At 39.1% G+C, this 105,664-nt stretch overlaps 2 protein-coding genes, 1 long non-coding RNA gene and 1 pseudogene across 3 annotated transcripts; all 4 read left to right on the top strand.

The window, feature by feature from the left end:
- Positions 1-495: 495 nt before the first annotated feature.
- LOC140598509 (mitotic spindle assembly checkpoint protein MAD2A-like) lies at positions 496-13,726 on the top strand (annotated as a pseudogene).
- Positions 13,727-15,505: 1,779 nt separating this feature from the next.
- On the top strand, positions 15,506-54,639 carry LOC140598704 (rho GTPase-activating protein 20-like). Its single transcript, XM_072757230.1, has 14 exons — positions 15,506-15,859; positions 17,967-18,081; positions 28,705-29,014; positions 29,951-30,118; positions 37,094-37,243; positions 39,006-39,047; positions 39,683-39,767; positions 43,423-43,500; positions 45,668-45,728; positions 48,569-48,757; positions 50,365-50,537; positions 51,851-52,012; positions 53,785-53,894; positions 54,411-54,639. The coding sequence occupies exons 3-14, from the start codon at positions 28,950-28,952 to the stop codon at positions 54,637-54,639; spliced, it is 1,512 nt and encodes a 503-aa protein (XP_072613331.1). The 5' UTR covers positions 15,506-15,859; positions 17,967-18,081; positions 28,705-28,949.
- Positions 54,640-55,814: 1,175 nt separating this feature from the next.
- LOC140598703 (rho GTPase-activating protein 20-like) lies at positions 55,815-77,329 on the top strand. Its single transcript, XM_072757229.1, has 10 exons — positions 55,815-55,926; positions 57,789-57,964; positions 59,292-61,380; positions 62,193-62,382; positions 63,612-63,723; positions 67,758-67,933; positions 71,231-71,340; positions 71,859-72,048; positions 73,276-73,387; positions 77,223-77,329. The coding sequence occupies exons 3-10, from the start codon at positions 61,208-61,210 to the stop codon at positions 77,327-77,329; spliced, it is 1,170 nt and encodes a 389-aa protein (XP_072613330.1). The 5' UTR covers positions 55,815-55,926; positions 57,789-57,964; positions 59,292-61,207.
- A 104-nt stretch (positions 77,330-77,433) lies between these two features.
- On the top strand, positions 77,434-103,723 carry LOC140598508 (uncharacterized). Its single transcript, XR_012000946.1, has 2 exons — positions 77,434-77,607; positions 101,420-103,723. It is a non-coding gene; the product is annotated as an uncharacterized lncRNA (long non-coding RNA).
- The last annotated feature ends 1,941 nt before the right edge of the window (positions 103,724-105,664 follow it).

The following is a 105,664-nucleotide window of genomic DNA, read 5'->3' as shown; positions in this document are numbered from 1 at the left end:
CGCGATCCTGGAGACCCGGGATCGAATCCCACATCGGGCTCCCGGTGCATGGAGCCTGCTTCTCCCTCTGCCTGTGTCTCTGCTTCTCTCTCTCTCTCTCTGTGGCTGTCATAAATAAATAAAAATTAAAAAAAAAAGAAACAATCGCTTTGGCACTGACGAGCTGGGATCCTGGGCCGCTCAGTCCGCAGGCCTCGGGAGCGGGCGTCAAAGCAGGTTTTGCAGTCCTCTCGCCTCAGCTGCTGCCCGCGACCACAATTACAGGGGCCCGCCAGGACCCTTCGGAGCCCCACAACCCGGAAGTGCCTGACCACGCCTACCCACTGCGCCTGCGCGAGGCGCCCCCTCCAGCGATCAGGGAGACTGGCGCTGGGCGGGCTGAGAGGCTCGTCGCGCCTGCGCGGAAGGCCCCGGGGAGCAGCGTCGTTACTTTCCAAACGAGTGGCGGGAACCGTTGGAGGCTGTGCGGTCGACGCCTGCCAGGTAGCAGCGCGCTCCCTCGTCCCTAGGCCTGGCCATGGCGCTGCAGCTGTCCCGCGAGCAAGGCATCGCCCTGCGCGGGAGCGCGGACATCGTGGCCGAGTTCTTCTGTAAGTCCCGCTCCCGCAGGCCAGAGGGCGGGGAGAGCTGAGGCCCGGCGGCCCTGGAGGCCCTGGGCCACGGAGGCGGGGGCGGGGATGGCGGTGGGGCGGCTCTGCTCCAGCGCCCGCCTGGCTGGAGAATCTAATCTAGGCGCCTTGCTCCTGGGGCAGCGGGAAGCCCAGGTGCTGCCCAGGCCTGCCTCGCGCCGGCCCCTCCCAGCAGCCTTGCTTTAAACTGCGGATCCCACAGGCTTCCCAGCCCCGCCGGCCTGCACCGCCCCGAGCGGGTGGAGCCCCAGTACATTTTGCACAGCCCATCCACCAAGCTTTGATTCCGGCACTGAGGGCGATGGACTGGATTTAGGAAACTCTGTCCTGGACCAGGCCATGTTTGCACCCTCTGATAGACTCTGGCAGGAGAAGAGGAGGGAAAAGTGAGGGAGAGGCTTGCTCTGGAGCATTGGACCGGTTAATCAGTCAATTGCTAATCCAGACACAAAAGCCTATTTGGACACCCTGTGATCACATAACCTGAATTGGGGCTTGCATTACCGTGAGCTTGTAGTTCTACTTTGACGCTAGGTTAATGCAGTTTGGCATTTTTCTTTCCGCATAAAAGCACGTATCGTGTTCTTTTGATTTAGAAGCAACATTTGTAAGGATTTTCAGTGGCACTTTTCACCTACTCTGCTTTCAGCGAGACACCCACAAACGCACATTTAGGCTTTTTCAGTTTGATGCCATGAATGAAACCGAAGCCACATCTAAATAGGTTTTATTTTCCAGAGTTACAAAGTGGAAATAACTTTGACATTCCTTTTGTTTTCAGCATTTGGCATCAACAGCATTTTATATCAGCGTGGCCACCTGAAACCTCTACCAGAGTGCAGAAATACGGATTCACCTTGCTTATAACAACAAATCCTGAGCTCATAAAATAACTCAGTAATGTAGTGGAACAAGTGAAAGGTATTTAATTGTTGAAAACCAATTTGAGTTTCGCAGGCCTTCTTGGACCCTACTTTCTGGCATCTTGGTGTTCATTTTTCAGCTCTATACAAAGAGGTGTAAAACACTGCAATCTCAAATATAGCGATTCTCCTTCGGAAGGAAGGAAATAATAAAGTGAAAGAAACTCCACTCTTCCCTACCACATTTTGAGTGGGTTAAATACGTTGATGTTAGGAATCTGATCTGGCTTCACAAAACAATCTCTATCAACTCTTTTTGAAGTGATTTTTGCAGTTCGTGTAGCCAGGTGGAACAAGCTGGAATTTTACATAACTATGATGATGTTTATTGTTGGAGAGAAATCCACTATATATTTTTACATGACATATTTTCTATAGCTGCCTAGAGTTTAAAACCGTCATTATTTTAAGATAAAAGAAAATGAAATTGGATCCAGCCTGGGAACTAAACTTAAAAAAATACTACTAATAGAGTACCCAATAAAGTATTTTAATGTCTTACTTTCTTCATTTGTCTTTGTTAAAATCCTGCCTGTAAGTTAGCCGTTTCTATCTGAACACTCCTTGTTTTTCCGTAGCTCAAGAAATTCCTGAATACTTGTTCTCCATCTATTCTGTCTCTTTTTCCCCCATGTTTTTCTCTACTTAGGATTCTCACTTCTAATTTTTCTGTGTTATAGGATGTTTCTCCCTGGCTCCTCATTTGACCTTCCAAAGCTAGTTCCAAAAAACAAAAAAACAAAAAAAACATTATAGTATTTTTTTATTCCTAAGTCATATATATATATATATATATATATATATATATATATATATATATTGTTTCAAGAGGCTTTATTTTTAAAATTCTATTAATTATATTTTTATCATCTTCAGGGCTAAATCACCCAGGGCGATACTCAGATTACTTAGCCTGCAACATAGAAGTAACTAAGAATCTATGTCACCTTAATTTGATGAAGAAGCAAACCCTGCCTAAGTTACTGGCTTTTAGGTTGTCTCCTTTAAGACTACACTGATGACATTTCACCTCGGTTGTATGTACACCTTCCTATTTAATTTGTCCCTTTTATTTTAGTTAGAATGGAGGAATTGCTCTTCTTAGAGGCAAATTGTTCAATCGCTTTGAATCCCCATCCCTCTAGCCTTCTTAAGGACTCTACCCTAGTTCTTCTCTGGTATTTCTGACTTCTTTCTTTTGAGATATTTTCATTGGTTTCATTTGTCTTCAGTTTTAAAAGAAAAAAATGTCCACCCACCCCAGATCTTTAAGTGACTACCCAATCTCTTCCTTTTCAGAGCAAAATTGAGAAAAGGTTGTTTTTTGTCGAGGGGTCGGCAAGCCTGAGGGCACATATCCAACAAGTGGCCTATTTTTGTACTACCTGCAAACTGAGTGTTTTCAGATTTTGAAAGGCTAGTTTTTAAAAGACTACGCAAGAGACCTAGGGGGCCCACAAGTCCTAAATATTACAAGATTGTTTTTGTCTCTTGAAAGAAAACAACAACTGTGTATTCTTGAGTATATTATCCCAAGTTCCAAGATTAATTCAGGGCTCATTATGAGGCCCCCTTATTATAATCTCTAAGATGACTTCTGACACATACATAACTTTACTAACAATCTTTGTGTAGTTGATTCACAAACATACATCCAACCCAAGTCTTCTCTTTGCTCATATAGTAAGTGGCTCCCTTGATATCCACATGTGGCTATCCTAGTGATACTTGAAAACTAAATTTAAGGGGGTCCTAGCTGGCTCAGTCAGTAGAGCATGCAACTCTTGATCTTGGGTTGTAAGTTCCAGCCCCACATTGGGTGTGGAGATGACTTAGAAATAAAACCTTAGGGCAGCCCGGATGGCTCAGCAGTTTAGCACTGCCTTCAGCCCAGGGCATGATCCTGGAGACCTGGGATCGAGTCCCACATCAGGCTCCCTGCATGGAGCCTGCTTCTCCCTCTGCCTGTGTCTCTGCCTCTCTCTCTATGCCTCTCTCTCTCTCTGTCATGAATAAATAAATAAAATCTTTAAAAAAGAAGAAAAATAGAACCTTATAAAATTGTAAGCATCATGTCTCATTCCCATTCTCTTTCTCTCAATGAATGGATCAACCTTCCAACCAGTGGTATAAACCAGAAAGTTGGGAACTATCCCTGAGTATTTCCTCTTCCTTAGTCTCATAAGTATCCAATAAATCTTAACAATTTTAACCACGAAATCTCTTCACTCTACCTATACTGATCCATCTCTCCCAATTTATCCTTCTATAAGCCTTCAGTACCTCTTGCTTGAATTACTAATCAATTAGCATCCCTAGATCCTCTCTTTACTTCCACTCTACTTTCCACACATCACAGCCAAAAGGATAGTTCTGAAATATAAGTTTAATCACATCACACCCTGCTTCAGACACAGTAATGACTTCCCTGGTTCTTGAAGTATAAGTTCTTTAATTTAGCCCATGTGACCTTGTGTGGTCTGACCCCTATGTATCTTGCACAAACCGACCTTGTTCATTCTCCCTTTCTTTTTTTTTTTTTTAAAGTTATTAATTTTGATGAAATCCAAATGATTTTTTTTCTCTTTTGGCTTTTTGTGGCATATCTAATAATTCTTAAATTTTTTATTTATTTATTTTTTATTTATGATAGTCACACAGAGAGAGAGAGGCAGAGACACAGGCAGAGGGAGAAGCAGGCTCCATGCACGGGGAGCCTGATGTGGGATCTGATCCCGGGTCTCCAGGATCGCACCCCGGGCCAAAGGCAGGCGCCAAACTGCTGCGCCACCCAGGGATCCCCCATTCTCCCTTTCTTAACTGTATCTGTATTACCCTTTCATTCCTCTGGTCAGATACTTTTTGCTTTCCAGTATTTTAGACCTGTACCCTTTTCTGTAACCTTTTGCATATTTAATGGTATTTACTAGTAGAACTGAAGTCAAGTGAGAATTCCCTGAGTCAAATTTTCCTATATTCTCTCATTGGATCACATACTGCACCTTCTTAGCACTTATTACAATTAAAAATTTACATTCATTGCTGTAATGATTAGATTAATGCTCATCTTCTGCAATTTACTTTGGATTACAGTATACTGCATGTTCACTACTCTGTGCTTAGCATTCAGTAATAACTACATCTGCTATGGATACGGAGAATTGGAAAACGGGAGCTAGGTTATCGTGAGGCAAGTTTTCTGTACAGGTTGGAAGAGTTCCAAAATACCAGTGGTAGGATTTGCTAAGGGTAGAAAGTGAGACCTGGGAAGAGTTACTTTGTAATGCAGTGAATCAAAACAGATGCCTTGTTCTATATTGCAGATTGGTTATACAAGTGTTCAGTTCAGAAACTGGTGGTATTCATCTCAAATAATGAAAGCAGTGAAGTCCTTGAAAGGTGGCAGGTTGATATTGAGTGCGACAAGACTGCAAAAGATGACAGGTAAGTATGAATTAAACTGCTTCCATTTTCATGATTTTTTCCCCAAAACTTGTTTTCTTGACTAAATGAGTTCTAACTATATTGAACTAGCTTCGTATAAGGTAGTTTGTTTCTAATTATGTTAGATCTCCTTTGGAGAAGAATAAGACTCACAAACTGTGCTCACAAAAGAGTCATGCCTATTATGGACTTGTATAGTGTACTTTTAACATAACTGCCCTTAGTCTAAAATCCATGAATTTCAACCGTTAGTATTTATGGTGCTATATGTAAGCTATGTATTAGGTGTATTAGGATGTATTAGGTGGCCCATTTAATGGATTGTGTCAAGGTACTTTTAACCATGAAGTATTATCCTAGACGTTCTCCTAGCTTGATATGCAGCTCTACTGTATTTCATTTAATGCTATGAACTTCCTAAGACACTCTGAACTGAAGTTCTTAGATCCTCTGGATGGGAAATGCCCCCTCATTATATGCTAATTCTTAGCATTGTCCAAGGCATGCTTACCTGTAAACTCAGAACTCTCTCTCATAATGAAATGTACTTTGTTCCTGAAGCCTTTGGTCTATTTTAGAAAATGTTTATTTTATTATTTTAAATAATTTATTTTTATTGGTGTTCAATTTACCAACATACAGAATAACACCCAGTGCTCATACCGTCAAGTGCCCCCCTCAGTGCCCACCACCCAGTCACGCCCCCCCGCCCTCCTCCCATTCCACCGCCCCTAGTTCGTTTCCCAGAGTTAGGAGTAGGTAAGTTCTGTCTCCCTTTCTGATATTTCCCACACATTTATTGACCCTTCCCTTATATTCCCTTTCACTCTTATCTATATTCCCCAAATGAATGAGAACATATAATGTTTGTCCTTCTCCGATTGACTTACTTCACTCAGCATAATACCCTCCACTTCAATCCACGTTGAAGCAAATGGTGGGTGTTTGTCATTTCTATTGGCGGAGTAATATTCCATTGTATACATAAACCACATCTTTATCCATTCATCTTTCGATGGACACCAAGGCTCCTTCCACAGATTAGCTATTGTGGATATCGCTGCTAGAAACATTGGGGTGCAGGTGTCCCGGCATTTCATTGCATCTGAATTTTTGGGGTAAATCCCCAGCAGTGCAATTGCTGGGTCATAGGGCAGCTCTATTTTTAACTCTTTGAGGAACCTCCACACAGTTTTCCAGAGTGGCTGCACCAGTTCACATTCCCACCAACAGTGTAAGAGGGTTCCCTTTTCTCCACATCCTCTCCAATATTTGTGGATTCCTGCCTTGTTAATTTTCCCCATTCTCACTGGTGTGAGGTGGTATCTCATTGTGGTTTTGATTTGTACTTCCCTGATGGCAAGTGATGCGGAGCATTTTCTCATGTGCATGTTGGCCATGTCCAGGTCTTCCTCTGTGAGATTTCTGTTCATGTCTTTTGCCCATTTCATGATTGGATTGTTTGTTTCTTTGGTGTTGAGTTTAAGAAGTTCTTTACAGATCTTGGATGCTAGCCCTTTATCTGATACGTCATTTGCAAATATCTTCTCCCATCTGTAGCTTGTCTTTTAGTTTTGTTGACTGTATCCTTTGCTGTGCAAAAGCTTCTTATCTTGATGAAGTCCCAATAGTTCACTTTTGCTTTTGTTTCTTTTGCCTTCGTGGATGTATCTTGCAAGGAGTTACCGTGGCTGAGTTAAAAAAAAGGGTGTTGCCTATGTTGTCCTCTAGGATTTTGAAGGAATCTTGCCTCACATTTAGATCTTTCATCCATTTTGAGTTTATCTTTGTGTGTGGTGCAAGAGAGTGGTCTAGTTTCATTCTTCTGCATGTGGATGTCCAATTTTCCCAACACCATTTATTGAAGAGACTGGCTTTCTTCCAATGGATAGTCTTTCCTCCTTTATCGAATATTAGTTGACCATAACGTTCAGGGTCCACTTCTGGGTTCTCTATTCTGTTCCATTGACCTATGTGTCTGTTTTTGTGCCGGTACCACACTGTCCTGATGACCACAGCTTTGTAGTACAAACTGAAATCTGGCATTGTGATGCCCCCCGCTATGGTTTTCTTTTTTAAAATTCCCCTGGCTATATGAGGTCTTTTCTGATTCCACACAAATCTTAATATAATTTATTCTAACTCTCTGAAGAACGTCCATGGTATTTTGATAGGGATTGCATTAAACGTGTAAATTGCCCTGGTACCATTGACATTTTCACAATATTAATTCTGCCAATCCATGAGCATGGACTATTTTTCCATCTCTTTGTGTCTTCCTCAATTTCTTTCAGAAGTGTTCTATAGTTTTTAGGGTATAGATCTTTTACCTCTTTGGTTAGGTTTCTTCCTAGGTATCTTATGCTTTTGGGTGCAATTGTAAATGGGATTGACTCCTTAATTTCTCCTTATTTAGTCTCATTGTTAGTGTATAGAAATGCCACTGAATTCTGGGCATTGATTTTGTATCCTGCCACACTACCAAATTGCTGTATGAGTTCTAGCAATCTTTGGGTGGAGGCTTTTGGTTTTTCTACGTAGGGTATCATGTCATTGGCGAAGAGGGAGAGTTTCACTTCTTCTTTGCCAATTTGAATGTCTTTAATGCCTTTTTTTTGTCTGACTGCTGAGGCTAGGACTTCCAGTACTATGTTGAATAGCAGTGGTGAGAGTGGACATCCCTGTCTTGTTCCTGATCTTAGGGGAAAGGCTCCCAGTGCTTCCCCATTGAGAATTATATTTGCCGTGGGCTTTTCGTAGATGGCTTTTAAGATGTTGAGGACTGTTTCCTCTATTCCTACACTCTGAAGAGTTTTGATCAGGAATAGACGCTGTATTTTGTCAAATGCTTTCTCTGCATCTAATGAGAGTATCATATGGTTCTTGGTTTTTCTCTTGCTGATATGATGAAACACATTGATTGTTTTATGAATGTTGAATCAGCCTTCTGTCCCGGGGAAAAATCCTACTTGGTCATGGTGAATAATTTTCTTAATGTGCTGTTGGATCCTATTGGCTAGTATCTTGTTGAGAATTTTTGCTTCCATGTTCATCACGGATATTGGTCTGGAACTCTCCTTTTTGGTGGGATCTTTGTCTGCTTTTGGAATTAAGGTGATGCTGGCCACATAGAACGAATTTGGAAGTACTCCATCTCTTTCTATCAAACAGCTTTAGTAGAATAGGTATGGTTTCTTCTTTAAACGTTTGATAGAATTCCCCTGGGAAGCCATCTGGCCCTGGACTTTTGTGTCTTTGGAGGTTTTTGATGACTGCTTCAATTTCCTCCCTGGTTATTGGCCTGTTTAGGTTTTCTATTTCTTCCTGTTCCAGTTTTGGTAGTTTGTGGCTTCCCAGGAATGCGTCCATTTGTTCCAGTTTGCCTAATTTATTGGCGTATAGCTGTTCATAATATGTTTTTAAAATCGTTTCTAATTCCTTGGTTTTGGTAGTGATCTCTCCTTTCTCATTCATGATTTTATTAATTTGAGTCTTCTCTCTCTTCTTTTTAATAGGTCTGGCTAATAGTTTATCTATCTTAATTAATTCTTTCATAGAACCAACTCCTGGTTTTGTTGATCTGTTCCACAGTTCTTTTGTTCTCAATTTCATTGAGTTCTGCTCGAATCTTTATTAACTCTCTTCTGCTGGGTGTAGGATCTATTCGCTGTTTTTTCTCTAGCTCCTTTATGTGTAAGGTTAGCTTTTGTATTTGAATTCCTTCCAGTTTTTGAATGGATGCTTGTATTGTGATGTATTTCCCCCTCAGGACTGCTTTTGCTGCATCCCAAAGATTTTGAACGATTGTATCTTCATTCTCATTAGGTTCCATGAATCTTTTTAATTCTTCCTTAATTTCCTGGTTGACCTTTTCATCTTTTAGCAGGATGGTCCTTAACCTCCACGTGTTTGAGGTCCTTGCAAACTTCTTGTTGTGATTTAGTTCTAATTTCAAGGCATTATGGTCTGAGATTATACAGGGGACGATCCCAATCTTTTGGTATCGGTTCAGACCCGATTTGTGACCCAGTATGTGGTCTATTCTGGAGAAAGTTCCATGTGCACTTGAGAAGAATGTGTATTCAGTTGAGTTTGGATGTAAAGTTCTGTAGATATCTGTGAAATCCATCTGGTCCAGTGTATCATTTAAAGCTCTTGTTTCTTTGGAGATGTTGTGCTTAGATGACCTATCCAGTGGAGAAAGCCTTAAATCGAAGTCACCAAGTATATTATTATCTAAATATGTCTTAATTTATGTTATTAATTGATAGTTTTGTCAGCTCCCACATTCGGGGCATATATATTGAGGATTGTTAAGTCCTCTTCTTGGATAGATCCTTTAAGTATGATATAGTGTCCCTCTTCAACTCTCACTACCGTCTTTGGGAAAAACTTTAGTTTATCTGATATAAGGATGGCTACCCCTGCTTTCTTTTGAGGACCCTTTGAGTAGTACATGGTTCTCCAACCTTTTATTTTCAGGTTGTAGGTGTCTTTCTGTCTGAGTCTCTTGTAGACAGCAAATAGGTGGGTCCTGCTTTTTTATCCAGTCTGAAACCCTGTGCCTTTTGATGGGGTCATTAAGCCCATTCACGTTCAGAGTTACTATTGAAAGATAGGAGTTTAGTGTAATCATGATATCTATTCAGTCCTTGTTTTGTGGATTGTTCCACTGAACTTCTTCTTAAAGGGGAATTTTAAGAGTCCCCCTTAAAATTTCTTGCAGAGCTGGTTTGGAAGTCACATATTCTCTCAGTGCCTGCCTGTCTTGGAAGCTCTTTATCTCTCCTTCTATTCTGAATGAGATCCTTGCCGGATAAAGTATTCTTGGTTGCATGTTCTTCTCATTTAGGACCCTGAATATATCCTGCCAGCCGTTTCTGGCCTGCCAGGTCTCTGTAGAGAGGTCTGCTGTAACCCTAATACTCTTCCCCATAATAGTCAGGGATTTCTTGTCTCTTGCTGCTTTAAGGATCTTCTCTTTATCTTTGGAATTTGCAAGCTTAACTATTAAGTGTCGAGGTGTTGAACTGTTTTTATTGATTTTAGGGGGAGATCTCTCTATCTCTCTATCTCCTGGATTTGAATGCCTGTTTCCCTTCCCAGATTAGGAAAGTTTTCAGCTATGATTGGTTAAAATACATATTCTGGCCCTCTGTCCCTTTCGGCGCCCTCGGGAACCCCAATTATACATAGGTTTTTCTTCCTCAGGCTGTCGTTTATTTCCGTTTATCTATCTTCATGGTCTTTTAATTGTTTGTCTCTTTTTTCCTCTGTTTCCCTCTTTGTTGTCTTCTATGTCACCCACTCGTTCTTCCAGCTCATGAATCCTCGTCGTGAGGACTTCTAGTTTGGATTGCATCTCATTCAATTGATTTTTAATTTCTCCCTGATTAGGTCTAAATTCTGCAGTCATGAAGTCTCTTGAGTCATTTATGCTTTTTTCTAGAGCCACCAGTAGCTGTATAATAGTGCTTCTGAATTGGCTTTCTGACATTGAATTCTAATCCAGATTTTGTAACTCTGTGGGAGAGAGGACTGTTTCTGATTCTTTCTTTTGAGGTGAGGTTTTCCTTCTAGTCATTTTGCTCAGTGCAGAGTGGCCAAAAACAAGGTGTATTGGGAAAAGGAGAAATTGAGAAGAGAGAAACGAGGAAAGAAAAGAGAAAAAGAAAAACGAAAAAAGGAAGAAAAAAAGAGGAAAAAGAGAAAGAAAAAGAAGGGAAAAAAAGGCCAAGGGAAACACATAAAATTCAAAAAGCAAAACAAAAAAACAAAAACAAAAACAAACAAAAAACAAAAACAAACAAACAAACAAACAAAAACACAGGGAAGTATCTTCTGATTCTGTATACTTTAAGTCCCTTGACTTCCCCTGGAACTTGTCCGTCTAGTTGGTCTCTGGGGGACGGGCTTGTTGTGCTGATTTTCAGGTGTTAGCGCTTGGGGGAGCTGCTGTACCCCCTGCCTGGTGCAGGGCTCAGAGGGGCTTGTTTACCCCTTGAGGCCCCAGAAGAAACACCTGCAGTGGCAGCGGCCTGCTCTGGAGCCCTGGAGTCAGCTCCTGAAGTAACTACGGAGCTCTCCATCTGCTGGGGCCTGGATGCTCCGGGGTCGGGGCCGCTGATCTGCTCAGCTTGGGGCAGGAGCGTCCTTCCCATCCTGGACCCTCCTGGCCTCTGCCTGTCCCGGGAGGAGGCCGGATCCTGGGCTGTGTCCCTGGCGCCCTGTGCTCCTGGGCCTGTGCTGTTGGATTTGTGCTCCCACCACACAGCCGCCTCTCTGCGGAACTGTGGCCCTAGCCCCTGTGAGCTGCTCCCGGGTCGAGCTGTGTCTGCGCTGCAGCCCTTTTATGGAGCTCAGCACACTCTCCCCGGGGCGCAGTTGCTCTGGTAGTGTCCCACGGAGCCTGCGGGCATCCCCGCCTTTCTGGGGTCCTGCTCCAACTCCCTGCGAGGCCTTTCTGCCCAGGAAGATTGGTGAAGCTCCTGCTTCTCTGGGCCTGGGCTCTCCTGTCCTGGGGACACTCGCCCTGGCCTTCGCCTGGCTCCTTGCGGGGCCCCTCCCCCTTGGATGCCTTTTGTTTCTTTATTTCTTTTTTCCCCGTCTTCCTACCTTGATAGAAGTGCGAACTCTTCTCACTGTAGCATTCCAGCTGTTCTCTCTTTAAATCTCAGGCCGAATTCATAGATTTTCAGGATGATTTCAAGATTATCTAGGTAATTGGTGGGGACAGGTGATTTGGGGACCCTACTCTTCCGCCATCTTGCCCCTCCCCTGGAAAATGTTTAATAATAAAAACAACTTGATATAACATCTTCTTTGAAGCACTACAGAATTAGACATTTATGTATTCCTAAAAATGCCAAAATGATTATGCCAATTAAAGATCTTAGATACTAATTGTTATCTTTATTTTACAATATGCTGAATGTTTCCTGACTTGAAGCACTTGGCAGGTTTTCTGGTCATCTGTTATTTAATGACCTGATACTAAGATCAGCCTTAATCACTGGAATAATAAGTGAAATTATAATTGTTTTTTAAAAACTCCTTTTGAATGCATTCCTTAATTTGAGTTTTGAAGCATTTAATCAAACAAATAATCTTACCAGTGTTTTAAATAACTTGTTAAAACTTAAAATGAATCAACTCATTTGGTTTCTTCAGTAGCACACCCAGAGGAAAGTCTCAGAAGGCCATCCAGGATGAGATCCTCTCCGTAATCCGACAGATCACAGCTACCGTGACGTTTCTGCCGCTGTTGGAAGTCTCTTGTAAGTATTATATGACTTCATGATGGTTCAGATTTGTTGTGGAAAGATTAAGCTATTACTTTAAGAATTAACAGTTTTGTTGAGTTTTTTCTTAATTATCCATGTCATGGTATATAAGTGAGAAAAACGTCATGAATCTAAAGCGATGCTGGTTGTGTTTTATTTACAAGTGCCGAATAGGGAAAGAATGAAAGTTTTCATTCAGTACTCCTGAATATTTTGACGTAATTTCTTCCATTACTTTTATTTTATACACATTTCCTTGTATATAATTAAGACTTAGACAGGTATAACTGTGTCTTTCTTTTCTGGCTTAGTTACTCCTTCATTCATCAGATATACCCTAAATGCCTACTGTATGCCTTCCATGGTTCTGGGCATTGGGATACAGCGGTCACAAAACCAAGATGTTCTTTTTCTCTGGCTTAGATTCATGCTGTCTCGTGATCAATTATATACTTTCTGCAAATATCTTTAATGGCTTTTCTCTTTGAAGAAAAAAAAACAATCGAGTTTTTCATTAAGTAAAAAGGAGTACAGTATTTTCTGTACTAAAATTTCCATTGAAGAAAAGCAATTAGCTAATATAACTGATTGGAGATCAAGCCAAACTAGCTTTTCTGACATGATAGGTGGCTCACATGTGAGGGAGAGAGGAAGGATACTTGTACCTTTCAAAAAATAATTGTACTTTAATGATCTTATCCCCAATTTAGGTTCATTTGACCTACTGATTTATACAAAGATTTGGTTGTACTTGAAAAATGGGAAGAGTCGGGACCACAGTTTATTACCAATTCTGAGGAAGTCTGTCTTCATTCATTTACTACTACTATCCACAAAGTAAATAGCATGGTGGCCTATAAAATTCCGACCAGTGACTGAGGATGAGATTAGGACAGTGATGTACTTGTGGTTCTCAGATGCGGTTTTCCTGAAACCAAGTCAACTATAGTTGATAAATTTTGTATCACTGGTTAATTTTTAGACTGGGGAAACTTAACATTATACATCTATTGAACTGTGCATAATTGTCCCATTTTTTGTTACCTGTATGACTTGATACAGGGTTGGCATAAATTATTGCACATTGTTCAAAAGGGAACTAGCAGATCACATCAGCATTGTTGTCAATTCCTTGAAAGTGGTAACTGTAGATGGATAACTTTTGCCATAAAACTAAATGCCTTCTTAAATCAGACCTTTTGGTCAAGGACTTTGCCTCTGGATTATAGGTAGGGAGATATTAAATGTAAAATACAGCAACAGAAGTATGAATATTGAGAGTCTTTGTTTAGATTCTGAAATTATCTAATGACAACCTGCAAGTAATGAAACATTGCTCATAATAGGTCTCTGCCATTTATTTCATTTGTATATTTTCCATATTGAAAACACTTCCAATTATTTGATTTTGATTTGTTGTAGAACTCGAACCTACAAAGCTATGTGTATTGCCACTGTATAAATTCCTGTGATACAGAACTCTTAATTATTTTATGTTTTATAAAATCAAGCTTTAAATGATGATCAAGGGATCCCTGGGTGGCGCTGCGGTTTGGCGCCTGCCTTTGGCCCGGGTGCGATCCTGGAGACCCGGGATCGAATCCCACGTCGGGCTCCCGGTGCATGGAGCCTGCTTCTCCCTCTGCCTATGTCTCTGCTTCTCTCTCTCTCACTGTGTGCCTATCATAAATAAATAAAAATTAAAAAAAAAATAAATGATGATGAAATAAAGTTAAATATGTATGTTTAAAATTTGTCTTAAATATGTTTATATTGGTGTGGTATTAACACATATAATAGAATGGATTCAGTATAGCAAATAATATCTTGTGCCTACTGAGGCCTAAGGATACCAACTTGAATAAATCTGGAGGTACTTTCAATTTAACGAACAAGCTTTGATTATATCCCTTTAATCTTATAACCTTAGACTTAAAATAAGCATCATTCTCTGTATAAAATAATACATGTCATTTGGAATTAATTCATTTTAGCATGTAGTGGACTGGAGAAATTTTCTATCCTCTTAGCTTTATTGCCAGCCTAGTTTTCCTTATTTTTTAAGGGTCAGTTTAAGGCAAACTTCTGACGTCTTTTCTAATCTCTATCCTAAATGTTACCTTGTTTTGTAATTAAGTGCTTAGTATCAGACACCGTTCTAAGCTTTTTATATGAATTAACTCATTAACCTTCACTATAAAGTAAAAACACATAGCCTGTATCACCCATTCAGAAATGACAAAGTGAGCACCTGTTAAAGTGCCAAGTATTAGGATGAATGAAACAAAGTCTTGGTCTTTCTGAAGCTTGAGATATGGAGAGGAAAATAGATGGCAAGCTTCCAGGCAGTTACTACACAGGTTTATCTCATTATGTATTTGTTTTTTCACCTGAGTAATCTAATCTCTTTGATCCAGTTGCCTGCTTGTTAAGAATAAAAGGCAATTCTCTCATTGCAAGACAAATAAGTGCCAGTATTTGATGACAGGTATAGTGAATGCTATTGTGAAAGCCCATTGCCTGGAGAATTGTTGAAGCTATCTAATTGAGGTCCACCCACATATGTCCTTTTCCTGAATAAGAAAAGCAGTTCTGCAGAAAGGAAAATGATGTTGAATTAAGGTATGGTCAAGAGTCTGGTTTTCCAAACATGAGGTATGTTACAATGTGGACACTAGTAAGATTAAAGCATTTAAATTCTGTGCTGTTTGTAACCTCTAAACATGAAACATTAGGTTGAGAAGGAAAGCAGAACTGGAAGTTCAGTAAAAATATGAAGAGTTAAAAAAATCTGGTCCTACTTTTGGGACAAAAGTTTGAAATTCTTTTTAGAAAGCAGTAACTGCTTTAGGAAACACTAAATGCCTCTGCTAAATAACCAGAAATAATGTGGTCATTCCATGAAAAATGTTCACCAGTAGCAACTTTCTTAATAGATCATGGATAATACTTAAATTTCTGTCAGTTGTTTTTATTCGCCAAATTAAAAAGTCCTAATATTACCACTTATACTTCGTGGCTTATACCACTACTGACTCCTACTAGTACATATATTAGAGTTGAGTGGGAGCCACGCTACAAGCTTTATTGGCAAAGCTCAACTGGAAAAGCTTTAGCCTATGGCTCCAACTAAACTTGTCCTGCCCTCTTTTCCTATACCTTGAAGTCCACCTTAAGAGGAAGATATTTAAACCGACTGATGTAAGAATTGCAAATGACCTATGGACAGTGGGTATTATATGTAAGTGATGAATCACTAAATTATACTCCTGAAACCAATATTACACTATATGTTAATTAAAATTTAAATAAATGTTTGGAAGAAAAAAAAAGCCCTACATGACTTCCACACCATGTTATACAGTGAAACCAAGATTCTAAGAGAGCCTAATGGGCCTGCCCTGGACTCTTGACTCAGTTTTGCTTACCATAGGTAGAGGAATGGAAACATGTTCCAACTGGGCCTATCCGGGTCTGAAATAGAGCCCCAGAAGGGACTGAACCACACGTCTCCAGGATTCTTCTCCCAGTGTCATCAATTGGAGAGAGGAGTCAAGCCTCCATGGGAATTCACACAGAGGTGTGTAATAGTCTCATGTATTAATTGGCTTTTGCACAAACAACCATAGAATAACAATTTTTTCCCGTGTAGTCTGTGGGTTATCTGGAGTGCTTGTCTTCTTCTTTGCCCCTGCAAATCTGCAGGGCACGTGTCTCCTTCTATCATTGAAGGGGCAATGGCTCACCAGGACTCCTAAAGCTTATCTTCAGAACGTTCACACTGACATTTTTGTCCATATTCCACTGATGCAGGTAAGCCTTAAGGCTAAGCCAAACTTCAATGGGGCCAGAAAGTACACTCTTCCCATGGACGTGGGGAGAGGGCTGTGCGAAAATCTGATGAAAGTGATAGAAAGATCAGGATACCTAAATAATGCTACCCTGTAACTCCTTTTTTCATCAGATGTCACTAATGCTACAATATTCAAATTAAGGTGAACTTTTAACTTTAGTATTCAGCCTTTCCTATTCGAAATTAACATTGGGATTTCTGGCTACAAAGATATAAAGACATCAGAGGAAGAAAACACAGCACCTGTATTGGCTAGGTAATTTTTCATTTAACTTTCCTGCTTTAGTGCACAAGTAGAATTGCAGGATCAATGGACACACAAACAGCTCTACATTTTTTAAACTTTAGGTGGTCTCTTCTGTCCATGATCAAGAAGCTCATTTGGCTCCTCAGCAAGCACATCAAGAGAAGTGTGTATTCACCTTTCCTAATGGCTCCTACCCTTTTACATCCTTTTAGCAATTGAATGTCCATAACACATTACTTTCCATTTACTGTATTTACAAAACTCCAGGTTTCTTTGGGAGCGTTGTAATTACACTGTCCTCAGATGACTTTAACCAATTAATGGCAGGAACCAAAAGACAGATGACTGAATCCTGTAAGTTATCTATATCGTTCAAAGAATAAATCAAGTGTGAATTTGTGAACCGTTGTGCAACACTTTCCCAACCAGTCAAAAGAATTGTTCATTAAATAACCTTTTACTCTTTAGGGAATTAATTTTTGGCTAAAGTTGTAAGTAATAATATCTTCATCTTTTTATTAAATATGTAAAGTTCTGTTTTAAGTTATTTTTGTACAATGTAACCATGATAAAAACTTGTGTGTTGGAATAACTATGGAATAGAAATGCTGCTAAATTTCAAATTTTATTAGTTACACCTTCTTAGAGCAGATCTTTGTTTTTTATTTATTTTTTATTTATTTTTTACTGGAGTTCAATTTGCCAACATAGAGCATAACACCCAGTCCTCATGCCTTCAAGTGTCCCCCTCAGTGCCCGTCCCCTTGTCACCCCATCCCCCCACCCACCTCCCCTTCCACTACCCCTTGTTCGTTTCCCAGATTTAGGAGTCTCTAAGAGCAACTCTTTAAAGATCTTTCCATTCTTCATGAATATGGCTTTGAAAGCCAGCAGCATTAACTGATGCTTATTTTTAAAAAATCTCGTTGGGAAATCTACTTAATCTTCATTAGAGTTGACAATCCTCTTCCAATCTGGCAAAAAACATGGTAGCCTTAGCAACAAAACTATCAGAAAAAGCTTAGAGAGGAAAATGTCAAGAGTTGACCCTCTGATTACAAAAGTCAGTTTATGTTACCATTTCACCTATTTTTGTGCTCTTACCATTTGATCTATTTTTATACTAGAGAAACATAATTTTCATTTATTTGTATAAATTCCATTCATCTGTGTTTATCTGCACCATTTTGCTAGGCAAGCTTGTTTGCACAAAGGAACACATGACATCAAAATCTTTATTGTTTTGGCATTTTATCTGTGCTAACAAAAGCCTCTGATTATAGGCACGACCACACATACTCCACTATCCATGCAAGGGAAAGATCTCAAACCTCTTCCAAAACTATCTAGTTATGGACATACCCAGTGGATACCTAGACATGGATCTGAATTTCTTTCTGAACGGCAGTGTCACTGACTCACATGCATTATTACTTAATCCTCACAGCAAATCTAGAGGGGTTATTCCCATTTTACACGTATAAAACCTGAGACTCAGGAAGGCCAGGTAATTTGCTGAACTTCAGATATCCAGGATCTAGCCCCAGGCCTGACCCTAAACTAATATTCTTTCTCACTGTTTTTCAGAAACTCGGCAACAGCGGAAGGTGCCCTGCTCCAGCTGCAGGGACTCAGCCAGAAAGACTGGAATACTACATGACTGTACCTGCAAGTTGGGGAAGGAGAACTCAACACTATTTGAGTATTGAGTTGCATTCATTTTTTAAAAAACACTTTTTCAAAATAAGCTATCATTAAATGTTTATATATACATAGTATTTTTGCTGTATAATAGCAGCATGCATTTTCTTCCATCAATGTTTTCTTCTCTCATTCTTTCACTTGTTTATGTAACTACATGCTATGTTGGAATTTGGGCTTATTTACGGGTTGGAACCAGTTCGAGAAAGGGGACACAGCAGGCAATTGAAATGTATGTTATCATCCAAATTATAGGGTTCCCTAGTAAAGCTGGGTAGAGGCTTAGACGTCATGCAAAAACAGGGTTTGCTACTGCATCTCCATAAACAAGCCATGGGATGGCCAGACAACTGCAGTTGTCCTCACTCAAGCCCACTCCAATAGGGGACCAAGAAACTCTTTAAGTACAAAAGCTCTACACAGCTTCTATAGGTCTTAAAAAGGTCTGCTCTACGTTGCTTGGGATGGTGTGAGAAAGTGAAGAGAGCGACCCCAAATCTCTTCTCCAACACCATGTTGTGTCATCAGGATTGGAGTCGAATCCTGAAGAGGGGAATAACATGCATCCCTCCTAATGCTTGCCAGCTTTTTAATTTTTTAAATATATTACATTGTGGATTCCACTGGCATCATGTGAGTTGTTTTAAGTAGCATACTCCCAGGCATTTTTTTTTCAGTTTTATTAATTATGTATGCATTTTCATCTGTAGTCAGAAAGATACCTGTTTTTTTTTCCTAACATGTTTTAACACATATTACCCTGAGCAAAGATTGTAAAGTCCATGCTGAATACTTAAAAACATGTATTTGTAGAAAAGTCATGAAGGCGGTGTACGCATGATGGAAGGCTGAGAAACAATGTCATAACCCTTTGTACTCAGGCATCAGAAGGGGACCAGGCAGCTGTCCCTCTCAGCCGAGTGGTGCATGCTCACAGTGCTGCTGTGCTCACACAGACCCCATGTCTGCTTCTCCCTACACAGAGTCGTTCTGGGACTTCTTGAAGGGCATTTTGCTTTTTGCCCATAAAAGACTAGCACCATGAGTCAGATAGTACTAAGCTGAAAGTTCACTCTCTAATTCTATTTCTTATCACTAATTATGCCCAGTCATGTTGTCCAAAATAGCTCACCAGATTTTATGAAATGAATACAGAGAACTATATCAATATGAAAATGTCCCAAATTTGAACAATATGAAACTGATTTTTGTTACTCAACTTCCCCACAAACTAAATCCCCTTGCAAGGAAAAGCTCATGGAGCTTTTATTTAAAGTCCAAATGCTCTCACTCTCCATTTTATACAATTGGCTCAGTGTAAGCCAGAGGCTTTTACTTAGAGCCGAGGTTCCTATAGCTGCAGCTGTGTCCTGGGATTTCACAGGAATGAGTATAGCTTCTTCAGCCTCTTCAAAGTTGCTTCAAATCTCTAATTAGTTCTAGTCTCCAAGGGGTCAGCAGTCACAAAAGAAACTGTCCACTATAGAAGTTGTCACAAACAAAACTGTGGTACCCCAATTAAGTGACTATGTAATGTCATCTGATACTGCTATCGGAGCACAGCAGATAACTTAGTAGCACCTATGCTGGAGACAGCGAGGACCTGGTCTAGGTCCGGTGGCAAGCCAGCCAGCTGCACCAGCACTGAATCCATGGCCTGTGAATCTGTATGACTGAGCAGAAAGTGCCCATCAATAGTTGTGCTTCCCCATGTTTAATATAGGTATTCCTTTGCTTTTGCTGTTGTTTTGTTTTGGTGATGTGTGCAGTGGTCTCCCATATATATTACCTACTTTCTCTCAGAGAGTGACATTTGAGACATTATTGCCTTCTTCAAAAATGTAGATAGGTATTCTGGTTTCTTCATTTCCTTGTGTCTTGTGTCTCATGTTTTGGCTACTTTGGTACAAGATTGTGAGACCACAAGTCTAGAGAGAATTTCTCCTCCCACATTCTCCCAAGTCTGTTCTCTCTAGGACAGGGAAGTACACTCTCCTCTTAAAATGCATGAGGAATGGGATAATGAACATCATCCTACTCCCTTAGTGCTATGTTTTACTAGTATATGAAGTTTTATTTTTTCTGAAAATGATAATTGTCATCTCTCTTCCATAGATGTTTCATTCCTACCTAGGCAGGTTGAGTTGGGCCAGGCAAAGCAGTAGTTGGACAGAATCAAGATTCTAAGAAAATAAAATACTGTGATCACAGTAAGAGGCAATGAGTCAAGATTAGTCTTTTGTCAAGAAGTAAAAGAAGGATAACAAAGTTTAGCAAAACTTTAAAGAGGATCTAGATATCACAGATTAAAGTAGTCAAAAGTTAGTATTCCAAAGAGTTGCACATTGAAAAGATAGAACCCAAGCACAAAACAAAAATATTCCAAAAAACTTAAATTCAGGACAGAAACTTTTTTTTAGAAGCTTTTTAAAAATTTTTATTTATTTATGAGAGAGAGAGAGAGAGAGAGAGAGAGAGAGGCAGACACAGGCAGAGGGAGAAGCAGGCTCCGTGCACTGGGAGCCCGACGTGGGACTCGATCCCAGGTCTCCAGGATCATGCCCAGGGCCAATGGCAGGCGCTAAACCGCTGCACCACCCAGGGATCCCCAGGACAGGAACTTTTCTAGTCTCTTATTCCTTCCTGCCTCCATAGGATTGGACTACTGGTGTGAGGAGAGAGATTGCAGATGGGAAGGAAGTGGTGCCAAGAGCTGCAGCTGCAAAAAGTCGAGTTGGTTTTGTTTCTTCTAACTTTTAAACTTAAATTTAATACATACACATGTTTTAAAAATCAAGCAGTAGAGAATGATAACAAGAGAAAAGTAAATTCTCAGCCTGAACTTGTTCCCCGACTCATTTCCAGCTCCCTGTTTTTAAGTATTTTCTGTTCTCCTGGTGGTTATCACAGTACCTCTGAAATATGTGTTAATACTTGATTTCTCCTTTTATCTTGTTTATCAACCTTAGATAGCATCTATTGGAAGATGAGAAACTTATTTCTTTGATCCATCCATGTCTACACTTTTCCAGTTACATTGCTTTGATATTTCTGGTGATTGTCATTTTAAAGAGTATATTTAAACTCTATTTTGTTACATCAATTTTACACGGTATATAATTGATTTCTTGCTATATAAATAAATAGGTGAGAAAAATCTGTGACATTATCTTCCATATCTCTCTGCTGCTTTAATATTCAGACTTCCAGTATTTCATATTATCAGTGTTAATATTAGTCAGATTCTCTTTTACACTTGTTGTCTTCCAAGCTTTGTTTGTATGTTGATTCTACCAATTAAAATAGCTTTTCTGTTATTCCAATGATTAATTTTCTCCTTACTGAAGGACTAAATAGGTCTAGTTATTGAGGAAAAAAAAGGGTAACCTTAGGTCAGGAAAACTGAAAGATGAATGTTCCAAGTGTCAAGGTCAAATAGGATTCCTTGAACTCAATCTTCAAGACTTTCTATTCAATTTGGTCGATGATACCTTTAATATACAAGAAATATTTATCTGCCTTTGTTCTTATTTTGTAGCCACCTCTTTTTTGGCTTCTTGACTCTAAAGATGTTTGTTGGTTTTGTTTTCTTAATTTTTTTTTCCGTTCTCTTGTTTTTCTCAGGAGTCTACTGTTATAATATCTGTTCCACTTGCACCTTTTTTTTTTTTTTTTTTGGTTTATTCTAAATTTTCTGGGTCTTTTTCCCAAATATGCGAGTGATGAAAAAGGTTCATCAGCGCTGGTAGCATGATTTTCCACTGTGGTATTAGACCTTTTTCTTGAATGAAAAATGGATGGCAGGGTCTTTGTACATATAAGCTAGTAGTACTGTTTTAGGGTACATTTCGGTATTTTGTTCATCATGTATTTTTTGAAAATTGACGTCTAAAAATATTACATTAAAATATCATATCTTCTTTACTTAGTTTTTTGATGCATCTCAAATTTTGTGTGCCTGGTTTCACTCACTGCAGTATCTCTATCTGCTTTGGGACAAGGACCTGGAAGGTTAAAAGTAATTTCCAGATATGGTCAGTAGAGGGCAGCAAAGGGTAGTGGCGTGAACACTCAACTGCCAAGGCCTGGGCTTCCCTTTTTTCCCTCTTTATAGAGATCAATTAGTGGTAGTAGAAAATCCAGAGTGCCAGAATCAGGATAGAAATTACTCATAATACTGATCCAGGATGGGTATCAAGCTTAGAAGGCAGTGGAAATGTTTAGCCACAAATTCATAGCCTGGTATCTATCAAAGAGATGTGAACCACTGGACATTAGGAGGGGAATCATTAGACTTTCACAGTCCTGACTCTTACTCCCAGCCTGTCTAAAACCTAAGATCTCGTTCTGTAAAGTATCAGGAGTCTCCTACCCACATTGAGAGCTGATGCAAATTTCCTGTCATTATCTGATACGTCATTTGCAAATATCTTCTCCCACTCTGTAGGTTGTCTTTTAGTTTTGTTGACTGTATCCTTTGCTGTGCAAAAGCTTCTTATCTTGATGAAGTCCCAACAGTTCATTTCTGCTTTTGTTTCTTTTCCCTTCGTGGATGTATCTTGCAAGAAGCCACTGTGGCCGAGTTCAAAAAGGGTGTTGCCTGTGTTCTCCTCTAGGATTTTGATGGAATCTTGTCTCACATTTAGACCTTTCATTCATTTTGAGTTTATCTTTGTGTATGGTACAAGAGATTGGTCTAGTTTCATTCTTCTGCTTGTGGATGTCCAATTTTCCCAGCACCATTAATTGAAGAGACTGTCTTTCTTCCAGTGGATAGTCTTTCCTCCTTTATCGAATATTAGTTGACCATAAAGTTGAGGGTCCACTTCTGGATTCTCTATTCTGTTCCATTGATCTATGTGTCTGTTTTTGTGCCAGTACCACACTGTCTTGATGACCACAGCTTTGTAGTACAACCTGAGAATTCTCACAGAGGAAGACATAGACATGGCCAACAAGCACATGAGAAAATGCTCTGCATCACTCGCCATCAGGGAAATACAATCAAAACCACAGTGAGATACCACCTCACACCAGTGAGAATGGGGAAAATTAACAAGGCAGGAAACCACAAATGTTGGAGAGGATGAGGAGAAAGGGGAACCCTCTTACACTGTTGGTGGGAATGTGAAATGGTGAAGCCACTCTGGAAAACTGTGTGGAGGTTCCTCAAAGAGTTAAAAATAGACCTGCCCTACGACCCAGCAATTGCGCTACTGGGATTTACCTCAAAGATGCAGATGCAATGAAATGCCGGGACACCTGCACCCCGATGTTTCTAGCAGCAATGTCCACAATAGCCAAACTGTGGAAGGAGCCTCGTTGTCCATCGAAAGATGAATGGATAAAGAAGATGTGGTTTATATATACAATGGAATACTACTCAGCCATTAGAAATGACAGATACCCACCATTTGCTTTGACGTGGATGGAACTGGAGGGTATTATGCTGAGTGAAATAAGTCAATTGGAGAAGGACAAACATTGTATGGTCTCATTCATTTGGGGAATATAAATAACAGTGAAAGGGACTAGGATGGAACGGAGTAGAAATGGGTAGGAAATATCAGAAAGGGAGGCAGAACATGAAGACTCCTAACCCTGGGAAATGAATAGGGGTGGTGGAAGGGGAGGTGGTCGGGGGGTGGGGGTGACTCGGTGGTGGGCACTGAGGGGGGCACTTGACAGGATGAGCACTGTGTGTTATTCTGTATGTTGGCAAATTGAACACCAATAAAAATAAATTTATTTAAAAAAAGAAATGAAAGAGGAGAAATAACAAACAATACCACAAAAATATAAAGGATTTTAAGAGAATATTATGAAAAAATTATATGCAAAGTCATTGGGCAACCTAGAAGAAATGGATAAATTCCTAGAAACATATAACGTCTCAATGCTGAGTTGGGAAAAAATACAAAATTTGAAAGACTGATTATCAGCAGTGAAATCAAATCAGTAATAAAAAAACTCCCAAGAAAACAAAAGTACAGGACCAGATGGCTTCATAGGTAAATTTCAGCAAACATGTAGGGACGCCTGGGTGGTTCAACAGTTGATCATCTGCCTTTAGGTTGTGATCCTAGAGTCCTGGGATTGAGGCCCACATCGGGCTCCTTGAGTAGATCTTGCTTCTCCTTCTGCCTCTGTCTCTGCCTCTGTCTTTTTCTGTCATGGATAAATAAATAAAATACTTAAAATTTTTTTTTACCAAACATATAAAGAAGAGTTAACACCTACTTTTCTCAAACTACTTCAAAAAACAAAGAATGAAAGCTTCTATGTATTCTGTGAAGGCAGCATTACCCTGATATCAAAACCAGATGAAGACACTACAGAGAGAGAGAGAGAGAGAGAGAGAAAGAGAGAGAGAGAGAGAGAGAACTACAGGCCAATATCTCTGATTAACATACATGCAAAAATCCTCAACAAAGTATTAGCCAACCAAATCCACCAATACATTAAAAAAGTCATTTACCATGACCAAGTGGGATTTATTCTTAGTATGCAAATGTGATTCAATATTCACAAATCCATTAACATAATACATCTCATCAACAAGAGAAGGGTAAAAACGATGATCATTTTAATAGGTGCAGAAAAGCATTTAAAAGTACAACATCCATTCATGATACAAACTCAGCAAAGTAGGTTTAGAGGGAACATACCTCAACAGAATGAAGACCATATGTGAAAAAACTACAGCTAATGTCATACTCAATGGTGAAAAAGTGAGAGCTTTTCCCCAAGGTCAAGAACAAAACAAGGATTTCCACTCTCACTACTTTTATTTAGCATAGTACTGGAAGTCCTAGCCCCAGCAATCAGACAAGAAAAAGCAATAAATGGCATCCAAATGGGTAAGGAAGATGTAAAACTTTCACTATTTGCAAGTGCCATGATACTATATGTAGAAAACCCTCAGGATTCTACCAGAAACGGACTAGAACTGATAAATGAGTTCAGGAAAGTCACAGGATACAAACCAATATACAGAAATCCACTGCATTTCTATACACTAATAATGAAGAGCAAAAAAAGAAATTAAGAAACAGTCCCATTAACAATTGTACCAAAAATAATAAGATACCTAGAAATAAGCTTAAACAAGGAAGTGAAAGACCTATATATATATATACACACTGAAAAACTATAAAACATTGGTGAAAAAAATTGAAGACAACACAAATGGAAAAATATTCCATGCTTATTGATGAGAGAACAAGTATTAATAAAATGTTCCATACTCAAAATGATCTACAGATTTGATGGAATCCCTATCAAAGTACTAATAGTATTTTTCGCAGAACTAAAACAAGTAATTCGTAAGGATGTATGGAACCACAAAAGACCCCAAATAGCCAAAGCAATCTTGAAAAAGAAAAAAACTGGAGGTATCACAGTCCCAGATTACAAGATATATTACAAAGCTGTAATAATCAAAACAGTATGGTATTGACAAAAATGGACAATAGATCAATAATACGGTATTATGGGCATAAAGATCACCTTACAGTATCTCTTCTATTTGATATTTAGGGTGAAAACATAGGTGTTCGGTGAAATAGATGAAAACAGACCCGGGCAGCCCAGGTGGCTCAGTGGTTTAGCGCTGCCTTCAGCCCAGGGCATGATCCTGGAGACCCAGGATGGAGTCCCACGTCAGGCTCCCTGCATGGAGCCTGCTTCTCCCTCTGCCTGTGTCTCTGCCTCTCTCTCTCTCTCTCTCATTCTGTGTCTCTCATGAATAAATACATAAATAAAGTCTTTAAAAAAGAAAACAGACCCCATCATTATTATTCTCTTTAGAGCTCATTCATCAAATTAAAATAAATCACAATGGTATTATGGAAGAAATTAAGCTTTATTACTGCAAAGGTAACTGTGACATGGTAAAAGAAAGCTCCCTTTAGCTTTCTCAGGCAAACTTTTCTCTCCTTTGCTTTACTACAAGGAGAAGATGCTATCAAAAACTGTATCTTTCTCAATTAATTCCTTAAAACCAGTGACTCACCATCCTGGTTACATGTAAGAATCACTCAAAGAGCTTTTTCCATATCTGATGAATCAGAAGCTCTGGGGGAGGCAGTTTCAGAATGAGTGCCTGAAAAGCCTCCCAAGTGAGTCTGATGCATATCAGAATTGATCAACAGGACGAGATTCTAAAAGGAGAGAAGTTTTCCTGGCCTCTAAATCTCTAACCTCTCTGAAGGGAGACGCAGAGAATGGGACATATTCTGAGAATTGGGGAAGGTGCAGAGAGAAGTCTGCCTATATTTTTTTACCTGAAATAGATTATTTTTTACCTGAAATAGATTTTGACAGGTGCTTGATGGGAGGCCAGAAAGTGTTGCCCAATGAGCCTCCATGGTTCTGAATACAGTCAAGCATGGCCAGACTAGCACTTGTCCTTTAAAAGTGGTGAGAAGGGGCGCCTGGTGGCTTACTTGGTTAAGTTTCTGACTCTTGATTTCCGCTCAGGGTTATGATCTCAGGATCATGAGACAGAGCCCCAGGTCAGACTCCATACTCAGCACCATTTGTGCTTCTTTCTCTCTCTCTCTCTCTCTCTCTCTCTTTCTTTCTCTGCCCCCCCTCTTGTGCCCATGCACTGTCTCTTTCTCTCTCTCTCTCTCTCAAATACATAAAATAGTTATTCTGTATGTTGGTAAATTGAACACCAATAAAAAATCAACTTATTTTAAAAAATAAATAATAAAAATTTAATAAAAGTGGTTTGAAGCCTGGAGGCCACTATCTACATGCCACTTCTGTGTTAGTTTGGTTTTAAGATGAGAAGCCTTAATAAAGTCTAAAAGGACTACCAGGACTTGTGCTCTCACCTCTACCTAATTTACAGGCCGATTTCACTCTCCTGTACCTTCTGCCTGTGTCTCCAATCCAGCAAAGTCTTCCATGTTTCTGAAACATCAGTTAGTCACATTCTGTCCCTTCAACTGACAAATGTATCTTCCCTCCCTTCCCCCTTTCTTCCTCTTTCTCTCTTCTGTGTAGTCCCAAGTCATTCTTTAAAGGTCATTTCAAATGAGCTCGTCAAAGAAGTCTTCCTCTCCATAATTGAAATCAGGTGTCAAGTCCCTCTCTAAATTTCTCATCTCACTCTTTAATTTTCCTCTGCAGTACTTTCCAGAGGCTGTGTTAGGCAGTTCTTGATGGCATTCTCTGTTTAATATCTGTCTTCCCCCCTCCTCACTTAAATCCTGGTTTTGTGAGACTTGGGCCTGGCTCCCTGTTGCCCAGACCTATCAAGTGCCTTTCTCCTAGTACAGGTTCAAACACTATCCGTTGAATGAATAAAGTAAATAAGACAAAGACTATTTTATGTCATGCCTTTTCCCTGTCCATCCCTGCCAGAAAACTATTTCATTCACTTGTTCAATACAGAATTTTTTGATTCCTCTGATGCGTCAATGTTTGTGAGAATTTAATGATAAATCAGACATAGACTCCTTCCTTGAGGTCGATAGAGTCTAGTGGGGCATAAAAGATAGGTTTTCACATGCCTGATACAGGAGCCTGTAAGAGAAACCACAAACTTTGTCTGTAGGATCAAATTTCAGTCCTCCAGAGTTGTCAAAGAAAGACACTGTCCATGTGGGAAGAGTGGGGGTGGGGGGTCCTCACAGGAAGCTGCGTGACCTCCTGAGTCACCTGGATTTGAATCCTTCATGTTACGTCACGGCTGCTTGGATTCAGAGCCCAACCTGTATGCGCAGGAGCCTCGTCATCTGTAAAATCATCAGTTTCCTAGTGGAAAGGGAACACTGTCTTCATGTAACATGTTTTTAACAGGCTCCTGTAGGTGCTTGGACACTGAAGGAGATGTCCAGGTGGCAAATCAATGGTTAGTATCACTAACCATTTGGGAAATGCAAGTGAAATCCACAGTGAGATATCACACTACACAGCTATCAGAATAGCTAAAATAAAAAATGACAACACCAAATGCTCGTGTGGATGGGGGGAAACTGAATGACTCATACAGTACTGGGGAGAATGTGAAATGGCACAGCCATTCTGGAAACCAGTTGGACAGTTCCTAAGAAAAAACTATAAAAACAACAACAACAACAACAACAACAACAACAAAATAGCTAGCATATGACCTGGCTCTTCCCGTCCTGGGCATTTAGCCCAGAGAAGTGAAGACTTCACACTGACACAAAAACCTGTACACAGATGTTTATAGTAGCTTTATTAGTGACAGCCAAAACCTGCAGACACTTTGAACTCCTTCAACAGGTAGTTACGCAAACTGTGATACATCCATATCATGATGTACTACTAAGGGACACCAAGAAATGAACTGTGAATCCTTGCAGCCATCTAGATGAATCTCCAGTTACACCAAATGGGAAAAAGCAAATCCCCAAATGTCATAAACTATGTGATCCCATCTGTATAACATTCTTGACATGGCAACCTTTTACACATGGAGAACAGATTTTGTGATTGCCCGGGATTAAGGAGGTGGTGGAGGGGGAAAGAAATTTGTGTGGTTGTAAATGGGGAATAGGAAGGACCCTTGTGGTGATGGAAGTGTCTCTGGAAGACTCCATCTGTAAAAAAAACTGATGTCATCTCCCTGTGTTATTTCTTATAGCTGCAAACGAATCTACAGTTATCTCAAAATAAAATGATTACTTTTAAAAAATCAAAACTTGGAGGCCAAGAAAAGGAAACCAGTATGTCAGTTTGGCAGTTACAGCATGAGCTTTGAATCTGTGACATCATAATGGCAGTGACCGCGGACCGCTGCGGAATCTTGAGGCTTCAAGCAGTTGACAGTACTCTGCCAAGTGCTGTAGACTCCCTTGATTTCCTGTCCCACGAATTGAAGAGAAAAGGATGTTCCCGTCAATCAGAAAGCATGCTGAGCTCACAGGTGGTCATTCAAGGCTTCAGCGCATGAGGTAGTCTTCTGATACACTATTTCTGATCATCAAACAGACCGGCAATAACAGGAACTGTTGTTTTCTTTTGTTTCCTCTAATACATAGAAACTAAGTAGTCACTTCAGCACCAGCTTCCTGAAAAGCTGCTCCTGTTCTTAAGATTCAGTGCTGCTGAGCAGAAGGGAGCAGGCTTTATACATCCTTGGGGGAGGCGGAGACACTTTCTTGGCTCCACGAGAGAGCCAACTCTCTCTCTCCATGAGACAGAATTTTCAGTGGGTCTATGAAAATACCTGTCCTAGTTATGAAAGAATTTTTACATTCTGTTCAATTGTGTTGTTTTAGTACCTATTTTGACCAGGAATTCCTGTCAGAGCTCAGCCAAGGAATAGCTAAACTCTTGTGTGCAGAAACTTTCTGAGGTTTCCAATATTTTTGCTGATCTTTGAGAATTTTTACCCCAATTTTGAATATTGAATTAGATAAGATGGGGGTCAACTTCCAGGATCTTCAGTTATCTTCATTTTATCTTAACATAAAAGCAATTTGTAATTGATTCTTCACACGTTGTTTTATTTTATATTAGGCCACAAGTTGTCCTGTTTATTGTTGTTGTTCATTCACCTTCTTGTAATGTGCTCTACCTTTGGCTTCTTGGCTTTTGCCTACCTAATGGCTCACAATGAGCTTTGCTGCTTTCTCCACCACACCTCTAAGTATTGGCAGGCCCAAGGGCTTTGTCCTTGAAACTGTCCTCCCTCTGCATCAGTTTCCCAAGTGACCTCACCACTTTCTATAGCTTTCGGTAACTCAGGAATCCCTGATTCTGAGCTCTGGAGCTCTGCTTTGGGGGTTGAGACTACATTTTAGTGTTGTGTGAACCTTGAAACTTGGCATTAAACTATATTGTGTATTTGACCAGTAACTAGCTGCTCTGTGTTTGATGTGTTGTAGGAAGAGCTCGTCTGTGGAGGTGGACACCCACAGCGAAAGCACTACATCATCTGAGGGTGCCACTCGTACCCTGCTCATCCATGGTCCCGTTGAGCTCAAGAAAGGCTGGAGGAGGAAGAAGTGGCAGCTTTTCTTGTACAGCGATTTATTACTGATGTCTAATACCAAGTAGGTGTACCATGTTTCGTGCTCTTGTGATTCTCCAAAAAATTGCATTCCCATTAACCCTTACTATACGAAAACATTACATTTTTTCCCTTTTGTGTTTGCCAATGCTTGAATCCTTCATTCCATGAGTACTTCTGGAGGTCTTGTTTTGTGTCATGTCCCTACAGCAAATACAATTGCCAATGTGACAGGCCAATGTCTCTCCTGCCTGGGACTTACAAATGGCAAAATAAGAGGGGGAATGATAATGATTAGTGCTGCTGATAGAAGGTGGATAGGGGGCTGTGCGGAGAGGGTGGGAACGTGTTAGAGAGGAATAGTCTAGGAGGGCTTCTCTGAGGTGGAGCATTAAAACCAAATCTATGAGAAGAGAAGCAGCCACATTCCCAGACAATGTGCCTGAGCCGTCGAGGCTGAGGGACTTGCAGGCCTACGTGGGTACAATCTGACCCCTCAGAGAGAGGGGCTCAGGGAAGCCTGATTTGACTAGAGCCCAGAGCATAGGCCATGCTATCAGATATGATACTATGCTCAGGGGTCTAGTCACACAGGGTCTTCACAGGCCATGGTAAAAAAGTGGAAATATTTTGCCAAAGGATTTTTAACTAGGGGACTGACCAAATCTGATTTATATTTCTAGCAAATTTTTCTGACTGTTGCTAGATAATAGATGGATGGGTAAGCAAGAGTGGAAGCAGGGAGAGTAGTTAGGGGAGGCCATAGTCCTGATGGATGGTATCAGGGCTCTATCTTAGCAGTTTAGTAAAAAGGAAAGATGGAGCAGGTTAAAGCGGGTGGCTCAGGGGTTTATCTTTGCCTTTAGCTCAGGGCGTGATCCTGGAGACCCAGGATTGAGTCCCACATCAGGCTCTCTGCAGGGAGCCTGCTTCTCTCTCTGCCTGTGTCTCTACTTCTCTCTCTACTCTCTGTGTTTCTCATGAATAAATACATAAATCTTTAAAAAAAAAAAGATGGAGCAGATAGATGGAATCTAGGAGAAAGAATCGACTGTGTGCACTTTCCTCTCAACCCTGAACACAAATGCATCGAATATCCAGTCTAGAACATGATGATTGCTCAATAAACGTCTGGGAGCAGTTCATGGAAGGTCACCTGTTTACTTACTCCATCTCTGTTTGCATTATTCACAAAACATGGAAGACAAAGAACACTCCCACAAACAAAATATCAAGAAGCTATGGTCTTGCGAAAAAACTAACTCCCTCTTTTTTTTACTGCTTTCACCCTAGATCCCAGTTATGCCATGTCATAGGTAAGACATGCTAGTAATAATTTGGCAAAATGCTATACTCATCTGAGTTACATTAATAGTAATTTATCAGGGGCTTACTACATGTCAGATACTATGCTAAAAAACTTTATGTACCTAATTTTGTCCAACCTTACAACGACCCTGTGAGATGGGAGTATTTTTATATTGGAGAACCTTGATGCTCAGAGGTCTAATGGATCTGCCCAGGTTACCATATTAGTAATGGACAGAGTCTACATTTGAAATCAGGTCTATTTATTTCAAAGCACAGGCTTTTATTCACTATGTGGTGCTACCATTTCTATTCTCTCTTTTTTCCTGAATTTCATACAACATTCCATGAACACCTAGATTCTTTCACTATTGAAAGCAACCCTTCCTTTACATTGAGTGAACAACTAACTCCAGTCTGCTTGGTAACAAATAGATCAGAACGCTTAGCGAATTGAAAAATGAAGGAAATATAGCTATCAAAAAATCAGAGGCAAAGATAGTAGTAAAATATATTTGAGACTAGGGAAATTGCCCATAGATGTAACTTCGAGGGTGGTGATGTCATAAGGAGGCCAAAGAGAAAAAGAATGTCCAGGCCTTGGCATGAGGTCCATATGAAAGACTCTCTTCCTCTTGATAGAGGCCCATGTCATTATTTTAAAAATGCAGACTAGTTACCATTCTCTTTATTTAACCAAAGTGAGTATGGGAGACCAAAATATGCGGGATGCATGCTGGGAACCACACTAGGAACATCACAGATGCCTCACCCACCTGGGTTTCTCAGTGATTGAGCATCTGCCTTTGGCTCATGTCGTGATCCCTGGGTCCTGGGATCGTGTCCCACATCAGGTTCCCCACAGGGAGTCTGCTTCACCCTCTGCCTATGTCTCTGCCTTTCTCTGTGTATCTCTCATGCATAAAGAAAATTTTTCTCACAGCACTCCAAGGCCCATATTTTTTATCATCAACAGGCTGCAGAGATGAAAATGGGGACAGAGGAAGTCTCAGAAATGGTCCAGTCATACATAGGGAAATCATGCAAGAGATTCCAACCCAGGCCTGCCTTCATCACAAGGCCATGTTCTTCCTCACATACCATGTTGTACCCTTCCATCCTTAGCCCAAGAGACATGCTAACAAATAGCAAACTCATTTCCTGGTTGTTAGGACCTTGCAGACCACTCATATTCAATTTGTAAGGGGAATATGTTCTTCTTTTTTTTTTTTCATCTTTGTAAGTATTATAGCCTTTAGGGAGAGGAGAAGACTTTCCTTTTCTTACCAGAACTATTTCTTGTCCTGGGTGCTGCCTACCTCTCAGCGGGTTTTACAGAGCCTACGATATTCTGCTAAAAAGATTTTTATATAAAGATAGTGTTGTTTTTCCACTAGAGAGTTGCCTCTATTGAAGGGCTGAATTTTTATTTCAAATAGTTCATTAAGACAAAACAAGTTGAACATTTTTCATCTTTCACATATTGCTTTTGAGATATGTCCTTATGTCTACTCAAGGGTTTTTATATGACAAAATCTTTATCAATTTATTTGTTAATGTTCGTTGAAAGGGACTCGGTTCCCAAAAGTTTATCTTATATACTTTATATTATACATTGGTAATATTAGAAAATGTAAGTGATCACAGGCATTTGAGTTTCATATTTAAGCCAAGGTCTTTGATATAGAGAGAACACAGATTTTAGAATTCCGAGTTCGAGATATCATCATGGTCAGGTTCTGGTGAGAGCTCTTTTTCTGCTTGCACGTGGCTGCCTTCTCACTGTGTGCCCCAAGGCATTACCTCAATGCATGTATGTACACACATACAGATCTCTCCCACTTCTCACAAGACCATCCATCTTACTGGATTAGGACCTTACCTTGATGATCCCATTTAAACTTAATTACCTTCAAAAGCTCTATCTCCAAACATGATGATATTGGCAGAGAGGGCTTTATGGTAAGAAGGCAGGAAAGCAGTGGGAGGGAGACACCATTTCATCCATAGCAGTAGCAGGCAGCACTTAATGCCTGCCACAATCTTTAGAAAACTACTATGAGATCATTCCCATAGTAAATATTTGGGTATATTTATGATCACTGTTAATATGAAAAAATTTACCTTTTTTTTCTAGAAGTAAAAACTAAAAAGAAATAGCCCCTGAAGTAACCAACATATTTAATCCCTGTCATGCCTTGGTCTTACATGGAGGAATCAATACCCTCAATCAATCTATTCAAATGAATAATCTGAGTTTAGTGCCTAATTTTTCCAATTAGCAATAAAAAGGGGGTAGGGTGACCCAGGTTCCATTTTACCTCAGCTCACCCTCAGGCTTCAGCTGGAGACTCTCTCATCTTTAGGTTGACACTACAGAATTTAACAGAAGTTGAATAAATAGTTGATTAATTTCTACCAATTTTTCGGTCAGAATTAGTGAATTTTGGCTTGTGTGTAACAATGAGGGGAATTAAATGTTTGTTTCTTCACAAAGAAATTCTATTTCTCTAGTTGTACAAGATGTTAATAATAGTGAAAATTGTTTGGGGATTTTTGTCACTTCTTTCATACACTAGAAAGTTGTGTTCGCAAGAATTGAAGTCAAATGGAACCTTCCTTATCACTTTTGATATTCATTAGAATGCTAAATAAGTTATTTTTCAAATAAAAATTACTTTAAAAATTAAAGTACTTTAAAGTACTTTAAAAATTGAAATAAAAATTATGTTATTTTTAAGAACAGTATCTACTTGGGGCCCTTGGGTGACTCAGTGGTTGAGTGTCTGCCTTTGGCTTAGGTCATGATCCCGGGGTCCTGGGATCAAGTCCCCCACCAGGCTCCCCAGAGGGAGCCTGCTTTTCCCTCTGCCTATGTCTTTGCCTTCTCTCTCTGTGTGTGTCTCTCATGAATAAATAAATGAAATCTTTAAAAAAGAGAGAATAGTATCTATTTGATAAAATATTAAGGTATTTGTACTAGTAGAGACCCGTGAATAATTTAGAAAAAGGGACTGAACTTAGATCTCACCCTTTTTAAACATCACATTCCTCATCATTAGTTATTAAGGAATGTAGAAATGAAATAAAAAATGAATTTAATTTGGTCAAAAGATGAAGATGACTATTAACTCACTGTCGGTGAAATGATGAATAGTTACAGAATAGACTATGACCCCTTCTCCCAACATTTGTAAGAGAATGCCTCTATCTTGGAACAGAGGAAATCTCCCTAGAATCCTGCAAAACTCCACAGTTCACTGGGGCTTACCTTCTGGCATAAAGATTAAGGTAGTGGAAAGCAAGAAGGACATCATGTTAATACAACTATAATAAATGACTATTTTTAGAAATAAAAACTGCAGTTCTCCTCCTCTTCTTCTTGAGTCAGTTTACAGTAGATTAACACTTTCTAATTTCTGCTGAGATAATCCAATTGGGTCAGTGATTGAGAGTAAGGAAGCACAGTAAGACATTAGAAGAATCTATTAAAGTATAAAGCTTTGTTGTACACGTTGTAAATATTTCCAAGCTAGCAACTGGTTTTATTGATATAATGCCTTGAGATTTATCCTCTCACTCCCAGTGTAAATCCCACGAGAAAGCCTGATGGCTCTGGGGACAGAAATGAGGATGAGGGTAGGAAAGATGAAAAGGTTACTTCACGGTCAAGTGGTTACAAACATGGGCTTAGGAGTTAGGCTGTCTGGGTTCAAACCCTGTCTCCTGCATTTGACAATTTATTTAAACTTTCTGTGAGTTTCCTTATTTGTAAAATGGAGCTAATAGAGACCATCTAGTGTAGTTGCTTGAGGATTAAATTTTTTATATTTATATTTATAAAATATTTAGAACAGAGCTTGGCATATGATAAGAGTTCAAAACGTTGTAGGAGAGTAGAAACCACACACTGGGCTCTAGGAAAATTCCTTGGTTCAACTAATCCTGGTGCCTTATTGAACTAAGGTTATTGGATGGATTTTTCCAGGTCAATGTATTTGGAAGTTTCCACACAGGATCTTAGGGGTCTGTATATACACAGATACCTATATTAGAAAGAAAAAAATGTGTAAGAACAAGCAGATACCTGTCTATCATTCCCCTTGGCCATATATTTTTGACGTGACAATGCCTTTGGAATTACTATCTAGAAAAATGATTTTATCTGTTAATTGACTATGTTCCATAAAAATCTTCAAGCACAGAGATACAGGCACTTGGGTGTAATGTTGAAATAAAAAAATGTGGAAAGATGTTGGTATCCATCATATTTATATTCATTGTGTCCTAAGTTTGAATCTAGATTATCCTTCAAGTGGGCTTCCTAAAAGATTTTTTTTATTTCATAAATCCCACTGAAGAGTTTAGCTCTAATTGTTCCATGAATCAGTGGAGCCATAGGGATTTTTGCACATGAGGTGGCTTTCATCTCAGTTTAGTTCAGTGTTTTCCACATGTGTTTCTGAATAGTAAGGAGTTCCAGAGTGGAGGATCCAAGTTCCCCAGGCATTCCTTATAGGACTTGTAACTATTTAAATCTCAAGCCCACCTGCGAGTCAAAGTTATGAATTAACCAAATTAATCAATTAATCAGCCAAAATAAATCAATGGTGGTTTTCATCTTTGAGGTCAAAGAGGATTAGGTAGAAATTATCAAAAACCCATTTCACCCCTTCTTATTCCTCAGAGAAACGGGAAGTATCCATGACTTACATATAAGACCTCCGGACCACTGATCTTGGATTGATTGATGGACAGATGGATGGATGGATGGATGGATGATTTTTCAGTTGGGCTCAGTCTGTAGGCTAACAATTTTTTTGTTTTAGCCAGAATCTAAGGGAAAATGGTATGGACAAAATTTTAAGAAGGGAAATTGAAAATAACCTATGCTTCAAAGGCTAGAAAATATTTTGTAAATTAACGTTGAAAGTAACTTTTAAATCTTTCTGATCCAAGCTTATGTTTTTGTTTCGATTTCATCTGTCTTCCTCACACTCTTGAAAAGATTATTTATTTATTTATTTATCTATCTATTTATTTATTTATTTATTTATTTATTTTAGAGAGAGAGTAAACATGAGTGGGGGGCAGGGCAGAGGGAGCGAGGAATCCGACTCATTGAATGGGGAGCCCTACACAGGGGCATGATCTCAAGAGCCTGAGGTCGTGGCCCAAGCCAAAACCAAGAGTTGGATGCTTAACTGACAGAGCCACCCAGGTGCCGCTGGTTTGTCTCTCTTAAGGAAAAAAAAAAAAAGCATATAACTGTTTTTATAAGTCATGTATCAGGTACCTTTCTTCAGCCCCTCAAACACTTTTTGAAGTATGCAAGTCATAAATGAATAATTAACTGCAATATTAGCCATAAAAATTATCTGTAATAAGTAACAAATCCAGCAATAGAAAATGAATGAATGGTTTTCCTACAAAGCTCTAAAATATACAGTGGTTACTCAATACTCACCATTCAAAATATGGCTATTTGCTGCCTTTAGAGGAAGTGTTTTCAGGTTTCCAAGCCAGAGTTTGCTCAACACACACATTGCAAAGGCCCATCTAACCATTTTCTGTGTGTGCACAGAGGGTAATGGAGATGCGGGAGACATGATTTGCCCTGGAGCAGTGAGAACTGGTCTCTAAAGAGCACAGCTGCTCCCATAACATTTTTGAAATGAACTAACAGAGGTCTTGTTTGGGATCTTTCTAGGTATAAGAAAAACTTTAAGATAAAAAAGAAAATACCACTGAACACCATGTGGATTGCCAACTGCATGGATACAGTGGGAGATGCCAACATCCGTTCTGGGAGGTCCTTTGTGTTGGGCTGGCCCACGGTGAACTTCGTGGCCACCTTCAGGTAAGACCGATGCCTTGGTGTCCTGTATCTACATGGCTTGAAAAGGATAACATTGTAATCTATTGTCTACCAAGCTGGTGACTCACTTCTTGACCTCCCATGACACTTGTTTTGCCTTGTACTCTGCGTAAGAAGGTGCTTATATCCACAAGGAAACAAGTAGATAATGTATAGTGGGAACTACTGGAGTAATTTCCTTCGGTTTTGATCAATGGTTTTTCAAATTTTGTTGTCTTACCTTTATGATGACCTGCGAGATTTTGGTGGAGTGGGGTGAGGAGAAGAAAGCAGTGTGTTAAGTGCAACTGCGTAAAACAGGAATGAGGCTTGGGGTGTGGATGTTTCAAACAGAGATGCAAGTGTGGCATGATCCCTGTAAACTCAGAGGTGTCTGCTCAGGATATCCAGGGTCGAGAGCCACATTCCCATCCTCATGTCAGCCTAAGAATGTGTCTTACACAACTAAACTCTACTCAATGGAATCAAATGAATAATCTGAGTTTAGTGCCTCAATGGAATCCTATTTTGTTTCAGATCGTTACCAACTAAGATAATCTGTACACAGCAATTCAGGCAACCTAGTATTCAATGGCATGATCAATTTATTTGTATAATTACATACTGTTGTTAAGGGAATTAACTTGGGAGTGTAAAAGCAATTTCTCAAATTTAATGGGACCCTTTAATAGTACTTGCTCAAGAAATCTATTCCGGTGATTTAAACATGCAGATACCTCCTGGGAATCAGAGGGCAGGATCTTGGAGAGGAGACCTTGAACCTCACTCTGTTGTAGTTGTCCCAAAAGAAAGAAAGAAAGAAAGAAAGAAAGAAAGAAAGAAAGAAAGAAAGAAAGAAAGAAGAAACCAAGTTTTTATCAACAATATACAAAATGTGGTACAGGAGCTAGGGACAGGAGGGAAGGGAGAGTGACTGCTTAATAGACACATGTTTGCTTTGGGGTGATAAACATGTTCAGTCACGATCGTTGCACAGAACGATGAATATAGTAAAGGTCACTAATGGTCAATTTTCTTTTATGTGTAATTTACCACAATAAAAAAGAATGCTGGTAAGTGATAAGTCCACGTGTGAATGAGCCTTAAGACATTTGCAACTTTGGATATTAAATGCTGTGAATATTTTAGCAGAGAAAATATTAATCTTTAGTAATTTTGCATCAGGGGATTGATCTTTCTCAGAAGATCACAGTGATGAAGAATAAGGTTTTTAGGAACTAATTTAACATATTACAATCTGCCATATGCATAAGGAAATAAAACTATTACAGGTGTTTTTTTCCAAAAAAGATATTCTTGTTTCTGAGCCAAGACAGTTCCACCAAATTGCTAAATTTCTTAAATGTGATTTAATTTGAATGGTAATATTCTTTATATCTGAATAGCCCTTGCAGCTGCAGGAACACTCTGAGCTATAATTTAACCCCTTTCCAGTTCTGGAAACTAAATATCAGAGTGGTTAACAACATGCCCGTGATCTCATAGCTTGCATCACATAGTCACAATTAAGTTTTCAGATTTGAAATCAACTTTTCTCCCTCTTTAGGATCTACTTCCCATTGCTTTAATACCACTCACAGAAGAGTGGAGTCCATCAAAACCACTCTAAGGGGAGTACAATTTACACATCCACATCCCTTAACAACGGGCTGCTCATATTTTTAGTCTGGAGTGGTGATCTTAATATGTTAGTAGGAGTATCGTACGTTCCTCAATTTTTTTCTTCTCATTTTTTAAATTGCAGCTCTTCAGAACAAAAGGAAAAATGGCGTTCTTACCTTCAAAGGTATTTTGTCAGTGTAATATTATAAGTCTTTAACCCATGATGAAAAAAATGTAGATCTCTTCAAAGCAGTGCCCCCAAACTATGTTCCCTCCCCTTAGTACGAATTGTTACACTATCCTCCAATGATTTCTTATTTAATTGTACCCTGCCCATTACTACAAATAACCTGCTCTCCTTTACATCCATATATTGCTTATTTTTTTTTATGAAATTCTGGTTATTACTCTCATCTTCCCCCACTTTCCAACCTCATGATTATAGCTAACATTATTCTCAAAACATATATTAAATTTCCATAAGTGCAGTTTACCCTACCAAGTAATGCTCAAAGCAACTTCTCATTCCTACATTTGAAGGTGCTAGTATGCCCTCCGGTCTAGGCAGGAAAGCTTTGGTGCCTGGATCTGCTGGTCAAATCTCACATGACAAGAGTGATCTATTGTTTTCCTAGTCACAGCTTATTTTCCTGAAATATTTTTGCATGTTTCCTTCCAACCCCCAATTTTTTTTTTGCTGAGCTTATTTATATGCATTTAAAAATAACGAAGTATGTTGAAAATATGATCAACATAAATTGATTTGAAAGTAAGGTAATTTATCCTACTCTCTTTTGGGTTACTATCGAATTGGATTAGGTACATCATGCTAGCCAAAGATAAGGAGCAGCCAAAAAGCATTCCCCTCAAAATCTTCACTGAGAACATCAAGAACTGTGCCTGTGTAAGTATTTTTAAGACCAACAATTAAATTCTGAGTTCCTAATTCTGACTGAATGAAAAAATGGGATAGAGGTGGAGACACAGAGAGGGAGGAAGCAGTGAGTTGGGGAGAGAGGAAGGAGAGAGCAAAAGGTATGAAGAGAGAGAGAATATTTAGAAAAGTGCCATGAGGAAAAATGTATTTTCCCCCTCTCCATGTACTTCTTTATAGACCTAAAAACTGTGTCCTAGGTAACATGAAGCAAGAGGAATACATACTACAGTGCTTAAGCAAGGAAAGAGTATTGGATGTTATGTGTCTATGACATTTCTCTGAATCCTTCTAATTGCTTATAGTGGCTTGTAATACAGTGATTTAGAAGGAACCATCATTTTTTCCAAGGGCCACCACTTACATACAGAATGGTCTGGATTGTCTCCACAGTCCTTTTTCCCCTCCAGATATTTTATTTAGTATAACTATAAACTCAGAGAAAAGTTGTAAATATAAAAGTAATACAAAAAACACCCCGTATACTCTTTATCCAGATTCACCTATTGGTAACACTTTATTCCATTTGCTTTATCATTTATTTTCTTTCTCTGTGTCTATTACATGTATGTGTATACATATGTTTGAGGGTCATACATATACTATAGCCCTTTTTCCTTAAACCTAAGTATTTCTTAAGAATAAAGATATTCTACAGTTATCACCTTTAGTGAATTTAACCTTGGCGTAATACTTTACTCTGCCATTCCCATTCTCATTTTGTCAGTTGACCTCAATAATGTCTCCTTTCTAGTACAGGATCCACTTAAGGATCAGGTGTTTTATTGAGTAGTTATGTCAAATGCAGAGGAGTTTCAAAAAGTCTTTTGTTCCAAGGAATATCAGGATTGAATTGAACTAAGAGGGATGACACTTTTAAGGGATCAGCATATTTCTATTTCAATTTCTTTATACTGTGGGGAGGAAAAAATCAAACCAATTGGCCCAGTTTTGTGTGTAAATTTGATTTCTGAAATTGTAGTACAGTAACCAAGACATTTACAGTGATGAACAAGATAATTTGGGTATCTTTAAATGGTATTTTTTGTGGTTGTTGTTATAGTTCGAAGTAGCTCTAGATCACACAAAACAGCATTTGAAGGTGGAACAAAAAAGGTATTCCTGGCTAAAGCAAAAGCCATGCAAATAGTTTGATCTGTTGTTAAGTGCCAGCTAGATGCACTGCATGAAGGAGAGAGAATTCTCTAGCAGCAGAGCACATTCTTGTCTCTGCCTTTGATATCAATTGTGGCAGTGGTTTACATTCAGAACTTTCCTTGGAAAATTACCTTGAGATTTTTAAAAATCAACTTTATTGAGGTATAGTTTTGGTGAAATAAACATTTCTGATGTTCTTCACCCATTCTTAAAGATCCAAGTTTCCCACTGCACTGTTTCACTTCATCCTAGAAAGATGATTCTTAGCATTCCCTGTGCAGAACTGCTGCAAACAGATTTACTTAATTTCTTTTATCTGAATATGGCTTTATTTCACACTGACTCTTGAAGGATATTTTTGGGGGTGTAGAATTTTGTTTGCAAATTTTTTTCCTTTTAGTCCTTTAGAGATGTTCCAGTCTTTTGGTCTTGATGCTTTCTGATGAGTAGTCTGTGATTAAACATTAATCCTCAGTAGGTGATTTGTCATTTTTTTCTCTAGCCGCTTTCAAGTTTTCTCTTTATTTTTGGTTTTTAGCAGAGTGGCTATGAAGTTCCTAAGCATGGTTGTCTTTGAATCTGTCCTATTTGACATATTCTGAATTTCTTGAATTTGTAAATTTATGTCTTCACCAAATTTGGGAAATTTTAATCATTATTTCATCAAATATTTCCTTCCTCATTATTTCTCTTTCTCTCCTCCTGACAGTTCCATTCTTTCCATATCAGACACTTTCACATTGTTCAGAGATCCCTCAGGCTCTGTAATTTTTTTTCAATCTTTTCCCCCCTTTTCTTCTTCACACTGGATAATTTCTAGTATCTATTTTCAAATCACTGACTTCTTTTCATCATCTCCATTATGCAATGTAGCCTAGTCAATAAATTTTTTAAAAATATTTTTCAAAAAAAATAAATAAATAAAAATATTTTTCCGATAAAAATTTCTATGTTAAATATTTTTCCTCTCAAATAAGGAAAAGTCATTAATACTTCTTATTTCTATACTATGATGCCTCTATTTTTGTTTAATGTGAACATATTTTCATTTGTATCATTGAGCATTATTGTAATAGCTGTGTTTGGCTAATAGTCTAAGCATCGAGATCATCTCAGGTGTGGCTTCAGCTCTTGAAAATTGATCTCATTTGCCTGGTTCTTCATATATTAAGTAACAGTTTTGACTCATGAACATAACCTAAGTTTTCTTTTTCTTTTGAATTATTTCAAAAAATAGTTTATTTTTCTGAAGTTATTTGTTTAGAGAGAGTTCTATCTAATGGAATTTGTCTGTTGGGAGAACCTACAACATGCAGGAAAATATACATACATCCCTTAAATTACTATTTGAATTGCTATTTGAATGATTATTGAATTACTTTGGGACCATCTGTGATATCAAGCAATTGCATTCAATTCATAAGAAGAAAAATACAATGAAAGGACAAGGAGTGATTTATGAAAGAGTTTCTTTTAACTTTGCTTTTAATATTTTCAAGGCCTGTGGGTGTCCACTTGTGCTGTTTCTTCTTTATGCACTGTTTCCCGAAGGACACAGGCCCCATTGCCTAAACATGTTATAAAAACTGTATGCATAGTAAATGTTCTGGTTACATATTCTCTTATATGACTTTCGTAATTTTTGTAATTCAGATAGTTTGTAATTCAGATAGTCTTATAGATCCATCTCAGATTGCTATTAACCCCTTTCAGAAAATTTTCTTTAAACTTTTCCTAGTTGTATGGAGCAGTTTCTCAATGTATGGTCTGATAGAGAGCTATTAGAAGTACCTACTCGCTGGCAGAGTTGTGAATGGAACATCAACTTCTAACATTTCCAGTCTCATTTCCTAGATTCATCAGTCTTAAGAGATTGCAACAATGGAAGTCTTAGTTAACCATGATGCCTGACAAAGAAAATATGGACTAAATAGTAGTTTTTAAAAAGTGTCTTTCATAGCCAGTTCTTACCTGATTTTACTGAAACCGACTATGTAATTACAAAGGAACTAAGCCAAAAAAAAAAAAAAAACCCAGAAACAAACAAACAAAGGAACTAAGCCATACTATACAAACACAACTCAGTAAGAGAGGAAAGTATCTAGTGCCTTCCTTTAATACTATCCCCCTCCCACCATTTTGGAAATAGCCTTATGGAGCTGAGGGTCACCCCATGTGCCCTCTTAGAATTCTCAATTTTTCTCTTCCTTGCTTCAGCTGCTGTATTTTGTATGCCACAAATTCTTGGAGGGAAATATATGTTTTACTGACATGTTTCCTACTAGCTTCATGTTATATAAAAAAATGAAATTATAATTAAGGGTTCGTGTTCTACACGTGCTTTACTTTGTCATTACCTGGAAACAAGCTTTACTTTTGGAGTATGGATAATAATTTGACAATTATTTGGTCACATGCTTTAAATTTTAAAAAAATTGTAGCAATTTTTCTTATTTATTTTTTACAGTCCGTAACTGTAACAGTGACAAATTCCGACACAGCAAATGACACTATCAACATGTTACTAACAATGCTGGGAATAACCGTAAGTTGCCTACTATCTATTTTTAGTTTACGAACCAACTTTGACTTTTGAGTTTTGTGAGTGTGTGTGTGTGTGTGTGTGTGTGTGTGTGTGTGTAGGTGTTGTGCACCTCCCATCATAAGACAGCTGATTATTGTGGATAACATACTCATATTTTTCCTTCCAACTTTAGAAATTGAAGGCAGCGAAGCTATAGTATTAGCTTATACATGAGTGCTATTCTTATATTCCCATTTGAAATTTTCTGCAAATTCAAAGTTATAGCCTAAAATTGGACTATAATTTTAGAGTGCTAATAACAATATGCAGTTTACTGTATATATTTTAAATACAGACAATAAAGATGTTTCTAAGTTTCTTTTTTATTGTTGTTTCTAAATTTCTAAATATTTCCTCCTCTATTGGACTCTTCTTTCTGTGTTTTCAATTCTGATACGTCTCCATCCCTATTGACCCTAGTTATCACACAAGGAAGGACTCAATCCGTTTAATGAATCCTAAATTACATGTTCTGTTGTACATTTTGACATAAAGACTACATGGCTACAAGCTACCTCCTTTTGATGCAGATCCTGAGGATGAAGCAGCTCATACCCTTTAGCAACTGGTAAAGACAAAGACAAGTTCTGAATAAGACCATGGATCTGGGGCTGATCTCTTTTTATGAAAGAGAAAGATATTTGAGGATGAGGTTTTATAAGGGAAAAAAGAGGGACAGTGATAGATGGAGAGAACCAAAGGGAGCACTTGGAAAGCACAGCTTCTTATCCAAAATCCTCTGTAAATGTGATGTGACATAATCATAAGATTGTTTGTAAATTCTATCTGAGCCAATGGTATAATAAAGGCCTTTAAAATTTCAGAGCAACGAGAATTTGGCAGAAGAAATCAATGATTTCTGTACAAACAACATTTAATAATACATCCAAAATAAAATTGAATTTATATGTACTGACTAAAGCACATCCTTACATACGTTTCTAACCTGTATGATATAGAAACCCTAAGTAAGAATTAAATCCTGGAAAAGAGAGTGAGTGGTTTGAGGGATGAAGGTGGGGAGATTGACTAATGATTTAACTCATTTTATTTCATGTTTGTGATTTTCTTTACTTAAAGCGATCAATGTCACTAGGCAAAGAATTTCTATTTTAATGAAGAACTGGGCTTATTTGGCTTTATGTATACCTGATTTAAAGGATTCCAGCATGGCATTTCCAAACCCTACCCTACCTTATTAGCTCTTACTTCTTATTTGCAACACAATCTTGAGCAGATTTAGCTGTGTGTGTGTGTGTGTGTGTGTGTGTGTGTGTGTGTGTGTATCTGTGTCTGTGCCCATACCTATGACATTCCTTCATAAGGTGAAGGCCATGATTTTTAATCAGGAGTCAAGGGCACATGATAACTATTACCAATAATTCCATTTCAAACGTTTTTTTGCTTTAGTCTCCAGGAAGACTCTTTAAAATAGTTCAGCAATCTTTATAATTTAGAATTGTTTGTTTCAAACAATTGGGATTTTCAGTATTACTGGGCAATAATTGTGCTGGGAGTAATCATTTTCTGCATCTGACATGCTGCCTAGAGTCCTCATCCTTTCTCTCCCTAAAGTGGAGTTTGCCTGCCCCAAAGCCAGTGGCAGACTTCCGTCCACTATCTCCTCAATGTCTCTTGGGCATTTGTCTCCTTTGGCTCAGGGCTGCTGAGCTATTGATGCCTCTCAAGGTACTTTGCTCAGGATTAGTCATAGCAGAGTATATGGCTCTCTGGACAACATGCATCTCTGGGCAGGGACATTTGGAGACAAAGGCCAACGCTATCCAAGGAGTCTAGAGACAGCAGAAGAGAGGACTCTGAGATGAGACTTTTACTCCATAGTAAAGGGACACAAATCTCATTTCTTACACCATGGGCCACCCACAAAGTGAGGGGCTGGCTGTACTGTGGTTTCCCGGTCTTTATCAAAAATTACAAGAATCTGGGACAGTCTATTGGAAGCTGTGAGGGGAACTAGTTAACAACTACTATAGCTACCTCCATGGACCAAATACCATTTATCCTGGCCCCAATTCTTTCTTTTTGGAAACACAGATATGCTAAGGAAATGTGTTCTTCAAGTACTGTGAAAGATATGTTTTGACACCTAGTTCTTTTTGTTTCCAAGGGCTCTGAGAACGACTTCCAGCTGTGGGCGAGTTCTGGCAAGGAAAAACTTCCACTAATTGGTAAGTGTCAGGGAAAATCTAAGATGGGATTGATTAGGTTCAAAATTGTAACTCTAAGTTTCAAAGTAATGGTTGTTCTTTCTTAAGCTTCAAAATCCTTAAAAGTGAAAATCACATGCAATATTCACTCACATGTTTAATAAAGAATTACCAGGTACTGTTGCCCAGGCATTGATAACATCTCTTCATTCAGCAGCTATGATTTAGTGAGGGAGAGAAATGTAAATTTTTGTTTCTACTTCTTTTTACCTGACAAACAGAGCTGTCTTGAAAAAGTGTGATTATTTACTATTTACTTACTTATTTACTCATTAGGTATGAAAGCAAAATGGATTGGAATTTTTCCCATACATTTATTTTTCATATGTCAATTTTGAATTCTAGTTCCTAACTGCTAAGAAGCCTCTATTTGTGAGAATTCTCTAAAATCCAGTTATGTCTCTGAATCCAGGTACAGATATGTATTTAACACCCCTGCCCTGTGCCCAGTTTTCTCTGCATCATAAGGAAAATGAGATAATCACATTTAAACTCCTCTCATCTTCACTGATGAAATCGCCTGCACTTTGCTGTTTCTCAGGTTTTTTCCATCACTGTTCTTAAGGTTATTGATAAACAGATTGCACCTCTTCTAAAATAGTTATTAGCACAAGTTCTCTGAAAAAAAAATCTTTGGATTAGCAAAATTGTTTAATGTTTCCAGTAATGGAAGGGTTTAAAAAAAAAGAAAAAGAAGACAGGATTGGTAGCAGGCCTTGAAGTATAGTAATGGATGGTAATGGTGACAATAATCTCTTCTAGAAATCTTAAAGCATTCCTTCTTACATGAAATTTTTTTATCCTTTTAATAAACCTGTGAAGCTATAACTCTTTTTCAAATAATCTGGAAATCTAAACAACCAATTTCCTTTTTTTAAAAAACAACCAATTTCTTTCTGCAAAATATATATTCCCAGTCTTAGACTATAGAGTCACAAAGCTCATCACTGAGAACAAAACCCCTCAGTACCACTTCCTGTTTTGAATTAATGTTGACATCTTTGTAAAAGTTGGACAGGGGCAGCCCTGGCGGCTCAGTGGTTCAGCGCTGCCTTCAGCCCAGGGTGGGATCCTGGAGAGCTGGGATCGACTCCCACGTTGGGCTCCCTGCATGGAGCCTGCTTCTCCCTCTGCCTGTGTCTCTGCCTCTTTCTCTCTCTCTGTTTCTCATGAATAAATAAATAAAATCTAAAAGCATAGTTGGTTAGCAGTAAAAAGGAAAAAAGTTAAATACTTATATATGTTTCAATAAAGTGCATTAATTTAGATAAAATGATGTAGATGGTAACTTTTGAGAATTTGAATAGCTTCACACACGAACGCAGCTCTAAGGAATCTGAAGAGCCTGTCGTTCATGATGATCCATTAGAGCATTCAAAAATGCATTTTTTAAAACATACTCTCAATTCTCAATTGTGGATTAACTCCTGGTTATCTTGGTTTGGTTGTATTGCTGTCATAGAAGCTTCTTTTTCCTTAATGGAGCGAAGTCCCTGTGATTCTTGTGAACATTGCATTCATGACGGATGAAAAGAACAGCAAAAGCTCCTTTAGGTACATTCAGTAATAAATCTGGAATGACAGAATGAGAATTTTCTTTTTTTTTTTTTTAATTTTTTATTTATTTATGATAGTCACAGAGAGAGAGAGAGAGAGGCAGAGACACAGGCGGAGGGAGAAGCAGGCTCCATGCACCGGGAGCCTGATGTGGGATTCGATCCCGGGTCTCCAGGATCGCGCCCTGGGCCAAAGGAAGGCGCCAAACCGCTGCGCCACCCAGGGATCCCCAGAATGAGAATTTTCATTCTATTCTTAAAAAATGAAATCCATATCATTTCATAGGGTCTTTGAGAATTCTCTAGAGAGGAAAAACAATTTAAAGCATAAAAGAGCAAAACAAATCACTTGGCAGGCAATTCTGGATAGCTCTGGGTGTGGTTTTCTATTCTCTAACCATCGTTTTACAGTTTGCTTCTGGGTTTCCCACTCTGCACACCCTTCCTTCTGATCATTGCCTGGCAGGACACCCCATAGAGGGAGGGCAGCAGTGGAAGGGAACCATAAAGCATAAGGGCAACCCATCCCACTACTCTAGAGTAGCTCTGGCTGGAGAATTGACAAAAGGAAATGAACAAAAAATCTGTTCGACTGACATTCTGTTGGAGAGAATAGTGAAGATAGCAATTCTATATATATATACTCCAAATATTTAAAAATTTATTAACCAAAAAATAAAAATAAAAAATAAGAATATTAACCACCAATGCTTATTAATATATTCACTCTGATAAGTTTGTGTGTGGACAAGCATTTCAAAGAATTAGTGTAAGGCTCGACGGGGTCAAGTAATTTGCCTAAGATGTATAGATGTAGTTAGTGTCAAGGCACAAACTAGAAAACCTTCAACATTCTCAGATAGTTACCCAGCAAAAGTCAGCATTGTTTATTGCACTCGTGAATATATGTATTTCAAGCAAAGTAACATGCTTTAAATTGTTTTCTCTTCTTAAAATCTTTCCCTTGGGCACACGCTTTCTGTAAGGTGTTCCCACAAGGGTGCATATGATGCTCACTCTGGAGGCACAGCCTTCTTTATCTAGAAGTCCCAGAAAAATACCAACATATACAAATAGGGTGATGCTTACACTCAGGTTTGGTTTGATGACAAAAATACCAACATATACAAATTTTTTCTTGATGACAAGAATACCAACATATACAAATAGGGTGATGCTTACACTCAGGTAGTTTGATGACAGCCATCACCATCATCCTAAATATTCAGGTTTCTTTCCATACAGGACATGAACATCCCTATGGAATTAAAATGAGCCATCTTCCATCTACTAAAGCACTGCCAAAGGAAGCAGAGGACTCCATCTCTCCTTCCCCAACTCAGGAGTCCCTCCTTCTGGAGCAGAAGATCACAGAGATGCAAATCCATTTCATACTGAAGCCCAGGCACCCAGCCCAGAATAAGCAAGGGAGAGGTGAGCCGCTTGCTTTTCTTCAAGTGCCTTCCCTTGGCTCATGTCTCCATGCTTAAACACAATTCAGACACACAGTTTATTCTTTCTGGGTGAGCTTATTGTCATCAATGAGGAGGAACAGTATAGGAAAGAATGCAAAAACTACCCAAAATCAAGCTTAGAAAAATTCAAAAGTCTGACATCAAGACCGAACTCATTTCTATGAAGGTTGTTTCCTTGTTTTAAATCTTTTGGGAAGACCTTTAACTCCTGTCTTTCTCTATACCCTCAGAGCACTTTCAAGGCTGCCCTGAGCCATGCCTTGTGCTGAGTAGTATATCATATATTTAGTTTAACGAGTTGTAGGTAGCATCATTTATGTTAAAGTTGAGCAAACTGAAGCTTTAAAATGCTGAGCTTCATAAGTGGCAGGACCAGGATGCTTCTGGTGCAGTGCTGGCACCCACATGAGTGGAGGTGGTGATGCACTCACTACATCCCAGAAAAGCCAAGTGGCCGGGTGTTCAAGGTTATTTGGTGAAATGTTCCTCATGTGCTTATCCTTCGAAACCTTGGCTCATCTCTGGACTCTTCAAAAATCAGTTATTTAAGCAATGTTAAGGAATCTTCAAAGGAAAACATTCACAGCTGAGCACTAGAAACTTTGAACTCAGCTTTTCACTGCTGGTCACCTTTTCTTTGGAAAGCTCTTCCTTCATAGGGAATGTTGAGTAATTAAAAATCATCTCTGGAAACTGGTGCCTTCATATATATATATAATATACATATGCATTCGTAACCTCTATAAGTGCATTCATAACCTCTCATTGTTTTTTTCGCTTCTATGATTTCTTTCAAGCCTGGGACTTGTGTGTAGATGTATATTTACATATATGTTTGAGTGTGTGTGTGAGGAAGTAGGTTTCCACACTTCATTGTGGTTTAGGCTCCTTTCAGTAAATGTTAAACCTATTTAACCAAAATCATCATCTCTGGGTGGGTTAGTGGGATATGACAAGAAAACACAGCCACCAGATAGCCAGCATGTAATGACAACATCCCAAGGACCCTGACTGCAGCAAGTCATCCTTGAAGATGGCCCAGAGCAGAGGAACATAGAAGTAGGGCTCAGGCAGATTGTGTCCTGAGAAGCAGATCCTTTGGATGGTAGAAACTTGAGCACTCAGAAACCAAAGAGGAAATCTGGGGCTGAGGGGAGACTGGCTGTGAAAGCAGAGGATTACCAAACTCAGCCTGATTTGCATACCAAATCCTTCTAGCTTTTAAAATCAGATCTGACACCTGAACCCACTGATCACTCCAGTAGAAAACACATCTACAGGTTCAGTGCCTCCTGATGCCTTGTAACTGGCAGTAACTGATGACACAGGGAGTACTCACCTTGAATCTGATCGAGTCTCTAGGTTTAACCATCAGTCTGAAGGATATAACCAAGAACTTATCAATGCCATGAGGATGCTGTTAGCCAACATCAGGACGTGGAGAGTTCTACACAACAAATGACTCAGTTTCACTCTTCTAGCCACTACAACGAACACGCTGCAAAATGGCAATGGTGAAAATAATGCTAAGTGAATTAAAATACACTAATCTCCCTTCTTCCTTAGATTCAGGCCAGACCATGAAAAGCACTCCTTTCAGAGACTGGGCCTTTTGGCGGCGCTCTGGCACTTGCCAGAAAAACCAGTGCAGAGTTGCACCATCGGCAATACCACAACAGCTCTTTGGGGTTTCACTCACAAATATATGTGATAAGGACAACTTGCCCTTCCCAATACTGGTAGGTCTCAGTTTGGTCTTTTTTTTACCTTCCTGAGGAGAGGGACCTTGGAGAGGCAAAGTGTTCTCATGCAAACCTACCCTCAAATGGAGAAATCATTAGACAGTCCCTGGCTTTGGCTGAGAAGCTTTGCTAGTGTCATTTGATTTACCTACTGAAGAGTCATTTGGCCAATACAGCAGAACAACGTTTTGCCCATTCCACTTGTTTGCACCGAGACCCATGTAGGCCTGTTCAGATCAGTCAAAATGGACTCTGTGTGCATGAATCATCTTCACATTCTGCTGTTGTCTTCCTGAACTCACAGTAGTCTCAGGTCTCCTTCAACGGAGTCTACTTAATCTAACAACTGAAAACATCTTACCTAAGCATAAAGACTCATCCTGAGGCATATATGAATCTGCTAATTCTAAAAGAGGATGTTAAATGACAGCCACAGAGTTTGCCCTTGTTATCTCAAATCGGTGTACTGAATTGTCAGTGTGGAAATTTCCTGAGTACCCAGGACCTCTGCAACCCTACACTAGATTTGGGAATGTTATCCTAGGTGTGAAGAAATTAACCACGTTAGTTCCATGCTTGCTACTACCCCGTCCTTGCATCACATCAATTTTAGGGGGTAGCTAGAACTATCATCCTCCATACTTTACAAATGAATTAGCTTTCAGTATAGTTCACATTTGCCCCAGGTCACACAAATGATCAGAAGCATAATAGGTTTCCGATCCCTTGGTCTATTGGACTCCAGCCCTTATTATCTTTCTACACTGCAGGGAGGGGACATGAAGATAGAGCAAAGGACAGTGAAAGACTCATGAAGGAAATGTAATCAGATAATAAGAAGAGAGCTTTTGAGCTTTTTTTTTTTTAAGGAAGAAGGGAAATAGAGACAGTTGGAATGGAGGATACAATCACTTAAAGAGGAATCAACAAATGGGAAATGAGTATGACAAAAAGATTTCCATACTGGGGGAAGAGCATCTATGTAAGAGAATAAGGAGCGAAGACTGGTAAAGTAGGAGACAGGCGAGGATTCCACAAAGGCCTTGAAACACAGAAGTTTGATTTAAAAGGGCAAATTCAATGAAAAAGCTGATTAAAATAAGTGATTACAATGTTTCAGTGTATGACTGTACGGTGGATTTTTGGGTAGAAACTATAGAGAGACATTGACTAAAGAATCTAAATTGACTTTAGTCCTTCCAGCTCTAAAACCGTACACCATCCAATAGCCTAGCTCTTTCTAAAAGGAAACAAGCTTCTGCTCTGGGCTTGGGATACAAAATGTATATGCTCTTCTTTTTTTCCTACAGGATATGCTTTCCGTGATCAATCGGAAAGGACCACTCCTGGAAGGCATCTTCAGAAAATCAGCCTGTATAAAATCCTGCAGAATACTAAAAGAGAAACTAAATTCTGGGGACAGAGTTAACTGTTACAGCAAATCTGTTCATGTGGTAGCATGTGTTTTAAAGGTGGGGAAAGTTCTAGCTTTACCACACATGGGTAACTGAAGCTGTGATGGTGTCTTTCATTATGATTGCCCAGGAACCAACATAGGCATAACTGATTAAGAACTTGTCAAACTGGAAAACACTTCATGAAATCAAATTTAAGGAAGCTACTGTAGGAGTTAAAAGCCCCATACATTAGAAATACTTTCTGTTTTCACCACAAACAGCCTACCTGAGGACTCCATGCAAAATACTAATACTAATATGATACTATTAATACTAAGAAATTTCAAAATATACACTCACACATACATAATATTTACCAAAGCAAACATCCTGCTTTGGATGACATCCTCACCACGATCCTAATGAAGGCAGTTTCCAAAAGAAAAATCATACGAAAAATTTGAGAATAGGTAGGGAATTTCACAATAGTAAGCAAATGTTTACTTTATGAGGAATCCAAAAAGGCTCAGTGAGGTGACCAAATCATTCTTAACCATCATTGTCGCATTGTCTCCTGTTTCTTGATGCCTTTTACTTTATAAGTCATGGAGGAATGATTTTGCCATTTGTGTCTCCTTTCACCACATCCTAGGCATCCTTTAGTTAATATTTGTGATGTCTAGCCCACCATCCAAGGTTATAACGACATGTTAGCCAGCTCTTGCTACATGCCAGTTTTGATAAACCTAACTTTTGGAGTAGGTGCAACAGACAAAAGTAGATTGGAATTCTGAAAATTCAATAGATCAACTCAAGAACTAGATTAATTTGGAAATTATACAGCTACATCACAGATATCCCATTCTATTGCTAAAATGGGAATGGAGAAAGAAGTGAGAACTAGAATAGAGAATTTAATCCATCTACCTTGGCACTTGCTATCAGCTCTCAACAAAACTAAGTTAAGGCAGTAATGATGACACTCTTACAATCAAGGTCATATGTGGTCCTTCCTTGTCACATTTGGTCTTTTCTTGTCCCTCATTTCTGTTCAACTATATGAAAGATACCAATAGTCCCTGACCACTACTACACTGAGGTCCAGTAAAACACACCACTAAATATATATATAGGCATCAAGAGACAGGGGAAAGAATGATGATACATTAGGTACTCGAATAGCATGATAAGTGTTGCCCTCCTGAAGGTGCACACATGGAATTGATGTTTCTAGCAAGGTTTAATAGGGTCTTTTCTATTCCCGTGTTATAGGCACAGACTAGGAAGATGGTGACCACGTGTGCATAGAGTTCTTAGACATTCCTGAAGCTTTCCCTACTTAAAGTTGACTAATCTTTGTGGAGAATCAGACTCTGCAACCTTGGCCTGAATAGTATCATGCCAAACTATCTGGAGAATTGGCCTACACTAGAAATGAATACATCCTCAGGACCATCACGAGTTTGCCATTAGACTCTCTACTTTTGTATAGTTCAGGAAAGGAAGAATGATACAATTATGAGAGTAGCTTATGTAGTAGTTTGCAGAAAAGCACACAAAAGAGTAAGTGCTATATGATACAAGGGAGCTTTGTCCTCATTTACACTGAAGCCTAGGCTCTGCTTTGATGCTTTCATGTTTGTTGGAGAAAATCCACACACCTGCTTTTGCACGTACAAGTCAATGGAGAATCAGAGCAGAGTTCCATGTGGGTCACAGTTTGGGTATCTATGACGGAAGTAAGACTGAACTGAAGTTTGCAACTAAGTGTTTTCTCTGTAATATTTCCAATATATATTTTGTATATGTGAGTGTGTCTGTGTGTATTTTTCTTTTATCCACATAAGGATTTTCTTGAAAATATTGAAGGCAGTTTACTTTCATCGGACCTCTATGAAAAATGGCTTCGTGTTCTTGACGAAGTGACAGAGAAGAAAAAAATAAATGCAGCCCAGAGGTAATGATGCAATAATTACTCTACTCTGGTCATGGCTCAGAAATACAGCCAATATACTATTAGGAATATATTGGTTTACTTCTTGCCACTTTGACCACTAAAATAACATTCAATGCCACATAGTTTCAATTCTTGTCACCCATGGAGGGCAGTTTCAGAATACAGACATGCCTTATGGCTATTATTGTACTTCTCCTGACCTTATTAACATTGACTCATTAGTCATTGTATAACTTCTGAATATATGAAACTGGTAGACAAAAGTCAGTGGCCAAAGAGATGCCAGTGCATCAACAGCCAGTGGCATAACCTAAAGTTTGTCAAACATTTAAACGGAGTGGGTTAGCTCAGAAATTGAATTCGGTAAAACATTTTTGTATACGTTCATGCCTGGAACTCTGCTACAGCAGGCTGTATACTAGATCTAGAAAGATGTTCTCTGCTCTCCATCTCTATACTTCCAGCTGCTAAGTACAGTGACTTGCCTTATTCAAAAGTGCATCTTTCTGACTTCAGGCTTCTAGCCCAGCTGCCAAAAGTGAACGTTGTTCTCTTGCGATACCTTTTCGGAGTGCTCTACAACATTGAGCAACAATCCTCATCCAATCAGATGACAGCTTATGAATTATCAGTGTGTATAGCCCCAAGCCTTCTTTATCCACCTAATTCCTGCAGGTTGGAATTGGAAGAGAACTTCAAAAAAAAGGTAGGGAGAGCTCTCATATGTGTCCCCTCGGGTTTATAATCCAGGCTTTGAATCTGAAATGTGTAGTAGTAAATTGGATGGATCAGTTCTGAAAAGTGCACATCTTCCTAGGCTTTCTTGGAATGGCAGGTTTGTTATCCTTCTCTGGTGGAATATGGGAAGGGGTCTTAAAGTGGGAAACGCAGAGCAGTTGAGTCACTTATTTCCCATCCAGGAGATTCAATACTAGACTGACTAAACAAAAGAGAGAGGAGTGATGTAATATGGTAGAAAAGACCTGGGCTCCGGAGTTTGACAAGCCAAGGTTCAAATCTCAGCCTGATCCTTGAGGGAGAGCTTGTAACCTTGCGCAAAGACATGGTTTCCTCATGACACAATGGTAACAACCCCCAGTTCCTGTGGTCGTTACTGGCACATCCTAGGTGGCTTGGGCACTAAGAGCACCCATGGCTCCAAACACATAGCTTTGCTCTGCAAGTTGTGGCTCATTTAGAAAAACACTTGACTACTCTTTTGCCTCCGCTACATCAGACAGAAACTAGTGAGATATTCCAAAACATCCTGATGAAGCCACACATACCTAATAAGATGACAGCTTCCCCAAGCTCATGCCAAGAGCCAGCATTATTCAAAGTAAGACATGAGAAGGGACTGCGGCTAGACAAACATGTTTTCTCCCCAGCCCTGTGAGTTTTTACTCAAAAACAAAACAAAAGAAAACTTCAGAAAAAAATCCACAGGAATATCCACTTTCCAAAAAATATTTGTCCATATTTAAGAAATGGATATCATAGGATTTTGTCACTGCTTTATACATCTAAATCAGATATTTTCCTAAGTTACAACCCAATATTTTCTGGAAGCAAAATTTTAGAAAATAAGTAAACTTTTAGAAAGTGGGTTACTTTGAAAACTATCCTAGTTTTAAAGATGTAACCTTTGGTATCACAATGTTAGGTATTAAATTAGGCCACAAAGTAGGAGTTTAGCCCTCTGTCTAGTAGTATTTTAAAATCTGTACTCAAAGTACAATGGAAAGCATCACTCTATGTTATTTATTAGAGAACTTGGGTTTCTATATATTTTTATCAACTCTGAATTTTTCATAGAAGTCTTTCACAGTTTTGGTTAGATCCAAGGTTTATAAACAAAATGTGACCTATAACTCTTCCATATGAAAAAGAGCACCCCACTGTGTTCTTTTTGCATTACAGGCTTCTCTCATACAGTTTTTGATCGAAAATTGCCTGAAGATATTTGGCGAAGACATCACTTCTCTCTTGGGAGAGAATTCAAAGAGTTGTCATAACAATGGGAAGGCTGCAGGTACTGTGGATAATTTAATAGGCTTTAGGGAGACACAGGCAGCAAGGTTGCCAGGGGTCATGGCAGATACTTAGCCCTGTTCTGGAGCCCAGAGCATGCCCAGGGCAATGATTCCCAGCTGCTCCTACTTCTGAAGGCTGGCTAGCAGGTCAAGGGAGGTTTCACACTGTTGGAGACCCACGAAAGCATAGAAACTTCAAGACGTTTTGGCAGTATTAGGAGATAGCATGGTATGATACAGTGTTTGGGGATATTTTTAAACACAATTTTAAATGGATCCCGCATCTATATTATATTTTGTATGTGGGTAAGCATATAATGCATAATTATTTATTTCTACTTATAATATATAAATCTGCTCTGGTTGAAACCATAGCACGGGGCTTTAATTCCTGCTCCATTCTCTTTTTGATCAATGGCTCTTGAGGCACCACAGGATTCCAGTGCTCTTTAAAATGAGTTGAAAATAACCAGCATCATTGAGAGAAAAGGACTTGACTTGATGTCAAACAACTTCTCCAGAGTACAAACTCCAGTGCCCCCGTTGATCATCTACATGACCTTTGACCAATTACTCTAGCTCGGTATCACTTTTTTCATGCCTAAAATGTGGATAAAAATAATGCCTAAATCTTAGAAGTGTTGTCAAGATTCAATAACATAAAGGATGTAAAAACGTTTCTAAAACACAATTAATAGAACTAGGAGAAGTTCCCCTGAGCCTAGTGCGAGTATTATTGGAGCCTAGCAAATCACAGCTCACTGGCAACACCCCATTTTTTGTAAATTGGAGTTTAGATTCAAAACCTGGATACACATATCATCAATCCCTCCATACTTTTGACATGTCTTCGTTTTACGACATATACCTCATTGTGTTGAGGGAAGCTTTTGGATAATCCATGTCATCAGGAATTAAGATGAGTCTAGTACCATGTCTGAGAATATGCTGGTGCAAGACAAGTGTTTGTTTTTCATGTCGTCCGTGACAGAAAATCAAACTGTTGAATCCAAGCCAGTGAGAGTGATAGTGATTTCCAGAAGAGCACAACTGCAGAATGCTACCAAGTCCCCATGTGGTCCATCCACCTACATGTCTACAGTTTAGTAAGGCACTGAAGACTGGAATCTCCATAATGACCCTTGACACTTCTTTTTCTGTTTTTTCCAATGAATGAGAAATGAACCCCTTCTAAGACCCAGCTATTTCCATTTAAAGTTTTTTCCTTGGTCCCATATATTCATATTGAGGAATCTTCCACAAATTATCTCCCCTTTTCACTGCCTACCATATCCTATGACCTACTTTTTGAATTGTATTGTACTGTGTTGTGTTGTATACTTTTATATGGATAATAAAAATCATTCCATTGCTCAGTAGGTTAGACAACCATTTCTTTGGTTACGATTCACATAACACTTCAGTGGAGACTCATCTGAGCAGTTCTGGTCTCAGACTGGATTTGAAACCAGAGGATTACTAATCTCAGCCTGATTTGCATACAAATCCTTCTGGGTTTTAAAATCATATCTGACAGCTGAACCCACTGATCACTCCAGTAGAAGACAAACGTCTACAGGTTCAGTGTCTCCTGTTGCATTGCAAAGACAGTAACTGATGGCAGGAAATTCTGACCTTCAATCTGATCAAGTCCCAAGGTTGAACCATCAGTCTGAACGATAGGAGCAAGAACTCATCAATGCCATGAGGACCCTCTTAGCCACATTAGAACATGGAGAGTTTTACACAATAAATGACTCAGTTTCCCTCTTCTAGCCCCTACAATGAACATGCTGTATAATGGCAATGGTGAAAATAAGGCTAAGTGAATTAAAACACACTAATCTCCCTTCTTCCTTAGATTCAGACCAGAAGACCATGAAAAGCACTGCTTTCAGAGACTCGGCCTTTTGCCAGCGCATTGGACCGTCCCAGAACAACCAGTGCACAGCTGTGCTGTCTGAAAAACCAGGAGAGCTCTTTGGAGTTTCCCTTACGGATATCTTTGATAAGGACATCTTGCCCTTACCCATACTGGTAGGTCTCAGTTTGGTCGTTTTTTTTTTTTACCTTCCTGAGGAGAAGGACCGCAGAGGGGCCAAGTGTTCTCATGCAAACCAACCCTCAAATGGATAAATCATTAGACATTCCCTCGCTTTGGCTGAGAAGCTTTGCTAGTGTCATTTGATTTACCTACTGCAGAGTCATTTGGCCAATACAGCAGAACAACGTTTTGTCCCTTCTACTTGTTTCCACCGAGACCCATGTAGGCCTGTTCAGATCAGTCAAAATGGACTCTGTGTGCATGAATCATCTTCACATTCTGCTGTTGTCTTCCTGAACTCACAGTAGTCTCAGGTCTCCTTCAACGGAGTCTACTTAATCTAACAACTGAAAACATCTTACCTAAGCATAAAGACTCATCCTGAGGCATATAAGAATCTGCTAATTCTAAAAGAGGATGTTAAATGACAGCCACAGAGTTTGCCCTTGTTATCTCAAATTGGTGTACTGAATTGTCATTGTGGAAATTTCCTGAGTACCCAGGACCTCTGCAACCCTGCACTAGATTTGGGAATGTTATCCTAGGTGTGAAGAAATTGACCACGTTAGTTCCATGCTTGCTACTTCCCCAGTCCTTGCATCACATCCATTTTAGGGGGTAGCTAGAAGTATCATCCTCCCACTTTAAAAATGAATTTGAAAGCTTTCAGTACAGTTCACATTTGCCCCAGGTCACACAAATGATCAGAAGCATAATAGGTTTCCGATCCCTTGGTCTATCAGACTCCAGCCCTTATTATCTTTCTACACTGCAGGGAGAGGACATGAACATAGAGCAAAGGACAGTGAAAGACTCATGAAGGAAATGTAATCAGTTAATAAGAAGAGAGCATTTGAGCTTTTTTTTTTTTTTAAGGAAGAAGGGAAATAGAGATAGTTGCAATGGAGGATACAATCACTTAAAGAAGAATCAACAAATGGGAAATGAGTATGGCAAAAAGATTTCCATACTTGGGGAAGTGCATCTATGTAAGGGAATAAGGAATCAAGACTGATTCCACAAGGAATCAGGCGAGGATTCCACAAGGCCTTGAAACACGGGAGTTCGATTTAAAAGGGTAAATTCAATGAGAAAAAAATCTGATTAAAATAAGTGATTACAATGTTTCAGCGTATGACTGTCAGGTGGATTTTGGGTAGAAACTATAGGGAGACATTGATTAAAGAATCTAAATTGACTTTAGTCCTTCCAGCTCTAACACCGTATACCATCACATCGCCTAGCTCTTTCAAAAAGGTAGCAAGCTTTTACTCTGGGCTTGGGATATGAAATGCCATATACTCTTCTTTTTTCTCTCAGGATATGCTGTCCTTTATCAATGAGAAAGGACCACTCACGGAAGGCATATTCAGAAAACCAGGTAGTATAAAGGCATGCAGAATCCTAAGGAAGAAACTAAATTCTGGAGACAGAGTGAGGCATTACAGCAAATCTGTTCATGTGGTAGCATTTGTTTTAAAGGTGGGGAAAGTTCTAACTTTATCTGCACATGAGTAAGTCAAGCTGTGATTGGTGTCTTTCATTATGATTGCCCAAGGAGCGACATGGGCAGAACTGATTGAGAACTTCTCAATTCGGAAAACACTTCATGAATTCAAAATTTAAGGAATCTACTGTAGGAGTTAAAAGCCCAATACATTAGAAATACTTTCTGTTTTCACCACACACCACGCCCCTGAAGACTCCATGCAAGATACTAATACTAATATGATTACTAGTAATAATAAGAAATTTCAAAATATACACTGATACATACATAATGTTTACCAAAGCAAACATCCTGCTTTTGATGGCTTCTTCACCACACTCCTAATGAAGGCAGTTTCCAAAAGAAAAATCATATTAAACATTTGAAGATAGGTATGGAAGTTCACAATAGTAAGCAAATGTTTATTTTATGAGGAATCTAAAAAAGGCTCAGTGAGGCAACCAATCATTCTTAACCATCATTGTCGCATTGTCTCCTGTTTCTTAGTGCCTTTTACATTATAAGTCATGGAGGAAGGATTTCGCCATTTGTGTCTCCTTTCACCACATCCTAGGCATCCTTTAGTTAATGTTTGAGATGTCTATCCCACCATCCAAGGTTATAACGACATGGTAACCAGCTCTAGATACATGCCTGTTTTGATAAATCTAACTTTTGGAGTAGGTGCAAGAGACAAAAGTACTTTTGTATTCTGAAAATTCAGTAGAAGGACTCAAGAACTAGATTAATTTGGAAATTATACAGCTACATCACAGATATCCCATTCTATTGCTAAAATGGGAATGGAGAAAGAAGTGAGAACTAGAACAAAGAATTTAATCCATCTAGCTTGGCACTTGCTAACAGCTCTGAACAAAACTATGTGAAGGCAGTAATGATGACACTCTTAGAATCAAGGTCATATGTGGTCCTTCCTTGCCACATTTGGTCTTTCCTTGTCCCCCATTACTGTTTAACTACACAAAAGATACCAATAGTCTCTGACCACTACTACACTGGGCTAGAGTAAAACACACAGCAAATATATATATAGGCTTCAAGACACAAGGAAAAGAATGATCATCCATTAGGTACTTGAATACCATGGTAAGTGTTGCCCTCTTGAAGGTGCACACATGGAATTGATGTTTCTAGCAAGACTTAGTAGGGTCTTTTCTATTCCCGTGTTATAGGCACAGGCTAGGAAGATGGTGACCACGTGTGCATAGAGTTCTTAGACATTTCTGAAGCTTTCCCTACCTAAAGTTGACTAATCTTTGTGGAGGAACAGAATCTGCAACCTTGGCCTGAATAGTATCATGTCAAACTATCTGGAGAATTGACCTACACTAGAAATGGATACATCCTACACTAGAAATGAATACATCATGAGTTTGCCATTAGATTCTCTACTTTTGTATAGTTCAGGAAAGGAAGAATGATGCAATTATGAGAGTAGCTTTTGTAGTAGTTTGCAGAAAAGCACACAAAAGAGCAAGTGCCCAATGATAGAAGGGAGCTTTGTCTTCCTTTCCACTGAAGGCTATGCTCTGCTTTGATGCTTTCATTTTTGTCAGAGAAAAGCCACACACCTGCTTTTGAACGTGCAAGTCAATGGAGAGTCAGAGCTTAGCCCCATGTGGGTCACAGTTTGGGTATCTATGAAGGAAGTAGGAATCAACTGAAGTTTTCAGCTAAGTGTTTTCTCTGTGATATTTCCAATATATATTTTGTATTAAATATACATATGTGTGTGTGTGTGTTTCTGTGTATATTTGTGTGTGTGTGTGTTTTTTTTTATCCACATAAGGATTTTCTTGAAAATATCGAAGGAAGTTTACTTTCATCGGACCTCTACGAAAAATGGCTTTGTGTTCTTGACGAAGTCACTGAGAAGGAAAAAATAAATGCAGCCCGGAGGTAATGATGCAATAATTACTCTACTCTGGTCATGGCTCAGAAATACAGCCAATATACTATTAGGAAAATATTGGCTTCCTTCTTGCCACTTTGACCACTAAAATAACATTCAATGCCAAATGGTTTCTTTTTTTAATAATATATTTAATTGTTATTTATTTGTGTTCAATTTGCCAACATACAGAATAACACCCAGTGCTCATCCCATTCACCCTCATCCTCAGTGCCCGTCACCCATTCACCCCTACCCCCCACCCTCCTCCCCTTCCATCACCCCTAGTTCGTTTCCCAGAGTTAAGAGTCTTTATGTTCTATCTCCCTTTCTGATATTTCCCACACATTTCTTCTACCTTCCCTTATATTCCCTTTCACTATTATTTATATTCCCCAAATCAATGAGAACATACAATGCCAAATGGTTTCAATTCTTCTCACCCATGGAGGCCAGTTTCAGAATACAGGCATGCCTTATGGCTATTATTGTACTTCTCCTGACCTTATTAAGTAGACTCCTAAGCCGTTGTACAACTTCTCTTATATATGAAACTGGTAGACAAAAGTCAGTGGCCTAAGAGAGATGCCAGAGCATCAACAGCCCGGGTATAACCTTCAGTTTGTCAAACATTTAACCAGAGAGGGTTAGCTCAGAAATTGAATTCGATAAAACATATTTGTATACGTTAATGCCTGGAACTCTGCTACAGCAGGTTGTATACTGGATCTAGAGAGATGTTCTCTGCTCTCCGTCTCTATACTTCAAGCTGCTAAGTGCAATGACTTGCCTTATTCAAAAGTGCATCTTTCTGATTTAGGCTTCTAACACAGCTGCCAAAAGCGAATGTTGTTCTCTTGCGATACCTTTTCGGCGTGCTCTACAACATTGAGCAACAATCCTCATCCAATCAGATGACAGCTTATGATTTATCAATGTGTATAGCTCCAAGTCTGCTTTGTCCACCCATTTCCTGCAGCTTTGAATTGGAAGACAACTTGATTAAGAAGGTAGAGAGATCTCTCATATGTGTCCCCTGTGGTTTAGAACACATGCTTTGAGTCTGAAATATGTAGTAGTAAATTCGAAGGAACAGTTCTGAAAAGTGCACATCTTCATTGCCTTCCTTGGAATGGCAGACTTCTTTATCCTACTCTGGTGGAATATGGGAAGGGGTGTTGTTAAATTGTGAAATGCAGAGCAGTTGAGTTGCTTCTTTCCCATCCAAGAGATTCAATACTAGACTCACTAAACAAAAGAGAGAGAGAGTGGCATAATATGATAGAAAAGACCTGGGCTTCGGAGTTTGACAAGCCAAGGTTCAACTCTCAGTCTGATCCTTGAGGAGGGAGATTGGAAATTTGGTCAAAGCCATGGCTTCCTCATGACCTCATGGTAACAACCCCCAGCTCCTGTGGTTCTTACTGGCACATCCTAGGTAACTCGGGCACTATGAGTGCCCATGGCTCCAAACACATTGGCCTTGCTCTGCAAGTTGTGGCTCTTTTAGAAAAATACTTGGCTACAGTTTTGCCTCTGCTACATCCGACAGAAACTAGTGAGATATTACAAAACATCCTAATGAAGCCACATATACCTAATAAGATGACAGCTTTTCCCCAAGCTCATGCTGAGAGCCAGCATTCGGCAAAGCAAGACATGAGTAGGGACTGTGGTTAGACAGACAGACATGTTTTCTCTCCAGACTTGTGATTTTTACTCAAAAACCAAGCAAAAGAAAACATCAAAAAAGAAAAATCCACAGGAATATCCACTTTCCAAAAAACATTCTTCCCTATTTTAGAAATGGATTTCATAGGATTTCATGTATGTTTTACACATTTTAATGAGATATTATCCTAAGTTACAACCCAATATTTTCTAGAAGAAAATTTTACACAATAAGTAAAGTTTAAGAAGGCAGGTTACTTTGAAAGCTGTCCTAGTTTTAACGATGAAACCATTGGTATCACAATGTTAGGTATTAAACTAGGCCACAAAGTAGGAGTTTAGTCCACTGACTACTAGTATTTTAAAATCTGTACCCAAAGTACAATGGAAAGTGTCACTCTAAGTTATCTTATTAGAGAACTTGGGTTTCTATATATTTTTATCAACTCTAAATTTTTCATAGAAGTCTTTCACAGTTTTGGTTAGATCCAAGGTTTATAAACAAAATGTGACCTATAACTCTTCCATATGAAAACGAGCACCCCACTGTGTTCTTTTTGCATTACAGGCTTCTCTCATACAGTTTATGATTGAAAATTGCTTGAAGATATTTGGCGAAGACATCACTTCTCTCTTGGGAGAGAATTCAAAGAATTGTCATTACAATGAGAAGGCTGCAGGTACTGTGGATAATTTAATAGGCTTTAGGGAGACACAGGCAGCAAGGTTGCCAGGGGTCATGGCAGATACTTAGCCCTGTTCTGGAGCCCAGAGCATGCCCAGGGCAATGATTCCCAGCTGCTCCTTCTTCTGAAGGCTGGCTAGCAGGTCAAGGGAGGTTTCACACTGTTGGAGACCCACGAAAGCTTAGAAACTTCAAGACGTTTTGGCAGTATTAGGAGATAGCATGGTATGATACAGTGTTTGGGGATTTTTTAAAACACAATTTTAAATGGATCCCACATCTATATTGTATTATATATGTAGATCAGCATATAATGCATAATTATTTATTTCTACTTTGGTTGAAACCAGAGCATGGGACTTTTATTCCTCCTCCATCCTCTTTTTGATCAGTGGCTCTTGAGGCACCATAGGATTCCAGTGCTCTTTAAAATGAGTTGAAAAGAACCAGCATCATTGAGAGAAAAGGACTTGACTTGATGTCAAACAACCTCTCCAGAGTACAAATTCCAGTGCCCCCATTTATCAGCTATAGGACCTTTGACCAATTACTCTAGCTCCGTATCACTTTATTCATGCCTAAAATGTGGATAAAAATAATGCCTAAATCTTAGAAGTGTTGTCAAGATTCAATAACATAAAGGATGTAAAAACATTTCTAAAATGCAAATAATAAAACTAGGAGAAGTTCCCCTGAGACTAGTGTGAGTATTATTGGAGCCTAGCTAATCACAGCTCACTGGCAACACCCCATTTTGTAAATAAAGTTTAGATTCAGAACCTGGAGACACATATCATCAATCCCTCCATACTTTTGATGTCTTCGTTTTACAACATATACCTCATTGTGTTCAGGAAATCTTTAGGGTAATCCATGTCATCAGGAATTAAGATGAGTCTAGTGCCAAGTCAGAGAATATGCTGGTGCAAGACAAGTGTTTGTTTTTCATGTCGTCAGTGACAGAAAAACAAACTGTTGAATCCAAGCCACTGAGAGTGATAGTGATTTCCAGAAGAGCACAACTGCAGAATGCTACCAAGTCCCCATGTGGTCCATCCACCTACATGTCTACAGTTTAGTAAGGCACTGAAGACTGGAATCTCCATAATGACACTTGACACCTCCTCTTTATTTTCCCAATGAATGAGAAATGAACCCCTTCCAAGACCCAGCTATTTGCATTCAAAAGATTTTCCTTGGTCCCATATATTCATATTGAGGATATCTTCCCACAAATTATCTCCTCTATCTTCAATGCCGACCATATCCTATGACATACTTTTTGAATTGTATTGTACTGTGTTGTGTTGTTTCCTTTTTATGGAAAATAAAAATAATTCCATAGCTCAGTAGGTTAGACAACCATTTCTTTGTTTATGATTCACATAACCCTTCAGTGGAAGCTCATTTGATCAGTTCTGGTTTCAGCTGAGGTCACCTGTGCACTTACAGTTAGCCTGCAGCTCCTGTCGAGCTAACCTAGGTTTCTGTGTATTGGCGCTGGCTTTCAATTGGTCCCCATGTCTTCCATAAGATAGCTTCTCCTCCTTTCATATGGTGGAGGAAGATTACCCAGAGGCAAGAGGGACTTTTCAAGAGTTAATGTGGGAGAGGACTGTGCAAAGGACCACGCCAAAGGTGGTGGTTTTCAAGACAAGGAGGCATTATTTCTTGAGACCACACATCATAAAACTCACAGCAGCACCACTACCACACATATCCTTTCCTTCACTGGCTTTTCATCCTCAGTTCTGCACACCAGCATTTCCTAAGGGGTATTCCAAGTAGGGTAGGAAGTATCTTTGAAATACTAATTTTTTTTTTTACCTGAGATATTCCTTCCCTCATCCTGCTTCCTACCTTAAGCTGCCTTCAGAGACAATTAAATCACCTCCTCAGGGCATAGAAGCAAGAGGAGAATATGAGGAAAAGGGATCTCCATGTTGCTTATGAGTTTTACAGTGTTAGCTTTAAAGGAAACAGAAATGATTCATGGCATAGAGTAGAAGATTTCGGTGGCAATCTCACGGGAAAAAAGCCTAAAACCTTGGTAGGTACATGGGATATCTGCACCATTTCCTGCATGGAAACCAAATGGAAGCAGAAAATCCTCACAGAATAGTGAGCTGACATGTCTAAGAACTATGGGGCCCTCTATGTCCATGCAGAGTTTCTAATACCTCAACATGGAACATGTATCTCCATCAGTCCCAGAATAGTATGGAAGAAATAAAAAGCCACTGGGTGTGAAAGACATGCCTCAGCAATAAGAGTACAGGCCAATTTCCCAGGACCAGAGAGCAGTTTGGACACCTCAGCAACTATTTATATACATCAGTGACACAGAGCAATTAGATAAGTGGCACTTCACCATTTTACAACTTGTCCTGCACCAGAAGACTCCGGAACATAGACACACTCATGGGGGCAATTAAGAAAACCTAAATCACTACCAGTCTCAGAACAGAGAATCAAACTAGGCATCAAGTGAGCTATTTAGAACTACAGAACTGTACATTTCTGAATCATGCCAGCGTGTAGACGGGGATTGCTATCAGTGCATATAGAATATAGGATCCATGCATTGTTTTCCCTTTCCCAGGAAGGGTTCCCTTGTGAAATAGGTCTAGGAAATTCTTACTTTCCCAGTTTTCTTCCACATATATTTCACATTATTCGACCCTTTTGAAGCGACCCCATTCATTAATGATCCTGGGAACATTTATTGCCTTGTGCTGAATAGTATCTTATATATTTAGTTTAACTTGGTGTAGACAGCATCATTTACGTTAAAGTTGAGCAAACCAAAGCTTTAAAATGCTGAGCTTGCTAAGTCGCAGAACCAAGATGCTTCTGGTGCAGTGCTGGCCCCACATGAGTGGAGGTGCTGATGCACGTACTACATCCCAGAAAAGCCAAGTTGCCCAGCGTTTAAGGTTATTTGTTGAAATGTTCCTCATCTTTTTATCCTTCGACAGCTTGGCTTATCTGTTGACTCTTAAAGCAATCGGTTATTTAAGCAATGTTAAGGTATCTTCAAAGGGAAACATTCACTGCTGAGCAGTAGAAATTTGAACTCAGCTTTTCACTGCTGATCTCCTTTTCTTTGGAAAGTTCTTCCTTCAATAGGGAATGTTGAGTAGTTGAAAATCATCTCTGGAAACTGGTGGTCTATAAATGCATTCCTAACCTCTTATTGTTTTGCATTTTCTATGTTTTCTTTCAAGCCTTGTACTTGTGTGTAGGTGTATATATACATGTATGTTTGAGTGTGTGTGTGAGGAAGTGTGTTTCCACACTTCATTGTGGCTTAGGCTCTTTTCAGTAAATGTTAAACCTATTTAACCAAAAACATCATCTATGGGTGGGTTGGTGGGGTATGACAAGAGAACACAGCCACCACATAGCCAGCATGTGATGACTACTTCCCAAGGACCCTGACTGCAGAAAGTCGTCCTTGAAGATGGCCCAGAGCAGAGGAACCAGAGAAGTAGGGGTCAGGCAGATTGTGTCCTGAGAGGCAATTCCTTTGGATGGTAGAAACTTGAGCACTCAGAAAGCCAAGGAGAGAATCTGAGGCTGAGGGGAGCCTGGCTGTGAAAGCACAGGATTACCAAACTCAGCTTGTTTTGCATACCAAAAACTTATAGCTTTTAAAATCAGAAAAAAATAAAAAATAAAAAAATAAAATCAGGTCTGATACCTGAACCCACTGATCACACCAGTAGAAAGCAAACATCTACAGTTTCAGTGCCTCCACATCAGTGTAATGGCAGTAACTGATGGCCAAGGAAATAATCACCCTGAGTCTGATCAAGTCCCAGGTTTACCCATCAGTCTGAATGTTATTGGCAAGAACTCACCAATGCCATGAGGATGCTGTTAGCCAATATCAGAACGTGGAGAGCTCTGCACAAGAAATGACTCAGTTTCCCTCTTCTAGCCTATACAATGAACATGCTGTATAATGGCAATGGTGAAAATATGTCTAAGTGAATTAAAAAAACACTAATCTCCCTTCTTCCTTAGATTCAGACCAGAACACCAAGGAAAGCAGTGCTTTCACGAACTCGGCATTTTGCCACTGTGCTGGCACTTGCCAGAACAACCAGTGCAGAGCTGCACTGTCTGAAAAACCAGGACAGCTCTTTGGAGTTTCCCTCACGGATATCTTTCATAAGGACAACTTCCCCTTCCCAATACTGGTAGGTCTCAGTATGGTCTTTTATTGCCTTCCTGAGGAGAGGGACCTCGGAGAGGCCAAGTGTCCTCATGCAAACCTACCCACAAATGGAGAAATCATTAGACAGCACCTGGCTTTGGCTGAGAACCTTTGCTAGTGTCATTTGATTTACCTCCTACAGAGTCATGAGACCAATACACAGAACGACGTTTTGTCCATTCCACTTCTTTCCACAGAGACCCATGTAGGCCTGTTCAGATCAGTCAAAATGGACTCTGTGTGCATGAATCATCTTCACATTCTGCTGTTGTCTTCCTGAACTCACAGTAGTCTCAGGTCTCCTTCAATGGAGTCTACTTAATCTAACAACTGAAAACATCTTACCTAAGCATAAAGACTCACCCTGAGGCATATATGAATCTGCTAATTCTAAAAGAGCATGTTAAATGACAGCCACAGAGTTTGGCCTGTGTTATCTGAAATCGGTATACTGAATTGTCAGTATGGAAACTGCGGAGTATCCAGGACCTCTGCAACCCTGCACTAGATTTGGGAATGTTATCCTAGGTGTGAAGAAATTAACCACGTTAGTTCCATGCTTGCTACTACCCCAGTCCTTGCATCACAGCAATTTTAGGGGGTAGCTATAACTGTCATCCTCCACACATTATAAATGGATTAGAAAGTTTTCAGTACAGTTCGCATGTGCCCCAGGTCACACAATATATCAGAAGCAGAGTAGGTTTCTGAACCCTTGGTCCATCTGACTCCAGCCCTTATTATCTTTCTACACTGCAGGGAGAGGGCATGAAGATAGAGCAAAGGACGGTTGAAAGACTCATGAAGGGAATGTAATCAGAGAATAAGAGAGCATTTGAGCTATTCTTTTAAAGAGGAAGGGAAATAGAGATAGTAGGATTGGAGGATACAATCACTTAAAGAGGAATCAACTAATGGGAAATGAGTATACAAAAGATTTCCATATATGGGGAAGTGCATCTATGAAAGGGAATAATGAAAAAAGACTGATAAAGTAGGAGACCCGGCGAGGATTCCACAAGACCTTGAAACACGGAAGCTTGATTTAAAAGTAAATTCAATGAAAAAATCTGATTTAAATAAGTGATTACAAAGTTTCAGTGTATGACTGTAACGTGGATTTTGGGTAGAAACGATAGAGACACATTGACTAAAGAATCTAAATTGACTTTACTTCTGCAGCTCTAAAACTGTATACCATCCGATAGCCTAGCTCTTTCAAAAAGGAAGCAAGCTTTTGCTCTGGGCTTGAGATATGAAATGCCATATACTCTTCTTTTTTTCCTACATTATATGCTTTCCTTTATCAATCAAAAAGGACCACTCATGGAAGGCATCTTCAGAAAATCAGCCAGTATAAAATCATGCAGAATCCTAAAAGAGAAACTAAATTCTAGGCACAGAGTGAACTTGGACAGTGAATCTGTTCTTCTGGTACCATCTGTTTTAAAGGTGGGGAAAGTTCTAGCTTTATCCACATATGAGTTACTCAAGCTGTGATGGTGTCTTTCATTATGATTGCCCAAGAACCAACATAGGCATAACTGATTAAGAACTGGTCAGATGGAAAACACTTCATGAAATAAAAATTTAAGGAAGATACTGTAGAAGGAAAAAGCCCCTTACATTAGAGATACTTTCTGTTTTCACCACACACCTCCCACCTGAAGACTCCATGCAAAATACTAGTACTAATGTGACTACTATAATAATAAGAAATTTCAAAATATACATTGACACTTTCATAACGTTTACCAAAGAAAACATCCTGTTCCTGATGATTACCTCACCACACTCCTAATGAAGGCAGTTTCCAAAAGAAAAATCACATGAAAAATTTGAGAATAGATCTAGAAGTTCACAATAGTAAGCAAAAGTTTACTTTATGAGGAATACAAAAAGCCTCAGTGAGGCGACCAAATCATTCTTAGCCATCATTGTCTCCTGTTTCTTAGTGCCTTTTACTTTATAAGTCATGGAGGAAGGATTTCGCCATTTGTGTCTCCTTTCACCAGATCTTAGGTATCCTTTTGTTAATATTTGTGATGTCTAGCCCACCATCCAAGGTTATAATGACACGGTAACCAGCTCTAGCTACATGCCTCTTTTGATAAATCTAACTTTTGGAGTAGGTGCAAGAGACAAAAGTACTTTGGTATTCTGAAAATTCAATAGAATGACTTAAGAACTAGATTAATTTGGAAATTATACAGCTACATCACAGATATCCCATTCTATTGCTAAAATGGTAATGGAGAAAGAAGTGAGAACTAGAACAAAGAATTTAATCCATTTACCTTGGCACTTTGCTAACAGCTCTGAACAAAAGTATGTGAAGGCAGTAATGATGGCACTCTTAGAACCAAGGTCATATTTGGTCCTTCCTTGTCACAAGTGGTCTTTCCTTGTCCCCCATTACTGTCCAACTATATGATAAATAGCAATACTCCCTGACCACTACTACACCGGGCTACAGTAAAACACACCAGTAAATATATATATATATATATATAGGCATCAAGACACAGGAGAAAGAATGATGATACATTAGGTACTCGAATAGCATGATAAGTGTTGCCCTCTTGAAGGTGCACACCTGCAATTGATGTTTCTAGCAAGGTTTAGTAGGGTCTTTTCTATTTCCGTGTTATAGGCACAGCCTAGGAGGATGGTGACCACGTGTGCATAGAGTTCTTAGACATTTCTGAAGCTTTCCCTACTTAAAGTTGACTAATCTTTGTGGAGGAACAGACTCTGCAACCTTGGCCTGAATAGTATGATGTCAAACTATCTGGAGAATTGGTCTACACTAGAAATGAATACATCCACAGGAACATCATGAGTTTGCCATTAGACCATCTACTTTTGTATAGTTAAGGAAAGGAAGAATGAAGCAATTATGAGAGTAGCTTTTGTAGTAGTTTGCAAAAAAGCACACAAGAGAGTAAGTGCCATATGATAGAAGGGAGCTTTGTCTTCCTTTCCACTGAAGCGTAGGCTCTGCTTTGATGCTTTCATTTTTGTTAGAGAAAATCCACAACCTGCTTTTGCACGTGCAAGTCAATGGAGAGTATGAGGTGAACTCCGTGTGGGTCACAGTTCGGGTATCTAGGAAGAAATTAGGGACTGAACTGAAGTTTTGAACTAAGTGTTTTCTCTGTGATATTTCCAATATATATTTTGTATCATATATACCTATATATTTGTGTGTGTGTGTGTGTCTGCGTCTGTGTGAATGTGTCTGTTTGCATGTATTGATTTATTTTTCTATCCACATAAGGATTTTCTTGAAAATATCGAAGGAAGTTTACTTTCATCGGAACTCTACGAAAAATGGCTTGGTGTTCTTGACGAAATGACCGAGGAGGAGAAAATAAATGCAGCCCGGAGGTAATGATTCAATAAGTACTCTACTCTGGTCATGGCTCAGAAATACAGCCAATATACTATTAGGAAAATACTGGCTTCCTTCTTGCCTCTTTGACCACTAAAACAATATTCAATGCCAAATAGTTTCAATTCTTCACACCCATGGAGGCCAGTTTCAGAATACAGACATGCCTTATGGCTATTATTGCTCTTCTCCAGACCTTATTAATGTGGACTCCTTAGCCATTATACAACTTCTGTATATATGAAACTGGTAAACAAAAGTCAGTGGCCTAAAAGAGATGCCAGAGCATCAACAGTCTGTGGTATAACCTTCAGTTTGTCAATGATTTAAACAGAGTGGGTTATCTCAGAAATTGAATTCGGTAAAACATTTTTGTATACGTTCATGCCTGGAACTCTGCTACAGCAGGCTGTGTACTAGATCTAGAAAGATGTTCTCTGCTCTCCATCTCTATACTTCCAGCTGCTAAGTGCAATGACTTGCCTTATTCAAAAGTACATCCTTCTGACTTTAGGCTTCTAGCTCAGCTGCCAAATGTGAATGTGGTTGTCTTGCGATACCTTTTCGGAGTGCTACACAACATTGAGCAAGAATCCTCACCCAACCAGATATCAGCTTATGATTTATCAGTGTGTATAGCCCCAAGCATTCTTTGTCCACCTAATTGTGGCAGCTTGGAATTGGAAGAGAACTTCATAAAAAAGGTAGGGAGAGCTCTCATATGTGTCCCCTGAGGTTTAGAATCCATGCTTTGAACCTGAAATGTGTAGTAGTCAATTGGATGGATCAGTTCTGAAAAGTGCACATCTTCATAGGCTTCCTTGGAATTGCAGAGTTTGTTATCCTTCTCTGGTGGAATCTGGGAAGGGGTGTTGTTAAAGTGGGAAACGCAGGGCAGTTGAGTTGCTTCTTTCCCATCCAGGAGATTCAATACTAGACTGACTAAACAAAAGAGAGAGAAGAATGATGTAATATGGTAGAAAAGACCTGGGCTCCAGAGTTTGACAAGCCAAGGTCAGATCTCAGCCTTATCCTTGAGGCGGGAGCTTGTAACCTTGGGCAAAGCCATGGTTTCTTCATGACACAATGATAACAACCCCCGGCTTCTGTGGTCCTTACTGGCACGTCCTAGGTGCCTCGGGCACTATGAGCACCCATGGCTCCAAACACATTGGCTTTGCTCTGCAAGTCTTGGCTCATTTAGAAAAATACTTGGCTACTGTTTTGCCTCCGCTACATCAGACAGAAACTAGAGAGATATTCCAGAACATCCTAATGAAGCCACACATGCCTAATAAGATGACAGCTTTTCCCCAAGCTCATGCCAAGAGCCAGCTTTAGGCAAAGCGAGACATGAGAAGGGACTTCGGTTAGAGAGACAGACATGTTTTCTCCCCAGCCCTGTGAGGTTTTACTCAAAAACAAAACAAAAAAAAACATAGAAAAAAAGTCCACAGGACTATGCACTTTCCAAAAAATATTCTGCCCTATTTAAGAAATTGATTTCATAGGAATTTGTCTCTGCCCTATACGTTTTAATCATATATTATACTAAGTTACATCCCAATATTTTCTGGAAGCAAATATTTACAAAATAAGTAAACTTTCAGAAGGTAGATTACTTTGAAAGCTATCCTAGTTTTAAGGTGTAACCATTGGTATCACAATATTAGCTATTAAATTATGCCACAAATTAGGACTTTAGCCCACTGACTAGTAGTATTTTAAAATCTGTACTCAAAGTACAATGGAAAGTATCACTCTATGTTATTTTATTAGAGAAATTGGGTTTCTATATATTTTTATCATCTCTGAATTTTTCATAGAAGTCTTTCACAGTTTTGGTTAGATCCAAGGTTTATAAACAAAATGTGACTTATAACTCTTCCATATGAAAAAGAGCACCCCATTGTGTTCTTTTTGCATTACAGGCTTCTCTTATACAATTTTTGTATGAAAATTGTCTGAAGATATTTGGCGAAGACATCACTTCTCTCATGGGAGATAATTCAAAGAGTTGTCATTACAATGAGAAGGCTGCAGGTACTGTGGATAATTTAATAAGCTTTAGGGAGACACAGACAGCAAGGTTGCCAGGGGTCATGGCAGATACTTAGCCCTGTTCTGGAGCCCAGAGCATCCCCAGGGCAATGATTCCCAGCTGCTCCTTCTTCTGAAGGCTGGCTAGCAGGTCAAGGGAGGTTTCACACTGTTGGAGACCCACGAAAGCATAGAAACTTCAAGACGTTTTGGCAGTATTAGGAGATAGCATGGTATGATACAGTGTTTGGGGATTTTTTAAAACACAATTTTAAATGGATCCCACATCTATATTGTATTATATATGTAGGTAAGCATATAATGCATAATTATTTATTTCTAGTAATAATATATAAATGTGCTCTGGTTGAAACCATAGCACGGGACTTTTATTCCTGCTCCATCCTCTTTATGATCAGTGGCTCTTGAGGCACCACAGGATTCCAGTGCTCTTTAAAATAAGTTGAAAAGAACCAGCATCATTGAGAGAAAAGGACTTGACTTGATGTCAAACAACCTCTCCAGGGTACAAATTCCAGTGCCCCCATTTATCAGCTATAGGACCTTTGGCCAATTACTCTAGCTCCGTATCACTTTATTCATGCCTAAAATGTGGATAAAAATAATGTCTAAATCTTAGAAATGTTGTCAAGATTCAATAAGATAAAGGGTGTAAAACACATTTCTAAAACGTAATTAATAGAACTAGGAAAAGTTCCCCTGAGACTAGTGTGAGTATTATTGGAGCCTAACAAATCACAGCTCACTGGCAACACCCCATTTTTTGTAAAATGGCGTTTAGATTCAGAACCTGGAGATACATATCATCAATCCCTCCATACTTTTGACATGTCTTCGTTTTACGACATATACCTCATTGTGTTGAGGGAAGCTTTTGGATAATCCGTGTCATCAGGAATTAAGATGAGTCTAGTGCCATGTCAGAGAATGTGCTGGTGCAAGACAAGTGTTTGTTTTTCATGTCGTCAGTGACAGAAAAACAAACTGTTGAATCCAAGCCACTGAGAGTGATAGTGATTTCCCAAAAGGCACAACTGCAGAATGTTACCAAGTTCCCATCTGGCATGCGTCCATCCACCTACATATCTACAGTTTATGAAGTCACTGAAGACTGGAATCTCCATAATGACACTTGACACCTCCTCTTTATTTTTCCAATGAATGAGAAATGAACCCCTTCCAAGACCCAGCTATTTGCATTCAAAAGATTTTCCATGGTCCCATATATTCATATTGAGGATATCGTCCCACAAATTATCTCCTCTATCTTCAATGCCGACCATATCCTATTACCTACTTTTTGAATTGTATTGTACTGTGTTGTGTTGTATACTTTTATATGGATAATAAAAATCATTCCATAGCTCAGTAGGTTAGACAACCATTTCTTTGTTCATGATTCACATAACCCTTCAGTGGAAGCTCATTTGATCAGTTCTGGTTTCAGCTGAGGTCACCTGTGCACTTACAGTTAGCCTGCAGCTCCTGTCGAGCTAACCTAGGTGTCTGTGTATTGGCGCTGGCTCTCAATTGGTCCCCATGTCTTCCATAAGGTAGCTTCTCCTCGTTTCATATGGTGGAGGAAGAGTACCCAGAGGCAAGAGGGACTTTTCAAGAGTTAATATGGGAGAGGACTGTGCAAAGGACCACGCCAAAGGTGGTGGTTTTCAAGACGAGGAGGCATTATTTCTTGAGACCACACATCATAAAACTCACAGCAGCACCACTACCACACATATCCTTTCCTTCACTGGCTTTTCATCCTCATTTCTGTACACCAGCATTTCCTAAGGGGTATTCCAAGTAGGGTAGGAAGAATCTTTGAAATACTAATTTTTTTTTACCTGAGATATTCCTTCCCTCAACCTTCTTCCTACCTTAAGCTGCCTTTAGAGACAATTAAATCACCTCCTCCGGGCATAGAAGCAAGAGGAGAATATGAGGAAAAGGGATCTCCATGTTGCTTATGAGTTTTACAGTGTTGGCTTTCTAGGAAACAGAAATGATTCATGGCATAGAGTAGAAGATTTGGGTGGCAATCTCACGGGAAAAAAGCCCAAAACCTTTGGTAGGTACATAGGATATCTGCACCATTTCCTGCATGGAAACCAAATGGAAGCAGAAAATCCTCACAGAATAGTGAGCTGACATGTCTAAGAACTATGGGGCCCTCTATGTCCATGTAAGTTTCTTATACCTCAACATGGAACATGTATCTCCATCAGTCCCAGAATAGTATGGAAGAAATAAAAAGCCACTGGGTGTGAAAGACATGCCTCAGCAATAAGAGTACAGGCCAATTTCCCAGGACCAGAGAGCAGTTTGGACACCTCAGCAGCTATTTATATACATCAATGACACAGAGCAATTAGATAAGTGGCACTTCACCATTTTACAACTTGTCCTGCACCAGAAGACTCCAGAACATAGACACACTCATGGGGCAATTAAGAAAACCTAAATCACTACCAGTCTCAGAACAGAGAATCAAACTAGGCATCAAGTGAGCTATTTAGAACTATAGAACTGTACATTTCTGAGTTATGCCAGCGTGTAGACGGAGATTGCTATCAGTGCATATAGAATATAGGATCCATGCATTGTTTTCCCTTTCCCAGGAACGGTTCCCTTGTTAAATAGGTCTAGGAAATTCTTACTTTCCTTTTGGAAGTCAAATGCCCCAGTTTTCTTCCCCATATATTTCACATTATTCGACCCTTTTGAAGCGACCCCATTCATTAATGATCCTGGGAACATTTATTGTCTTGTGCCGAATAGTATCTTATACATTTAGTTTAACTTGGTGTAGACAGCATCATTTACGTTAAAGTTGAGCAAACCAAAGCTTTAAAATGCTGAGCTTCCTAAGTGGCAGAACATGGATGCTTCTGGTGCAGTGCTGGCCCTACATGAGTGGAGGTGCTGATGCACGTACTACATCCCAGAAAAGCCAAGTTGCCCGGTGTTTAAGGTTATTTGGCGAAATGTTCCTCATCTTTTTATCCTTCGACAGCTTGGCTCATCTGTTGACTCTTAAAGCAATCGGTTATTTAAGCAATGTTAAGGTATCTTCAAAGGGAAACATTCACTGCTGAGCAGTAGAAATTTGAACTCAGCTTTTCACTGCTGATCTCCTTTTCTTTGGAAAGTTCTTCCTTCAATAGGGAATGTTGAGTAGTTGAAAATCATCTCTGGAAACTGGTGGTCTATAAATGCATTCCTAACCTCTTATTGTTTTGCATTTTCTATGTTTTCTTTCAAGCCTTGTACTTGTGTGTAGGTGTATATATACATGTATGTTTGAGTGTGTGTGTGAGGAAGTGTTTCCACACTTCATTCTGGTTTAGGCTCTTTTCAGTAAATGTTAAACCTATTTAACTGAAAACATCATTTCTGGGTGGGTTGGAGTGGTATCACAAGGGAACACAGCCACCACATAGCCAGCATGGAATGACTACTTCCCAAGGACCCTGACTGCAGAAAGTCGTCCTTGAAGGTGGCCCAGAGCAGAGGAACAGAGAAGTAGGGTCAGCAAGTTGTTTCCAAAGAGGCAGATCCTTTGGATGGTAGAACTTGAGCAGTCAGAAAGCCAAAGAGGAAATTTGAGGCTGAGGGGAGACTGGCTGTGAAAGCAGAGGATCACCACACTCAGTTTGACTTGCGTACCAAATCCTTCTAGCCTTTAAAATCAGATCTGACACCTGAACCCACTGATCACTCCAGTAGAAAACAAACATCTCCAGGTTCAGTGTCTCCTGTTGCATTGCAAAGACAGTAACTGATGGCACAGGAAATACTGACCTTCAATCTGATCTAGTCTCTAGGTTTAACCATCAGAATGAAGGATATGAGGAAGAACTCTTCAACACCATAACGATGGTATTAGCCAACAGCACAACGTGGAGAGTTGTACCCAACAAATGACTCCGTGTCCCTCCTCTAGCCAGTACAATGAACACGCTCTAGAATGACAATGGTGAAAATAAGGCTAAGTGAATGAAAATACACTAACCTCCCTTCTTCCTTAGATTCAGGCCAGAAGACCATTAAAAGAAGTCTTTTCAGAAGGTTAGCCTCTTGGTGCTGCGGTGCTACTTGCTGCAACAAGTGCACACCTGAGCCTTCTGCAGATCCCAGACAGCGCTTTGGAGTTCCCTCTCGTGGATATCTGTAGTAATGACAACTTGCCCTTCCCAATTCTGGTAGGTCTCAGTTTGGTCTTTTATTGCCTTCCTGAGGAGGGGGACCTCGGAGAGGCCAAGTGTTCTCATGCAAACTTACCCCAAATGGGGAAACCTATAGACAGCCCCTGGCTGTGGCTGAGAAGCTTTGGTAGTGTCATTTGATTTATCTATTGCAGAGTCATGAGGCCAATACAGCAGGACAACTTTTTGTCCATTCCACTATTTTCCAGAGACCCACGTAGGCCTGTTCAGATCAGTCAAAATGGACTCTGTGCATGAATCATCTTCACATTTTCCCATTGCCTTCTGAACTCACAGTAGTCTCCAGTCTCTTTCAACTGAGTCTACCTAATCTAACAACTGAAAACATCTTACCTAAGACTAAAGACACATCCTGTGCCAAATATGAATCCATGAATCCTAACAGAATTTGTTAAATGACAGTCACAGAGGCATCTTCAAAAAATCAGCCAATATAAAATCATGCAGAATCCTAAAGCAGAAACTAAATTCTGGGGACAGAGTTAACTTGGACTGAGCAATTCATTTCTTAATTTTGAAGAGAAGATCCTGAGAATACTGATAAACTGTAAAAGGATAATTGCATAATCTAGAATGAATGACAGGCAATTAGGTGTTCCCCATTGGCCTTTACCATACCTGGGAGTAAGGTGTGTGTAATCATTAGTTAATATGCACTTAGTGATACAGTTAAGGTTTAACATGTCTAAAAGTAAAACAAAGGTACTTAGAATGACTATCTGACTTTATTCCAGAAAGAAAGTTACTCACAGGCTACCAGTATAAGAAAGCTAATTCTCATAATTGGTGGATCAATTACCATGATGAATCTCTCTCTCTCTCTCTCTCTCTCTCTCTCTCTAATAAGACTCAGTTTTTATTCATACGAGGAACATGTAAGAATTTGGTGAATGGAATATATATCAGTACAAGAAACCAGCTTTTTTTTCAGAGAGCACTGAACAATGCCTTTTATATTTTTCTGTAATTCTTTCTATGCTAGTCAAATGGGCCAATAAATACTCTGAAGATTTATAGTGGATGGTGAGTCTTTTCCAGTTTTGTTTTGTTTTACTTACCCATAGCATAACTGGTGCTACGAACAAATTGGTTTCTTCGTAGTCTTGGGCCTCAATGTCAGTATTAATTTAGTTGGCTTGCTCTTTTAAAGAATGAAGTCATTCCTTTGTCAAATAAAAGAAACAAGTAGAAAAACCAAATTGCCAAAGGAAAATTGTAATTTCTTAAAGTGGATAAAGAGAAACTGCTTTATAAGAATGGGAGGTTTTCCAAAATGTAAAAGTGTAAAACTAGTTGGGGGAAAAAAAAAACATAACAAAGCAACATCATCCTCAGGATAATAATTATCTCTGGGCAAGGAAAGACCAGGATTAGGAGAAAGGGGAAAGAAAGAAACTCCAAGCACACATACATCAATTTAAATTCTTGGAAGATTTCAAAATGCTTACACTTCACCATGTGCTTCATACTAATGAAGAACATGTTGTAGGTAACTTGATCATATAAATATCTACCACATACCCATGCACACACAAACGCACACATTGAATTGTATATGTAAACATACAAAACACTGTTCAATGAATAAGTAAATAAACGACAGAAATTTTAGGATTTTGTATTTATTCATAAGAGACCGATAGAGAGGCAGAGACACAGACAGAGGGAGAAGCAGGCTCCTCACAGGCAGCCAGATGCGGGACTCGATCCCCAGACCAGGATCACACCCTGAGCCAAAGGCAGGCAGATGCTCAATCGCTGAGTCACCCAGAGGTCCCTAAACTACAGAAATTCGTAGCATTCAGCAATTTTATCTGTGATTCCTCTGTATTGATGATCTGGTTCACTCAGTCCAAGTGGCTGAACAGTAGTATTCCATTATATGATGATATATGTATGTGTGGGCACATCGAGTCAAACTTTCTAGAGGCTTACCTAGTTTATTAGCTTTCAAAGAAATTGATTTTTTAAATCATCTCCATAAATGTTTTTCCTAGGCTTATTAATTTGTGTTTTGTTTTTATAATTCTGTTGCTTCAACTTTCTTACTCTTTTGATTTCTTCATCTAGCTTCTTGGATTAAATGCTAGCTGATTGTAGTAAATATATTTAAGACTATTCAGAACTTCTAAGTATTGCTTTAGCTATACCTCACAAATTTATTTTTCATATTTTAGTTTGTTGATAAAGCCATTACAGTTTATGATTTTCCTTGTGAAGTCTTTTTTAACCTAGTCATTATTTAAGCATTTGGGTTTTTTTTTTTTTCAGATTTTCTAACCTGTAGGATTTTAATTACTAGTTGTAATAGTTCATTTCTAATTAAACTGCACTGTAATCAGATAATATGGTTTGAATAACTATGACTCTTTGTGACTGAGAGTGTACAGTTGATTTTATAAATATTTACAATGTTGCATGCATGCTTTAGGAGAATGTCTATTCTCTGTTGTATCCTCTTTGGATGCAGGGATATGTAAACTCACAATTATGTCATACGTGTTACTCAAATTCTCTATATATTCTCCGAATGTGCAGTTTCTGAGAGAGGTGTTAAATTTTGCCACTATGCTTCTCTGAGCTTTTCACTTTTATTTTGTAATTCTGAGTTTTCGTAGTTGCTGGCTTTTGGTGTTTTATGGTTTAAGTCTATATTATTAGGCACATACAAATTTATAATTTCTGTAGCCTTTTCATGAATTATATATTATAGCTTATTTGGTTTATTCACATTAATGCTTCAACTTCATATTCGACTTTGACAGATATTGTTGCACTAGCGTTTTTTTTTTTTTTTTGGTTCATATATGCTTAGTCTATTTCTTTTTTTCCCTTTTTATATTTTCTGTTTTAGGTTGTGTGTGTAGCAGTGTCCCCTGTAAGCAGCATATAACTGATTTTTTTATATCCACACTGATAATTTATTTTTTTTTACTTATGATAGTCACAGAGAGAGAGAGAGGCAGAGACACAGGCAGAGAGAGAAGCCCCGGGAACCCGATGTGGGATTCGATCCCAGGTCTCCAGGACCGCGCCCTGGGCCAAAGGCAGGCGCCAAGCCACTTCGCCACCCAGGGATCCCCACACTGATAATTTCTGATGTTTATTAAAGCGATTTAATCTATTACATTTATTGTCATTATAGTATATTTCGAGTTATACTGACAAACCGTATTTTGTGTTTCTTTTTCATTGAAGATTCCTCCTGGTTCCTTTTTTCTTCTTTCCTAAGTTTTGTTAGATTCATAAATCATATTTTTGTATGCTCTGTGTCAATTTTTATTTATATTAGAATTTCTCAGCTATTATGTCTTTGACCAATTTGTTCCAATATTCCTCTATTATCTTTTACAAGAATCCATTAAAATTTTCTGAAACAATGATTCTCAAAGAACACTCGATACGAACAACCTTTTCACTTTTTCTCTTTGTACTGCATCCTGGGTAAAATTCTCAGTTCTTTTTTCCAGTTTATTAATTCCTTAACCTTGGTCATTCTAGAGTTTATTCTTTTACTTTCTTATTTTTTCTTTTCTCCACACCTATATGTTTTCTGGGATTACTAATCAGATCTTTTTCCTATTCATACAATTTTATATTTTTTCAGTAAAGATCATTTCAGGGGCATGTGAGTAGCTCAGTCGGTTGAGTATACAATTCTTGATTTTGGCTCAGGTCATGAGATGGAGCCCCCACATGGGGCTCCTCACTGGGCAGGGAGTCTGCTTGAGATACCTTCTCTTCTTCTCTCCTTCCCTGCTCTCTCTTGCTCATGTGCTCTCTCTTAATTAAATGAAAATCTTTAAAAAGTTCATTTCATTCATTTTCCCCTCTGATTTTGGTACCAAGAAGTAGGTCTTACTGTGACAAATACCTAAAAATGCCAAAGCAGCTTTAGAACTGGGTAAGGGGGAAGGCTGTAGAAGTTTGGAGGGCCACACTGGGAAAAGCCCCATTGCTGTGAAGGAACTATTGGTAGAAATAATAGATGTTGAAGGCGATTCTGGTAAGAGTTCAGAAATAAAATCAAGAGCTTCAGAGATAGACTGTATCTTTTAGAGAATACATAACTAATCAGAAACAGATTGTTCGAAACATGGATGTTGAAGATCTTTCTGTGAGATCTCAGATGGAAATAAGGAACGTGTTATTGGAAACCATAAACAAGGAGAACCTTGTCATGAAATGGCAGAAACTTGGCTTAACGAGTGTTCTAGTATTTTGTGGAAGTTTGAACTTGGAAGCAATAAAATCAGAGATTTATCTGAGTAGATTGCTCAGGAAAGTTTTAAAGGAGCTTGTTTCTTCCTGACTGCTTATACTAAAATGCAAGAAGAGAGAAATGAGTTGAAGAAGGTATTAAGCAAAAAGAAGTCAGGACTCAAAGATGTGGAAAATTCTCAAGTTTCCGAATTTCTCAGTTTGTCATCTCTGCTCTAGCACTTGTACTCATGCTCTTGCTATCCCTAGACAGTTCCCTTCTTGTCCTCTTCCCATCCATGTCCGACCTATAGAGTCAGCTTCCCAACAAAGTCTGTCTTGATTTGTTCAGTCATGTTGGCATTTTCTCTTGTGAATTTCTGTAGCCTTATAATCATTTTCCTGTGATTTTTGTGACATGTAGTCTTTAAGGCACGTTTCATTTTGTAATTTTACATTTTCTGAAATTGAAATTTCAATTTTACTCTCTTGTCTGTGTATATATCTATATCTTTTTCAGCAATTCTCTGTTTACCCATCAAATGCTTTTTATGGATAACACATATGTAATCCACGGGTCCTAGAATATGAGGAAATAGAAAATGTGACTGCTGAATGGTTCTCAGGTGGTTCTACATGGCACATACAAGAGCAGGGCTAGAGCAGTGGGAAATTTAAGCAAACCAGTGGAGCCTTGCTCTGGTCACTCCACAGCCTTGAACAAGCAGCTCAACTCTTTTTTTATACTTTTTGCTTTATTACTTCATTTTTGGATCTGAGCAAAAAGTTTTGTGAACCCAAAAATATTGGTATAAATGTGTAGTATGTTTTAGCTTTGTCTCTCTTAGGAGAACACAGGCTTCTGCTCCCAAAGAGACTGGCACAGTTATGTCTAGATAATTGGGTCAGCTTATTCTTGATTGGATTGTGTGCAAACATGCAGACTACATCCATAGTCATCACTCCTCTTAATCTTTCAAACATCTCTGTGCCAATCTCCTAAATGTTAGTTCCCTTCTAACATTTTCTTTAAAAAATGGTGCCTCAGGCCTCCCAGAATGAACACAAATTTTATAGCATTAATGGTTCTTTGCAGACAGCAAATTTTAGATTTCTTTCCAAAGCACATTAATGGGTGTTAAGAAAATCTGTAAATGGCTATAATTTAAGAAGAAAGTATTATCCTTAAGAGAAGATTAGAATTTGGAGGGAAAAACAACCACAATTTTTATCTAGAAACTTTTTATCTTCCCCCTCTGCCCCTTCTCCTGCATGCTCTCAATCAATCAATCAATCAATCATTCAATAAAATCTTTATTTCAAAAGAGGAAATGGGCTCACACAATTGTGGAGTCTGGCAAGTCTCAAATCTATAGGGCAAGCTTGCAGGCTAGAAATTCAGGTAAGAATTGATGTTATAGTCTTGAGCCCAAATTGCACAGGCAAATGAGACATTCAGGCAAGGTTTCTATGGCACAGTCTTGAGGCTGAATTCCTTCTTCTATTGGAAACTGGTCTTTGCTCTTAAGGCCTTCAACTGTTTGGATGATGCCCCCCACCCACACACACACACTACGGAATGTAATCTGCTTTACTCAAAGCCTACTAATTTAAATCTTATTCACATCTAATATATTCACAGTAACGTCTACACTAGTTCTTGACCAAACTATTGGGCACCATAGCATAACCACAATAACACATAAAATTAACCATCACGGTGTGTCATTGTCTATTAGGCTCTGTTTTCTACCTCTTTTCCTCACTCAGCTCTACTTCATTTCACCTTACTCCACCAAATAAAATGCAATATGATTTCAGCTTTGTAAGGGTCTCCAATCTGCTACAGACCTAAAACCTCTGAACTAATCAGGAGTTCAAAGAGCTCTCTAGATGACACAGCCACAAAGACCAAATTCCCAACAGCTTTGTGTATCAGAGGTTTTCCTGCATGGTAGGTTTGGTGGAAGAGACAATGAGTGAAAAAAGCAAATGTCTATGAGGCAGGCTGATCTCAAAATGTTAATACACATTTGCCACTGAATTCACATCATGGATGGTGTATCATTTGTGTCATTATTGCTCGAAGTAAATTTTCTTGAAGTCTTTAAACCTGTACCCTGATACATATGTCAAGACTGATGGAGAGTCGCTAGGTAAGGGTGGATCTGAGCTGCTCTTTCATTCTGTATTTGGAATCTCAGCAGTCATCTCCTGGATTTTTTTTAGAGCAGAACTGATACAGCATCAGGGGCATTTCAAACTCTCGAAATGACATTTGAAAGCATTCAAATGAATGCAAGTAGCTGCATAAAGTAAGCACTAAAACGTGAGATTAACTATTGCTATGCTTCATGAGCCCTTTCACGTTTTTCTTCTAGCACCGTGGTAATAATAAAACTTAATCGTAGCAGCCTTGGCAGTTTAAAAACAGCACATATGTATTTCCACATTTGATTCTTCCTCCAAATAGCACCATGGACAAATATTGTTCGACAGATATGAAACTGGGGGCTCAGAATTCAGATTTCACTTGCGGAAAACAAATAGCAAATACTGGGTCAGAAGTAGATCACAGCTTTATCCACTATATCATCTCGTCTGTTAAACATTCTCAATTGCTGTTCTTGGAAATAAAAATCATTATGTTTCCAAAGTAAATTATGAACCAACAGCCCCGAACGACTTGTGTTAGAGGTAACAGTTCTTACACAAGAAAAAAAAAAAAGCAACTATTTGTGGCATTACCATGAAAGTCTCTTACTGTGAACTGTCAGAGAAAAAAATTAAATTTACAAGACTCTCATTGATTTAAAATGTAACATAAAAAAACTAGAAGAAAAAAGAAATGGTGTTTTGTGTTATGATAATGAAGTAATTTTCTTTTGTGTCTGGTAATTGCATTGGAAAACATTTTTAAAAAATAAGTACAACTCACACTTAACTACATCTTTGAAGAAGTAGAGGAAGGAGGATATTCATTCAGAGGATCAGCTTGATCTTTGCTTCTTTCACAGAGATCAAAAGACTTACTCTTATTTGAGAGGGAAAAGCAGAATTCCATTAGGACTGAGATGAAGGATGCTGGGAGCAGAGTAGCTGCCTTCTCAGTGCTTCCTAATTGGGTATCCTATCTCCAGAAGATACTCTTAATGGATTCTTCAAAATCTTAATTCCAGTAATTAAGCCATTTAGACATTGGAAGGATGTTAAACAGAGTCCAGTAAGAGCAACAGGATTCAAAGTCACTGCAAATGACTAGAGTGGCAAAGAGATAAATGGATTGGAAAACAGGAAACTTTTTTCCTGGCCCTCTAAAGTTAATCTGCAGTGCCTCAAATGAGTTCATTTATCATTCATGGGCCAGATAATAGGTCTCAGAAATCTCAGAACTGGTTCTCTCTATATAAATCCATCCTTTGTTTTAGAAACAAATCCTAATTTTTCCCATTCTGTCCTCATCAGCACGCTGACTTCCGAGCCCAGCCAAACTCAGAATTTGTGGACTTCAGTGTAGTTAGGGGCCCGAATAATGTGACAAAATGTTCTTAGTTTTACTAAAATCAAACTCATCACACATATTACAGTAAGTTCTGAAGTTGGTTATGTTCTTTTTTTTTCTTTAAGCACAACCACAACAAAAGTGATAAAGCCCCAACTGTATTTTCTTTCCAATGACAATGAACAATGAAATGTTCTCTGTTTCTGAGAGGATCATGTGTTCTATAGAAAGTAATTTAATAAAAAAAAAAAGAACATCATTTAAGAAGGCACATCTTAGAGCAGTACAGACATTTAAAATTTGGGCCACGTATTTATGTTTTAAACTGCAGTTCTTACTCATTCTCTATCTTTTGCCATTTGCTTATCTCATTGGACAAGCATATTCTCAATAGCCGGTATCTCTTTCTCCATATATGGAACACTAATCACATACAGTTGAAAATCAGGAGGAAAATTAGCATTCTGTAAACACCAGTCACTTTCTTTCATGGTGCTTCACTTTATTTACTATAGAGATTTTATCGATATTGCCTGGAGTGACTTGCTCTTTTGTTGAGTTTATGGTTAATTTGTATCTCAACAGACTGTAAGTTCCATGAAAGCAGAGCCATTTTCTGTCACGTGTTCTTCTAGAGCCTGAGCCCCAAAGAGGTGTGCTTGGCACATAGTTTTGTTTTGTTTTTGTTGTTTTAGAGAGAGAGAGAAAGCTTATGCGTGGGGGTGGGGTGGGGGGGGCAGAGAGAGGGAGAAAGAAAATCCACGCTCAGCATGGAGCCAATATGGGGCTCCATCTCATGACCCTGAGATTATGACCTGAGCCAAAATCAAGAGTAGGACACTTAACCAATTGACACTTAGCCCACCTGGCTGCCCCAAGGTATTCATGTATTTTAATAAACTCCAGGCACAGGACTAGACACATTGTGGACATTACCTCATTTAATTCTCAGAGTGATCTTGAAATGTAAATATATTAGCCCTTTTTCACAATGAGGAACCAAGGCTTAAAGGAATTAAGTAACTTGTGAAAAATCAAACAATTACGAATTTAGGTGTGCTGTGTGTTCTGTTTGGGGACCATGTTACAAGAAATGTTCCCAAAGTAGGCCATGGCTATAAACAAGATGATTATGGGGACTAAACAAAGTGGTCTTAAGTAACAACAGCATCAGACCATAAAAAAATTATTCCCTTTAAAACTTCTTTGTAATTAACTTTATTACATCAAGGATAAAGTCTCAAACTGGTGCCAGTTTGTATATATTGCTCCCGCAGTAATTGCTACTCTCTTCTTCTCTCTCTCTGTCTCCTTATTTCACTTAAGGGCAGGGAAGAATATAAACCCAGACTTTGTTTGCAGTGTACAAATCTTCTACAACTTACTTAAGGCAATTAGTTCTGGTTTCTGATTTGCACTAGTTACAGAGTTCCATCATCAATAAAATTTTAGATAAAAGCCTTAAATTTACTTAAGGAAAGTATTAATTAGATAAGAGTACAGGTGGGCAGCCCTGGAGGCTCAGCGGTTTAGCACCGGCTTTGGCCCAGGTTGTGGTCCTGAAGACAAAGGATCAAGTCCCACATTGGGCTCCCTGCATGGAGCCTGCTTCTCCCTCTGCCTGTGTCTCTGCACATATATATATCATGAGTAAATAAATAAAATTTAAAAAATACCTGTGAAAATTGGTTGACCTTGAAAGGAGTTCTGCTGCTATATTACATTGTTTGTTATAACTTATCTTCAAACACAGAGCTAAGCACCTACTTTAAAGCTACAAGCTTGGGGCATAGATGCTTTTTAGGAATCGCAGCCTCAAAGAAAAAAAAAGGAATCGCAGCCTCTTTATGTGAATTTGAGTGTCAATTGAAGAATTCATAACATAGTCTATAGGCAGAAAAATTATTTTGAGACTTGCAAACTACAACGTATGGAAAATCCCACCCTCACTGTTCTACCTGCCTGTGTACATACCCTGTGAACTAAGGGCTCTAATCTTCATGCATTTGCAAATGAAGGCTTCTGGTGCCAGTGCCACTTTAACAGCTCTTCTTCTTGCCATCATACTAAAATAATGTTACCTTTCATTATTTACTAAACTTCTCTGCCAAGGAGGGTGATGTTTTACATCATTTAGTATTGTAGGAGTAGCATGGTTGACTTTTTATTGCTTTGTTTTGTACTAGGCAAAGAGAATATTCAGAATATTTGGCATTTAATGGAAATAGGAATTACTAAGTGAGGACAAGTTTTTATGACCGCTTGGATCAAAGTCCAGAAACAGAAGTCTTACACTTCCGTGTAGCTTTCAGCGATAGACTTTTTATTTGACACTGCAAAACTGTGCTGAATTAGTTCACATTCCTGGTCCTGTGTCTAGGATTTTTTTCACTTCTTTTCTTTTCTTCTCTCTTTCTTTGTTTCTGTCATAATTTTTCTCATCTCTAAAAGCTGTAATATTCTTATTTGCAAAATAGTTCTATTAAAATCAGATGAAATAAATTTAACACCAATAAAAGATAAATGTATTATAAAAAATTCAAATGAAATAAAATCAGATGATAGATATCAAATAAATATTGCCATCCACTTTTTCAAAAGATACTGTTTCTGTGAATATATAGGAATATAATTCCAATTATCAGATAAATGATTTGTGAGGCATATGTTATTAAGTTGTCACTAGTGTTGAAGATAATAAAACTCTATGGTTATTGACTCAGTCTGACTTCGGTCTTATTTATAATAATTTTATGGTGGTAATTCTGATGCGGTGATGACCTTTTCTTTTTGTATGGTTTATAAACAGCGTTCATATAGCCAGCTTTAAGCTGCTCTTTAGTACTCACCTCAAGATGTGCAGTTTTTAGTATTTTGAATATGTTGTGCAACAAAATTTTCTTTTTAGTAATTCCACCTAAATATTTAAAATATCCGAAACTGGCTTTTAAGTTTCAAAGGTAGAATTTGTACCTTCATCCTTATCTGAATACAGAGAAGGTTTCCTAAGGTTTGAAACACAAAATAACTTAGGACTTTGCTTGAACTTCCTACTGCATTTTAAGAATGCTCAAGAAAGATTTCTTCTGTAGTTGAAAAGGCTACACAGAACTGTTTGGTGTTTATTACTTTATCCCCCAAACATTTTTCAACCTAATATTTTATTAAACCTGTAACTGTTATGTCGAATTAGATGTGTTCTTTGTTCTCAGAGCTGATTGTAGGATGACAGCCTCTTCCTAGGAGGAAAGTCTTCCATAAGGACCACTGGGCAATTAAACAAATCACTGAGTTGATTGATCGTGGAGGGTTCAAAACGACTAATTTCTGAATTTAGGATGCAGTCTAGTTACTGACTTTGCAGGACTTCCTATGAAATTAGTTTAGCTGGATAGATGCGGATTCAGTTGACCAGTGTTTACAGCTGATTGATGTGGTCGTGGTGATATCTGTTATATCAGGCTCTGAGTAAAAAGCGCCTGTGAGCTACATACCTAGGAATAAAAAATGAAGGAAGGCTTTCCAATATAGGAGTCATTCATTTGATATTTAGCTCTGTAATCTTATTTACCGACTTGGTATTCCCACTTAACTTGAACTATATATATATTTTTTACGATGTAAGTGCTTTATTCATTTTCTCTAACTGGTAGAAATTTACGCTTACTGCCAAGCAAATGTTTAAGGCAGGTAAAGCCAAGTACTCACTTGGCTTAAGTTTTGACACTGCAAAACTGTGCTGAATTAGTTAAGAACTTGAGTTCTTAAGAGTCATTTTGCTAAGTATTCTAAAAACCTTTTAAGAAGCTCTTAAGGATATCTATTTATTTCTCTGGTTTGTAGTTTGTACTGAACATGCTATTTAAAGTGTTATGTGCCATTGGTAGCTTCTGTTTTCCTCGAGACTTTTCCTCTGATTCTGAATTGTAAAGTCAACCTTTTGGAAATTACCTTTTCTGAATAATTTTATTAAAACTAAACTTGGGACTGAAAAGATCCTCTTCTAGTATCATATCTCTAGTGATAACTATAAAAAATAGCCATCCTTATTTCTGCTCTCTGTACATATACCGAGGTATAAGAAAAGATCCGGATCTCTTAAGCTGATGAAATAATTAAAACACACACACACACACACACACACACACACACACACACACACAGAATTTTTGCACTTTAGAGTTAGAGAGGATCATGAAATCCGGTGTTTCTCAGACTTAAGTAGTGTTCCCCTGCTAAAGACAGTCTTATTCATCTCTAGCATATTAGAAAGCATTTGGTCATAAGTAACATAAACCCTACTTGGATGCATATAAAATTGACTTACATGATTAAGTGCCTGGAGATTGGTTTGGTTATGAAATTGAGCTGATCAAATACCCGTCAAGATTCTGTTTGTCTGTATGTCTGTTTAATCTGTTTGTCCTTCCTTCAGTCCATCCATTCACCTCTTCTTCCTTCTTTCTTTCCTTCTGTCCATCTACCCTTCCAGTTTTTGGTCTTATGCTGTGTTGGCTTTATTCTGTACATTTTCTTTATAGGCTGGAAGCCTTTTTGGTGCAACTTTCGGTGGCTCTTAATATTCTGAAACTAGAGAAATACCTTGTTATTTGTGTCAGTCCTCTCAAAATTACTCTGGCCCTGCTTGGGTCATGTGCCAGCTCTGGACCAATCACTGTGTCCAGAAGAATAGGTTTATCCAAGGGGTGGATAAGCCACAATCTGAAATGCCTTTGGGGGAGAGGGAATTTCCTAAAAGAAAGCGATGTAGACACAGCAAGAAGTTCCAGATACCTACCATCTAGTGCCGGGCTTCCTTTTATTTAATGTTAGTTAAACGTGGAATTCTTAAGAGCTGGTATAATGCTGCCATAATTACAGCATTTTTCCAATTGTAATACCAAAATAAATTTGTGAGTTAATTACGAACTAAAATGGTACAACCCCAGCCAGATACAAGTTGACAGCATTTATTAAATCACCTTTTTAGAGTGAATCTGGCCCTGCCTGCCCAGTAAAGGGTCTGCTGAGGTCAGCTCACCTTTGCTACAGTTGCCTTAATGATGATTGACTTCTTCCCCTGGGTCTGCTCAGTCAGGAAGCTTTTATTCCAATAGCACAGCATACCAACTTTGGGTTTTCCTTGGTCTGAAAGCATATTTGCATATCAAGTTGGTCTCTTTTCAAGATTTCCCTTTGTTCTGCGACCATTAAACTGCAGTGTGATTGTGAACACAAATATATACCTGACTGCCAAAATTGCAGGACAGTGCTTGATTCCAAGGTGGTCATCCCAGTATTTTAAAGTATACTTCTTTCACCTTCTTTCTCTCCTCCTCCTCCTCCTCCTCCTCCTCCTCCTCCTCCTCCTCCTCCTTCTTCTTCTTATTCTTCTTCTTATTATTATTATTATCATCAGTGTGGAAACACAAAATTTAAGACACTTTCATAGAAAAATTACAGATCTCCACAACACACTTGTTTGGGGTCCCTCCAATTGGAGGTGCCCCCAAGTGCCAAACCAGCACAGTCTTTCCCATATCTCAGCTGCAAAACAAATCAGTTTACATATTTACAGCATAGACGTCAGTGACTATGTTTTCTTTCAGAGATAAGTAGGATTTCCTTTAAGGAATATTTTTCACACATGTGTTTGTGAGTGCATGGAAATTTACAGAACACATCTCTTTCAACTCTCAGTCAAGTGTGAATGTAAAACCACATGAAGCAGTTATGCATTTAATTTGTATTGGGTCCCAGTTAGCTTCTCAGATGTTTTCATAGCTGGAGAAAACTTGGAAATACTAGATAACTTCAGGCAGAGCGTTCATGTCCTTTCCATGCCAGATCCAAGAGAACTAATCACTGTAATATCGGAGTAGAGGTTATTTGAGGATATCACTTGGAGGTGCTCCGAATCTCCCCAGCTTCATATAATAGCCTATTATAGTGTAGTCATCTTTTCTTTATCTAAAGCAGTACTCCTCAAAGGGGATGCTGTGGGGGTACCTAGGTGGTCTAGTTGGTTAAGTGTCCAGCTCTTGATTTTGGCTCTGGTCATGACCTGAGGGTTGTGAGATCAAGCCCCACCTTGAACTCCATCCTGGGCATGGACCCTGCTTAAGATTCTCTCTCTCTCCCTCTCACTTTTTTCCCTCCCCAGCTTCTCTCTCTCCCCCTCTCAAAAAGAAAAGGTGAGGGATGCTATTGGAGTTCGATGGTGGCTTTTTTATGTTGTTTTGAGACACTGTACAACACATTGCAGGATATTTAACATCCCAAGGCCCCAGACACTAATTGCCAGAGTGCCCCCATCATACTGACCCACATTTCCAAATGCCCCCAAGGACATACTATTACGTACATACTACTTGGTTAGAAGCCATTGTTCCAAACTCTTTCATATTGATTTCTACTGATGAATACTGTGTAAGGGCCCCAGATAGGACAAATCTTAGCTTCAAACCCTGGAGCTATCTCTTTCAAAGAGTATGACCTTAGGTGCTTCATTTGCCTCCTCTGTAAAATGGGGATAGCATTTACTTTGTAGGGTTCTTAAGAAATTTAAAGGAAATAATCTATATTTTCTTCTCTCTCCTAGAATGAATTTCAGTAGTTTACTCTTTTATCTTTATCTTGAGAATCATCAGCACCTTAAATATAATCACAGACAGTCATTGCTTTATTCTGGCAAGTGGGAATTAGAACAAATGAATGGTGATTTTATAGATTTTAAGCGTCCTTATTTTTTACATGAATGTTAATTAATGATTTGAACAGAACCATTTGTGAATTCTGTGAGGTACTGGAAAAGGAAGTGGAAGGGGAGCTCAGACCTCCCAGTGCTGTCCCCAGCATTGGAATTGGCCCAAATTAATAACCCTCAGCTTTAAAGTGAGAGAGGGTAGGGAATCAAAGCAGAGACATTCATTAGTGAGCTTAAAAATCTCTTTCAGGTCTCCTAACTCAGGGAAAAGAACTAGGGGTGGTGGAAGGGAAGGTGGGCGGGGGGTGAAGGTGACTGGGTGACAGACACTCAGGAGGGCACTTGAAAGGATGAGCCCTGGGTGTTATTCTATATGTTGGCAAATTGAACACCAATAAAAAAAAATTTATGAATAAAAAACTCTCTGCTCTAAGCATTCTTTTTTTAGGCTTATTTGAGAGAGCAAGAGAGAGAGCATGCACACAAACAAAAGAATACAAGCAGGGGGAGCTGCAGAAGGAGGAGGGAGAAGCTGACTCTCCCCTGAGCAGGGAGCCTGATGCCCATGGTTCCTTGCTCTATCCCAGGACCCTGAGATCATGACTTGAGCCAGAGGCAGATGCTTAACTGACTAAGCCACCAGGTGCCCCAGCACTAAGCATTCTTGATTCTCACAAGGAGAGCAGAGTGTCAGATTCTCAGATTCAATAGTTTTCTTCTTTAACTACTTTCCAAATATATGAGTAGTGGATGCAGGTCAAATCATTCAAACAGTGTAACTCAAACTGTAAAATTAGGATTGAAGGGCAGGAAAAATATCTAATGTTCTATTTATTTTTGTGAGTTATTTTTGTGGTTTTCCTACAGATCATTTTAGCAGATTTCCGTATAGGTGTTTAACCATCCCTTTCCAGACAAATAATTAGTATAATTTTTGTAATTCTGGTTTTAAAGTGATTAATTCACATGACTTATGGAAAAAAGCACTGGACAGAAAGAAAAAGGGATGACACTTTAATAGTAATCTTCAAAACTTGGGAATATGTTGTGTTTTGTGGATTACTCAGGTCCTGCAACTTTTTAATCTACTTGTCTGAAGCATCCTGCAAATCTCCCCAAATATTACTGCTCAAAAACCTGGTGCATAGCCCTCCTGGAGGCCCAAGCTTCAGCATACTTAGAGAATTTCCTCAATTGAGCCCCTTCGGTAGGAGCTATAACAGACCAACTTTAGTTTCCAAATCTGTATCAGAGTGTTAAAGTATTATGTTGTCTAGTACTAAAAACCATTCTGCGATTTAGAATTATGATTATTGTGAAATATTGCAATTGTTTTCATTATAGTTATATATTTTCTCACATTTGTTGTGAGTTTTATCTTTGATATTTTGAAAAAAGGTCCCCCAAATCTATAACTTATTTCTGCAAAAAAAATTAAGTTTTTGATAGTAATGGGAAAACAAGATATGTTCTTATATTTATTTTTCTCAACTAAATATTCAGCTCTTTATTTTTATAAATTATTCAGAAAATTACATCATATATAGTGTAGTTATTATTAGTCTAGGGAGTCTTAATGGTTTTTCAGTACTAAATTGAGAGAAAACAAGCATTGAAAAGACCATTTTATTCCTTTAAGTGTTTCTGTACAGATATTAGTGCTTTTAAAACAGGAGCCTAAGAAGCAGCAGTGGCTAACATCTAGTTGTTCTGTACAAGCCTCTTGAATAATTTTTATTTTTACAAGAAATCACTTTTGAAGGTATACTCCATTTAATAATGTTTGATTAACTGAAAAGTAATATCTATCATGTATTAAAGACTGTATTAGGCATAAGGTTTGTCTGAGACTCTATGCTGTCACATTATATGTCTCATTTCCTTAAATTTTTAAAAAATACTTATTTATTTATTTATTTATTTATTTATTTATTTATTTATTCTACTTTACATTTTGTGGCTTTTTTATTTTCATGAATCTATTTTTTATTGGTGTTTAATTTGCCAACATATAGAATAACACCCACTGCTCACCCCGTCAAGAGCCCACCTCAGTGCCTGTCACTCAGTCACCCCTACCCCCCGCCCACTACCCCTTCCACCACCCCTAGTTCGTTTCCCAGAGTTAGGAGTCTCTCATGTTCTGTCTCCCTTTCAGATATTTCCCAAATATTTTTCTCCTTTTCCCTTTATTCCCTTTCACTATTTTTTATATTCCCCAAATGAATGAGACCATATAATGTTTGTCCTTCTCTGATTGACTAATCTCACTCAGCATAATACCCTCCAGTTCCATCCACGTCGAAGCAAATGGTGGGTATTTGTCGTTTCTAATGGCTGAGTAACATTCCATTGTATACATAGACCACATCTTCTTTATCCATTCATCTTTCAATGGACACTGAGGCTCCATCCACAGTTTGGCTATTGTGGACATTGCTGCTAGAAACATCAGGGTGCAGGTGTCCCGGCGTTTCATTGCATCTGTATCTTTGGGGTAAATCCCCAGCAGTGCAATTGCTGGGTCTAGGGCAGATATATTTTAAACTCTGAGGAACCTCCACACAGTTTTCCAGAGTGGCTGCACCCTGGAATCCCCTAACTGCAGTTCATATTCCCACTAACAGTGCAGGTGGGTTCCCCTTTCTCCGCATCCTCTCCAACATTTGTGGCTTCCTGCTGCGTTAATTTCCCCATTCTCACTGGTGTGAGGTGGTATCTCATTGTGGTTTTGATTTGTATTGCCATGATGGCAAGTGATGCAGAGCATTTTCTCATGTGCGTGTTGGCCATGTCTATGTCTTCTTCTGTGAGATTTCTGTTCATGTCTTTTGCCCATTTCCTGATTGGATTGTTTGTTTCTTTGCTGTTGGGTTTAATAGTTCTTTATAGATCTTGGAAACTAGCCCTTTATCTGAGACGTCATTTGCAAATACCTTCTCCCATTCTGTAGGTTGTCTTTTACTTTTGTTGACTGTATCCTTTGCTGTGCAAAAGCTTCTTATCTTGATCAAGTCCCAATAGTTCATTTTTGCTTGTGTTTCTCTTGCAAAAGAAAAGAAAAGAGAAGAGAAGAGAAGAGAAGAGAAGAGAAGAGAAGAGAAGAGAAGAAAGAGAAAGAGAATAAAATAAAAGAAAGAGAAAAAAAGAAAAGAAAAAAACGGGTGGGGGGTCAGAAACAAATCAAAAAACAAAAAAAAAAACAAGGGGGAGTACCCTTTGATTCTGTGTACAGTAAATCCCTCGACCCCCCTGGAACTTTCCAGTGCTGCTTGGTGAATAATTTGTTTTTCCCCTGTCCCCCTAGCTGGTCTCCTGGGGGAAGGGCCTGCTGTGCTGATTTTCAGGTGTTAGCACTTGGGGGAACTGCTCAGTCCCCTGCCTGCTGCAAGGCTCAGTGAAAGATGTTTAAACTGTTTATCAGGTGAGGCCACTGTGAGGCTCAGTGGGGGTTGTTTACCCCTTGAGGCCTCAGGAGGAGCAACCAGAGTAGTGGCAGCCAGCTCTCCAGCCCTACAGTCAGCTCCCGCAGTAACTCGGGAGCTCTCAGTCTGCAGGGGCCTGGAGACTCCGGGGCGGGGGCACTCATCTGCTCAGCTTGTGGCAGGAGCCTCCTTGTTGTCCTTGGCCCTCGCGGCTTCTACCTGTCAGCGAAGGAGGCCAGATACTGGGCTGTGTCCCTGGCGCCCTGGGATCCCAGGCCTGTGCTGTTGGAATCCTGCTCCTGCCACGCAACCCCCTTCACGCGGAGCCGCAGCCGGAGCCCCTCCGAGCTACTCCCCGGTCTAGCCAAGTGCACTGCAGCCCTTTAGGCAGCTCGGCTCTGGGGTGTGGCGTGCTGTCCCCGGGGCGCAGGTGTCTGTTAGTGCCTCTGGGAGCCTGAGGGCATCCCCACCCTCCTGGGTCCTGCTCCAACTTCCTGTGAGCCCCTTTCCATCTGGGAAGATTGGTGAAGCTCCTGCTTCTCCGGGACGGGGCTTTTCTGTCCTGGGGACACCGTCCCCAGCCTTAGCCGGCTCCACATGGGGCCCCTTCCCCTTGGATGCTTTTTGTTTCTTTATTTCTTTTTCCCCGTCCTCCTACCTTGATAGATGCATGAAGTCTTCTCACTGTAGCGTTCCAGCTGTTCTCTCTTTAAATCTCAGGCCAAATTGGTAGATTTTGAGGATTATTTGAAGGTTATCTTGGTAATTTGGTGGGGAGAGGTGACTTGGGAACCCTACTCTTCCACCATCTTGCCCAGAATACTTTTCTGACATTCTTCAGCTACACATATTTAGGGCACTAATTACTTGTAATGAAAAACTGACTTAATTTTTCACATCAACCCTTTTAAGTTATTTAACTTCCTGTGTACTGTATTCTGAATGCTGTTCAGTTAAAGAGACTGCGATCTGTAAAAATATGTGTTTTCTATCTGCTTTTCACTCTGGAGATAGGGGATTCCATGGGTCGGGGTTATTGGATAATACCCCTGGAGAAGATATAAACAGGTAGGCCTCGGTGATATGTGTATACATGTGTATAAGCCCAAAACAGCAAGAATTTTTAACAGAATCCTTTGAAAAATCACTAGGGGTGGTGAAAGGGGAGGAGCGAGGGGGTGGGGGTGATTGGGTGACGGGCACTGAGGGGGGCACTTGACGGGATGAGCACTGGGTGTTATTTTGTATGTTGGCAAATTCAACACCAATAAAAAATAAATTTATTATTAAAAAAAAAAAGAATCCTTTGAGAAATCAATAGAAAAAGCCCTGTGCCCTTTGCTGAAAAACCGTAAATCTCTACTGTCCTAGTGACGATCTTTGTTGATTTCTAAAAATGTGTCTCTCTTGGGTTTAAATCTGAGAACGGTGTGCTGTCAGAATTGATTACATGAGCAGACTTTTTTTTTCTTTGTGCTTCTAAGGATATCCTGAGATCTGTTTAATTGGACACTGAAGGCAGAGCATCTGGCCTAACTTCAGTTAAAAACAAAGGAAAAAATGCCTGTAATTTAATATAAACATATGGTGCCATCTGATTCTCCAAAGATATCCCTACCTTAAATATTAGTGCTTAAAACTAGCTTCTTTTTCTTTTCTTTTCCTTCCCCACCTTAGCTACATTTTTTTTTTTTTATGTAACTGGCTTAGGAGGTCTGTGCAAATCAAACAGGGTTTGGGATCGAGATGGTTTTTACTGCAAGATGAGAATATTCACTCATTACAGGCCCCCAGACATGTGGGAGATGATCTTCAGTAGGACAGTAACCAATACACTTCATCTTCATGAAAATTCAAATAAAAGATGATGCTATTTGGAAGACAAGTTTTGACAGGAAAAAATTATATTTTGGCTGCAAAGGTTAGTTAGATGCAGGAAAATGATACTAAGAGGAATATCTTCCTTATTCCTTAGACTTTAAAAATGTTCAATTTATTACCTCAGGGTTTGGTATCAAATTAAAAATAGATAAATGGAGACTTTAATAGTAGCCATCTGTCTGGAGAGTTTTTATTTGGTTTGTCTGGAGAGAGGAAGGATGGCTTAGATTATCTTTGAATGTCTCTTAGATATTTCAAGAGGGGAATGCTGTGGGTAGGGTGGGAAGATACAAATCACATGAGCAGATGATCTTACAGCTTCAGGGAAGTGTTAAGACTGGGAAGGGGAACAAGGCACTTCAGAGTTGGAGGGAACAGGTAGCCTGCAGAGAGGAACTCAGAAGTCATTTGGTTCAGGGTGTTTTGAATAAAATAAATAGTGGTTCTGTTAATGAACAAAAAGAAGTATCTCAGCTATGAATATGTAAGCAACTCTACAGTACACTGCTGTCTATGATCTTGTTGCTATGAGAATATAAGTAATCCTGAATCGATATGTAAAATGGATGTATTGAAAGGGACAGGTTTCATCAGAAGTTTAATATAAAATTAAATGGTGCTTGTCTCCTAAGCTGTGATGTGGTGTGAGATGGTTACAGACAACCAGAGTGAATACATCTAATGGACCGGAAATAAGTCACTAATACTGAATACCTGGACCTGGTTGGAGGCAAAGGGCCTGGGAAAAAGCTGAAATATACAAAGAGCCAACGATGCCCCTGGCCGAGTGTCCTTACTCTAATAAGTCACAGAGAAATCTTTGTTACATTTCACATCTTTGAAGAAAGAATTCCAAATGTCAGACACATCTGATGTATATTGTACTTCCTACTGGGCAGCCAATGTATGACTCAGAGGTAGTTTCTGTGAGTAGTGCTGTCCTCTCCAACGGAGATATGTCCCTGACAGAGCCATTGGGGTTTCCCTACATAAAAAAAAAAGTTGGATTGTGTGGATTCCAACAGTAATGGTGTTCTGGAAGAGAGTGTCTGTTTGTGTAAATGGAGGTCTCAGTCCTTGGATTCCCCAGAAGATTTATGTGGGGATCTGCACTCCAATAAAGATAGCCAGAAAGAATGTAGTAAATGCAAAGCGGTTCGTTAAAGCAAAAAAAAGTGCACTTTCAAGGTGGGAGAATAGGCAGGTTCTGCGAGGTGGAACCGGCCCCTAGGTTGTTCTGGAATTGGGTATTACTGGGCCTCTCTGGGCTGGGAGGAGCTGTGATCTGCAGTGAGGTGGTCTCTTAATGGAGGCTGCCTCCAGTCATTTGGGAAACTCCTCCCACAAGTTGGGAGTAAGAGTTTGACCCTCTGAGGTTTGGCAGCCTTCTCCGTGGGGGGGGGGGATAGAGAGTTGTAGCCATTATGCAAATACATTATAATGAGTCTAGGGGTTACCTTGGGGTAGGGGTGGAAGGGGAGAGAGCATGTTCTACACCTGAGGCATTTGATCTGCCCACCCCAAGGTCTTAGAAACTACAAAGGAGGCCATTGTCTTCCCAGGATTTTTTTTTAATTTTTATTTATTTATGATAGTCACAGAGATAGAGAGAGAGGCAGAGACATAGGCAGAGGGAGAAGCAGGCTCCATGCACCGGGAGCCTGATGTGGGATTCGATCCCGGGTCTCCAGGATCGCGCCCTGGGCCAAAGGCAGGCGCCAAACCGCTGCGCCACCCAGGCATGCCTCTTCCCAGGATTTTAATGTGTAGCTTATTTATCACCAGCCTTGCCTCTGCTCCTCTCCCCATCATTTCCCTTTAAAGACTGGGGACCGTGCCTTAGGGTGTTCCTTCCACTGCTTCAGTCTCCCTTCTGTAAAACAGTCGCAGATTTTAAAATCTGATTCTAAGAAAATTTTTGTTTCAAGAATCTAATGGCATTGCTGCTCATTCTGCTTCATTTAGCTCTTTGTCAAGGTAAACAGTTTTGTTACTGTAGCTACAGAGGAACCGGGAAAGGAGACTTCATACCCAATTATCTAACGTGACTTATTTAATGATTTATTCACTGTCCTTAAAGAACAGTGAGTTGATGTCCTCTTTGAGGAGGGGCATGGAGAGTTCTTTCTATGTATCCCAGCAGTCTTTCTGGACACTTCTGACGTTACCCAATGGGCAGTGAGGGGTAAGCAGCAACATAGCACAGTTTTCAAGTGCCTCCCAAAGGAGATCTCAGTATGAGCTTTCCTAGTGAGAAGTTAAAATTCCCATGGCTTCTCACCTAAACATATGAGATATAAATAGTAGGTGTTTATAGTCCTGAGTTCTTCTTTTAGCAGTTACAATATCAAAAATTAAATTTCTGCTTCTCATGGAGGTCTCACATTTTGTCAGCAAGATTTTTAAATGATTATTGAGGATCCTTTGGCATTTAAGAAAACAGGAATTGTTTGAGACACATGGCAGTGAATGGTATAAAGACAGAACAGGAAAACTGCATTTTTTCTGGACAATATATGCTAAAATCTTGACATATCAGTGTTTGGAGCTCATGTAGCAGATGTTTTGATGTAACAGTCTTTTGGAGGTAACTTGACCTCTGCAGATGGCTTCCTAGTCTGTACATCAGTATGTGGCTGGACCTGTGCAGTTTGTTTGATGTCCCTGCCCCTCATTTTCTTGGTTGCTTCTGTGCCACTCCCGGGGCCTTTCTAATTGCCTTCTATGTGCTGTTCTCTCTGGGTAGCAGCACTCTGTCTCCAGCCCTCCACTGGCCACTGGCCAGTCCCTACCTTCTTTAGAGCTCCTCTCAGGTCAGAGAGGCTGTATCATCTCTTCTGAGATTGCTCAGCTCCCCTCACTCTGCCTCCTTCTGCTCTGCTTGAGTTGTCTTCACAGCTCTTACCTTTCCCTGAAGTGATATCCTATGCTTGTTTGTTCTTAAGTGCTGCAACGATGTCCAGTTCCAGCTGTCTTGTTCACTGAAAGATTCATAGTGCCTTAAGTTGTACCTGGCACATGGTAGGGACTCAGTGAATTATGTCCAGTGAATGCATGATTGTCCAAATGGATCGTTGGGAAATTCAGACATTATTAGGCTCGTGGTGCTTTATTTTATTAAATGAAGTTTTGGAGATGTAGAATTTGTTTATCCCCACCCCAAGTCTGCAAAGGTGAATTTATATTCTTATATTTGTGTTACTTGGTATTAGAGATCTGAAGTGCTGATCACTCACTCCTTTCCTCCTCCCCTGGATTCCAATGGAATTTAAACACACAGTGAGTTGGATGGAGATTGATTTTTCCATTATTAAACTGAGCACCGCCTGATAACCTACAGCGTGGGGGCCTTGGAGAAGCTTGATTTGAAGCAACTTGGTTTCCAGAATGTAAAATGAGCTACCCACTCCTTTGGCAGTTACCTCTCTCCCTCCAACTGAATGTTGAGTGGGTCTGACCAGGAAGCCTTATGGCATGAAACAAAAGACAGAGGGCGCACTGACCTCAACAAGCCATGAGCAGGCCATGAAAAGACAAAATGGAACCTATTTTATTTATCTACTATTTAGAAATGTGAAAATGTGGCTCAGTGGATGTCAGATTCTACTGGTTTCATTGGCAAGTTCTCCTCATATGGAAAAGATTCAGGAAACAGGTGGAGAGTGAAATTGAAAGGATTGCTCCAGCTCTGCCCCCCTCAAGTGGGAACCAAGCAGTATCCCCTTGTCAGTGGGAAAAGGGGGACAGGTTGCAATTATGGTTGTCCCCTGGGTGGTTGCAGTTGCAACACGTCTATTAAAATATACCAACTAACAAATAATTTGAACCAGAAAAGAGCTATCAACTCTGAGAGTTGCTGCAATTGTGAGTCGTCTAGACATCTGCCAAATAAAATAGTAGGTTCTATTTGTACGTATGTTTAAGGGGGAGAATGGATGTTAATCCAGCATCTATTCAACATCTGTCAATAAGAAATGTGTATCCTTATGAGAAAATATCATATCCTACTCTTGATATGTTTAGTATGACTAATACTAACTTCATGTCCAAACTCAGCAGCTTTTTATGTTTCAGGTTCGTGGGAGTAAGGGAGAAGTACTATACATTTTGGATGCTACCAACCCTCGACACTCCAACTGGCTTCGCTTTGTTCATGAGGCACCATCTCAGGAGCAGAAAAACTTGGCTGCCATTCAAGGAAGCTTATTTGCTTCTTATTTGTACTATGTACTGTGAGAGGAATGAACCAATTTATAACTGCACTCCCTGTTTTAAATTTATTCCCAATGACCTGCTTCACATAACAGTAACTAACTCTTAAAGCAGAGAAATCTCATGTATTCAGCATATGCAGAAAAGGGTTAAATCTAGTTGTAAATTGACACCAGATCATTCTCTTTATGAGAATTCTTGAGGGAATGAATTACATGCTCTGATAATGTCCTTGGCAGATCTTGTTTTCAAGTACTTTTGATTCATTCAGTGAACATTTATTGATAGTTTCTTTACTTGATGGTTTATTTGGCTCATAGTGCAATATTCTGTGTTATTACTTGGGAAAGGCTTCATGGAGAAATTTTATTTGGGTATATCCTCATGACTAGATTTTGAGCTTCTCGAGGATAGTGTATTAGCCAGTGTTTCCCAGAGAAATAGAACTGATAGGATCTAGATATCTGTCTTTCTGTCTATCTATTTATATATATCTCTATCTATCGAAAGATTCATTCCAGGGAATTGGCTCACGTGGTTATGGAGGCTGGCCAAGTCCAGAATATGCAGAACAAGTGTCCCACTTTGAATCTAGAGGCCACAGGCTGACGTAGAAGAACCAGTGTCCCACTTTACACACCGTTAGGCTGGAAGAGCAGATATTCTAGTTTGAAGATCATCAAGCAGGAGAATCCTCTTATGTGGAGGAGGATCACCCTGTTGTTCTGTTCAGGTCTTCAACTGATAGGATGAGGCTCACCCACACTGGAGGACAATTTGCATTAGTCAAGTCCATCTATTTAAATGTTAATCGCATGCCAGAACACCCTCACAGAAACACCCAGAATGATGTTTGAACAACTATCTGGTGATCCTGTGGCCCAGTCAAGTTAATACATAAAATTAACCATCCTCAGTAGGAACCGTATTTTATTGAATTCCATATCCCTGTATCCTTGCCTAGTGCTGCACATTACATTGGGCTCTGACAGAAACTGTGAGTTGAACATAGCTGATTCCTCAGCAGAAATTCCGCCAAGATGAGAAAAAGTTAAGCAATAAGTTTTTAGAGGAGTCCTCTAATTAAAACTCCTTTATCAGATGGTTAACAGAATGAAGAAACATTGCAATTCACTGGGAAATTGGTTGATTGCATGTGAAAGCACAGCTCCTGGTACCTAAGCTGCAAAAAAAAAGCAAAGCTATGGTTGGCAGAAGTAAGAGAGAAGGGAAAGAATAAGGAAACTAATATTTCTTTAAGAATTTACCATGTGCGGGCAGGCCCAGTGGCTTAGCGGTTTAGCACTGCTTTCTGCCCAGGGCGTGATCCTGGGGACCCGGGATCAAGTCCCATGTCAAACTCCCTGCATGGAGCCTGCTTCTCCGTCTGCCTCTCTCACTCTCTCTCTCTCTCTCTAATAAATAAATTAATAATCTTTAAAAACAAAGAATTTACCATGTTTATTGTTCTAGAAGCTTCATTGTACATCATGTCATTTACTCTGATCCGAAAGACTGTAAATTTAATAATTTGCTGAGAGTTATGCTGATTTCACTCCATTCTGAGTGTAAAGTCCACAGTCAGAAGAGGGAAAATGCACAGAATTAGTTTTTAAAGTAACCAGAAAGGATAGTCATCTAGAATATTCCATTTCCTGATGTTATTAGCTAACCATATTTTCTCCATACAGATAAGCATTGGATAACCAATGTAATTACTGTCTTTTTTTGTCTGGATAAATGAGAGATGCCTCTTACAAAAGGCTAGATTGGGCTGGAAAATAGAATCTTTTTGGCAGCTGGAGATATTCAAGCCACTTTTTAGGTTATTCAGGATATACGTTGATCCAACCACAAATTTCAACTGATATTTTTAAATGTGCATACATTAATTTTTTCCAAGCATTTTGTATTTTTTATGGCTTCCTGATGCAGTCCTCTTCCAGCACCTCCAGCATGACCTCACAATTTTAATTTACAAACTCAGTTCAAGTGTCTCCTTGTGAATGTTACTGATATCAAAAAGCCTACATGTAGACTCATGGAATTTACTTTAGGCAAATCCACTGTTTTGTGTTCTTTCTTTATTCTGTGTTTTAGAGAATGTTATTCTGTTTAATCTACATTTTTTCCTTATGCTTAAATAGTAACTCTAACCTTTGCTCAGCTGCCTTTTGTTTGTGACCTTTCTTCCTATTGGTGGTTATGTCTGTATCATTGATAACACTCTACGTTTGCCCAGACTCCCAAAGGATTGCCTGCTCAGCTTTGAGTTCCCTTTAACTGTATATTTTGCTTGCAATGATCCCTTTAGGTAATGGAATACTATGTCGGTAAGTGTTTATCTCCACCTTTTACCCACATCACTCCTCTAGGCCCTACTTATGTATTTCTTTATAAGGGAACCACCTGCACGTCTCTCTTGTTTAGTAGCCGGTGTTGCAAAGACTCACACAGTTCTCCTGGTCATTCGGTCATTCAGTGTCGTACCTGTCTTCTGCTATGTCAGGTGCGCTTCCTTCCTTGAAATAGAGTAGGAATCTACAGAAGATGACTGTTGGCAACTTTGATACTCTCAGAAATTATTGTTCCATTTAAGAGGAGGTGAAGTGGGGGTGCGACTGGAAGAGGATTCATAAACTAGAAGATCTGTGAAGTTTCATATTCAAATTAATTAGAATCTGTTCAGAGGCCAGTGTGAGAGCCTTTTGGTGCACAAGTGATGACAGTGTCTTTAATTCCTTTTAACATTATCTTGGCTTTTCCTTAGAGTGGGATCGAGTGCACTCTGTGTTCCTTGCCACAGAGCACAGTATGGATCTTTGTTCGCTCCCTTGGCGGAACGTCTGTTTTCCTTGAATGCTAGCTGGAGTAGCAGACTGTTCAGGGTTCAGAATCACATCTGAGCTGGGAGCAGAGGACCCAGCTATAATGGGTCACAAGGCTGACAGTGATGTCAGCCTTCTGATTCGGTGGAATAATCTCCTGAGGGTTGCATTCCAGAAACATCGAGCTGGTAGGAGAAGACCATAATGTTTCCTGCTTAACATTATGAATCACTTACATTCCAAATTGTATCTGAAATTTGGGGTATTCAGGAAATTTCTTGTTTGAGCTGTATGTCCCAGGATTGGAGTAAATGAGAAACATTTGTGGCTATGTGGCTTGCTTGGTGGAAAACATCAATAGTTGGTCCAATTTTTTTGGACAAGGGATTAAGAATTTGAAGTCTGTTTTGGCAGAGAATTGGAACTCCTTTTTGGAGACTTAGTTCACTGGTAGTTTTGCAATTTATTTGATTTTGGAAGATTTGCTTTGGAAATGATGATTTAAATATATGAATTATTGAAGGATCTCATAAGCAAAAAATTCTTCCCACATGCACACATTTCAGAACAATTCATTGAACTGTAAGTTCAGACTTCTGAAAAGTATTTCCAACTGAACCAGAAAATTCTAAGTGTGAAAGATGTGGCTTAAAATGAACCAAAAGAATTTTTAGGCTCCATAAAAAATGGGTGATTCTTATGACTAAGTATTAATTTCTTTACACCAAAGGAAAAATGTAATATTGGAAGAAATATTTGACCTACTCAGATTTTACAGGCTTTTAAAAATTTCTGATCTTTTCATAGAAAATTATTTATGTACAGAATTACATCATTTAAAGTCAAGACTTTGAATTCTTGGAATATTTTAGATATAGTGCTACATCTCATGTTCTTAAAGACATAGTTCCAGGCATCCCTTCCTGGGACTTTTTTGCAGCATAATATCAACATAAATGAAAAGGTGGCTTGGTGTTATAAGAAAAAGGAGCATATAGAAAACCTGGGTTTTTGGAACACCTCATGAGGGATGTCAGGTTGTGGGGATGGACTGAATATGTTGAGAGAGCACTAGGTATTGAGCCAAACTTGTGATGTCAACAAAGCTTTGTCCCAATTCTGATGTCAGTTTCGTTTTCCCATTAGCAGGAGAGCTATTTTATTACATATTATTTTCTCTCCTTTCTCTGCCTTGTGCAAGGATGGGTAGTCTTAGGCAGTTTATCTTGGAGTCTTCTGGTGACACATGATATTTCAAAATGGTCAAGCCAAGAGATCA

This window comes from Vulpes vulpes, chromosome 4 (assembly GCF_048418805.1).
Source record: "Vulpes vulpes isolate BD-2025 chromosome 4, VulVul3, whole genome shotgun sequence".
Taxonomy (NCBI): domain Eukaryota; kingdom Metazoa; phylum Chordata; class Mammalia; order Carnivora; family Canidae; genus Vulpes; species Vulpes vulpes.
The sequence above is the reverse complement of the archived record's forward strand: the minus strand, read 5'-3'. Positions and strand labels throughout refer to the sequence as shown.

What these genes read in the sequence shown, in the direction of transcription:
- LOC140598704 (XM_072757230.1), top strand. Translation starts at nt 28,950, where the DNA reads ATGTTCCCGTCAATCAGAAAGCATGCTGAGCTCACAGGTGGTCATTCA. An exon ending in TCAAGGCTTCAGCGCATGAG is followed by an intron (nt 29,015 to 29,950) that starts GTAGTCTTCTGA and finishes GATGTGTTGTAG; the next exon opens with GAAGAGCTCGTCTGTGGAGG. An exon ending in TAACAATGCTGGGAATAACC is followed by an intron (nt 43,501 to 45,667) that starts GTAAGTTGCCTA and finishes TTTGTTTCCAAG; the next exon opens with GGCTCTGAGAACGACTTCCA.
- LOC140598703 (XM_072757229.1), top strand. Translation starts at nt 61,208, where the DNA reads ATGTGTGTGTGTGTGTTTCTGTGTATATTTGTGTGTGTGTGTGTTTTT. An exon ending in AAAATAAATGCAGCCCGGAG is followed by an intron (nt 61,381 to 62,192) that starts GTAATGATGCAA and finishes TTTCTGATTTAG; the next exon opens with GCTTCTAACACAGCTGCCAA. An exon ending in AAGAGAACTTCATAAAAAAG is followed by an intron (nt 72,049 to 73,275) that starts GTAGGGAGAGCT and finishes TTTGCATTACAG; the next exon opens with GCTTCTCTTATACAATTTTT.